Below are 122,575 nucleotides of genomic sequence, written 5' to 3' on the forward strand. Positions count from 1 at the left end.
TTATACAAAATCTCTTCATATCCTTCAGAGTCTATGCTCTTCAATTCTGGAATCTTTTCTTTAGCTCACGCCACAGTTTTCAAATGGGCTTTAGATCAGGCCACTGGGACAGGCACTGCCAAAGCTTGATTCTGTGGACCTGTGAATGATTTTTTTGTGTGGATTTGGAAGAATGCATTCGGTCATTGCCCTGCTGGAAGATCCAACCACGACTCAGTCTTGCCAAAGAAGCAGTGAACCACTGCTGTTGTCCAACTGTTGCCCATGAATAAACTTTTGCTTCTCAAACTATCCTTATGTGTGGATGCAAAAAGCATTTTTGACCACTTTCAAACTGGTCACCATTGTTCCAGTTGTGTGAAACTTCTTAAATATTGTTCTAAGCAGAGGTGGGTATTTTCTGTTTTGTTTTGTTTTTTTAAATTGTTTGTTTGCTTGTTTTTGCCTTAATTATTTTGTTTTCTCTCACCTTCCCCCTATTAAAAGATTACTAAGAGTGTTAGGCATGTGTGTCACTACGGATTTTTGCCATAGTGAAAAAGAAAGTGATGGATGACAAAGGATAGGTTTATTATCTTTATTATTATAATGATGTATCACAACATTGTTGATATCTTTAGCATCGAGAGCCTTACCACTCATCTGCCACTTCTCATTGGGCTTAAACAACCAGGAGGATGTTGTGTAGATCTCCTTTCTGAATGGCCCTCCCTGATTGTTTATTCAGAACATGCATTAAATACAATCTGATACATCTAATTGATTGAAAACACAAACACATTTACATAAAACATCAAAACAACCTTTTTCTACGGTTACTATAAACCAGGAAAGGATTGATAGAGAGCATTTATGTATTCTCTTATTTTTCTGTTCTAATTTGGTCTGCTTTACCTGTGACATATTGTTAGAGATAATTCCTTCTACTATACTCTATCTACTTTAGTTCAGTGTGCATCTTTTAAGTGATAACAATAAATAAGTATGTGAGGGATTATTCAACTATTCTCCTTAAAATGTAAATCTGGGTTTGGCACCCCTTAAGAATTAATAGCAACATTTAGGAAATTATTAGGTTAATTACCTTTCTCTAATGTCAAGTTCATGTGTGTGAGTTGAAAGTAAAGCAAAAGAAACCATCCACTAAACTCTATAAATACTACTTTAAAAGGAGTCACACAGCCACATCCCTTCAGCCCAGACTATATAAAGGTCTTCAACACTAACCTGCTAGCAGATCACACTAAAAAAGTAGAGAGCAAAGTGTTAGACAGGTCACTTAAACAGTTCCTCCAATATCATTGTTATAATCTAATGCTTCTGGCAGAGCTGGAGCCATGTTATGTGAACAATGTGGAGTTCACAGCTGGTAATAGCCTTTCTGCCCCTAACTTGGGTGAAGTTTTCTCCGGATCCACATGTCTGAACTAGGATGAAACATGATCTTTCATACATTTTTTTACATGAAGAAAATTTCCATACAGGAGCTTCATAAACTAGAAGCTGGTCCTTTCTCAATCTGAGAGAAATGAGAATTATTTAGACAAAGTAATATGCTGCCTTCAGTAACAGTTTCCAAGGTAACACTAATCCTGTAAATTCTGCCAACCTGCCTCTTTTGTATAGACAGCCTCTCGGTGTATATGAAAGGAAAGCAAGATGGTGCCTATATTAAGCTGATGAACGTATTTCTCAGAAAAAAGGAAAGTGACTGATGAGTCACCTCTAGTGACACATAGAAGAGACATGGACCATACTGTACATTTACATTATTGTGCCTGTTGTGCACAAACTGTGACTGGCTGAGAGGAAGTATACTAGGGACCTGTTAAGAATAGCAAGCCTGGTTATCTGGTTGTTGTGTAAAGAAAGGTGAAAACTGGTCTCCTTCACATGGTCAGGGTTGTAGAACCCTCCTCTTCTGAATAACAGCTGCCTCCACCTAAGGTGTGGGGTGCTAAAGCCAATAATGCTACAGTAGCATCTATGATCAGTGCAATTTGAGTTTTGAAAACTTGTACCTAATTATTCAAGTGACTGTACTTCTTTATTGTAAAGAAACCCATTTTGGTAGGGAAATGCTTTCTGCTGTGAAAAGAGCTTTGGCCTCTTATGGAGGTTATGCCTTCTACAGCATATGAGGACATCTTAACATATTTTCAGTAAGGCGCTTGTGTAGAATGGTAAATGTGTCCTGATTTGTGTGACGACAAAACTGTAAAAACATTGTGAAAATAGACTAACAGGTGAGAGTTGCTCGTGGATGGAAGTGGACAAGCAGACACTGCAGGAGGTGCTACAACTAAAACACAAGAAAATGACCGAATAGAAAACAGGCATGACTTTGGGTTCTGTATTAAAACATGGAAAACAAAGTTTCAAGTCCAGTGCAAGCCATAAACAACACTGAATGTGACACACTGCTCATATCTTTTATTTAAAGAAATGTCACAGTTACACCAGAACACGAGGACAAATCAGGTAACTTTTTTTTTTTCCCCAACTTGGTCAAAAATATGAAAGCGAGAGGGGGTTGTCCTTACGTTGCTGTGAAGTTCAAATTCATTATTTTAACCTTCAGTTCTCAACATGGGTGCAAGGCTTGGTTGCAGTGTATGGTTCTTTACCTGTAAATTATATTATTTTTTATTGTGATGGTCTCCAATGCTAAAACTCAATGAACCAATGGTAGACCCAGATCTGAAGTATGACATTGCAGCCCTGAGTCTTTTCTCTCTGAAACCAAATTTCCTACTCTCTACACCATTGCAAAATCAAAGGCACTCACACTCTAAGGACATCTTCATTGATTAGGCAATTCATTCAACAGTTGTCTGGATTAGTAAAATGAGGTCCAGTGTGCAAAGATTTGTTTTCAATGCTCAAAACCACATAACATTGTATGTAGATTTGTGCACACTAGAAAATAAGCATTAAAAGACACTGCACTGGCATAAAAGCACACCCTCCATGTTGAACTTTTTTGACAAATTGCACACTGGGCCCTGTCTTCTATCAGCTAAGTAAATATGCAGTAGCTGGCAGCAGATATATTTAAGTGGGTATATGGGTATAGAAGCAGGTCTATTGTAAAAGAATACTTTATTACACCATTTCCAAGAAAATGTCTGAATATGGAGTGCTGCGAATCCTCAAATATAGAACACAAAATCAGGGCCTTGAAGATATGCAATATTGCACTTAGAACATAAAATCCATGTTTCTATATCTGATATTAAATTCCCTCAGTAAATATAATTCTTCTAAATATGAAGTGTCACATCACTCCTAAGAATCCTTCACTTACACTGATACAGCCCAATCAGCTAAATGAACCCTATTCTTCTAACATAAGCTCTCTATTTCTTTATCTCTGTGCCCCCCCCCAATCCCCCCACCCCCACAACTCACACCAACCCTGGGGCACTCTGACAATTGCCTAAGTTCATTAAAATTACACTCTCCCCACCCCCTCTCAAAATAATGGTGAGCACTGACAGAAAATAAGAACCATTTTACTCCAGTTTAAATACATTCCTTGGTTGTAGTGTTATATTTTTTCCCACCATAATTAAACAAACATTCTCATACACACACGCAAACTCCATTAGAAGTCCAACAGAATTCATGACTTCCCACTCTCCGCGCTGAAGCAGTTACAGACGATGGGAGGAGCCTCCAGCACCCTCCCATGGCTAACACAGGAGTCTCACATCTTGCTCCCCTTTGCTCATTCAATTAATCTACTGGTTCCCTCAGGAGGGAATGCATTTTTAATGGTGATAGAGGAACAAGAAGTAAACACTGTCTGGTTGTCATGAAGCCCTGGGAGTCATCGCACACAGGCAAGCTTCTTTAGTCAGTAGATCCATGTCATACAGCATTAAGTACTTTCTTATAGTTTTCTATAGATCCAAATATGAAATATTTTACATGGTGGCTCTTCCACTTTCTTCTTGTATATCCGACAGTTCACATCATATGTAGTAATTATATTTCATGTTGAGTTGTATTTTGCAATTGCAACTTGTATGACTTGTGTAGCTCAGACCTGCTGCCAGGCAAATACTCAGTGAACAAACCATGCTTCCCACAGCCACACCCATGTGCAGAGTTGAGCAGTGGGGTCCAGTAGGACCAGGGTAGGGTTTGGAGGTTGACTGACAGCTCGACTCTCCATGGCGTTCCTCAGAAACCCCACCCTCTGTCAGAGTATGACGCAGCAGCGACAAAGACGCTGGCCTCCCCCATGCACTGAGGGAGGAGGTGTGACTGGGGCAAAGTAGGCGTGGACCTTAATCTCAGGGAGGTGGGCCTAGAGAAGAGGCAAAAGCATTCAGAAGCATCACTACCTGACATATTATGTTAATCACATGAATGATACAATTCAGAATGATGAGTACCAGCATGAAAACCATCTCTGACCCCATTTACACTTGCTCAGTTAATGTGTCTTGTATTGGGATTGTATGCAGATAATATTTTAACCACATGCATGTACACTACATAGTCAAATGCAGGTAGCTTAATATGACTAGCTATCTTGAACTCTGACTACTATTTAGTGCAAAAACATGTAAATCCTTTCATACCACCTGGTAGCCAAATTCCTGCATTATTTTTCTTGTTACTGTGCAACATGAATAACATTATAGCTGTTTATAAAACGAACTATATACAGTGTTATTAATTTACCCTAAGGAAAACACCAACTTGAGGTGTTTCCTTAATGGTTACTTTGTTTGATGTGAAATGAGGTGAAGGATTTTGGTTCCAGAAGATGCTTTAAACATTTTTACATCTTAAACACACCTCCTTAAGCGGCCTGAACCTTCAGATTTACGTCCAACTTAAATGCATCTTGGGTGTGTTTACTCTTACATTTGATATTCACATATAACAAGCCACATAAAACAACCAAGACACAAAACAAACAGGAGTAAACGGGTCTCATTTCAACATGCCAAGTCTCCACAAAAATGCTGGCACATTTCAATGGTTCAGCTAAGCATGAGTATAATTTAACTTAATGTGCTGAACAGGCGCAGTATGTTGTTTAGCCAGGAAGTAGGTGATGGCTGACCCGGATGCGTTTGATACCGGCGCGAGTGACCTGCTGGCAGTCATAGAGCTCGATGCGCTCGAGACGCTGGCAGCTCTTCAGGTGTTCCAGTGTGACGTCCGTGATGAGGGGGCAGTTATCCAGCTCCACCACCTGCAGGCGCTCCTGACCGGACACACTGCTGCTCAGGTGCCGAATCCCATCGTCTGTTATCAGCTCACAGTGCGAGAGGGTCTGGAACACACAGGCACATGTGCAAATGTGTGAAAAAAGGGTGAAAACGCCTGTATGGTAAAAAGCACTATACAAGACTAAACTGAACTGAACAGAGAAGAGGTAAATAAGAGAGCAATAACTCATCATAGGAACCCTTGAGATATACTGATATATCTCTCTAGCACGCACATACACACATGCACATGTAGCAGGCACTCACCAGAGCCTGAAGCCGAGGGCAGTGAATTGACAGCTGAACCAATGTGTTATCAGTCACCTGAAATATCAAACACATACACAGCACAAAAGGTTATTACCATCCTGTAGAAAAAGAAATTACCATGGAAATAAATGTATTTCTTAGATATATTCATAACTGTAGGAACTGGTAACCGATATATTATCGCTACATACCATTTCATACCTGAGGACTCTTAACGAAGCCAGTACTAACACTATCAGACAACAGGCAAGGCAATATGTGACTGCTTTATCTGCAAGGGGTGTGTGTAGCTTACCAAAATACATTCCTCTAAATCCATCTTCTCCAAATCATGACAATTCTGAAAAAAGGAAAATGTCAAGAATAGATGGAAGATGGAGATGGAAGAGAATGTCTTCTTGCATTTCCCATTTTTCACTCAGGCTTTAAGGTGCTGTTTAGGAATGTGCTGTCAGAGCCGTGCGTGTGTGTGTGTGTGTGTGTGCATGCGTGTATGCGTGCAGACACTCACCCTTGCCAAAACAGTGAAACCAGCATCTGTCACATGAGAGCAGCGAGCAGCTTCCAGGATCCTAACAAATTTAAAAATGCATATCAAAGGGTGTGTTTGCGTGTGCCCACATGTGAGAATGAGTGTGTGCGTGCGCCCACATATGCAAGAACGGGTATGTGCCCGCATGTTGTTTTAAGCTTACTTTAGTTGCTGGCAGTTGAGGCCGAGTGCAGTGAGAGAGGCATCTGTGATGTTACTGCAGCCAGACACACACACCATCTGCAGCTTGTGACAGCCTCGACACAAGCTCACAAATCCCTCGTCTGTTATCTGCTACAGGACACAAACTAACCATATCAATATCTCTGCCATTAGCTCTAGCATGTTTTCTTTAAATTAAAGCCCCCCGTATTTATAATCAAAGTAGAAACACTGCCATATCAAACCTTATAGCAGTGGCTCACTCTCATGAGTTACTGTCTTCCAGTCTGGCTCATGCATTGTTTTTAAGCATCTCTATATGTATTAAAGCAAACCCTCCTAACAGCCTAATGCTATAGGGATGGTGATTTTGGACAAGTCAGCACTGTGCTCTAAGGGCAGTCAAGCCTCACCCACCTCTGAAATGTATGTGCAGGCTTTGCCATACCACATTGTGATGATTTGAAATAGGGAATAAATACAAATACAAACCCCAAAACATGGACAAAAGGACATAATAGAGGCAGTGGCCCTCCACTTTGGATTTGTATGTGCTCCTGTGGAATGGGGCTGATTTACACTGCACGTTTAGATGGAAACATGATCACAATCGCAAAGCATGGCCTGACTAATGTACATTTGGTGTCCAAGAGCAAAAGCTAATTTTAGACTGAATCCTCTATACTCAGCCTGTGATATAATAAAGTAATTTTCTTTATATTGGTACAGTGGTCCCCCACTATTGCCACATTCATGTCTTACTGTGCAGGACTGCATGTTGATTGTCACAAGCTCTGGGCAATGCTTCTGAAGGTGCTTCAGTGCAGGATCATCGAGCTGAAAAACACACACATTGCTCACAGATGCACACAAGCTATGCTACTCCCAAAAATATGAAGATGAGGGAGATTTTTCAGGGGTGTGTGTTTGTGCACATGCGCAGACCTGTGTGCAGCCCCGAAGGAACAGTGCTCTGAGGCCACAGCAGCCACGGCTGATCGCCTCGATGCCATCACGTGTGATCTGATCACACCAGGACAGGTTGAGATTCTCCAACATCCGACAGCCCTCGCTGAAATACAAAGTAATGGGCACTAAAGGCAGCCACACAACACCAACACACGCACACCCATATTCAATCTAAAGACATATGAGGCCGATCTACAACAGATTAACAGTGATAGCTATGTAAAACCTACAGCTATATTTAACAAAACCCTAAATAAACCAGATTTTCATTATCAGAAGAAAGCTTCTCACACAGAACCTAATGTGAAGTACTGCAATGGTTTGGATGGAAAGACCTTTAGTACATTTGAATCAGTTTAACAGGCTTACATGAAAAGGGCATATGGTTTCTTATATTTATTATTTAAAATGTTATTGAAAACATAATTTGACAGTTGTGGCAGTAGTAGAAACGTTATACAGAGATATTTGTGATGGATAATGAAGGAAAAATAAGTGTTTGCATTTACAATACTTATGGTATTAGCTAAGGAACAGTATATTTATTTTGAAATATAAAATTAGTACAAGTCATTCCTTAAAAATATTTGGATAATTACTGTTTTATGTTTTTCAAAAAACAGCTACTTAATTATCCTTATATTTTATAATATCCTTTATAACATTGTTTTGCAGGAGGACTTTCAGAAAGTACTGTATACTATGACTGCCAAGTAATTAAAGGTTCAATTTCAGTCAATAAATCCTTTCACTAGGAGACATTTTAGTGGTTCTACTACTCCTAACTATGACTAATTTGGCCTTCAGAACATCATGCATGTTAGATGTTGGATGTGCTGCTCAGGACCTTTGTACCATGAGAAGATTAAGATATTGTGCAATTGGTATACATTGGACAGTTGGGCAGTTTTGTCTTGCTGTGAAAAGCCTTTCCACCTCATTCAAGTACATCCAAGAGAGATACATGCACTGTGCAGACCAGGGTATCAGTGGACACTCACTGTCCTGTACCTCAAACTATTTTGTCACAATGCACGCTTTATGCTGTGGGGCAGCATTATGCTGGTAGCATCAAAGTGTCAATCATCTGTAGCCACCAAGAGGGTCACTCACAGTATTCAGTTACACCAGCCTATCCTTCTGACATCACACCAGACGCCCTCACGGACACAGGGTGCTTGCACTCAATTCTGATTGTTCCATCAGCACAATGCAAAAGAAACCTGGACTTGTCCAACCATGCAAGCTTTTTATTGCCATCCTTAACAGTCAAATTATGAAGCGCCTTTGTCCACCGGAGACAAGCATCTGATAACCAATGCATTCTGAGATGAAATTCCACACACCATTGTTGAATTTAGATGGGATTTGTCTGCTTGTGGCTTGGCCGTTTGCTTGTACAAGTCTCTTGCCATTCTTCTTTGACCTCTCTTATCCACAATCTATATTTGTCCACACAAGGGCCTATCACAATATTTTTGCTTTTCACACCATTTTGGCTACAGCACTGAAATGGTTGTGTGTGAAAAGACAGGACAACAGCTGACTGAGGTGCTAATGCTGGCACACCAAGTAACAACCATCACGCCACGTTCATAGTCATCAAGGTAATTTATTTTGCCCTTTCCAATGTGTAACTGAACACTGACTGATGCTTTATAACCTGGCCTGCCTGATTTATACCACATACCTTAGTCATGTACAAACTGTGTTGGTGGGAGGTTTACTTAAACTTCAGTGTATACTATACAGTTTGAGATCAATGAGAAACACTGCATTATCAAAATATTATGTAAAGAAAATGTGTCTTGTTTAACCTATAAGAAATTCAATTCTGGTTTTAATGCTGAAGTCATTCTGTGATTTTTTTTTTTTTTAATTTAACCATGATTATGTGACATACACAACTTACCCACACCATGAAGCTGGGTTTTGAACAGTCTGCGCTTCACAAGCTCAACACTGTGTCTAGTTCACCATATCAACAAGTTCAATCATGTTCTTAATTACAAGCACATTTATTATTGCTTATTACAAGCACATTTACAGCTATTATGTTTATCTGAGTTCTTTATAACAGGATCCCTGTGCATTGGCTTTGTGAGATTGCTGTTGTGTTGATGGTTATAGATTTTCCCATCATTACCTTGTCTGCCAGTGTTGAGGAAGAACCCAAATAAAGCTTATCTGCTCTCACAGACTATATTTCTCTGTCAACTTTAAAAGAAATCACTAATCATAATACACTTTGCCGTATTGGTAAATTTTATTGAAATCGTGGTCATTTACCATGTAGTTGGTTTATTCAATTAGACAGCTTATCTTGATAAAGACTAACTCTTAGACATGACTGCTCTTTGTAGTGCTAACGTTCCTAGCCTGTTAGCCATGTTCCCTTAACCTTAAATCCTGATCAGCTAACTTTGCCTTTAGCACTCTCATGAGGCAGACAAACTTATTTCAAAATTTTAGTATTGTAAGTTCACTAGTTCATAACTCAAGCAGAATTCTTAATGTTTATAAACAAAACTTCAACATTATGTTAAATTACAAAATCTCTTAGCTGGTGTCTTATACAACATATGTCATTCTTGTTGTCCTGGCTGACATTTCTGTTGAATCACATTATGACTGAAGCACTTTGGTTGGTCACTTATAATAATAATTGTAATAATAATCTAATAATTGTTATTGTTGTCACTTATATCATCACTGGCCAAATGGTTTGTAAAAATGTATGAAAGGAAGCACCTTGGGGCTCTCCACAGGCTGTATAAAATTGTATTTCCCAACTCACACCACCCTTTATTTCTGACCAATACATACCAAACCTATCTTAACTGAAATCTATTGTTTATTAGCATTCCTATTAGATACAAATTGCATTTTAAATTAAAAGGTATTCAAATTAGAATTAATTTGGTGTTTCGGCTACATTACTGAGCTATTTATTGAGCCATTTGTTATCATTCCCTATAATAAAATTAAACTCATGTGTCTAGTATCTATATTTTGGAAATCTCTGCATATGGTATTGCTGAACCATTAGGAGTATACATAAGTAACACAACTCATAAAGCCACTGCAGTCACTGCCCCAGGTATCCACAAAGTTTAACACTGGGAGTTAATGATTGTGCTCCAGCTTCTGCTTAGGCTAAACATTGACCTATGTTAGGCTACAATGAGTCATGTTAGACCTCTCAGAAAGGCAGACTGGTATTGGAAATCCAGATTCATAATTTTATTTTTTTTTTTTAAATCAAAAACACCTTTCAGCCATTTAATCTAGACAAATGCACACATTTGAAAACACAGGCAAAATACTATAATGCATCCTCGAAATTCCTCCATTTTCTGATGAAAATCTTATATACAACCTATGGAGTAATGGCGTTATCTTTAAATAGCATGGCAGAGATTATACCATGGTTGGGATGGCATGCTATGAACTTTGAAAATTCCTAGTAAAGTAGGAGGAGCTGGCAGCAAGCTGTCAGGAGATTTGCTCTAGCAAATGGTGAGTTTGTAAATAACCCAAATTATCAAAATCACTTCATAACCAGAGCCACAAAAAAACAAAAAAAAACAAAAACAAAACAAAAAAACACATAATGACCATAGCATATTAGCATAAAGAACTTCAAAAAGAACAGTAATCTCAACTAAAAATTAGGGATGAGCATTTGAAATAACATTTCTGTTCATATATCTGTCCTTTTATAAATACTGATGATGGATGCACCAAAAGAAGAATAAATATATGTTAATCAATTACTAGTAATTAAGTATCAACTACTATTACTATCACCCTATTTATTCAGTTATCTATGTATTCACACACACACACACACACACACACACACACACACACACACACACAGTGTTCTAAAAGATACACATTAACACCTATAAACAAGCTATAAACAAGGCCACATTCACCAACATGACCACAGATGACTACAGCACTTCTTTCCCCACTAAACAAAGGATAAATGACAAGAAGTGTCCATAGCAACGCTTACGCATTCAACATGACTTCATCCACAAGTGAGGTTCAACACAAACACTCTGAGCTTGTAAATAACCCCCACCTTGGCCCCATTTTGCCTGGGTGCGCCCACTCCCCCCAATAAACACTGAACCGCTGGCATTCACCTTAAGGCCTTGAGTGCATGATTGGTGATGGACACGCAGGAAGTCAGATCAAGGTGGCGGAGTTTGGAGCAGAACTTGCTCAGGCTGATGCAGGTGGAATCTGTGATCTTAGTGCAGCCATTCAGATTCAGCTGCTCTATGTTACGACAGTTCTGAGCAAATGTCCTGTTAACAATAACAAAAATCTATTGATCACCACAAACATCAATAACATAAATAACCTAGCGATACCGATAATCAGGCTGGAAGGTCCTAAATTAACTCACATGACACCTACACATCCCCAAGGCCATAAAGATGGCCTCTATATTAAAATATCTTTGACAATTTAGTCAAATCGTAATTATTAACACGGGTGTACTACAGCATCTGCCCTTCATGGTTAAATGATCAATTTGAAGCATTTTATCTAAACAAAATACATTTAGCACTGTGTAAAAGGGATACATGATTAACATGCTCATGAACATAAAAATGAGTAGTCATTAGCTGTGAGATGTCAGCATTTATGTTTTAAGAGTTAAATCAAGCAATGTGAGGAAAGCTCACTTCATGGAGGCATCACCCACACTGAGACAGCCTCTTAGACTCAGCTGCCTCAGGAAACCTCCACATCTCTTTGAAATGTTCTCCACCACACGGCCCTGAGAGTGAGAGAGAGAGAGAGAGAGAATATCACGGATGATGTCACAGTCTATGGATTCAGTAACAAAGCTTACCGACCCAGTACTAATCCTATATACACACAGACCATTCCTGGCATAGAAACACACAAATATCTAAAGTACAATGGAGTGTGCAAAGCCTATTCACGTACAACACATACCATCTGTTATAGACAAACATACAACCACAAACATGAACACAATGTCCTTATCATAACAGTTATATTAAACAGAGAAATGTATAGCCATCATTTACCTCAATATCTGTCTGAAAGTTGAAGAGATCAATCTTCTGCCAGTTGCTTCCATCTAATGCTAAAACATTCCATGCCTTTTCAAGTTTTCAGATGGCAGGAAAAAAGACAACAGGATCTTGTCAAACTCCTATTTCTAGATTACGCCATTTCAATATAATGAGGCATACTATCAGACAGGACATACCTTGGACACCTGGGCACACCTACAGAGCGTAACCACATCTAAGTAGGAGAAAATCCTGAACAAGACAAAGGCAAAGAAACATAAATGCACTAAACAGATTATATCCTAAACTGACATCCGCAAATCCCCCAGACAGCACTGTTGATTATGCAGGATGGTGTCTTACCTAAGAAGAAGCTCTTTGGGAAGCTTTTTGTTGATTGGGGCCTCATCACTGTTTGATAACATCTGGGGAATAACAAGAGACCCACATTTACCAACTTGTCACAATAAACTGTTTTTTTTTAAAACACATTTTAACTGCGACCTCCTCTGCATACCTTCCACTGCTGGATTACAATTTGTGCCTCTACTGTATGCAGACAGACAGATACAAGAAAAAGGAAGTGTCAGCAGCAAGACCTACACGAGCGGTGCTGCTCATCTGATGTATTGTGCTTTGTGTTCTTCCTAACCACGCGCATTCAGGGCACGTAACCATATTAGCTATATCTAAACTCCAGGTAGCACAAGACGATTCCAACGCTAAACGGATTCTGGCCCTCTACTGACACGGTCAACTCTTTGGACAGGATTACCCTTGACGAACAAATGCAATACAATGGCACGTCAAAAGAGTCGCTCATGGACATATACGCGCAGACAAACGCACACAAACACACGGCCGCGCGCACACACACACACACACACACACACACACACACAAGCGCGCGCGCACACACACACACACACACACACACACACACACACACACACACACACACACACAAGCGTGCGCGCACACACACTGGTCGGTCAGCTGCCACCGCCCGTGTTCGTTTCTTCCGAGCACACTGAAAGTTACGTGTCCCCGTGCCCTCAGATCACTCGCTTTTAATTACCTCAAATCTGCCCTTGGTGATGCCGTTCATCTCCGCTGCGGTGTCAATAGTAAAGACAGTCTGGGGCGAGCGCTGCGCACGGAGACGTTTAGTCGGTATGCTGGCGTTACTGTTAAAACTACCGCAAGACGGAGGCAGACGAGTCCGTGTAGCCTAGAAGCCGTTCGTGTCTTGGTTGGTAACCGGAGGAATCCGGGGCTGTTCGCCGTCCGTGCGCTCTGCCGTGAACCATCACACAGTCAAAATAACAATAACATGGACGAAGTAGACTGCTGCTGCTCTGACCTCACTTCCGCTTCCCAAGCGACTGCTCTGACTATATTTCCGCTCGGTCGTAAAGTCTTTGCCGTTGTCTGCAGTGTGACTTTTATCTTCAAACGTTAATTAAGTAAACGTAGCAAACTGTTCAACTACTTAACTTCGGGAAGCTTCATCTGAATAACTTCAGTTCATATAAGTTAGTACATAGTCCTATTCTTCCAGGGTATTGGAAGGTGTTGTTGTGACGTCATTTTTGCGGGAAAAACACGCGTGGTTGATTGTTTTCATAATGTTCATAGCAACTTCACTTTTCTATACGGATTACGACCTGAACAACACAGATGAATCGTCAAAAATGTCTAGCTTTTAAGATACACGCGTTATCTACAAATGTAATTCAGCTTACTTAACTATTCTATCATATTAAGACTGTAGAAGCAATTATTCAATGCTCGAAAGAAACGGGCTACCTGTGCCGAATTACTCTGAAGTTTTTCTATCTTGTAATGCATAGCTTTATTAATATAATCCAAGATCATAAAATGTATATCCCATATAAGTGAAGTTGGAAATGACCTGCATTTTTATTTAAATCTCAGCCACTGGTGACTATATGACCATTTTGCTGAAAGCTGATGCCAGTATTTAAGATTAACTGCAAAGTTGTTAGCTGGATTACTCGTGTTTGATGGTATCTTAAAATGAAATGAGATATTTAGAACGTGGGGTCTTTTCAATATGTTTAACAGGAAATGCTAACTATACAGTGCAAAGTTGCTGTGAAATCATAACGAAACTTCTGGCAGCAAATTATTGTATTCTCAAATCAGAAAATAATTCTGTAAACTTTTGACACATTTCTGACACACACACAGTGGCATTAAGGTTTGAACAATAGGCCTAGTATGTGATGGTACATTTATATAAAAACCATAATCTAGCACACCTGATTTTAAGATGCTACTGAAAGACTTTATTAACTGTATGAAATGCGTTAGAACAGGATTGGAACTAAACGTTGCAGGGTGGTAGATCACCAAAACCGGACATCAGCACCCCTCATCTAGAGACTCATCTTCATTGAGCTTTATCATGCTCAACCGCACCCGTGTATAACAGCAGAGGGCGCAATAAAGATACCACAGCAAAACTGAGGACTTGTAAGAGATTTCTTTTACACAAGCTTCAGTTTGTGCATGATATAAATACATAAATTAATCATTGAACATGGTATGACTTGTAATAACAATAAATCGTTATGATTTTAGAGTGGTGACTGCTGTGTGTGTGTGTGCTTGCATACACATGTGTGTGGAGTTTGCTTGTGTGATTGAGAGTGAGAGAATGAAATAAAGTGTATGCATAACACAAGTGTCGTATGTCTCTTAGCACTGATTAAATGACAAACTCTCCTCATTGCAGCATACACACAGCTCTGCTGTTTAAGCAAATATTATCAGAAGGGATTCAGACAGACCCAGCTTGTACTGGCCTCTTTCCTGCCACTTACTCACTAAAACATGCTCTTTCTCTCTCATTCACACACACATACACACACACACACACACACACACACACACACACACACACACACACACACACACACACACACACACACACACACACACACAGTATGCTATGTATATAGGAACATGGATGTGAAGTCTTAAAGTGTACATTTGTTTTTGTTTGTTTGTTTTATGCTGTAATTGAGGAACCTAAGGAACCTGTGCATTTTTACTTTCCAATCACAAAATGATTATTTCATTATTTATAATTAAAATGAATTAGCCAAAATATTTCCGTAGTATTACTGTGAACGCCTACCAATTGTTTTATACAGTAATACAGTGAAAAACCCAATAAAGTACTATGAGGAAGTGTGTGTGTGTGTGTGTGTGTGTGTGTGTGTGTGTGTGTGTGTGATTGTGTGTGAGAGTGTGGACGCTGGTATGAGGTTTTTTATGGAGAATCCTCTTGTAAATATTTTGAGAAGAATTTTGTTTGTTTTGTTAATTTTGTACAATGACACACATCAATTTGGAAACTCGAACGCGCCCTTGGGACAAGACAAAGCAACAAAATTGCAGCACCAAATTTACACAGTGGCAAAACATGACCAACACAGTTAGTAGTTATCACCGCGCCCGAGGAGTGTCGCACGTCGTCTGAGGCCCCCTCCCTGTCCTTCGCTGGAGGAGTTTTATTCCGAAGCGCCTCTGTTCTCATGGACTGCTGCGCCGGTTCTGAGCCATGACGTATTTACTGACAGCGCAGTGAGAGTTTTCGCACGAGCGCTCCAGCAGCTCGGTAATGCACTTCTTGGTCAGATAAACCTCCTTTCCTCCACGTCCGAGGCTCTGCACTGTTTCTTGGGCTAACTGAATCCCCCTGCATTTGGAGTGCGCAACGAAGCGTTTTTGCAGTTAACTTTGGAACATTTGGAGCCAGTACAAGGACTATTCAACCTACGGTATGCGACGATTACCTGCCCAGGACCTCTCGCTCATGACTTTTCTTGGATGCTTGGCTTGGTTAACCGTTGGTCTTGCTGGCGCAGACGGTAGGTTTCTCCTGTCTCTATGATCTTGGTTCGCTAATTACTTTCACGCGCTACTACAATGAGCATCAACACTTGATGGTTTACAGAGGAGACAAGAATCCTGTGCGCGCGCTTGAGAGAGAGAGAGAGAGAGAGAGAGAGAGAGAGAGAGAGAGAGAGAGAGAGAGAGAGAGAGAGAGAGAGAGAGAGAGAGAGAGAGAGGGAGTACACATTCATTCCAGACGTTTCTTAATGGGCTCACTTTTTGTTCCATAATAAACTGTCAAATCTAGAAGTTTAATTAATCTGTGTTTTATTAGATTGTACATATTTTAATTTCAATATTATCCGCAACTGCCTTGCTACCTAAGCAATGTCATTATGAATTAAACGAATAACTGTGTATCCTTAAAGAGTCGTGCTCAAAATAGACATTACACAGCGAGTGGCTGGAAAGAACCTATATTCAAACTACCAGCAGTTTTATTTAGAAAACAGCACAGCCTTCACCACTGCACGGGATGTTCTCAAGTACTCCGATGATCTCCACCTATGATTCAGTTTCATTTGCCTAAATAAAATAACTATAATTTGGTGCAGTAGTTCTCGTTTGGCCAACAGTAATTTTGGAAGGCTTTTATTTGGCTTTAGTGTGGCAGTGGCTAACTCCAGTCCTGCTCTGCAGCCCTAGCGTGTAATGTGATATTCCCTTCTCTACTACAAGTACACCTGACGTCATCAGTTAATTATCAAGATAATTATATATGTGATTAATCAGTTATGTTATGTAAAGGGAAACTATTATTTCCTGATTTCAGTGAAGATAAGGGCTAATTAGGATCACATAGCTGTTTGCTACACCAACCACTCTTAATGTGTCAAAGTGGAACTTTGGCACATAGCTGTTTGCTATGTGCCAAAGTTCCACTTTGACACATTGAGAGTGGTTGGTGTTTACCATTAGTTCCTATTCAATTCTATTCTATTTCATTCTCTTCTAGTCTACAGATTAAATAGTTCTGTAGCCACCCATTTAATTCCTACAGTTTAATGCTTTACCTGGTACAGATCCTACAGGCCTTAAGAATTAGCCAGCTAATGAGATGAGTCAGGAGACGTGTTGTTTTACACACAACGCTAAAGTGGGCTGGGCTGGGCTGTGGACTGCAGAGTTAGGAGTAAAAGTAACTCATAATGTATTTTGGAAACACAAAAAAAAAGTAACAATGACGTGAGCCATTCAGAAGGCTTTACAAACTCCTGACACTTATCATCATATCATCAATATAACAGGCATCAAGCAATTGTGACATTTAACAGTAAGGAAATATGGATGACAGACTTATCATTTATGGTGGGTCAAGTGAGTATTACTTAGTGGGCCAGTGCCATGTGATGTCATGGTAGACTGCCTGACACCAGCCACATAATTTGAAGTCATTTGCACCATCCACTCTGAGCCATCCATCCTAGTCATAAATCATTTGATTTATTCAGTAATAATATTATCTGTTGCTGAAGAATACACAGAAGTATTGTTAGCATGATGCAGGCAGCATACTGTCTAGTAATGGTGTTGGTGATAACTTACCTATCTATCTATCTATCTATCTATCTATCTATCTATCTATCTATCTATCTATCTATCTATCTATCTATCTATCTATCTATCTATCTATCTATCTGTCTGTCTGTCTGTCTGTCTGTCTGTCTGTCTGTCTGTCTGTCTGTCTGTCTGTCTGTCTGTCTGTCTGTCTGTCTGTCTGTCTGCCTGCCTGTCTGTCTGTCTGTCTGTCTGTCTGTTTGTGTACAGTAACAGTAATCCTTTTATTGTGTTAGATATAGACCTATTTAAAAACATTAATAACAGTGGGGCAAAAGGACCTAAAATACACATAGACATTTACCAGGAATTTATGGTCAAACAGAAGGCAACATCATAAATAGAATACTACTGAAAATATTTCAGACTGTTAAAATATAACATTTCAGAGCTCGAGTTCATTCAATGGAATGGACTAATCCATAAAGCTAATTTAGTCACTTTTAAGATAGTCACAGTCTACTCTGTTTACTCCTTTTACTTCTTGAAATATAAAGTAATATACCAGTGTCTGATGATAATGTTTTGGGATAAATTTGTCTAGAGGTACTGAAGGAACTATTGAAGAGGTTCACCACAATGACTGCCTCCAACTTTTATTTTAGCCCTATGTGTGAGAATATGACTAAATGGGAACGTGAAGTTGGTGTGTTTTTGTGGCAGTTTTTGTGAGAATGTTGGCTACTTACAAGCAATCAGTTTGTGTGTGTGTTAGTTGGTTAGGGTGGGGTTATGGAATAATGCTGACTCTGGTGTTTGTGTGTATATGTGACTTCATATTTGCACCCTGGAGTCATGGATCCCTATTTGGAGCTCATCTTCATTCCTCTTTGCAGTCTTACCTTTAAGTTAGTGTCCACCCTGCACACCCTTTCCATAAAAATAAAACCCTTCTCCTTCTGCTGACACACAGTAGCCTCTGCCCTCACCTGACCTTGCACTGGTAGGTTCAAGTATTCTTCTGCTCTCCATTGCATTCGTTCTTATCCCTGAGATGGCACAGGTCTCCTCTCCACCATTCTGGGCCTGAATTACTAAAATCATCTCTAATTCTTTGTTGGCAGATTTGTTGTTACCATCTCCTAACTCAATTCAGTACCATTTTGCTGTGGACTTGCCCCTTCTGTTCCCTTCTATGAATTCCACTGACACTCAGTGGTTTCTAATTTTGTAATGTTAGCCGCATGCTCCAGAAAACGATGCAAGAAATAGGAATAACGCATCTTTTTATGTGCAGTCACCATATGTGTCCGTGTCTCTGGCAGGCCGGGTGTTCCTACTGGAGCCGAGGCCTGGCTCACATGCAGGCTTCCTGGCAGCCTTGGACGCGTGTGCAGCTCAAGGTGCACGGGTTGCGTCACGGAGTGAGCTTCGGCATGCTGTGGTTGAGTGTTCATTCTCAGCCTGTGCACGTGGTTGGCTCACCGGTCCCAGCATCGGGTGAGCGTCCCCACCACTCTCACACTCTGTCTGTCTCGTTGCTGTAACACATGAGAAGAACAGTGGTATTTCGGTGGAGGAACACTTGTAAGTGTGTGATTACAAGGAAGGGAATATGAGGATTCAAGTGGAAAGTTTTCATTCACTCCTCAGGCATTTATCCCCCCGAGAGAGCCGGACCAGAGAAACAGTCACAAAATACGTTAGCACTTTCCCACCATTTGTTGCCACTGCTATTACACAGTTATTGTATATTCTGTAATCTGAATGCCCAAATCCCAGAATAATTAGCACTTTCAAAATTTTAATTGCAAGTCTATTACACCTTGTGAATTATAAACTGTCTCAAATAAATCTTGAAACCTACAATTATGAATGCACTTAGAAACTTTAACCTTGAAACATATACATTCTTATAATATTTTATACACATTATTTAAAAAATATTTTAAGCATGTGATGCTCAGATGTATCCTGTCTTCTTTAGTTCTGGCTATTATGAAAATCATGTGACTATAGTTTTTTGTGGGGATGAGTGTGTGGTTATGTACATGTTGAACGGTTTTGACCTTATGTTGAAATGTATCTGCTACCCCACCCAAAAGGAATTCCCTTCCCTTCAGAGCAACTTTTGGATTACATACAGACTTGTCACAGCTGGCTCATAAATCTTACCTAATCACAGACAAATTGGCCTTTACCTGAACTCTAATTTAAACACATCTACAGCAGTCTTTAGTTCTAATGTAGATATACTGATGATAATTCAGTCAGGGGGAATTTCCTAGGTGACTTTACACTGTCCCAAGAGACCTCATGGTCAGCCCCAGTCACATTAGGCATTTTTATCTAGTTTTAGATTCTGGACCTGTTTTCTGTTATGTGTGCTAGTTTTTTTCTGATATAATTTTAATTTGTGTCAGCATCAGTCTCTGTTTGTAGGTATGTGTTTGGGAATGAAAATGGGATAAAGCTATATAAACGGTTCTAGTTCACATCACTATGGATAATTAATCCAGGAAAACCAATGTGTGCTTTATGCAGATGGGTTTCTGGTTTCACATGTTTTTATCATCTTATATCTATAAAGGACATTGTTCCAAGAGGTGCTGCTTGTTTCACACTGTAACATTACTTGTAGAGTCTAAGTCATAAATGGAGTACACCTGTCTCATGTTTGTGTGTGCATGTGTGTGTGTGTGTGTGTGTGTGTGTGTGTGTGTGTGTGATGTGCAGGGTTGGGTAGTATCAGAACACAAAATCATCCTCATGCAATCTCATTACAACAATGAAAGACTAGGTCAGAAATCATCAGCCTGTGTAAAAACATTCTAATTTGATTACAGCTGCATTGCAGTTTTCTCTCTGACAATTCTCCTTATGATCATCCCCTCACATTTTCATATTAGTTCATTTGTAAGTAATAGGAATTGTGTTAAATCTCTCATATAATCAATTAATGCATGTGAACACAGCCAGAAGGTAAACCAAGCCTCCCTGTAGTGGCACGGAGGGTCACTGCTTGACCAGAGGGGCAGGGGCATGTTAGGTCATTATCATCTCCACGCTGCAGTAGGGTCATTAACATCTTCACAGTGCTGCCCCATCAAACTGCTGGGAGACCTGCTCACTTCTGCTCTTGTTATCAGCATATTCTCCTCATGAGACAATGTACATTGCAAACACACAACTTGTTGACCGAGGCATGGCACTTATTGTCCATATTTAAAACTAATTAATCTCAATGGTAAGTGTATAATATTGGCATCTGTATTGGAATTACTGGAACATAACTGTGATTTTAGTGCATTGCTAATTTCCTCAGAGAGGATCTATTTGAGCAGACAAAAACTGCTCCAAAAATGAAAGTATTTAATTCCCAACCATTTAAGTAATACCACCATATTATTTACATTCTTGCTCTCCAACCAAATGGTGGTGTTTTTCTGTACTTTCTGAAGTATGGAATCAGAATACACAACTTAAACTGCAGAGTCACATTGTGAGACTAAATTTTTAAGCCTGTTTTGGAGGTGACTTTTTAAATGCTTGCTGGAACTAGGGTGCTGACCACCAACAGTTTGTACCGTATGGAGTAAAGTGGAGGATATTTTATCCATAATGTAATGGTGTAAAAGTGGTGTTGAGTGTTAGACTGCAGTCCAGTGCTGAACATTAGCTCCTCCTCTCTTCTGTCTCCCTGCAGGACTACAGTGTGCAGGAGTGTGGCTGGGAGCTTCCGGGCTGTGGAAATGCAGGTGGAGAATGCCACCGAGTCGTCTGAGAGGCTGCCTGTGTTCTGTGTGAAAGACACTGGTCAGTTTTAAGCTTTGCAATGAGACAACTCGGGGAGGGATTTAGGTCTTTACAACCAATATTTAAGCAATTATACCCTTAAGTAAGTTATCATGGCTTCCTGTGCTAAATGAACCAAAGTAAATCTGCCTTCAGATTTCTGCCACTATTACTGTGTATAAATACAGAAGGTCTATGTTTTGTTTCTAACCTTGTCTACTTCCCTGCTGTTTGCTAGGGGCGCCGTGCGGAAGTCCACCCTCTTTCCCCAACACACGTATACAGGGCCAGAGAGGACTGGAGCTGGGTGATGAGGTGCTGTACTCCTGTAGCCCTGGATACATGCTGCCCAGAGGAGAGACAGGCTTCAGCCTGCTGTGCGACAGCTGCGGGAAGTGGTACGGCCTGGTGCAGCTCTGCGTTAAAGGTGACACCATTTGTGCACTGGGGTCTGAAAAGGGAGCTTGGTAGAGTAAATATCATGGTCTACAATTCTTTAATGGGTTTTGTAGCAAGTTTGTGAAACATTTTTGTAATTGTCTTAATAAAATTACAAGAAAGCTACAATAGCAAGACATTTTTGTTTAAGAATGGTACTAACAGCCATGGAAGGCCGCAGGGGAGCTGTCTTTCAGACTGTTCCACACTGACCATGGCTCAATATACTGCAAAAGTACTTTTTGTTACTTTGAAAATTCCCTCTTTTATCTAATATTACAAACAGAACTAGACTAAGCAATTAGGGGAGGTACTGAACTTGAGAAATATCTTTTTTTTTTGGTTGGGGATTGGTTTGACCATGGTTACTTCCAATGTATCATACAAATTGATAACAAGCGATGTGACATTGACATATGTAGTGAACCAAGTATATGTGACAAAACAGTACTTATTGCTCCTTTTTATGCGTTATATTGAGAGTAGTAAAGTTTCTCTGGGTTTTGTTAAACCAGAATTAATATAATGTGAATGTAATGTAATGTGAGGTGCAATTATCAGTACAAATGTGTATGATCATTTACAGCTGATACTGAAGCCTTCATTGACTATGAAGACAAGCTTCCAGATGATGATCATTTCCATCAGGGCCTGGGGGAGGTGCATCACCTGACTGTGGTGCCTAGGGTCACTGAGATCTTTGATCATGAAGAGTCTACACCTGAGCTTGAGCCAAAGCAGAAAGGGCCAGTCATGGTAGAGGAAGAAGGCACAGATAAGGAAGATTCTAGAGTGTCTGTAACAGAGAACCCAGTGTCTCAGCTCAGCCAGAAACACATGTTCTGGTTTCCCTCAGAGACTTTTGAAGAGGAGAAGCATGCTCTGCTCAGCACAGCCACACCCATAAATGGCCCCACCAAGGATGAAAACTACATCCTGAGCAAAACTGACAAGAGCTTGTCAGAGACTGAGATAAAAGCAGAAGATCATGACAGTAAACTTTCACCCCAACCTCCCACATATGAGCCTGCCAGACACAGTGTGGGTAGCACGAAGGAGTCATGGCTGGATGGATACCCTGTTCCCCAGGAAGAGGAAAAAACAGGGACTATGTCTTCAGAGCGGACAGGGCCAGGACAGACTATGGACACTGGGAGTGTGACTGGTGGTTCAGAAATGCAGGTGTTAGAAAGTGTGACTGACAGGCCTGAAAGAACAGGCATGGCAGGAATTATCCCCAGCTATCAGGAGGAAGAGACTAAGAGTTTGTCTGAGTCACCTGAGAGGCAGGACTTTGGAAAGGTTAATGATTATCAGGAAAATTTAGAGACTGAAAGTTTGACTGAAAGCACTGAAGGGACAGGCTATTGGGGAGTGTTTAACCAACAAGGTGGGGAGCTTCAAAAAGTGACTGACAAACTTCCAGACCAGGTCTCTGATCATACAGAAGAAACACATATTGTTACAAAGGGACCTACCATAGAACAGACTGAAGGAGAGGCGAAGAGACCAATAGAGGTAGAATTTGAGGATGTTAATGACAGGTTTAAAGAGATGCCATCTCAAAGCATGACGGACAGTCCAAATGATGTCGAGATGAGCCCCACATCTTTCATCAGCTTCACTCAGATCTCAGCAGGCCATGACGATTCAGCTCTTAACGAAAGACCTACCCCGTACACACCTGGAGCTGCCCCTGAAAATGTCAGCTCCAGCCAGGAGGGGATAGGTTTTGAGCGCACTGCCACACCTACAGGAATGCCACCGGTGGACACTAAGTCCACTCAAAAAGTTCACATCATTAGCAATGTGGCCACACCTACAGTCAGACCTACAGTCAGTGCCGCTTGGGAAACCAAAGACTTTGGCCACTTTCTGGAGTATATTCCCACTGTAGGTGGTGACACCTCTGTCAAAACCCATGATAATAGGAGTGCTATGGAAGGAGACACAGAGCTTAGCCTGGACCATCCAGAAGGCTCCGATAAAGGAGCTTGTGGTGTGGACCCCTGCCATGTAGCTGGCCGTGGCGTGACGATTGCTGGCATCATCATTGGCGTACTAGTAGCAGTTCTTGGTGCAATCTTGGGTGTGTGGTGTTACAAAAGGAGGCAGCAAAAGAGCTCTCACTATCAGCTCAATGGAACTAACAGACAAACACAATGCATCGAGCTCCGGCAGACTGTGTAACCCAACACACACAAACACCATACATGTTTGAATACAAACACCATACGTTTGAACACAAACACCACATATATTCGAACACAAACAACATACATGTTTGAACAATATGATCTATGTAGACCCAATAATCCTCGGAATCAAGTCCCTGAAATTCTCCACACTAACCAAAGTAATAGGAGTGAGAGACTTCTGTGCTTTGTTAATACCTATTTCTATTTTCTATTTCTATTTCTATTTTCCCTGTTTGCCGTGTTGTGTGCGTAATATTTGATGTATTTTGCCTGTCTATATTTGATGCCTTGTTATTTCTGGATTAGGTTTGTGAATTTAATTCCATTTCGTGGACTGCATTTGAGAGGCTACCTGCCTGACTGGCACTGGATGTCTGATTAACTTTTAAAGACAAACATTTTGATTTATCAGAGGAATTTGTTTCTCATATTTCAAAAGACAGTCATCTGAATCAAAGATAAATCAGCTCAGTAATAATTGTACTATCATGCAGTTGTACTGTTTGGAAGGGAAGTTTTGAAACAAACAAAGCAAAAAAAAAAAAAGCTTCTCTGTATATTGTGACTAGTATAATTGGTATAATTCAAGCATCTACAGATTAATACAGATAGTGAATTTATATATATATATATTACACATGCATACATTCTATAGATTTCATCTATAGATTTCTGTAGATTTCAGTACAACACAGATTTACAATATAGATTTCCGCAGTAATTATTGGATAATATATAACACACCTATAACAATCAAATACCTAAGAGACTAATTTAGAAGCTATAAAACACAACAAAAATTATTTCTATAGGATATATTTAAAATTTAATCAGCTGTGACATTAGCTGTTTTTTGTTGTGGTGTGGTGTGGTATGTGGTGTGGTAGGGGTGAGTTTAATCTTCTGGATATAACAGATACATTTGTGCTTTGCTTTTGTCTCACTATGTAATTTTCTATGTCTAGCAGATTCCACTGACATTGTTTTTCCTCTGCTGTGTCAGGTGTTTGTAATTAAAACAGTATAAGGTATCTCTTACAGCTTTTCTGTATTAATCAGCTTTCTTTGGTGTGGGCATGTTAAGTAGACTGCTAAATCTGCTAAACCTAATCTCTGCTGTCTCTACTGCTTCATTAGTGATCTTACAAAATTTGCCATTTGTGTTTTAGTAGGTTTCCAAGAATAAATGTAGACATACATGCTATAAATAAAAACTGGCAAGTAGAGTAACTTAATATTTAAAGTGCTTAATGATCTTACTGAAATTAAAACTTTGCAAAATGTTTTTTATTTGTAATGTTAACAAGCAGATTTCGGTGCATTGCCCAATTTCCCTATTTTAGGCCTCTTCGGTTTTTTCAAGAGGTACCACCGCAGAATTAGGAGCTACATCTGTTAATCTTTTATGTCAGATATATTTAGTGTGAATGTAGTGTGCATTCCCTTTAGTTCAGTAACTAATGTTATTCATGTTTTGTTAAACTGTTTTTTTTATACTCGTGATCCTTTGTAACTAACCCAAAACTCTTAGCAGACATCAAAAAATGTATCAGTAATCGCCAAAGTGCTTGTACTCACAACCAATGCAACAAGAAGCATTTGATTTTTTCAAAAATATGATCAAAATTGATTTGGGCATTAATTTAACCAAAGGGCTTTTTTGGAATAATGTACAAGTGTCTGTATCCTGGTGCGGGATACTACCATCTCCGTGCCAATATACTATACAGGACTATGTAGACTTCCAACAGGCTGCTAGCGAAAGTAACACCTTTAAATTAAAACATGGGAATTACATCTATTTTGTATGCCATATGCAGATTTTCCCCAATTATTTGTGTCTCTGGAATGTCTCATCTGATCCATAAACTTTCTCTGAAAGTTTCTAAGAGGTGACAGAATATCAGTGAATTATATTTCTTAGTGTAACAGACTAACTGAATTGTTCTAAATAAAATCCAATCACTTCAGGAAAATGCTTTCTTATTTGGAGTTTGTGTATATGTGGGTGAATTGGTACATATATATTTTTTTGTTTATTTTCAACAGCAAAGTAAAATTTCATTTTAGCTCATTATGAAAGTTGAAGATAATAAATCAATTAGTTGAGCTATCTTGTGTATTTCCAATAGTGCTTGTTTATATACACGATTAGGTCACATCAACTGATAATAAAATAAAGGTACTGACAAAGAATGCGTGGTTGTGCTCACATACACTCTAACAAGAGGAACAGAAACTCATTTAAAAAGGTTAGTACATAGAGTATCTGTGCAGTTTATCACACCATAGTAGGAAAAGTTCACAGTGAAAGAAAGAATGAAAGCAAGACAGAGAGAGAGAGGAAGAGAGAGAATCATGGGTCAGCATTTTTATCATTTTAGTGAAAATGAGAGGTGTATGTGTGTAGGTGACTGTAAGCCAACATTCACCTTTAAAATTAAAATGTCAGAACTTAAGATCCAATGTTTAGTCTTTTGCTGTTAAATTTAGCATCAGGGCATTTGAAGGTGTGCACTTCTAATTTTGTGCATGAGTCTAGGAATTTCACATCTGTGTACATACTTTGGCCCATTTTCCAATGCAACTGCTGACATTTGGTGGTTTCAGTCATATCACAGTATTGCCAAGATATATATTTATCAAATTGTCACAGGTAATCTCATTAATATTTTTTCAAAAGCTAGAGCCAAAGGCACTTAGAATATGGTGTGCCAAATGACCTTTATACCCTGTTAACCTGTATGAGGACCTCACAATGCATGGGTACCTCAGACAGTTATTCATAATTTAAATATACTGTGGTACAAAACAACAGAGGTGACTTTAGAGAGAAAGATTTATGAAATTATATTTGTTATTTAAGCAATATGTCACAAAGAGATAATGGTTACACAAAGCAGTGCACGTATTAAAGATACTTACCTGAGTCTAATATCAAAATCTGTCTTTAAACTTTATTTCAGTTAAAATAAACAGGTAACTTTAGATTTTTACTCCCCCATCTAAAATAGAGCAAAAAAACCAAACAAACAAACAAAAAAAATCCAAACTGACAGTAGTGAACAGAGAACTGGCATTTATTATAAAAGAACTACCGAGATGGTCCGAGTCATCCTTGTGAATTACAGTGATTGTACAATGACAACACATGGCATTCATGATTATCAATGCATTTATGCAAGTCATACTGTTGGTACATATATATTTTAAAAAGGCCCCTTGTCACCTGAAATAAATACAACAAACATACTCACACTGGAAAAGGATCAAAAACAGTTTTCACAAATTGTTTTTTTCAATCTGTTTCTGTTCTCACTGTTTGGTTCTCTCATTCTCAGTGCACGAAAAAAATCATCAGCCTACTCCTCTTCAGCATCGAGATACTCCAGAACATCGCCCTGAAACAGACCTATAATCATGAAACGGCCACGGTGACAGGATTTAAACATGCACTTCAGCGTCATCAGTCATTAGTGTGCCACAAACATTGGTGCTAGCAGTTCTGAAAACTTGAAATAAGCATATTCTGCACCCCAATGGATAAGCAGTGTTACAGCAGTCAGCAAAGCTTCACTGAATTCATTTGGCACACTTAACTATTCTTAACTTATTATATATATTTGTCATTATAGTGCAAAAATTCATTCTTTTATTAATAGCAGTGCAACATTGAGATGAAGTGAGGGAAATCTTCATCACTTTTATTTTTATTTCTAACTTTATACTAAGTGACGGTCTCATTTATCTATGTTTGTAATGTGTAACATTTATAATAAGTAATAAAATCTTCTTTCAGGTGAAGTTAATATCACAGTTGGCTATGATGTTGTGTTGTTACGTGTTAATAACTAAATATTCACATAATAACCACACAGGCGCACACACATACAGACACACATGTGCACACACACACACACACACACACACACACATTCTGTTCTGCCCACCTCATCATCCTGCTGGAGTTTTGCTTTAGAAAATTCTAACAGCTGCAGCTGCAATGTTGTCTGATTGTAGTAGCGTACTGCTTCCTGTTAACATGTACACACACATCAATAAAACTCCATCATTCATGCAAACATGTACTCTGTAAATATGTATTCTTTATGTATTCTTGAACAGTATTTGTATATGGTGTGTGTACAGCATATATGGCAACTTGTATTTATAAAGAGATGAAACACTGACTGCTCTGGGTTGAAAGTCTTCATCTGTGAGACCCAATTTCTCTCTGTGGTACTGATAGTACACCACATTATTCTTCATCACCTCATCATCAGAGTCAAAGAGCATGTAGCTCGCCACACATGGTACTGCATTCTTCAGATCATTCACTGTGACCAAGACAACACACACACACACAAAATTGCAAGCTAAGTTATAATGGAATTAACGATCCTAATACCTTAGAGTAAACTGTATACCTACTGAAGGTTTATAATTTATTTGTATAGCAAGCTGAGCCTTTTGACTTACGTTTATAATATGCAAACTGAAGGTAGTGGTACATAGTTGCGACAAACTTTTCCACGACAAACCCACCAACAATCGGTGTCAAATCATTCTCACAATGTACCTTCCGTTCCAGAACCTCAGTGTAGTGATCTGGAGAGAAAAAAAACATGAAATCGGCTATTCTGGGAAGTGGGAACTAAAATGTCACACAGATCGGAAGACATGCAAAGATAAATAATCTCAGTTTGAACAAGAATCTGGGCCTTGTGTTTGATCTGCCAGTTAAAAAATACAAGAGTAAACCAACCTGCAATAGATGCATAAAAATCTTTAAAATCCTTGATCTCCCTAGAACCCTCTGAGGCAGCAATACATTCATCGTAAACCTTAAAGAAGTCGCGCAGGGCCAACTCCATATCTGACACTGAAGTGCGGTAGTTATTGCCATTAAAGGCCCTCACTGCTCGAATAAACAGCGTCTGTGGAGGAAACCACAACCAGTTAGGGTCCATGTTAAAGGTTATTTACTGAAACATTACAGCATATATGGAAATAAATACTTGAAGTAAATCAGGAAACTTAACACAAATTAAAGGTAATGTATCAAGCATATCTACATGAGAAAGTCACACTGACTCTTAGACAAGCCAATTTATATGTAGCACAAGAAAACACTATATTTACACATCATGCTAAAATCCAAAACAACCCAATCTTCTGCAATTCAAAAACAAACTAATTCCTGTAAGACGCTTTTTATATTTGGCCTCAGTGGCCCCACCTTTGTGCGCTAGCGAGTGAAAGCACAGAGACTAAGGGCATGAAATGGGCTTCATATTCTGAAAATGCCCATTAGACTTTTAATATGACAAGTGTGTGTCTTTATGTGTCTTGCCTCATATGACTTTGTCTCCAAGTCCTTGAGATGTTCTTCGGCTCCGGGTAAGCTCTTGTAGTAGTTCATGTTCCTCTGCATCATCTCATCATCAGGATGTTTCAGTAGGAAAGTGTGTGCAGCAGATACGGCTTTCGCTAGGTTATCACTCTGAAACAAACGTGACCATCGCACACTGTTTAGAAAAACATTATCTCATTCTGAAACGAAGTAATGGAAACTGTTAATATTATATGAATTATTCACAACAGACAACCAACTGTTCGGTGGTGTTCAATACTTTGAGACAGAGAGGATGCTCACGTGAAATGATGTGCATTACACTCACTTTAAAGTATGCGAACTGTAGGTATTTATAGGGTTCCCGTTTTTCAAAATCCTCCAGGGTTTCACGGCTCGGAAGCGTCTGGCGGAAGGCTGGTAGACCTTGCTTACACCGTTTGAGACACTGCGCCCGCCTCATCACATTTCCGAAAGCACGCAACTCTGGAAAGTCTGCAAAACGCTTCTCGTTGTCGAGTCGCACGGAGCTACAGTTGAGATTACAGAAGGCCTCGCTGTCGCGTAGCAGCCGGTACAACCGAAGACTCATTTCCAGATATTCAACGGTCTCAGGCCACTTCTCCGTATTGTACTGGTCCAGTGCGTGTCTGTATGCGGAGTCCAAAGGCATTAGCTCATGTCGTGGGAAGCTGCGAAAGCTATATTTTTCATACTGCGCTTGAGCACTTGATGAAAACCCAACTAGGAAAATGGCAAAAGTTAAGTACAGCGAAGAGGAGGCCATTTTGGTCCGACGTCGGAATTTCAGAGAGTGTATGAGTTTCAGCTAGAGTTCAGGATCCGCCCGCCGCGTCTCCACGTCCTCGAGTCTGCCCCCACCCTCCCCCGCCGGCTACAGGAATGCAGAGTGCATTTGTTTGGTGTGGTCTCAAAACAAAGCTAAAGATTTGTAAACGACCACTGGCTACTGTACAGTTATGTTAAAGTAAATAATAGACTACCAAAAGAACAGATTGTAGTATAGGCTATGTATCTGAGAACATTTTTAAATTTTTCATCATTTGGCATCATTAGGAGTGTTGTAACAATTTTAAAAGTCCACTTTATTAGACACAGTAATCTAAAACTATATTAGAATTGAGAATGATAGGCAAGGAGCATTTTCCCTAAAGCATATTGCTCATTGGTCTTCTACTAGTCTATAATTAAACATCCACCCGACCCCCGTTAAAATAGCCTTCCTCTACCTCCCCACTCCGTGCCACGTAGAAACCAGCACGCTGTTGCTGCGTTTCCACGCTTCCGCCTCTAGCTTGCCGTTTCTATGTAAAATGATACCGGAGCCAGAGGGAAACGTGAGGCTAGCCGAAGCGCTTCCTCTCGTTCAAAGGCCGGCCTGCGTTACCACGTCTACAAATCTGCGCCGAGGATCTGCGGCTGCGTTACGTGGTACACGTCCTCCTTTCCGAATTACACGGGAGATCCTCTGCAAAAACGCAGAAGGGAGTTACCGACCCTTGTCAGAGAACGGGTGGAAGATGTTGCAGCTAACGATGAGGATGATTTTTTTTGCTTTTCTGGTAACTCTTGTCGCATGCAACGCCCCCCCGGTACCGTTAGATGACATCGTCATAGAAAAAACTTTCACCCCCGAGCGCTGTGACCGGGCCGTGAAATCGGGAGACTTCGTCCGGTATCATTACAATGGGATGTTTCCTGACGGCAAGAAATTCGATTCCAGGTCAGTAAAAATAAAAAACTCGAAAACTTATGATTTACCTGTCCACTTATCACATGTAACCTGGTTTACATTTGGTGGATCTCAGCATCACAGGCAACAGAGGCTACTCTCAAATAATAGTATTTGTATTTTAACAAAAATAGTTGTTGACTGGCTGCTTTAAATAGTGACCAAACAACAAACGGCATGCACGAATTAATGAGCAATGCATAACTCAGAAATACACAAGTCTCCGACGACTAGACAGAATGCTGCTGGTGGTCAAACAGTAGCACTCTTACTCCTGAAAGGGAGAGACATTTCCAGTTAGAACAAAACTACAAAGATAATATTTTTGAGTGGATTAATAGAATTCCATTCAGTTGATGACGTTTCTCTTTTTAATTCTTTTGCTCTCTCTTTGTATGTGTGTGTGTGTGTGTGTGTGTGTGTGTGTGTGTGTATGTGTGTGTGTGTGTGTGTGGTATGTGTGTGTGGTATGTGTGTGTGTGTGTGTGTGTGCGTGTGCGTGTGCGTGCGTGTGCGTGTGTGTGCGTGTGTGTGTGTGTGTGTGTGTGTGTGTGTGTGTGTATTTGCAGTTATGATCGTGGCACCACTTACAATGTGTTTGTTGGCCGGAAGCAACTAATTGCTGGCATGGACAAAGCCTTAGTGGGCATGTGTGTGAATGAGAGGCGTCTGGTTAAAATCCCCCCACAGCTGGCTTACGGGAAGGATGGTTATGGTAATCGTACTTCGTCACATCATTCATCTCATTGGTGCACTTGCTCTTGTAACTGCTGTACATTGGAGAGTTCATATTACAGCAGCGTGTTAATCATCTCCGTCTTTCAGCATTTAATATGATCTTTTTTTTTAGTGTTTACCTGGGTTAGATGTACACTATCCATAAATGATGGGGGTGGGAGCTGGCGTGTCCCAGCGTTTAAAGGAGGAGGTGTTCATGAGGATGTTGGTGGCAGGGGTGGGGAAGATGGTGCAGGGTGTTGAGAATATTTGGGGGTGTGGCCTCCTGAAGGGAGTGACTTTGAAAAGAATTTTCAGCATTGTCCACATGTTGGTACTAGTTAGAGGGGACATTAAGTTCTGCCTCACATCAAGTGAGTCGCGTGTTGTGGGCACTTGTTTATGAGTGGTAAAAATTATTATACGAACTTGAAATGAAAGCAAATGAAGCTTATATAATAACCCATTCCTATGAGACTATCAAAGAGCTAAAATGGCATTTCACTTTTACTGTCAATCCAGTCTATAAACCCCATCACATTGTGTAAGTGTCTTTTGCTAATGTACTTTGCAATCACCATGACCCTTCTTTTCCTTCCATATATCATCTCTTTCTCTACAAAACACCACTTAGTTCTAAGTTGGTCCTTGCTAACCTAACACATCCAGGTCCTTAAACTGAGTAACCGCCGTGTCCAATGCAGAAAGAATAAACACAGCTAAAAGAGATGCTGAGTGGTTCTAGAATATTCTTGTTCATTAAAATTCTATGAAAGATATAAAAAATATAAAATCACTGGTTGTGCTGTGTACCCCAAGGGGACATAATTCCCCCTGAATCCATCCTGCACTTTGACGTGCTGCTGCTGGATGTCTGGAATGCTGATGACAAGGCGCAGATTCAGACCTACCACAAGCCGGAGAAGTGTGGCCGCATTGTGCAGGTCTCCGACTACGTGCGCTACCACTATAACGGCACTCTGCTTGACGGAACGCTCTTCGACTCTAGGTGAGCAGTGCTGACTGCGAATCCCCAGCCACAGCTAACACAAAGTACCATACACACATATACACATATACACAAAGTATCATGCACACATATGCACATACACAGAGTATTGTACACATGTATGCACTTATAAACAAATTACTGTACACATATATACATGTATACGTGAAGTACTATACACACATGTGCACACGCTTGTAATTATTATCAGCTGTTTTTTTTGTATGTGTGTCCTTTTTCCATGATTACTTGTACTGATCTAATTCTGTTGATATCTTTATTCTGCTGATCATCTTTATTCGTGTTATAGTCACACACGCATGAGGACCTATGATACATACGTGGGAATTGGCTGGCTGATCGCTGGTATGGACCAGGGGCTTCTGGGAATGTGTGTGGGAGAAAGACGCATCATCACCATGCCTCCTTCCCTTGGCTATGGAGAGCATGGAGATGGTAAGTATTATAGAAATTCCCAGAATCAAAAGTCCTGAAATGAAAGAGTCACATATGATTCTGAAGACTCGTGGTATTTCCATCAGTGATGCCTCAGTTATTAAGGTTGTTTGGTTTATGCTGGTGAGGGCAGCAGTAAGAGATGTGTCTTGTAGAGGAGGGACACTGATGCGAGTAATCCATCATAGAAGTGGCTTTGCTCACCAGGTCATATGACTCCTCTGGGTCCTGAGATTTGTGTGTCACATACAAGGTTGTGCATTGGAAACAGATCATTGTAATATGGTGCTACGACAATGTTTTTGGGAAACTGAGTGTTTGATCTCTCTGTATTTCTGCAGGTAGTGATATTCCTCCTCAGGCTTCTCTGGTGTTTGATGTTGTTCTGCTGGACCTTCACAACCCCAAAGATGAGATTGCAGTGGAGGTCCAGAGTCTCCCAGATTCCTGCACTCGTAAGAGTGTGGAGGGAGACTTTATGCGTTATCACTACAATGGGACACTGCTGGATGGAACCTTTTTTGACTCCAGGTAATCAAAAGGCCATGTTCTCAAAAGAAATGTTCTGGTAAAATGTAATACTGCTTGACACTCAATGAGCAAAGCATTATATAACTCAAAATACATAGTTTTCTTTCCTACCACAGTTAATTCACTTTTTGTCATGACTGCAGTTTATTTATGTGCACCATAATTCACATTTACAGCATTTAACTGACATTTTTATCCAGAGTAACTTGCAGTTATAATAGCAATTGAGGGTTAAGGGCATTGCTCAGGGGTCCAATAGTGGCAACCTGCTGGGTGTTGGGGCGTGAACTGGCAACCTTCTGATTACTAGTACCTTAAACATTGAGCTACCATTATCTCTAATGTCTTTGAGTATTTATACCCAACTGTTTTAGTATTTGTGAAATTTCCACTCAGCATTGTCTAGTGTTTCCAAGCAGTTGTCACTTTTTTTTTTTGGTTTTGTACCTAACCTATTTTTTACTCTTCCCTTGAATTATCCTATGATTGGATATTAATAAACCCTTTACACTCAACCTGTATTCATTAGTGTGAATATCTAATGAATTAATACTTGTGAATATTTAATACTAAGGTTATTTTTCTTTTTGAATTCATGTCAATATTTTTGTGTTTCAGCTACTCAAGAAATCGCACCTATGACACCTACATTGGGAAAGGTTATGTGATAGCTGGGATGGACCAGGGTCTCCTGGGTGTGTGTGTCAGAGAGCGCAGGAGAATCACCATACCGCCACACCTCGCATATGGCGAGGAGGGCACAGGTGTGTGGCGCTTCCAAAGAATCCACAAAAAATCCCTGTCCTCTCTGTACAATATGCTCATTTTGTCATGCTGCTTTCATAAGAGCAGAATGTATATATGACATCCAAAACATATTGAGCTTGGAATCTAAACATCTCTCTCCTCTCTACTGTAGGTACAGCTGAACTGAACAACTGCTGTAGGGAGGTTGAATAACATGTTCTCTGCCCCCCCCTCCCGGTCTTAGGCACTAAGATCCCTGGTTCAGCTGTGCTGGTGTTTGATGTCCACATCATTGACTTCCACAACCCATCTGACAAAGTGGAGATCACCAGCGTGAAGCCAGAGAAATGCAGTTACACCACAAAACGCGGGGACTTCATCAAGTACCACTACAACGCCACACTTATGGATGGCACTTACATCGATTCCTCGTTAGTAACACCCCACCCACACACATACACACACACTTCAGGATGCTTTGTGTCTTCTTTTTGCGTCTTAAACCTCAGAAATCTAAAATAACAAATGTCACGCTTGTATTTTTGTATGCTTAAACAGTGCTAGATGTGGTCTGTTAAATCTGTTTCATCCCTGCAGTCACACTTGTCAGGGCAGCAGCTGTTTGTGGCACTCAGCAATGTAAGACAGTTTCTGCTCCTACTGCAGTGACAGTTGTACTGTGTGTGTGTGTGTGTGTGTGTGTATGTGTATGTGTAGACACAGCTATGGGAAGACATACGATGTGGTTCTGGGAGCAGGGCAGGTAATCCCTGGCATGGAGCAAGGCCTGCTGGAGATGTGTGTTGGAGAGAAACGCACACTGGTTGTGCCCCCTCACCTGGGTTATGGAGAAAGAGGAGTGGGTAAGGCTTTTCACTTATTAATACTGTCCATTATGCCGTGTCTCCATCTCTCATGCAAACACACTCATTTCACACCCCACAAAGGCTGATAGAATTGATAGACAAATAGAATCTATTATATAAATAGGACTTTTGTGGTTTATTCTACTTTGAGCTTATTATGAAGACCAGGGAGTAGAGTAATTGATTGGATTTCAGGGGGCCTTGTTTGAGTTTGATAGCAATGGCTTACAGAAACAGCAGGAGGTGCCAAAATCATGCACTGATATTTAGGCCAGCATAACACCACTAACATATTACCTCTGTGTGGCTTTCGGATCAATGTCTTGCGACTTCTTCTGAATGCAGTGCCACACTGCTCATGCAAGTATCGGAACGCTCTAACCTGTTAATATAGGTTCAGTCCAGCCACGCAGGGGTATGCTTTGTGAAACTGACTTTTACATGTACAATACTAACTGGAATAGTTATAGAAGATATTACACATAATATATGTTAAATAAAGCTGTTGTTACAATGTGTGTGTGTGTGTGTGTGTGTGTGTGTAGATGGGGAGGTTCCTGGCAGTGCAGTGCTGGTGTTTGATATTGAGTTGGTAAATGTTGAGGAGGGTCTTCCTGATGGTTACATGTTTGTGTGGAATGATGATGTGTCACCCGACCTCTTCAGTGAAATGGACAGAAACAAAGACTTAGAAGTGGACACCACTGAGGTACAGTTTATACAGACATTATATGATGTGTGTGCGCGTGTCTGAGTACATTTACATTTACATACGCCTATAGCTGTGTTGCCTTTTTATATGCGTAACATTTCTTGCAACTCTAGTTCTCAGACTACATACTCCGGCAAGTCAACGATGGTAAAGGTCGCCTAGCTCCTGGTTTTGACCCTCACCGCATCATTGAGAACATGTACAGCAACCAGGACCGCAACAAGGATGGGCGAATCACCGCCGACGAGTTCAAACTGAAGGCGGACGAAGCATCCACTCATGATGAGCTTTGAGGGTGTGCTCAAGGACAAGGGGGGTGGGATTGGCTGTGTGTTTTGTTATTATAATAAATGGGTGGGGATAAAAATGGTGAAAAGTTTGGCAGTGTGTACTAGGTGCAGATTGGATGACCTTTGCGTATGTGAGAGGTGTTTGCATGTTTAAATGTGTTTGAATGTGATTGTGTGTGATTTTACAGTATGTAAAACTTTTTAGCACATCTTTTGAGTGTGTAAGAGTGCCAAAATGTCTGTGACTTTTTACAAAAAAGACCCCTTTTAATAAACACATTCCAAACCCCACTGTGTTTATCTGTAGGTTTATAGGTATAGATATTTACACTACAAGACACTCATGTACACAACTTTGGAACTCCTTCAGCACAATGAGCTCTCTGAGTGACTCAGAATTAGTAGCTTGAATGGTGCTGCACAATTTATCAAAAAGCTCCTTTTGCCCATACAAACTCACAAAAAACTGCAACACTGTTTTCTTGAGGTTTCTACAATTCTATAATCTCATGTACCAATTCATATGTCCTCAGAAAAGCTGTTTTTACTACCTCATACAGTAAGTGATAAAGCCGAACCTCATGTTTTTTCTATTAACATACATTGCAGTAAGAATATCCAGAATTCACTTAGCAAATCCAAAGTAGTAACTAGTCCTTCAAACTCATTAAATAAGTGTCCACATTGCCTAAACAGGAATTATGGAAAGACATTTAGTAAAATCAAAGTCAGAGGTGTGTAAGTGAGCAGTAGATGCAGACATTGCAGGTGCTGCAGACAGCGTTTGCTATACGTACTGTGTAGGCTCAGACCAGACGAGCAGATCACTGAGCAGGTGGACTTGGCTGCTGCATCTGGATAGAGGCAAGCTCCTTCACATTTAAATCCAACTCACATAACTAAATTTCCCACTTGGTCTCCAACTCTATTTTGTGTATTGCCAACTTAAAATCAGTGTGTCCCTCGCCATTGCCTCCACCTGAAGATAAAAAAAATAAAGTTCAATACAAGCCTCCTCAACAGACCGAGGTTCAGTAGATACAGGAGACAGTGGATCAAGCAGAGGAAATGTACCTATTAACTTAGATTTTTTAACAACCAGAGTGTTCAATACCTCTGTCCCCTCCAGTCCACGCAAAACTGCTCACTCAGGTGAAACCTCCCATTCAAAGGAAGCCCCACCCTCAAGTGAACATACACCAATGGTAGTGTCCACTAATGGCTGCACTGACAACACCCTCAATTAAACTAGATGCTCATAAACAAGCTTATGAATATTCATTTTTAATATTGTGGGTCATATAGGAGTCTGAAGTCGCTCTTATGAGTAATTATCCTTACACATCTCAAGGGCCTAGGAGTGGAAAGTAAACACTGCAGATCAAATGCAGCTATTGTCACACAAGTACAAAGTTGCAAAGCTGCAAACAACAAGGAACAGTATACATGCCAACTAACCACAAAACTACTAAGCACCACACCCCATCCAACACAAACATCACATGCCTCAGGGAAAGAAAGATCTCCAACGAACCTGGACAATATTAAAATCCCCTATTTGATTTTATGTCTAAAGTGTGAGAGTATTTGATGTTATGTCTAGGGTTTGAGGGTATTTGATTATTATACATAGGGTGTTAGTGTATTTGTTACAATGCCGAGCATGTGAGGATATTTGATGTTATGTCTAGCATGAGAGGGTATTTGATGTTTTGTGTAGAGTGTGTGAGTATTTGATGTTATGTCTAGCGTGTGAGGGTATTTGATATTTTGTGTCAAGTGTGTGAGTATTTGATGTTATGTCTAGTGTGTGAGGGTATTTGATGTTATATCTAGGTGTGATGGGATTTAATGCAGTGTCTTGCATGTGAGGATATTTTTCTTATATCTTAGGTGTGAGGGTATTTGATGCTATGTCTAGTGCCTGAGGGTATTTGATGCTATGCCTAGTGTGTGAGGGTATTTGATGCTATGTCTAGTGTGTGGGGGTATTTGATGCTATCTCTAGTGTCTGAGAGTATTTGATGCTATGTCTAGTGTCTGAGGGGTATTTGATGCTATGTCTAGTGTGTGAGGGGTATTTGATGCTATGACTAATGTGTGAGGGTATTTGATGCTATGTCTAGTGCCTGAGGGGTATTTGATGCTATGTCTAGTGTGTGAGGGTATTTGATGCTATGTCTAGTGTGTGGGGGTATTTGATGCTATCTCTAGTGTCTGAGGGTATTTGATGCTATGTCTAGTGTCTGAGGGGTATTTGATGCTATGTCTAGTGTGTGAGGGTATTTGATGCTATGTCTAGTGTGTGAGGGTATTTGATGCTATGTCTAGTGTGTGAGGGGTATTTGATGCTATGACTAGTGTGTGAGGGTATTCGATGCTATGTCTAGTGTGTGGGGGTATTTGATGCTATGTCTAGTGTGTGAGGGTATTTGATGCTATGTCTCGTGTGTGAGGGTATTTGATGCTATGTCTAGTGTCTGAGGGGTATTTGATGCTATGTCTAGTGTGTGAAGGGTATTCCATTAGAACATGATGGGCAATGGAAGCAAGGAGTTCAGGCAAGAGCATGAATCCCTAAACATATTTCACAGAACTTAGTAAGCTATATGAGAAGTAGTAATGTGAAAATACATCCAAACTGTATACAACTAACTAGAGATGTAATAAACAAACAAAAATAATAAAAACAACAAAACAAGGTCCCAAGTACCCAGAGTCCAAATGATAAAAACAGCTAGCACCTGATGACAGTGCAGTAAAGTTATAGTACTGTATATGCAGTAAATAATAACTGTACAGTGAATTTGTAATCAGTATACAAAGGTATTCTGTATACAGTATGTACAGAGTTAAACAATGTAATGTGACTTCATAAAAATACCCCACCCATCCCAACAATAGGCTCTTCTCTCTGTTGAGGTCAGGGAAGTGCTTTCTCTCCCTGAAGACCAACAGAGAGAGACTGAAGAGGAGCTTCTTCCCACAGGCCATTCAGGCCCTGAATCAGGGAAACTGATTAACTGTGGGGACCACCACCACCATTTGACACTAAATCTGTAAATTTGTAAGATGGAACTGTACATTGTGCACATACACATATCCATATATCCATATATACATTATACATTGTGTATATATACATATTATACATATATTGTAAATACATTGTTAATATATTTTGTGTATATAGATAGATAGATAGATAGATAGATAGATAGATAGATAGATAGATAGATAGATAGATAGATAGATAGATAGATAGATAGATAGATAAATAAAGACAAATAAACCAAACTTGAACTTGAACTTGAACTTGAAATAGGGTAAACCCTAAACAAAGTAGACCCATATCCAAAGCTAGCTATGGTTAATCTCAAATCTTCCTTTCCTAGAAAAGAGGAAGTTGTTTGTCAGCAATTATTGTGGACATGTAGTCACCATAAAGTGTACTAGTATCTCAAACCATTTCACTGCGAGTTATACTGTGTATGACAATGTATGTGACAAATAAACCAAACTTGAAACTTGAAACTTGAAACTAGTAAGGCTGACTATGTACCTGTACTCACTGGCAACTACATTATTTTTAATTCAATAAGCATCCTTTCAACTTTTGTCACTGGTCTGTTTCTGTATGAATAAGTCAGATACAGGAGTATTGCTGGAGTTTTTTTAAATGTGTAAATGTTACCCACAGGTTGAGCATGATCCGTCTTCCTAAAACATTCACCCAGTGTAAATACTGTCATCAGCAAATCAGCTAGAGAATGGTTAACAAATATTGCCTATCTGTACATGATTATAGTCTCCAACAGTATATTTACAAGCCGATTCTAATTGTCTAATCTTGTTGATATACGTGGGGCTGAATTTCTCTGTCCTTTTCTTCTTTTTTTTAAAACTGGCTTCAGCTACTACTTTCTTTAACTAGAAAGTTTAAACATACTGGCCCCATTTTAGTTTTGACTGGACTGATTACCAACTTCTATATGGGTTCAGGTGCATTTCCTTTTCAGCAACCTTTATTCATCTGCACTATTTTATTTAGTTAGTTATTTATTGATATTTATATTTATATGTTTCACTGTTGGCATATTCTTGTACTGTTTTTTGATTATTAACCATTATGTTATTAAGAATTGAATAAGGTATCATAAATATATAATGAAAAGGATCATATATGTAATTTAGCTCTAAGATCTCTAATGCTAGTAGCCTAAATAAGAAGTCTAATCAGCCTTGAATAAAATGATTTTTCAATGTAAATATTTTAGGATTATGCTTGATTGGTTCCAATATAGGTCCATTTAGTTTAGGAAATGCATGTTTACTGCATTACAAAGAGAAAAAAAGAAGTCACTCTGAATGTCACTTTACTAATCGGTTGCCAGCTACTCAGTCAAAAGTTTAAGTGTTGCTGATGAATGATAAATGTTTCTATGTCCATGTACACTTTTCATAAATTGAATGTGAATAAAGAAAAATAATGTCCACGTACATAAATCTGTTAATCCCTGAAGGTAAGAAAGAGAATGTGAGAAGACAGCCAAGAATAAATTATGAAAATCAACAGAGAAAGTGTTTCAGTATTTCATTTTAGCCTTTTGGTTGGGGAAGGCGCCTAGCATAATTGCATAATGCATGGTTGCATAATGCATGTATTTGTTCCTTTTTGTGTATTTACTGGGTGTACTTGTACATGAGAGGTTGTGTGTTTAGCAGGTGTGGACTGATAGCTAATGCCTGTAGTGAGTTAACTTGAGCTGGAGATCCAAAAGATGACTGCAATGGACATGGTATCCCTTTATTCTCTCTCTCTGTCTCTCTGATACACAACACACACACACACACACACACACACACACACACACACACACACACACACACACACAGACACACACACACTCACACACACACACACACACACACACACACACACACACACACACACACACACTTGGGGCCGGGGGGGGGGGGGGGGGGTGCAGTGTATTTTTTTCTATCAAAATACCTAAAACAGATGACCTACCCACACTAAACTAAGACTAAACTAATATGTGATACTACATACATATTCTCTCTCTCTCTCTCTCTCTCTCTCTCTCTCTCTCTCTCTCTCTCTCTCTCTCACACACACACACACACACACATAATGTGCATAATGATCGGGAGAGACGAGTCATTCAGTTTATGGCTATATGATGAATAGGGAATAATGCACTGAAATCCGGTTCACATTTTGCGCAGCGCCTGGAGGGCGGGCACGGAGGGTGTTAATCCTACCAATTCAAGCAGAAACGGGATCTCATTGCTGCAAGATTCTAGTTCTCAGCAACAGAAAACTGAAGTTAATGCAAATCCCAAAGAGAAAGCAAGAAATGGCAAACTTTAATGTATCTAAAGATATATTTTTTATTTCTTAACTTTCTCTGTGATGTTGTTAGCTTGTTCCTGTGTTCCTGAAGTGAAACGCCTGGGCAGCCTAACAGGTGCGTCCGCACACGAGATATTACCATCGTCCTGCTGTAATTTTGGCAAATTTGGTATGTGACAGTATCTGTAAAGGATCGTGTAATGGAAAGGAATACACATGTATATTGTATAATGCGCACAATGCACGAGGGAATTACTTAATTGAAAGCCTATAAAAGTCATCATTAATAGCAAAAATCATTTCGGTGGCTCAGGAACGAGTTCAGTGTCAAGTTTGATCACAAGGGTGTGGAGCCATTCTTCCACCCAGAACTGGATTTGCTCACTTAACGAGTGCTGTAAGAGAGCAGTTGGCCTCTCGAATAGGCTGTGTTTACTTTCACCTCGAGTCTTTTGCCTGTTGTTGTGCGCTTGCGCGCTCTCAGATGCCTTTTTGGCAAGCACCCCCCGTGGCCCGCGATGTGGATTCTTTTTATCTCACGGGGAAGTACATCCTCCGTTTGTGCCGTTCACATTAAATTAGAGTAAAAGAAGAAGCTGCTTTTTGTTGGCTATCATGAGCTCCTTTTGGTTAACAGTTTGTTAATATAACCATTACTGCCCATGAAAACTGAACTTATAGATTGCATTTTTGCTGCTATATTCTCTTCAGAGCGGTAACTTAGCATGATGGACGAAACAGTATTATTGTAAATTGCAGCATAGCTTTCAGTGTTTTCGGTGACAGTCAGTTCACAAGAAAACATTTAGATGAACTCCACGGGCAGTCATATCTAAGTAAGTGCTTAACAAACACTGTGTAAATTAGTTACGCAGGAGCAACATGCGAGCTTCTTCACATAATGTAACTTCATTCAGAAATAAGAGTGCGAATTAAGAAGTGAAGTTTTTATAAACTTAGGGTACAGGTAGCCTTAGCTCCACTCTAAACACTCCTGTGATTTTCTTTGGAATTATGTGCTTTGCTTTGTATGTATTACTATTACTATTTGTTTATATTACCACCCTTTTAGTACATGTTGATGATCAAGAAATAATTTTGAGTTCCAGTGACTAAATGTCACTGCTGATTGTGCCTGATAACCCTGAAGCAGGATTTGATGTGTGAGGCAAGTCTGTTATGGAGAAGGAAGCTCTGCTCGATTTGGGGCACCTCACTGAGGTAGAACAAACCATGATCTTAAATGTGTTACTGAGGGATGCTGAATTACAACAACAGGAGGAGGGCCGGATCAGGTGTGTGTAAGCACATTTAAACTCTTATATATGGCTGTGAAACTGGGAAGCAATCCTCTAGTATGTTTGTATGTAATGTATGTCCTGCTTTGGCGTGTCTGTGTTCAGCAAACTGCAGCAAGTGGAGTCGGACCCTGTGCGCCTGCGCTCTCTCACGGGGGCGTGGTTTAATGAGGAACGCGCGAAACGACATCACAGTCGAGGGGCTGACATCATCCACGCCTCCATACGCCACAAAAGACGGAGCAAAGGTCATATGATGTGTCACAGGCCATTTAAAGCAAAAAGCATGTCTGGAAAGGTTTTCCTACTGTAGGGCATATCCTATTCCTGCTTATGTCTAGATTTCATTCTTTGTTACTCTTTGCACTTATTTACCCTTTTTTGTATATTGTATATCCACTGTGAAGATTTGCCTGTGAGTTCAGCATTTGAGGAAAAGAAAGAAGAGAATTCAGAGAGGCAGGAAGAGAGCACAGTGGAGAACACAGAAGATCTAGAAGACACAGGAATAGCAGAACATGGAATAGAAACAGGCGAAGAAAAAAGCGAAAGGTTGGAAGACCTTTTTGTTTAAAATTTATGTTGGATCAGTATATCATCAGATGACTAGAGCCTAACAGCACAGATGGAAATATTTTTTGTGTGAATATTAGTTGGATGCAAATAAAACTAGGCGTTATCACAGCCTAACAGGACAACTGTTTATTTTGATGTGCAGGAACATCATAACTATATATCCCTCTCCCTTCTGGTCCAAAACAGACATAAATAAATAACACATCCTGTTCTTCAGCTAACTTTAACAATTCCTCCTCAGTCCCAACCTCAGTGTGGTTCCTCAACCACGACCAAGGACAAGACTTGCGGCACAGGTCAGTTTGGCTGTCTGTGTGTGTGTGGTTGTGTGCACATGCATGTGCACATGCATGCAAGATTAAGAATGCTGCATAATGCATTTATTTGACATTTTATACTTCTTTCCTTTATAAGAATACAGAAAACAGAGAAAGTGTTTCAGGAGTTAGAGGTATGTATTATATGCATGTTTGGAGGAAGTCTCATGTCATTAATTAGCCCTATAAAATAGCCCTTTAGGGCCTACTTCTCAGCCCTGCCTCCTCTGTCCAACCATCTAACCTCCGTATTCTACTGCCCTTCTGTCTCAGGAAATGCTGATGACTCTGACATTGCCGAGGACATGGACATGCTGCGTAACACACCACCACCACTGCAGGTCTATGCTACAGACATACACACACAGGTACTCAAGCACACTCTGCTGACTTGTGTACAGTGTATTTTAACAGTGATTGTTATAGGTGAAGAGTGTTTTTGTTTTAATTTTGGTGTGCATGTTTATAGGTTGACTCAGAGGGTGATATTGACTCTGGCAGCACTGAGCTATACTACTCCAAATTTGGCTCAATTAACAGCTTGCACTCCAATCATATGGTAAGATTTGTGTGTGCGCACACATACAAACACACGTGCACATAAACACACACATATGAAAGATATATACACACCTACACTATCAGCAGCAGCATTGAACTAGTCCTAACATACATCCTCTTCCATTTTACCTTGTGTGTGTTCTGCAATGTCCTGCACTCTAGCTGTGAGACAATGCTAACATTAGTTAGCTGCATGAGTATCCATTTATGTCATAGGTGAGTGGAAGCCTTATGAGCCTATACAGTGTTGGGGATTTTGGGGGCATTACCATAACTGGGCGGATCCAGTTCTCTCTGCAGTATGACACCAAGAGGGAGGAGCTTTGTGTTCGTGTGTGCCGATGTCAGAACCTAGCTCCAGCACGCAACAGCCACTCTGACCCGTAAGTTTTGGACAGGCGTGGCCATTCTTGATGTGTTGATGTTCATGCAGAGAGGATTATTGTACTTGGGAAGTAACTAAGTGCACTACTACCAACTACCATCCACTGAATACTTAAGTGTGCCCTCCTAGGAGGTGCTGGTTATGTGTTTGCCTGTTCATTACAGTTATGTGAAAGTGTACCTGCTCCCAGACAACACATCTCGCAGTAAAAGGAAGACTTCTGTGAAGAGGAAAACCTTAAACCCTATCTATGATGAAACACTGAAAGTAGGAACCCTGGTTAAGTTGGTGCTGCACAGCACAGTACAGTACAGATAGGATTTTGGAATTAGCATCCTGTTTTTAACAGTGCATATTGTGGTTGAAATAAAACACATTGGTGGACCCTTCCATATGACATGAGCAATATTAGGCATGTATGACCTGACCAAAAAAGGGACATTTGCAGGCATGTAAATGTCTGGGACTTGTTAGAAAACAATATGGAATATATAGAAAACTTCACTGTAATCTTCATGTAGTTTATTCATATACTTTGTTGGAATATTGCCAGTTTCTCTCATGGTATTTTCAAATACTATAGAAAATGTTCTTACTTTGAAAATATTGTAAGTATTCTTTTTTAAGATCTGTAATGATAGGTTGTTCATACTGACTGCTACACTAATCCTCTTCCCAGTATAAAGTGCGTCAGTCAGACCTTCAGGCGCGTGTACTCAGTGTGTCAGTGTGGCATATGGAGCGTGTGCGTAGGAACCTTTTCCTGGGGGAGGTGGAGGTGGGGCTTGCCCAGTGGGACTGGGGGCGGAGTCAACCAATCTGGTATCCCCTCATGCCAAGGGTGAGCCAAATACCAATGACAATAAAGCGAATGTAGAATCAATGATACGCCATTAAACTCTATCAATTAAAAATTATTTGTCTGACTGACTTTACTGAACTCCTCTATCTCTCTCTTGGTCTCAGGTACAAATGAATCCTGATGCTATCCTCAGCAGAGGAACCATCTTACTATCGCTGAAATTCATACCTCCTGGCTCTGAAGGTAACCACACATACATATAGTCAAAGAGACATACATGAGAGTAAAGAATTTCAGCTTTATAGTGTTTAGTAAATTGTAGTATACAATGTAGCTGTAGTCAAAACTGCAGTGAAGTATACGAGGTTTTCAGAGAAACAGATTTTGGCCAAATAATTTATTTATTCTCATTTCGTCCAACACAACAACTTCAAGAACTGACTATTCACTTGCTGCCTAATATCCCACCCCTTGACAGTTGCCATTGTAATGAGATAATTAATGTTATTTACTTCACCTGGTTTTAAGGTTGCAGCTGATCTCTGTGTGTGTGTGTGTGTGTGGGTGTGTGCGTGCGTGCGTGTTTGTGTATGTATGTGTATATAATTTAGCCAGTCTACAGAGCTGTACTATGGAAAGTCTGTCATAAAGACTCAAAACATATGCATTTATTAATACTCCTGTTGTTAATCTAGCACTTACCATGTCAATAAATTATAATTAATGTAAATATCTGACACATTTAGCTCTAATAATCATATACAATTTCACATGACCAAGAGTGATTTAGGATTGAGAGATCAGATCTGCTTCAGCCTTGCTTCCCTCACTGCTCCTGGGTTTGAATCCTAGATCAGCCACTGCCTGTGTGGAGTTGACTATTTCTAGCTGTGCCTGTGTGGGTTTCCTATGGGTACTTGGGTTTCTTCTCCCATTCCAAAGATCTGTTAGATTGATTTGTGTCTCTGACCGTGTGTGTTTAAACACTTTTCTTGCACAACTGATGAACGGGCTCTATCTGAAACATCCTGTTTCTCTGGAAACCTTATGTACTTCACTACAATTTTGTATATCACACACACACACACACACACACACACACACACACACACACACACACACGTATGATCCTATGTTTGTGAATATGTGATCCAGAAGGAGGATATCCTCTGACTGGTGAGTTACATATTTGGCTGAAGGAGATTGTTGGACTCATTCCTCCAAAGCGTGGCAGTCCCAGCACCTATGTCAAAAGGTATACAGTCCCTACTCACAATAATTGTCAGCTGTATACAGCACTGTACAATGTAAACATTTTCCATAGACTGACAACTGAGATTAATTCACGTTTGTGTTCAAAGGCAAGTACACATATGGATGATGCTTGGTTTTGTGTGTGTAGCGTGGTTTTGCCAGATGAGAGTGGCATTAGCGGTCAGCAGACGCGTGTGGTCCGTGGCTCGGTCAGTCCCCTGTTCAACCACACAATGGTGTATGATGGCCTGCAGCTCAGTGACCTCACACAGGCCTGCACTGAGATCACTGTGTGGAACTCATCCGCATGCTTGGGAGGAGTACGTCTGAGCATGGGCTCAGGTACAACGGACAAACACACACCCACACTCACACATGTTACTGTTCTGAAATCCCTAAATATAGCAGCTTAGGATGTTGAATAAAACTGGTTATGAGGAAAGCAAACTTGTTAAGGAGAAAACAAACAAAGGTAGATTGCAGAGTGTGTACATGATGTGTGGTTAATGACTAACTGCATTACATCATCTCATAGGTCACTAATTAGTCGTAAATCTGCTCATGCAAACTTCATTAGTTAGTTTCATCTTCTCTCAGTGCTTGTGTTTGTGCTTTTCAGGTGTGAGTTATGGTCAGATGGTTTGTTGGATGGACTCCACTGAAGAGGAGATCAGTGTGTGGAATACAGTGATCAAAAACTCCAACGCCTGGGTGGACACTGCTCTGCCAATCAGAACCAACCTACGGCTGTGTTCAGAGTGACATGCCTATCTAAGGTGGCTTTGTCAATGTAACAGAACCATCTTGCAGCTCCTTTTGGATTCCCAGTGTGATTCTTCTAAAGCAAGTAAAACATTCATGGCATTCTAGAGATCATATACTTGAGGAATTAATTTTAATGGCAATAAACTACTGCCACTGTGACTAAGAAATCAAGACTAGGGTAAATTTGTGTCTGCAGAGCTAGCCCTTAACATTGGTTATTAAAAATGTAATCAGAAACAGTGGAAATATTTAAAGGTTAGAGGTCACGTAAAGGGTCATTCACCATTATACTGGTCAGTTTGGATTTTCTTCGTGGTTACATGAAGGTTTAGTTTGTCATATCATAAATCAGTTGAGCTTAAATTGCATGTTTAAGATAATCAAACAGACAACAAACTGGTGTAATTGAAAATTGTGTGAAGGGAACAGAAACAAACCTAATAGTAAAATACATTTACATGTTGCCAATAGAATATTGAAAAAAATAATAATTCAGCATTCACTGTTAGAATATCTGAATAACTGGCTGACACATTGCAGCTAATCCTTATTCTCACAAAAGTAAAAATTTAATAAAGTACTATTAACAGTAATTAAATGTAAATGTTTATTTTGTGCTCCAGTGTGACACATTTAACATACTTTTTATACTTGTCTGTGTATCTGTATCCTAAAGGGAGGTAAAGTATTTGTTTCACTGTTAATATGATGAATTCAAAATTTCACAGTCTAACACATCAGTAATATAAAAATGTTACAATTTGTACCTTAATTTTTTTATTTAAATTTTTTGTTTTGTTTTGCAAATAGCTCTTTCTGTTAAATTGGGTAAATGATTAGCCTACCTTGCATAGGCTATATTTTAACAACATTAACACCCCTCCCCCATGCGTTCCCCAGTGCTGTATTTGATGAAAGGTGTGCCTCAATTCAGGTTTGTTTTTAAGGTGCCATTTATTGTCTGGGTATCTGTGCGCAACGAATGGAAGCATTTCGATAGGAAGAGAAGGGTGTTAGGCTTCTGCAGAGACCCAATACCATGAATTATGGCAGCCAGAGATGCACAGTTCCATATTCTACATGTGTGTCAAGTCTTCAGGGCTGGTACTTCAAAACGCTTTGGTGGCAGTTTTAATGAGCTTCAGGCTTGCCCACACCGCACCGGAGGTGCTGTTGTACAGTGAAATTCAGCTTCAGCTACTACTACTAAACTGGCTTCCGGTAAATTTGGAGGGAAAAAAAAATATTTAAAAGAAACATAATAATGAGAGTAATGAACTTATGGTTGGCAAATGCTAAAATATGCAGTTTAATAAACAGAATTTCTGAGTGTACAATGTTTCAGCATCAGTTTTATTGTGGACGGTCATTAGTTATGTTCTATTTTTACTTGTCATCCTTTACATCCATATTTTTACTTAAATGAAAAGGGGTGTTGGGCCTTGTAGCTAAACCCATAGTTTAGTACTTAAAATAGAGAGGTAAACATACAGCCTTGATCATTGCTTTTCAAGATAAGGAACACTTACAGACATCATCTTCAATGTTATTTCCTAAGTGATTTAAACATGGTCACCATTTGTTTTCCTTTCTTCTTCTGGTGCACATGTTAATCATAAACAAGGCTGACAAACATCAGTGACTATAGACAGGCCTACATTAGCTGCTCATAAGACCAGACAAATTCAGGTTCTGGAACAAATTTAACATGCAACACTACTGGCCTTGGAATATGAAATGTGGAATACCAGACGATGCTGACGATCGTGAAGTGCTATTCCACAGCTAAGTGCAGCAATCGGCTACATTACCTAATATGACAATCTAGCACCCTGAAGTTGCTAGATACTTATATTAGGTTTCTGCAAATATAGGAAAAGATTTGATCTCGGTTTACACATTTCGGAAACGTGTTTTGCAGCCTGTCCCTGCATAGTGTTGTGAGATTCATAATTGGTGTCAAACTGGCATGAACATTTTGCAAATGCGATTTTGTACATGGTATTAAAAAAATATAAAAAATAAAACCCCCTTCTATTGCTGATACAAGTACACGAGATTCTGTAACATCTGACTATAGTCATGTGAGTTCCACTTACCTAAAGTCATATGACTTTCCTGAGTCACGCCTACGTGTGCTCTGATTGGACCTTTTTATAAGTCCAGTGCCTTCATTAGCCAGATCGCTATCAACAACCTGAACTTTAGATCGGCTTTCTGCTGTGTGTTTTCCATAGTTTTCTTTTTCTTAACCGATTTTTTCCCCGCGATGTCCTTTCTAGGGCTAGCCGTGTTATTCTGCTGCGCTTCAGGTAAGGCTTGTATTCAAGAATAGGGACTGATGAACGTACCTACAAGGATGTGTTTAAATCTTACTGAGCGATCGGTCATCCATGCGTTTCTGCATAAGTTATTTACGTGAAAGGGCTGAAATGAAAATGCAGTCATTTAAAATCACATATCTGTGTGTGCATAGTGTTGGAGGCCACACCGCTTGTTGGCCGAACGGTTCCTGATTTCGGCAATACGTATCACGTGAAAGGTATGAAGCTGTTTAATTACACGCAGAGACTCATCCATTTGTTGAAGTGTTTGGTTGTTCTCTTCTCTCACGAATCGGCATGCTCCTGTTTTGAAGGCCTGATTTCGTTGCCCTATGCTGAAATCAAGGAACCATTTGAAGCCTGGTATGACCTAGAAGGAAAGAGAAGCAGAATTGACTATTACCATGGTGAGTGATCTCTTGGTAGTGGATTTAGTCACTCTAGGTCCTGTACGTCCAGCTGTGGATGAAATGTACTCTTCAGTATGTTATACCAGTGTCTTTCATTGTGTCAGCCCGATGCATTAAAATAAATAACAGAACCTAACCAGATTCCTGAAGGCTGACAGTCAGAGTCTATCTGTATTAAGTACCATTAGAGAACTTATTCTTACATGTATGCAGAAATTTCTTGAGCAACACTTACAGCCTACTCCCTCTGACCCATGTTTTTTTTACTCTTCCTGCTTCATTGCAGGAAGTAGATTAAAATATTGAACTTTCTTGTGCCTGATCTGTGATACACACACACACACACACACACACAGATCACTGGGATACCAAATCATGGTTGATTTTTGTTTTGAGTGACCTGTCCTTAATGTAGAGGCATACTAATTGGTGTACCTGTGACTTCTGCCCTGCGGTGACCCCTCGTCAGGCATGGTCTCCACTTTACAGCTCAGTGCCTTGATGACACAGGGTGTGGGCTACAAGATCACACCAGTTACCACGGAGACAGAATTCAATGCCATGAAATGCTTCCAGGTCAATGGTACTGAGGAGGCTCCAGTTTTACCTCAGGCAGCCTTGCCCAACATTCAGGGATTTCAGGTGTGCTATGATTAAGTTTGAATCAAAATCAGTGAGTGTATAAATAACTTATTTCTGAACCTCACTAATGTTGCTCGTGTGCAGTTTGAGCGGATCGAGTACTATGCAGGTGTCTTGTGTGAGGTGTGGAAGAACGTTACAATTATCGGTCACAAAAAGAACACTTATCGTCTGTGGGTGGCACACCCAGATGGAGGGGCAGCCGTGGCCACACCTCATCACTATGAGATGATGGGCTACAACACGCTGCTGGGCTCCCATTATGACAAATACCTTATTGACTACAGTGATTTCAAACCGCATACTGACCCTAAAGACTTCTCTCTACCAGAAGGTATCTAAATACAAACATGCACACTAATTTTCCCTCCATTACTCTTACTAATACATGTGTGCACACAGTTTTTCTGTCTCTTAGGCTTTTACACATGTATGAATATCTAATTTGGTCTATTTTCTTGCTAGGTATAAGCTGTGGCCCATTTCCTGGTCCAGGGGTGGAGCACCAGCTATTGGCCAATCCCATTCAAGACCTGATTCATACATCCCCTGTTGGACATGTGCAGCGATTGTTTGGACACTTTAAAGAAAAATATGAGCGTTCCTATGAAAATGAAATGGAGCATGAAACGCGAGAGCACCACTTTGTACATAACCTTCGGTGAGGAAATGTACATGGTTCTCAGAATGAGCGCAAGATGGGGAGCTAAATCTAATGCAGGTCCTAGGATGTGTAGGTCACCGCAGTCTTCCTCTACTTTTCTCAGGTATGTTCACTCCATGAACAGGGCTGGACTGACTTTCTCTCTCTCTGTGAATCACCTGGCTGACCGCTCACAGGATGAGCTGGCCATAATGAGGGGAAGACGAGGACGAAAGACTCCCAACAAAGCCCAGCCCTTCCCTATGGAACTTTGCTCTGTCACCCCACCTGACTCCCTGGACTGGAGGCTCTATGGTGGGTGTCTACATGTTTTGTGTGCATAGGTCTGTAACACGTGGGTTTGTTCAGGTGTTGTGATATCTGAATGGGTGATAAGAGAGAGATTGCATGCTGTGTGTGTGTGTGTAGGTGCTGTGACCCCCGTAAAGGATCAGGCAGTGTGTGGGTCTTGCTGGAGCTTTGCCTCCACAGGTGCCCTGGAGGGAGCGTTGTTTATAAAGGTAAACATGTAACACACACTTGCAATACAGATAATTATACATTTGGTACTTGTATCCTTTCATTTAACTGTTAAGCCATAAATATAAAAGGTCCACTCTAAGTGTGATCCTCTTAGTAAAAAAAATAAATAAATAAAATGACGATAAAATAATAATTAATAGTATTGCAGTCATGACAAGCTGTTGTGATTTCAAGTTGAATGTTTCAAATCTCACACCTTCAAAGTTAACTTGATTTTACTGACACAACTATATTCTACATTTTATAAAAATGCAAATTTTTAAATTAATTGTTTCATTATTTTCTGTCTCTCAGACAGGGGAGCGAGTGACGCTGTCTCAGCAGATGCTGGTGGACTGTACATGGGGCTTTGGTAACAATGGCTGTGATGGAGGGGAGGAGTGGAGAGCATTTGAGTGGGTCATGAAACATGGTGGCATCTCCACTGCAGAGAGCTATGGAGCATACACAGGAATGGTGTGTATTAAAGACCCATCCTGGAATTGGTGGAACTTTGTTTGTGTAAGATTACAGCCACATGGCATGTAAGAGTGCTCAGAGCAGCATCAGTGTTTGAAGTAGAGCAAGGTGCTAACAGGACCAAAGTCAGGTGTTTAACGCCCAGGGAACATGCGTACTGTCATACTGATCACTCTCAAAAATGGCATCTGCTAAATGTTGTAAGTGTAAAGGCTAATGCTCACTCACTTCTGATTAGCCCCATGTGTTTTGCATTCACTATAGTGTTTTACATGTTTAACTTGAATTGTGTTCTTTGCATTTTATTTCAGAACAGCCTGTGTCACTATAATGAGTCTACTCTGACTGCCCGGGTGAAGAGCTACACCAATGTGACCAGCGGAGACATGGAGGCGCTGAAGGTTGCGCTGTTCAAAAACGGCCCTGCTGCCGTCAGCATCGATGCCTCCCACCGCTCTTTCACCTTCTACAGCAACGGCGTGTATTATGAACCCTCCTGCAGTGAGTTCCTTCCTACCTTCACCCACATGTACACTTAGTAAGTGACTTTTTTGGCCATCCATAGCCATCCATCAGTGGTCAGTTTCTGACCACATAGCTGCTGTTGGCTAGATGTTCTTGGCTGAAAGACAACTCTCAAACCCTGCAGTAATGATGTGCCTGATGAACCTGTACTGGTTCCATACTTGGCCACCATTGCTTGGCTTTTTGGTCAGACAGATCAATGGGGAATGGTCTGGAGAGCAACCAGAAAACTGTTCATGACCACCGCTGAGCTCTTGTAATTGGATGCTGCAGGGTAGATGTTGAGTTGTGAGTGCTTTAATGTGTTGTAGGCTGCAATAAGTGCCTGTAAGAAAATCCATTCCTACATGACCACTTTGTTTATATTTCTGTGATTTAGAGAATGGAATGGATGACTTGGACCATGCTGTGCTGGCAGTGGGTTATGGGATGCTGGACAACCAAACTTATTGGCTTGTGAAGAACTCCTGGTCCACCTACTGGGGCAATGATGGCTATGTGCTCATGTCAATGAAGGACAACAACTGTGGGGTAGCAACTGCAGCTACATATGTTACATTGGTCTAATACATGTTTTTGCACATGTGCACAAATGGACACTTTTTGTAACTGGAGCTGGATGTGCAGGATGTCATGGAGTTCTGCTCTGCAGTGATTAAGCATGATGTTCAGTGAGTGTTCTGCTGAATAACAGGCACCTAAGAGCCTGATGGAATCTATATAAATCTTCTCTCATAATCAGACTGTTTTACCTTAATGCCAGTCACATGGAAATACCATGTTTTCACACATCCCAACTACCATGTGAAGTGATGTATGTACATGCAAACATGGCTGAGAATCCTGTGGGGATATTCTGGATGCTGAATGTTGGGCTACGTTTTAATTATTATTATTTTTTATTTTTATTTTTTTAAAGAAATATGTTGAATTTGATTACCCTAAGACTTCCCTCTTACACACACGTCCAGAAGGAAACTATGGTCAAAAAGTAAGCCTAAGGCCTTAATCTAAATGTTAAATTGGAGCATGTCGGAGTGAATTTTATAGTAAACAATTTATGGTGCAATAGTGTAATGAGTGACTGACTGGAATGCAGGATGCAAATTGGTGCATGATACACACAACCTAAAGGGGGCACTACTGCTTAGTCCTCTGCCTCAAAAACATCAACAGGGTTAAACATGTATCAAGCCTTGTTTTATTGATCAGATAAATAAAAATGTATTAATGGGTTAGATTTGTGGGTTGTTGTGGTTTAAAAACAACCAAAAATTTGGTTAATGATATTCATAAGGAGTTTGACGATCCCCTGAATGCAGCACTGACCACAAGAATGTGTTCAGAAAATGAAGTATGTTAAAGGGTGTCTATTAGAATCAATGGGGAAGATTTTTATGCAGTTGGTATTGGATTTTAGTGAATTGTAATGTTAAGAGGATTCTTGTCTAAAGAAAACAACAAAAATAGACATACCAAGAAAAGTCTAATGTCTACAAGGCAACAGAATCATTAACTGCTGTGGTGTTGCATATTAAGTAAACAGAAGGCACCCTTACAGGACTGTTTATAGTCAAGGCACTGCACAGTTCAAGTAGTGAACGTCCTTTAGTAGTATTCTTGAATTGTGACGGTTGGCGCTTACATTTTGTGACCAAACTACACAAATGTTTTATATAACATTAGGAAAGATGTTTAGGGTGTTAAAGCAGGTTGAGACATTGGTAGGGATACTGGTTGTAGTGAAGGATAAACATCTATTCAAGGGAAATATATTTTTAAAAAGTATATTCTGCTTGTTCTGTGTACAAAAGTGTAGTGTTGAAAGGTTCTTTTTTGCATAGGCTTGAGTGAGAAATTGTGGTAGCAGAGTAGAGATGCTCCTAACCATTCATTTAAAGCCTGTGCTGACAGCTATATTTCTCAATGTGACATTATAAAGCCTGGATCAAAACCCAAAGTTATAAAAATGTATTACAAATGTATTACAAAACTGTGGTATTTACTGATCTGAAACCTAAAGAAGCATATTACATGTATGTATGCATACAGAGACTTTTGTCAGGCATTGGCGCTCCTGGCCCTTTGTGTTGCTTGGTGACTGGACCAAATCTACAGGGAAATCGTTGTCATTTTTCTGAGCAGTAAACCTGCAGAGAGAGAAGAAAGAAAAGGGGCCATGCAAATGTGCTTGTTCTAAAAAGTAGGCTGTGTGTAGTGCCTGTATGTGTGAGAATTTTGTTTTATGAGTTGTAAGAGCTGTCCAGTTCTGTGGGTTGTATATCATCTGCCTACCACTCTGTATCTTGAATAGTGTCCGGTAGTGGCGTATTGCTGCCTTGGGCAGGAGCAATGCAAGAACTGCACCAAGCAGGGGGGTGTAGCCAAATATCACCAAAGGCATAACAGGACTACGATGTTGCAGCAGATTTATCAGTGAAGCTAATACTCCACCCATTCTTGCAGACAGTGAGGACACCCCAGTGCCCATCTGTCTGTGTTGGAAAAAATCAACTGCTCCACACCTGGATTTAATATTAGACTCAACTGTAAAATTAGTTTTAAAATGCAGCATATCTTGTAATGCAGTATTTAGTGTGTTATGATAAAACCCATGTTGGGTAACAATATACAGCAGTGGCAAGCACTCAAGACCTTCTCACCCTTCAGAGAAACAAAAACATATATGGGGGGAAAGAGAATATGAATATTTTTCATAAATACAGTAAATTTAAAATCATCCATCTATTCATATAGGCTATTTTCTTGGTTAGTATAGGATGGATTTCTAGCAGAGGGTGAAACTAAACTAAACTGCTCATTATTATAGTTTCAGGAACTCATTGCTGTATACATGCCTATGGGACCACTCTGATGATATTTTGAAGGATTCTATACGAACCTGAGGAATGAAGGTAACCAGTTAACTTTGAATGGTGACCATAAGTGACATATTGTGGCATTCCAAACTGAAAAGCTTTTTTCAAGGCTATACTTCAACGAGAATCTCCTAATAATTCAACACATTCAAGACACAGCTGTCTGGTCACCTGCTGGGATAGCAAGCATGATGAGGCAGGCCCCAACCCCGATGGTGAGTAACATGCTCTGGGGAAGCAAACAGCTATAGGGAAGGAGGACAAAACCAGCGATCTGGCATATATACACACACACACACACACATCTATTACATCTCTTGCAAGAGATACAGAGATATGGCAGACAACTCCTGCAGTGAGGAATGGCTGATAACTAAAATAATGATTATTTTATAGTGTTAATAAATTTGAATGTAGCACATGCCAAGGAATGGCAGACTACAATACTACAGTCATTTTTCGACTAGTCATTTCTCACTCTTGAGCATGTCTTTGATGTTTTTGGAGGCTCTACATATTCATGTGTACATCAATCCCACAGTTTGGTGAAACCATGGACGTTTTTCCTTCTCTATTACACCTATTCTACCAAGAAGGACTTTGTAATTATCTGATGAACTGAATAAATTATTTTAAAAACACAAAAATCTGCAGTGAATTAGAACACGAGAAATGGGCTTAAGAAGTGCCACTGTTTTCTGCTCACCAGATGTAGACGAGGATGAGGGCTCTCTTCCTCATCTGAGGAAGATCTGTGGTACAGTGCTGACTCCACCCCTGCGTTGCCTCACACCTGTCCACCTGCAACAGCACCAAGATGGCAGACATATCGGGTGTCCTGTAATGTTGAAGGATTATGAGATGGACACACATGCTGAGAGGAGCAAGATTTATTAGGGGCAAATACAAAATCAGAGTCATAAACAGAGTCCAGGTTCAGTTTACCAACATGTACATATATACTCAACCATATACATTGTACATTGTGTATATAATCATAATATACATATATTGTACATACATTGTTAATATATTTTTGTACATACATAGAATATATATTTATCTGTATATATATATTTTTTCTCTATGCACCCCTGGTTCTCTTCCTCAGTTTGGACAGAGCACTCTCCACCATTTCACTGCGTGTTGTACTGTGTATGACTATGTATGTGACAAATAAACCAAACTTGAAACTTGAAACTTGAAATGTATAGTTCTGGGAAACAAAAGAACAAAGACACATGATAACAAAAAAGGGAAGCAGGTTACAGTTAATAACATAACTTACACAAACAGAGGCTTGAACAAACAACAATCTACAGCAAACATGACAGAGGCTTAGATAACAATGATCAGCACAGACTAATGAGGGCTAACAAGGAACAGGTGATACAAGGCAGCATAACTCAAACGAGGGATGGAACAATGAAGAAGCAAAGTAAAACAAATATGCGAGACAGGGTTACCACGGAGACAGGACACTAGGAGGGGCCAATCATGACACCTCCTCCTAATGTATTGATTAAATATCACTAAATAACAAACTATTAGCTTAGTAAATAAAAAAGCATATTAACTATTAAAAACAGTAATAAACTTAGAACAACTTAATTTCTGAGGGCTGTCAGAAATGACAATAAGCAAGAACAAACATCATAACATCACATTATGTGGACCGGCAGGAGACCCCTATTCCCTGATGATGTGAGTTATTCCCTTGTTGCCCTGGAAATGTGAACCATTAGCTTTAGTCTGTCCCATTCAGGAAAAACTCCTGAACTATGACTGCCTGATTGGCTGGCCGCCTAGAGGGGGCGGTACCTGTTGTTGTGGTGATAGTTAATAGTGCTATTGAATGGAGCTTTTTATGGAAGCTGGGAGTTTTTTCTAGGAGTGCTGGGCACTTTTAACTGAGAGAGAGGAAGAGTAAGTGTGCTGCTGTTATACCTCTGCCATGGTAGGGAATGAGTGACCATTGACCGAAGCTGATTTTCAGAGAAGAACAATAGCTTCCTCTTTTCTATCATTTACCAATAGCCAGCAGGCTGATTGAGGATGAACCCTAAAATGTAGGATGAGATAGATGTTCAAAATATTTAAACAATCCAGGCTGGAAAGAAAGGGAAGAATCAAATGGGAATGATATGGGGAGAGAAAATAAAAGAGTCTTAAATGCTATGGAAACAATAACCGTCATTACACTGCCAAGTTAGAGGTGGCTCTGTGCAGACATTAATTTTATTTTGAAAAGTAAAGCTGTCACTTATATTGATTGTGAACCACTTTATTGTGCTGCACTGTGACTTAAATGGCATATCAGAGGTGGCATTTTCCGTTTATGACAAATTGTTTTGTTTTTATTTTTCAATTTTGCATTCAGGCATATTTACAGAGCAAAGGCAGCATATAAGTCCGTTTATTGGCCTGTTATATTCACATACAAGGAATTTTTTTTTTTTTACAGTAGCTCAGAAGAATTTGCAATCACAAACACTCATTTCTAAACATGCATATATACAGTCACATGGGAGACATGCAGACATGGCTGGCAGCCTAGCATGATTGGAAACAGGTGTGTGTGATCAGCGTTCTGGTGAAAGGGAATGAAGGTGTGTGGAGAAGTGTGTTACAAACTGTAGCTGTGACTGGTGTTCATGGGGATGTGTGAGTGCACACTGACCCGTATCTGACTGGGTTTCGGTTGGGACATGACACTCAAAATGTTATGAATACAATTTGACAAAATTATGCATAAGAGGTGTTACATTCTGTTGCGTAATCACATGCTATTGATCAAAAACGAACAGGTGTCCTCTAGGTTAATCCACATAGAAAATAACATTCCATTTCATTAAACTACAACTCTCATTTTTTGTCAGAGCTTCAAGGTGGTTTCAGCTAGCAATGCATCCACAGTGGTGAAAACAGCAGAAAATATTGCAGAGAAATATGTACTTCAAGATAAAACATCCATGTGAAGTATTTAACCTGCCTTTCTGCCTATTTTAAAGTTCTGTGTAAATTGCCCTGGGGATTATATGTCTTTATATGATTATATGATTACATGATAATGAGTTCATCAGACCAGGTGAGAATTTATATTCAAATATGAATTCACAGTAGAATGCCACCAGTATTTCTATTTGACTAGCACAGCATGATGTGTCAGTGTGGGAGGAGCAGTCTCTTACCAGATATAGAAAATAAAGTAGAACCCTGGGATGGTACTGAGATGGTGAACTGTAGCTTTCTCTAGTCTCAAATGAGATAAGCCAGGTCTGCAAGCAGCATATAGCCCAACACAAAGAAATAATCAGTGAAGATTTTTGCCAGCATGTGTCTTTTTGTGGATGTCCATTCTATGTCTATGGAGTGGTTGAGAATGTTTTTAAATGTAGATGGGACTGGGAAGAGCAGAGTCAAGACAGGTCATCTTTATTATCTTTATACAGCACCTTAAAAAACAACAACTTATCTAGTGATTGGAACATCTTTATAGAAAAGCATAAGATATTCCATAGTCTTGGGCCAACAACAGAAAAGGCATTTAATTTTCTGGCATGTCTCTTAATGCTCTTCTTGAATCCCAGCACTTTTGCTACTCTAGATTTGACATTCTTGTTGTTTGTCACATTGTGCATGACAAAAACGACACTGAAATATGATTTGAGCAGCCAGAGTGTCCAAACAGAAACATCTGTAAAAATCCAATTGGAATTGCTTTTCAAACCACATCCAAATGTGGTTTGGATCCAATCTGCAAAAATTGTATTTCATGTAGTTTTTTGTCAAGCAGACTCTCAAAAATCAATCTTTATACAATCTAGATATACCAAAATCAGATTTGGGCTGGCAGTCTGAACACAGCCTAAATTCACAGACTCACTCAGCACAAACCCATTGATGATGACACCAAAAATGGTGCTTGTTATGATGAAGTGTATGGTCACATACAGCAGAAAGTTTGGTGCAAAGTCAACAGCAACCCCAAACACTGTCTGAAGGGCAAGAGACAAAAGTATGGTGAACCTCCTGCTATAACTGAGATATATATATATATATATATATATATATATATATATATATATATAGAGAGAGAGAGAGAGAGAGAGAGAGAGAGAGAGGGTGTAAGAGTAATGCAATTGAGAAAAACTGAGCATGAGTATGTGGGATGTGCAGGATGTAAGTAATATTTTACAGGATTCTTAGATCTATTCTTTAGTGCTTCTTTCCCTGTAGTTTCTGTGTAAGTCTTAAAAGTGATGCACCTGAGTCAAATCATGAAAGTCTCTCAATGCTTATGTTGAGAATGTCAGACGGAATTACCTGCAGTTTGTTACTTATCGTATCATTAATGTGATTGATGTTTAATTCTAATTATTTGCACTATAATCAGATATACATCTTAAAGAAGGCATGATTAAAATTAAAACAGTGAACCTTTGATTTAACCTTAGTGTAAAGTGTGTCATACATTAACCCATTCAAGGGCCTTAACATTAAAGATATTATGAGGAAGTGGTCATCAAAGGAATTTATTCTTATATGAGTTAATTATTTATGTAGTATTTCTATGGTGCATGCATTTTTGCCTGTGTATTCTAACTAATTGTAACCAAGGATTTGCAGAGGAATTTCATTCAGATCAAATTGTGATTTTTACACAAACTTATGAGAATGATCATGTACTCTATATGACACTTCACAATGCTAAATCTTGTCATATAAACATATATACCTGTCAAACATAGCACCAAATACCACTGCTACCACAAGCAAACCCAAAATATAGATGGAAGAATGAAGACTGTTCAGAATTTCCCTGTCACAGACAAGATCCCAGTAAAATGCAAACATGCACACACAGAGGAAATGTTTCAACAAATCATCCACAAAAAGAGCACTGCAGGTGTTTCTTTCTGTACATTTTAAAAGGCTTCTTCATGTGGAACAATCCCTGGGAGATGACATTCTCACACCTTTTAATGAGCAAACACACAGCATGCAACAGAACATGCTTAACAGAAGTAAATCTCAGAGATAGGGAGAGAATAACGAAAAATGAGAGATGCACAAGAAGACGGTAATACTTACAAGTACATAGACTAAACAGAAAGGACATGCCCGACCAGCCTAAATAAACTAATAGAACAACACTAAAACATGTAAATGTCATTATTCCAGTCGGCAGGGAGACTCACAGTTTTCTGCCATGTTCTCTGCTTGCTCTCGCTCTCTCATACTGTCTGTAAGATTGTGTTATGGATGCTTAATAATGGATGCATAATAACAATGCTACTAATTTGTCTTTAGTTGTCCTCAGCTCTTAATTTATGTCTTAAGACATATACCACTGTGTATTTGTTTTAGAACCACACAAGGCTCAATCCAATTATAGTACAGTACACTTATTTGAATGAACAATATTGAAATATTGAATAATATTGAACAATATTGAAACAACACACATACCAACACACATCTACAAAATGTACAGATCTTACAGGTATCAGATGTGATTTGGATGATATTCCCCTTTAAACGTGTTGTGGTCTTTATCCAGAGGGAAGGCTAAGATCCTATACCAAGAGGACCAAAACGTCTTGGTAAACTGACATATGTAAATAAGGTAAATATCGGTAGCTCGGGTTGAGTTCACGTATCAAACACAGTATGACGCTCGCACTGAAGATGTCACCTCGTCTGGTGATGAAACGTTTGCAACCGAAATGCCATGATCGGAGAACATTACAACATCAAACTGACATATATTCCATGGATTAAGACAATACTAGCTATGTATTGTATCACTTATTGACTAAAATTATGTAATAGTCATGCATTACCTAGTGTTTCTTATGATGATCTCGAATATCTGACGAGTGTACTCCTGTCCTTGACAACTTGTCCGGGCGGTCTGGTTCTCTGCTGAGAACCGAATGCTACACGAGTCTACGAGCCCAGTGATGGGGAAGATGCTGTGTTTCACGGAGCTAACAGTACTAGATAGATTAATGTACCAGTTCTCGGTACCGCGCCCCGACAGTGATGGGGTGGCGTGGCGCCTGTAAAGACGGTAGCCATCATGTGAAATGCAACAAAGATTTGTGGAAGACAAATTCACACATACAAATTTTTCTGTTACCTTCCAAAACGGCCAAAAATCGATCAAAGTTCATTCTGCGCCTTAGAAAATCTAGTAACGTCAACACCCATATCAGAAGATAATCCTGATGAACGCAGACTAAATGGTATACGCGCGAGGAGCTCAGGTCGTGATGCTAAACGTCGGGCTAATTAATGAAACATGTAACATCAGGTAAAATGGGACAACTAGGTTTTGAAGTCATAAACTATATAGAGCCAAGCAGTCAGTCACTAAATATGTACTGAATTATTAGCAGAACACTACTGGTAGTTATGAAACATTTATTTTGGTTCGTCTTTTATGACTATAGTTGGCGTGATCTAGCTTGATCGTAAATTTAATTATAAGTGGCATTCTCTTTTCAAATCATAAGGCTACTAATAGTATTTTGTAATTACTCAAACTAAAACACACCAAAATAATTGCGAAATATTTTTTTTCCATGAAAAAGTATTTTATGTTACTGTCCCACATTGCTGGAACATTTAGAGAGCATTAGGTTATTCCTAATGAACCGTTACGCTCCTTAACAACTAACTAGAATAAGTAAAAAGTATACCTCAGAAACAGTACAGTTTTGGGCACTGGCTAACTATTCTGTTAAAAAGCAAATGAAATTATCGTTCGAAATAGAAAAAAAAGAAAAGGCATAATTTCTTGGAAGAGGGCTGAAAATGTAGTTGGAAGATGAAGTAGGACAAAAGAAGGCCCCAAGATTAATCAGAAATAGATCAGGTGTGACGTGTGGTAATCGGCCTACCATAGACGACTACGCGTCTTGCGCCGATGAGAACAGACTTTGATGATGATGCCAAGATATACCTTTGCCAATGTGTAAATTAATTTACTTTTAACTCATTTTACATAAAATAACTCAGACTAATCTTTTAACAAGATTGAAATAAATTGGTGACACTAAGTAAAATAATAGCATTATTGAAAGAAACACCTAGATGAAACCTAGTAAGAATTTTGAGTATTAATTATAACGATATTTATTTTCCTTGTATTTTTCAAAATGTTATTAGTTCTTTTGTTATTTTAGCTACTTTATTCCTACAGCGAGAATTTCAAAAGATGCAACAAACAGATATTTTGATATTTTAAGATACATATTTCATCTTAGAATTGATTTGTATCTTTTAGAACAGGTCTGCTAATGTATTTTATGGTAATCTTTGACAGGTCTATGCCTACATCCTAGACATATTGTGTTCTTGATTTATTGTGCTGTTGATTTATTTTCTCTTTTGAAGCTTACCAGTACCGTCTTAATGTACCATACAAGACATTTTGTCAGACATTAATGTTTGACACCGCAGTGTAGAAAATATTGAAAATTGTTGTTTCTCATCTAGTGGTCGTTAATTGTTATACATTCAATAGGTAGGCTATATATATAATATCCAGTTGTTTTACTGTCACTCAGCTAGGTTTTAAAATGACATCAGCCATGGGATGTGGAATGTTGGAGTCAATCCACAAAGGAGGTTTATTAAGAAATCAAATAAGATGAAGGAATACCGCATTATGGTACTAGTTATATTAGAAAGTGACTTTTACGAGCCTAAAAAGTTTCAAAGGCATAGGCATAGACTTTCTTACATTTCTTATTTTTCAGCTGCAAGTCACCTGTGCTTATAATTAATACAGTATAATGCAATATTCGCAATGTAATTTTATTATAACATATATTATAACTGTTATAACTGTCAGTTAACTGTTAATATAATTTAATTCCTAATATAGCCCAATATCTTCCACAACAGCGGCTTAGCTGTATATTTATTTTTACTTTTACATTATGCGTCTCTTTTAGCCGAAGCTGCTACGTTATCAATTCCAAACGAAGTAATTTCTGCACGTTTAAGCTATGCTTTTTATATAACAGTATACGACGATATATAATATAGTCTGATATTTAATCAGAATACTTAACATATTCAATCGCAAAATGAATAGCTGGACAACGCCAAGGGGAAGTGACGACAAACAAATGTGGGTTTGAACAAGCAGAACGAAAGCGTCGTTTTTGCAGTGTCTTTTCCGTCACCGTTGAACATGGAGACAAGTGGACTGAAGTTAAATTTCTGGGAAAATGGACCAAAACCTGGGCAATTTTTTTCTTTTCCAGGTACCCGTACTCCTGGATGTGGGCCTACGAAACACACACTGTAAGATCTGAAATTAATGTCTTGTATAGTAGGCAATTGATTGGTACCCAATTTAGCTAGCTAGTTTCGGTTTGCTTAGCAAGGTTAGCCAGATGGCTAACAGTGCTGCATCATCATGGTGGAAATCGCGATGGTAGTTAACTGCCTCGGTAAGATAGCCTAGCTAGATTAGCTAGCCGCTCATTACGTGGTTAGCTGCTTGACTAGCAAGGTATTTTGGGAAGCTCACTTACTCGTTACCTATATGATTTTAATAGGAGGTTTAGCTAGCTGTTAGCTCGCTGGTCAAACATTTGGCCTGTGATCGCTAGCGTTATTATTTATCCTTTTGCACAGACCAAACTTTGCTAACCTAGTTATTTAGCGAACCCAGCTAACGAGGACATGGTTTAGCTATCTAAACCAGGTCCTCGTTAGCTGGGTTCGCTAACTTTGTTGTTGATAATGCAACATCATTTTTAATTAATGCTAACAGCAGTCCTCTTTTGTTTGGGCTGTGTCATCTAGGTTAGCTAACTAGCTAGCTAGCTAGCTAGTTGGTTATGAAGTAAATGAATATAGCTGGATGGCTAGTTAATTCAGTGTCAGTGTCTTTTATCTCTAAAACAAGATCAGGGTTTTCATTGCTTTGGCCACATTAGCTAATGCTAATTAGCAGCCCTCTTTCGTTCAGGCTCTGCCATCGCGATAGTTAGGTTAGCTAGCTAGCTTGGTAATTAGGAAAGGAATATAGCTAGCGCTAGCTAGTATTAACACGCATTCATCGTTCTATCTTCAAAACAATAGGAGACAGCTGAAACCAGGTTATCTTGTGAGAAATCATTAACGGTCATCACTTGATTTCTTTTTCAGTTCGCTGCTGCTGCTTAATAATAATGGTAATGATGATGATAATAATAATAATAATAACTGATATTATTGGTTACATGTAATTATTAGTGATATATAGTTACATTTATCTGATAAATGTAATTACACTTAACTAATAATAATGATGATATTATTATTAGTTACATGTAGTTAGATTTATCTAATAATATTATTAGACAGATATCAACTTTTTACAATGACACACACACTGATGATGAGAAGCGGCAGCCAGTTTGCATACTGCGTACTCTGGAGGACTGACACTAGGTGCAGAGGAGTATTCAATCAGCCTATCCTCTGTTTTGGACTGTGGGAGGAAACTGGAGACCCCAGAGGAAACCCACACAGGGAGAACAACCATCCAGATAGGGACTCAAACCCAAGACCTTAGTGCTGAGAGTCAAATGTGATAACCACCAAGATGCTGTGCTAACTGTGATACCTGCTGTCTATCCATTAGCTATTCCTGGCTGTTTTTGACATTTTTGTTTCCTTTTCCAGTAACCCAATGGTAACTGGGACATCGGTGCTTGGGGTGAAATTTACAGGTGGCGTCATCATTGCTGCCGATATGCTCGGCTCTTATGGCTCCCTGGCACGCTTCCGCAACATCTCCCGCCTCATGAAAGTCAATGACAACACCATCCTGGGTGCTTCAGGGGACTATGCAGACTACCAGTACCTCAAACAGATAATTGAACAAATGGTGTAAGTACTTAAGAGTTTCCATAATTAGTATTGTAGTGCTTTGTTTTCCGATGCATAGAAGCACCATAGTAGTGTGTGTCTATGCTGCTAAACAACAAAGTTGAGATACTTTTTTTCCTATGCTGTTTGGTTCAGGATTGATGAGGAGCTCCTTGGAGATGGCCACAGCTACAGCCCCAAAGCCATTCATTCCTGGCTTACACGTGTCATGTACAACCGCCGCAGCAGAATGAATCCACTGTGGAACTCTGTAGTTATTGGTGGATTCTACAATGGAGAAAGGTAGTTTAGTTTTCAAATATTAATAGTTAATGGTAACGCTATTATTAATTAATATTATTAATTAATAATTAAGTACATTTTTGGCTGGAATTTAGGGATTAAAAAATGTATTATGTATTTTCTTTAACACAGTTGCTTCTTTATCTTTTAGCTTCCTTGGCTTTGTCGACAAGCTTGGAATTGCATATGAATCCCCAGCAGTAGCAACAGGATTTGGTGCCTATTTGGCTCAGGTAATTCTAAGGAAAGCATTTTTAATCTGTACCTTTTATTTTTGCATAGAGCCTCTTTTGTTAATTATCTGTGCAATTCCCTGCTGTATGATAAACACTTGGGGAATATATGAGAGCTTTTTATTGCTAATCCATTAATAATCACAAATGTAGTTGTGCATTTATTAACTGAGTGTACCTGATTGTCATTTTAGCCCTTGATGAGGGAGGTGGTGGAAAACAAGGTAGAAATTACCAAGGATGAGGCACGGGGTTTGATAGAACGATGCCTCAAAGTGCTGTATTACCGGGATGCTCGTTCCTACAACAGAGTAAGATATCTCTTCCTGATCTTCATAAATATACACATATTTTAAGTCATATTTTAAGTCATAATTTCTGTTACTTCAGCATGAGATTGCAATTGTGACCGAGGAAGGAGTTGAAATTCTTGGTCCACTGTCATCAGAAACAAATTGGGACATTGCCAATATGGTCAGGTAGGTTGACATGTACTTTACCACAGCAGAGAAAATGTTACTTTGATCTAATTGCGCACATTTTCTTCCCTTTTTTAATAGCAATATAACCTTATTGTTTGACTGATGATAAAAATTATGGCTTTAATTGGATCTGAAAATGTTCCCCCTTTTTGTAAATTACATTTAGCTGTACCAGATACCAAATACAATTAGAGATTTCATAATGATTGAATGATTGTTGCTGTTTTTCTTATTACAGTGGATTTGAGTGAAGGCTCACCCTGCACATTTGGTTTTTCTTAAGTATTCTTTGCTCCATTAGAGGACTGCTTTGTTGGAATTAGTATGATCAATGTTATTGATTTGTTCTTTATTACAAAAATAAACTCTTAAAACGTGTTAGGGCGAGTGTCTGGTTTGTTATCAACAATATATAACAGTATAGAGTATTATACAATGTGTATATTTATAACTGCAGCAAAGTGACTTACAATTATGTCAGAGTACAACTTCAGCCTTGCTCAGGGGTCCAACAGTGGCAACCTGGTAGTGGTGGAGCTTGAACCAGTAACATTCTGGTTACAAGTCAAGTACCTTAACCCCTGAGCTCAAAACATCGGATCAAACATCATAGATCAAACATCGGAACTGGGTGTGCTTCAGGACTAGGTTGTTGTACGAATATATATTACGAAAAGTTTTTGGACAATGTTTGCCACCGTAAAGATTGAAGAAAGCTAGTGAAGAAAGCTGCCATTATTGCATACAAGAATAACAGAATAAAATGTACTGATTGAAATTAAAATGTGTACTTATGCCTTCTAATACCCACACAAACAACTAAGAGATTAAAAAAGGTTTATTATATAGCAGAGCCCTTTTATTACATATGGCCTTAAATACAGTATATCCTTTGTAACAAATATCCTTTGATAGTGGGACAGGTGGACTGTAATTTGTAAATTGATGCAGATTTTAACAGCATAATCAGAGTTAATATTCCTGAAATAACAACAGTAATATACTAAATAGACAAAAGAAAATAAAGACAAACAGTTCAGTAGTTTTACAGCAGACATAACTATTTAAATACACTGGGCTACAAGTTATCTGAAAGCCCTTGACAAATATGCTAATTATGGTTCTCATGATTGTTAGCCATTACTTTCAAGATATGTTAAATTACATTATCAATATTGTAGATGTCATTGCAATATCTATACCAATACATAAAACAAAAACAAAACAAACATACATGCAACAAAGCCAACAAATTGTTTCCATCTGTGGTAATAATTATAAAAGAATATGAAATCATAAAGTCACAACTTGATTAATCACATTAGTCAAGAACTAATGTTCTTTTTGTGTTCAAAAATAATGCTCGGTGACAAAAAAAAAAAAAACCCTTGAAAAGCTTGTCATAAAACTGACCTATTTGGAGCAACATCATTGCATGCCATTTTAATGAAATTAGCAGTCCATCATTTCAGCATCTTCAAAGCCATGGAAAGATTCAAGATCACTATCTTTCTCAAAGATCTTTTTTAAAGCTTGATTGGCTGGAGGGGAGGGCAGAGAGGTTGGAGAAGCAACCTCAGAATTCCTGCGTTTCTGTCTAGCTTCTGCTTCATCTTCTTGGTCCTGAAGTGCAGTGACAACCAGGGCCTCTGTTAAATTACGCACTAACTCAGACAGTCCTGTGGGTGTCATCTCTGGATTAGTGTTCAACATCTGATGAAAGGATTGCTGAAGAAGTTCTGGCTTTGCCGCCAAGACATCCAGCATCTCAGTGAGCCATGCTGAGAGTAATAGAGCCAGGTCAGCAGGCTCAGCACCAATCAGGTCTTGTGGTGCTTCAGTCACATGCTGGCTCCAGCGTGCTTGGAGGAACTCACGAAACACTGGCCCAATGCAGGCTTCCAGAGGCTGAAGACGAGAAGTGCAAGCACGTGGCACCATGCCTGGAAGAGTGTTGGCACTGTTGAGTGATGCAAGGAAGTCATTAGTTATGTGTCCACGGTAGGTGTCCATAACCAGCAATCCCTTCCCTCCAGAGCTTGGGTCTAAGTGCAGACGCCAAACTTTATCAAGCCACAGCTGGAGTCTTTCTTCATCTGAAAATCCCTCTGGCTTTGCCTCTAAGACAATGATGTCCGGCAGGGCTGGTGCATCTGGGCTGAGGGGCTCGCCCCTGAGAAACACCATGGTCGGAAGCATGGTGCCATCCGCTAAGGCCGCAAATACAACATCCATAAGTGGATCTGTTTCTCCCACCAACTTGAAGGTAGACATCATGGAAGAAGAGTCAGCTGAGGCTGGATCAAGCTGCTCCATGTCTATGAAAATAGAGAGCTCATCCATGGCACCAATGACTGACATACCAAAGCTTTGTGAGGTGACCTGCTTGTTTATAAAGTGAGTAAAAGAGTACACACGCTCTTGGGCTTTATGGGGTAGCAGGCGTCTGGATGTGACCAAAGCTTGCAGACCTAGGTCATGGAGCAGCAGGAAATCCACTGCCCACTGGTAAGTAATGCCTGGTCCACCATCAGTGCTCATGAACTCTGAAGCTTTAGAGAAAAGGTTGCCTTCGTCTACAGGTAGCTGCTGTTCACGCTGACATAACACCCACTCAGCCAGCCGGTCACTTGCCCGGGGGATCAAACCTTCTCTGCTTTTTGGGGAGCCAAGTTGAAGCTGACGCTTGAGTAACAAGGACTGAACTTCTCTTGGCTGAGTGTCAAAGTGGTTGGCTGCCTGAGGAACACCAAAGCACAGGGCGTAGAGTACGATCTTGAGCTGGGCTAAAGTAAGGTGCTCTATTGTAGTATCTTCTGGCTCTGTAGGGGATCCACTTGGAAGCTCTCTGTTTTCTAGTGTTGAGTCCTTTGGCTCTGTCCCACAGTTCTCATCAGGGACAGTGCTTTGATCTACAGGCTGCACTTGAATAGGAATTGATGGAATATGGACAGAGCTAACAGGGAGGTTTATGCAATGGTTGGGTTGGGTGGCTGGTTTAGTGGGGTGGGGAAGTGAACTCCGACTCACTTGCAATACCTGGAGAGGCATGAATGTCCCAGTATTGAGCCCTTGACCCCCCCTAATCAGGTCCGTTGGTATGAAGACAAATCTATTGAATAAACAATAGTTCATGAAGTGAGATACAAAGTTTCACATCCATACCTTTATAATTATGACCAAGTACTGCCACCTGTGCAGTAATTCCTTAGCAGCTTTTCCTTCCATGCTGTTCTGTGATGTACCTTACTGACTTGAGAATAAAGCTATGAAGTTTCAGCAATCTCAGCAGGTTCTATACCAGCTAACAGTAAAGCAGCATTTCACAAAACTACAAACTAGTAAAGTATGATAAAACTGCTCTCAGGAAAGTGTGCACGCACGCAGACAGACAGATATAGATTCAACTTTATCATTGCTCAGTACAAGGCAACAAAATGCAGTTAGAATCAAGAAGTGCAAATAGTAGCAATGTGCAAAACAGAAGAGTACCAGAATGTGCCTAAGAATATAACTATAGCATTATATATAAAATATATAAGCAAAAATTGTTTATATATATATATATATAATATAACGATATGCAAGTCATAAAATATAATAAGATATATACATAATATATTAAGTACAACAAAATAATGCTACAAAAAGAACATGAAATCTATTTAAAAAAAGAACAAACATTCTTTTGACTAATTTTTCTTTAGTTTTCAAGTGTTTCATTATTTGTAAAGAGAATAAAGTGAATTCAAGTTACCTTTTATAGCCACGTGAAAATCCCTCTGAAAGAAACAGAAAAGGCTAATAAATGACTAATATATCACTACCTACTTACATTCTCTTACATATGGTATGCCTATATTTCAACCCCTCACCAAAACCATTTATGTCCCAGTAGGTTTATCCCACTCTTCTATGGGAGAAAAGCCAATTTTCCTATATATGTAAAATACAGAATCTCACCATTGAACTTGAAGAGGCTAGCACAGTGACCAGGATAATCAACCAGATGCTTGGCCATTAGATCTCCAACCTGAGTGGTGTAATCACATGAACAGCAGCTTAGCTGACCCATCCTGCAATGAAAAAAAAAAACATGCACACAAGATCACCTCCAGTCTTCTTCTTGCTACCAGTAAAACTAAGAAAAACAGAGCTCTCTTACCTTGGACAGGGCTTGTACAAGTTCAGGTATTTAGTGTTGCTTTTGCGAGACACATGGTTGCTGCATAGATACAAAAGATGTTAGAGCAAGGCATCTTAGTGACAAAATATACTGATGATTCAACCAAAGGTACATTTTGTTTTACACTTCATGATCAGAGCAATTCATAAATACACATTTATTGGTTCGTATAATATTATGAATAATTAATAAGTTATAAAGGGTCAGGTGTGTTGTACTTTATGCTTTTGTGCCAACTGATTTAACTAATTTTACTTGCTAGCTTGAGCTAATTAACAGGGCAAGGAGGTTAAAAACAATACCACCTCCACGCAATCCCTTATAACGAGAGAATAATAAACAGCAAGGGAATTTTTACTTTCAGAACATTAACTACAAATCTCTGGTTCTAACAAACCTAGTACTTATTCACTGCTCTCTCTTGAACCTGCACCTGAGTACCTATTAAATATGCTCACGCACACACACACTCACTCACCTAATCATGTGGTTGGCATAAGCTCTTGAGCAGCAGGTGCTATAGTGGCACAAGGAGCAGTGTACAAAAGTGGGAAAGTGTCGGGAAAAATCTGGAATCTCGAAGTTACATTCCATGCACAACTGTTTTTTTGGTGGTTCACTGGCAAGAGAAGACAGAGGTTATGCAGTACAGGGGTTATAGTCAGGACAGTCTACAGGAGCTGCTCTTAGCCTCAACAAAGGCATTTTAAGATATGTCTTCAGCTCCAAACCTCAAATCCAATATCCAGTTCTAGGTTTTGAAATGAACAGTAGTTTAAAGGAGCAATAAGTAACTTTTTCAATGATTTGTCTTCACGTTATGAAACAGCCATTATATTGACACCAAATGGTCTGGATGTTTCAGATTATATACTAAACATCCAAGTGGGGAACACACTTTATGCAGCATAAAATTGACTACAAAGCAATCTGATTCTCATGTATACTGCACAAAAATAATAAACAACCATTTTCATAAATATTGTTTGCTACTTTTTGGTGGTAAACATGACTTATTGCTCCTTTAATCTATGTAACTGATTGGTCACTTTTGCATACATTTGACTCATTGGTAAAGTGAGGATGGGAAATGTGCAGAACCTGTACATTTTTTAATGTGTATGCTCTTTGACACAAAATCCAGGATTGGACATAGGAGTCTTGGCACACCATATACTTACCAATGGCTCTGAAATCTGGCAAGGAGATCCAACATGCTCTCAACAGGCTTCCTCTTTGGATGGATGATTTTCTGGATAGCATTCTGAGGTGCAGGAACTGAGTGTGCAGGTATGGGGGTTGTTGGGGTTACAGGGGTTGGTGAGACCTCTTTCACAGTAGGGCTTCGAGCAGTGTTGCTTGGTCCTTTAAATCCCATGTTTTCATCCGTCTTAGTCATGGAATAGGCCCGGATGGTTACCTGATAGACAGATAAAACATGTAAAGGTTTACTGCAAAAATTGCTGAATGTATGAAGTTATTACTATAAATTAAGGTCTTAATGTGTCCCAACATGTGCTTAGACACATTTTTAATTACCTTTCAATTACTTTACATAAAGCTGGCTTTAAGATATAGTTTGAGAGCAAAGTAAGTACAAGGCATTCTGGTCTGAATGTGCATCACATGAGAGAGCAAGGGCAGAAGCAGCTCACCCTGGTGCCAGGTTTAAGCCCCATCAGCTGTGCGGGCTTCAGGTGAGTTTGATGATATAATGCCTTATGATCTGCCTTGTCCTTTGAGAAGAGGAACTGAAGTCGGCACTTGTCGCAATGCAGTACTGATTTTTTCTGGATGCATGAACATCAACAGGACAAAAGATGTGATTAAAATACAGTTTATGCAACTCACTGTTCTTACCATTTTGGATGTCAAATCAGACCTTTTTCAATGATAAAATAACATCAACACTCATCCTCCACTGAAGACAAGAGGAAGTGACGTGAAAGAGCTCTCTCTCACTATTTAGTTCTCACCAATACTAACTCTGTTGCTTACCTGATGCTTACTGTAGTGGATCTGGTAACTGTTGCTAGACTTGAACACTTTAAGGCAATAGGGACACAGGAGGTTGTTTGAGTCCTTGTGGATCTCTCGGAAGTGAACAACAACATCATGGTAGAAAGACGACCGGAAATTGCAAACCTAAAGAAGCAGTAAGAGCATTTCTACAAAGTCATTTCTATAAAGCAAATCAAAGACTTTTTTACATTTTAAACAAGGAACCAGAAAAATGAAAATAATTTTTAAAACACTGTACTTCAGCCCAAGTGGACAAGAGCCTTCTCAGCAGACGGATCAGAATTACCTGACATATGTAGGGCATTTCACCAGGCTTGTGCACGTTTTTCATGTGATTCAGAAACAGTGGCTCGTTTTCAAAGGACAACTCACATATCTTACAGACCGCTGTAGAAAAAGAAATGACAATTCTATACTACTCCTCACCCAGCATTTGAGTCTCTCTTTGGTTTTATGTTTGTACACAGATCATAAGGGAACAATTACTGTAAAGTAAATATTGTGGACATATAGGAGAAAGCAGAATCCAGATCCCTGTACGGATGCTTACCGGTGGATTCTACTTGGCTGTGGACAGTCTCCAAGTGGCACTGCAGGGTAAAGGGGGTGCCAAACGGGCGGAAGCAGTGCTGGCACATGATGTGGCAGTCCACATCACCCCTCTGCCGCTCCATTTCCATGTGGTGCTTCATGTGGTTCATCAGCCTGCAGAGTGAGAAGTGCTTAGACACAAACAGCTTGACAGGGAGACAACCAACCAACATGGATGGAGTTAAATGCAGAAAACATACAGAAAACATTAAAAAGTCAACCCTCAAATTGCCTCTCCAAACCTCCATGAACTAGACCTTACTTGACGTTGTTCTTTAGCTTCTTGTCGCAGAGATGGCATTTCATCATGACTGGCACCTGGCTGGTTTCTATGACGACAGGTTGTCCAGGGTCCTTCCCGTAGTAGAAGTCTTCCACCAGGATGATGAGCTTGCCGTGCTGGTCATAGTCCCCGGTGCCAGGGCTGGGAGCTCCCTCTGGGATCTCAGACGTGGTAATGTGTTTCAGAGGAACGGGTGGGGAGGCTACTGGATGTCTACTGCCGATGGACATCGAGGATGAGGTTTTGTGCGAGGAGGGGGTGGAACGCACAGAGATGCTAATGCGTTTGGTCTTCTTTTTTTTGGGATGGAGGGACAATGCCTGGATGCTCTTAATAAGTTCTGGATTGCATTGCTGAAATGGACCGCAAAAAAAAAATCCACAACAAATACAAAAACCCATCAAAAACCTTGGGGCTGACTGTCCACCATATGCCTATCCTCTGCAGGAGAATCAAGTGTCTGTAGGTGGTCTGAAATTTCTTTCATTTAAATTACTGTTTCCACTAATTAACATGAGTCTAATACCTTCTCAACTGACTGATCCCTCATGGACAATATTACCACAAATCCCAGATATCTCTGTATTTCACAGAGTGTCAAAATGTATGTGTTTGTGGCACACTCCAAGTATGGTTATTAATTACAATTTTAGTAAGAGTCGTGTTCTTTTAGCAATGTCATGTTTTGGTATAGTATGATCATTGACAGAGCGATCCTGAAACAGTGTCCATTACTTATATGTGGCTTGAATATTGTAGTGATAGGGAACTTACACAAACATAGCCACGGAGAGATTGCACAGTTTTGTAAGAGGTGCCACAGGTGGAACATGTTTGTGGTAGTCTGGATGCATTCTGAAATACTATAATATATGCAAAGAAATTCAGTTCAATCTCTTACATCAGAAATTGACAATGAAATCAGTAAAGCACAAATTCCTCACCAAAAAGAATTCAGCAAACATCAGTTAGGTGAGATGCAATTTCAATCATTTTAAATCCAATTTAAATCCAAGTAGATATGCATTAGTTTATCAGTATTAAGGTAAAGCTCCAACAAAAAAAACATCAGAACATCAGTGGTGGCCATGTAAAAAAGTTAGAACATATAACTGACCCTTGGTGTTAACAGAGGTACTGGGAGTAGAGGTCTGGGCTTGGGGCTTTGCTGCCAGAGCACAGGGAGACAGGGCCTTGGTGGACACTGGGGCTGGGACTGGGACTACCTTTGCAGGCTGCAATTGTGGGCTCCCCACCTGACCAGCAACTGGTGGTGCAGAAGGTGGAGGGGTAGTAAATCTCACTGTAGTGCCTGCGGAAGGATTGGATGAATCAATGAAGGAAAATATGAGAAATAAGAATAACTGTATGCATGTAATATCATGTTACTTTGATGTAATGTATGACAGGCAACACTTATACATAAACCATGAGCCATAAACCATATTCCATGATACTGATACCAGAGATGGCTGGAGAGGAGAGAGGAGGTAGGTTGGAAGGTGTGACACCAAGACCAGTCATCCTACTAGAGGCTACAGTGGCGATGCTCTGCACACCAGAGGCACCACGGATGGTAAGGGTGACTGGGATCTGAACTGTGGAGAAGTTTCCTGGAGTCACTGCTCGTGGCATGGCTGATGGTGCAGGAAGCTGCTGAGTGATGAACTGACCTGTCTGGGCTGAAGTAGAGACATGACAACTCAACCAGCATGTGACGAAAAGCAAAAGAGATGATAAAGAAGGGGTTTTCAGTCTAGTCCCCATAAACTTAAGTCCACATATTTACTCTGATCCACCCCCCTACACACCAAGACCAGGCAATCAAGGGTTCTGGAGCCCTGGTTAAAAGGCCCAGGTGTCTGATGACAGCTAAATAAAAACCTGGTCTGGCTGTGGGTCTCCGAATGAGTGGATTAAAAACCTCTGGGAAAAGGAAAATCTTCATCCTGACACTGCTTTATATTAAAAAATTTTTTACAGTTATGCATAACCTGAAAAAAACAACATGTTCATCACAAGTATATAAGATCAATAACTACTGTCTAGAGAAACAGGGGGCATTATTTTAAAGGAAACTGTACCGGGAGTTAAAAAAGTGACAGCTTGACCAGCAGGGAGGATGTAACCTATTGGGCTTCCAAAGCTTTGAGGGGTGCCTGAAGGGGCCTGGAAACAAAGATAAAACAAATATATTACAAGACAAGCATAGAATTAAGATGATCAGAATCTAACAACAGTTTATAACAAGTGGAAAAGAAGATATCACATTCAATGCCTGCAAAGGACCAAGAATCTTATTTAATAAATAAAATGTAAAAATGTAAGGAAACAGCTATTATAATTAAAAGTTTCTCATCCTGTCCTGGCAAATAGAAATAGTATTTAAACATTGGGGTATCATTCCAAGTCAAAAGCCCTTTTTCAGAGGTCATGATATGGGGAAGGTCAAAGGTTTGTCATTTTCAAGTCAGAGGTGACAAACCTGTGAAGCGATGTAGATAGACTGGCCAGGGTTTCCACCAGCAGCTATCTGAATAGGTTGCAGGACACTGGACAAAAGTGGCTTGTGAACAGCAGGAGCTTAAAGAAAAACAGTTATTCAGTCAGGAGCTGAGAATGGCTCAATTGTCAAATTCAAACAACAACAAAAGTCTGCAAGCATAAACTATATCAGAGAATTCTTATATTTGTAAATATTAACAAAAGCAAACAACTATCTAAGGATTCAATTATACATTTTGAAGAGACACCAACATGGAATTTAGGTTTGGGGTTACTTTAATAAGCATTTGGCCTCGTGCAAAAGCATTTTGATATTCTTTATTTTACATTTCTAACAATTTTGTCTGAAGTTCAGGTTGTGCATCACTTCAGATTCAGCAACTGCTCACAGGTCTGCCAAACCTGACATTTCACTCCTTGATTCATGTCTCCATTTATGGAAACCTACCAGGAGCAATTGGCAGAACTGTTGTCTTAATACCACCCATGGAAGGAGTTGGGGCAGAGGAAACAGAAGGCGATACCACAAGGGTGCAATCAGGAGGTGCCGCTGACAATACTTCACACCCATTTTGCACTGAGAAAATAAATTTCATTCACTTTTTAATATTTTTTTAAAAATCTATGGTTTAAAACACTAAACACACAACTTGAAACAGGTTTCAATATCTGTCATTTACCTGCATTATTTATGTTTACTGTTTGATCAGCCTCATCTGTGTTATTTTGACAGGGCGCCAATTCTTCCTCCTCACACTGCATGTAAAGTTCCGACTCAGCCATGTTCCATAAAGTCTATATAATATATAGAAACAGACACACAAAAATATATAATTAATAAGTAGTCAGTCAGAAAGATGATGTAGGTGATCTGATGGTTGTGGGAGATACGAGCATTATTGATGTATATCGCATAAATGACAATGGAAATTGTTTAAATCCATTAACAAATTCGCGCAGTTGAATATGGCACAGAAAAACGGTACAAAACAGTAGTTTAGAACACTCAGATGAAAAGACTGTATACAGATGTTTCTTAAAATATCAAAAATACGTTTCCTCTGTAGTCAAACAGCGCACATCAGCGAAACATTAGTGCAGAAAGAACACCTTAAAAAATTATAGCTACACATGGTGTTAAATTGTAACGCTCCTTGTTAACAAGATAGTCGCAAATATATTCCAACATAAAGCACAATGTAATGCTGTTGTTATCGGGTCTATTTCTCAGAAGCTGCAAGAAACGCCGTTCGCATTACACGCAGGCTCGCGATCTATAAGAACCTCCCACAACACAGCGCGTGCAGCTAAGGCTAATTGTGCTGGCGAGCTGCATGTGCGCCCCCCTGCCCACAGACTGTGCTAGCTGCACTGTTTAGCCTTAGCATATTACCCTGGCTCGCTAAATGAGTTAAAAAAAACTTCCAAACATTCGTAGCTCACTGCTTCGAGTGAGACAAGTAACAAGTGTCTTACCTCACACACTGTTTTTAAAGCGTGCAAACCGAAATATAACGCCGTATTCCGTGTGTAACTTTAATTTCTTCGCGGGCTTTGCAATCAGAAGAAAAACAATGCAATGTTAACTCTGCAGGCGTTTTTTCCTTCTCCAAGCCGCTCGCGGTGGTAGGCTGAACACTTCACGACGTCACTTCCCCAACCTCTCATCGACAAGCTGATTGGCTACGATCTTTGGGATTGAGGCAGGCCAATCGCTCATATTCCAACTTCTAAAAAATGGTGCAATTACTAGAATTTAAAGTGTACTTTCCCCCCCAACATCGTCACATGTCAAGTTGTACGCAATAATGCAGATACCAACTCTGTTATTCCACACAGATGTGATACTTCTTGTAGTCCTAAAATATCAGTGCATTCATTCGAGGCGTCTTTGACATTTCAAGGCTAAACACGCATTTTGTATCAAAAAAGCAATCGACATTAGCTAACTAATCAAACTAATACATGGTGTATTCGACTATACGTTTCCGTAAAGACGAAGTTATTGCCACTGAAGGTGTGTTTCGTGGTGGGGGTTAACTGCTGTCTAGCTATCTGATTATTCAGGAACTTGAGTTGACTTGATGTTTGATGGAAACCAGCTAACTGTTAGCTCGCTAGCTTGTAGCTATCTTTCAGCTAACGTTAGCTTGTAGCAAGTGCACTGATGGAAAATACAGTAGACTGTTACATGTCAACGTTAATGTGTTTGTTAAATGCCGCACTATAAAAACCATACAGCTATAGCTAACTATACAAACTAGACTCACGTTTGGTAGGCAGCTAGCTAAAATCACACAAGTTACCACATCCAGGTTATTCGGCTAACAACGAGCTAGCAAGCAATTGATCTGATTTCAAAATGGCGATGATGTCTTAACCATACAAGTTGCGGAGCATATTCACAAATTTGTCAAGTTATTTCCTAAAATAATATCACGTGCACACCGGCCCACATGATTCTTCAACCAACATTAACAAATCTAAAAGTTGGGTTGGTGTGTCATATCAAATGTTGGGCAGTCTTTACGATGTTAGAACTGTTCAGCCTCAGTGAATCATACAAATTAGCCAGATGGCTAACTGAACCTAGCTATCTTAGTTAGCTATCGAGAATTCCACCTTGAGCAAAATCACCAAAAGAACTAATCTTGTTAGACATATCTTTTCTGTCTAGGTCTTGCTTTTTATGTAGTAAGTTAACTTTCAAGTTATAGGTTAATAGTTACTAAGCACTATTTTAAATTCACAACGTCTGCTAGATTTAAACGTATAGCAGTAGGCTGGTTTAATAAAGTAGACCGTCGGCTAGTGGCTCCGTTGGTCGAATATATAATCCGTCTGGCAGGCCAGCTAGGTCGAATTGGATTATAACCACGTTATCAACAAATCACTTTGCTTCATGAATTTGAACTGTTCTCGAAATGTAGGTGGGATTTCATGGAATTTAGACCCCCACCCCCACCCCCACCCCCCATGGATGCGTATTAGCACTGATAATGTTGCAAATTCCCACTGAGCTAACAGTGACCTTTTCTTGCGCTCTATGATAAATATTTTTAATAAGACTTTTTTTTTTTAAATTTACTGAACAAACGGTAATATACACACTTGTGGTAATAACAGCTGAAAGTTGTTACTGGTTTGAAACCAATAGCTAATAGGCCCCAGCACTTTAATCGTTACCACTTTACTAATTATTAAAAAGCCATGGATGTAACTTCATCAATAACAAGCGCACCTTATGGAGTTTAAAAGATAAAAGCCACACATTTTTAAATATAGTCAGTTTAAGGTGTTCCCATCCATCCATCTTACACCTGTTCTGCCTTATAGAGAAGAACCGTGGGGCTGTAAGATGCTACATACTCACTTTTGCAGTGGAACATGGAACAAATGGCTGCAAAACCACAGAACAAAATATCTAACGCATTGCTGAGTGGAGGCACCATATCACATATCTTACTGTATTGCATTTTGTAAGTTTCATAAGGTGCAGCACACATTTGATAACACCACCTTTTAGTTTTTGTTATTTTGGTTCCTGTTCATTGTTATACATTGTTATACTGTAACTACACTTATGATAGTAGACAAATTTGTTTAATTAATAGCACTTTTTATTATTGCTGTGTAGCGCAGTTTTCTCTGAGTACTACACAATGAGCTGTGCAGCATAATCTTAGTCTAATCTGGTTATAATACCTTAACTCCACATAAGGAGCTTAGAGTTCTGCATTCTGTGCTAGACAGTAGTATTACAACTCACACATTTAATGAAGAGGAAAGACGTATGCAGTTATCTATAGAGAATGAGAGCCCTGATAGCTCTCTTCAACATATAACATGAATCTAGATATCTCAGCAGCTCATGTATGGGAAGAACTGAAGTCAAATCATCTGGCCAAATATGGGGCATTAACTGTGGCTACAGCCATAAGTAAGTTATACCTAATTGTATACTTTGTATTGTAATCTTTGGTTAGGCTATGGTCTGATTGTGTTTGCAGTGTATTAAGTATTAAAATGCTGACTATATACACAGAAAGTTACATAATACACAAAAATTATAAAATAAAATGTTGATCCTTTACAGTTATATAATGTACAAGTAAAGACATATTTACTGACTATAAGGTTCTGTTTAATTCTATACAATTGAACATCTGATAGATTTGTTTTGATGAATTTATATAGTTATTGTTAGTTACAAGTCCTATTCAAGCTTTTTCCTATGTAAACATGTCACAGTAAATATTTCTGTAATTTATGAAATTATATAATGGTTTAATGGATGCAGCAATCATTTAGAAACATACAGGATTCTGAACCATATAAGAGGTTAACATTTTATTTCCAGAACTGAAAACTCTGTGATCTAGCCACAATCTAAAATTTAATCCTCCATTTTGAGGAGATTATTAATACTAATCTGGCTAGGCAACTGTTTCAGAAATAGCTCCAACATGGAAAATGTGTCATTGTGCATAGAACAACCATACTGTATCTGAGATAGAACATTTCTGTACAGAGGTAATCATTGTAAGAGCATCAAATCAGCTCAGGGCTGCATGTCAGATCTCCAAATCTGATTGCAGTCAAAAGTCTTAAATGTTGCAGTATTTTTAATAATTTAATTTAATTGAATAATCTCTGTAATCAATCAAATATTATTTGGGATTTTTTTTTCTACTGCCAAATGCCAACCCTGCACCTTTAGGTTAGAAAATGTCAATTTAGTCAGTAGCATTTTAACCTTTAATTAATTCAGACCAAAGATTTTAAAAGGTATCATTTCACTGGATTCCACACAGGGTTATAATCAGACTGTGAAGAATGGCATGCACTCATTACTTGCACTTCAAAAACAATTTAAAGTCATGCAAGGTGTTTTGGCCTGAAATCTGTAAAATCAAGATGTGCTTCAAAGTGGAATCCCATGTCAGTCTAAACATTGCATGTGACAATACACAAGACGCTGTGCAGATATACACAGATGATTCAATATATATATAATAGTAACATTAATGCATTAAGCTTGGTCAAAACCTTGCATATGTTTATTTTTAAAAAGGGCAAACTATAAATTTGCCAGAGCACAAACGAACATACAGCTGTTACAAAAAATATGAACTAATATAAGGGAAAAGTCTTTAACACACTATTATGCCAGTAGACAGAACTGTATTAAGACATGAAGTGTTTCCACAATAGCAACTAGTTCAGATATTTTTCCAAATCAGACACCAGCCTAATTGTTTTCAGGTTGTCTGTAATAGTTGCAGGCCTCAATAGTTTAGGGTATTTGATAGAAGTAAATGAAAAAAGAGAGTCATAGCCAACTGAGGCCAAGTCATTCAGTAACATCAGTTTTCTGATGCTTCGCCTGTTTGTTGTTGTTGACAAGGTGTCCCAATGTTTAAAAAAGATTATTTGTTTATTATTTGTTCTATTTTAATTATTACTATAGTATTACAACATGTATGTGCTGTGTTAGACCTCAGTGGTTAAAGGTATGACATACAACTAAATCTATGATAATAAATAATTGGTATCTTAAGTCCAGTAGAGAAAAGCAATCACAACATCCTTGATTTGACCTTTAATGGAAGCATATCAAATGTAGGTTTCATTCTGCTGAAGAAGTGGATTGCAGGTGGAGGATGCTATAGTTCTGTGCGATTAGATGGAAGGACGGTTATCATCACTGGTGCCAACACAGGCATTGGAAAAGAAACAGCATGCGATATGGCTAAGAGAGGTATACATCCTGTCACCATCGTTATCATTACCTGACACATTTATTTGATCAAATAAGTCAACATATATGCAGAAGATGCTATCTTGAAATATTCTGCAGTGAATTAATCATTCACTTTAAGGGCTAAGGGCATGTTTTTCAGGAGCAAGAGTTGTGATGGCTTGTCGAGACTTCATAAAAGCAGAGAAGGCTGCAGCTGAAATACAGCGTTCCACAGGAAATGTGAATGTGGTGGTGCGGCAATTAGACTTGGCATCCTTGATTTCAGTACGGAAGTTTGTACATGAATTCATTACCACTGAAGACAGACTGGACATACTTATCAACAATGCTGGTGAGCCCATTCAAGTTTTATTGTAAAAAACAAAAAAAAACAACTGAGTTTGAATGTCAATAGATATTTATTTCTAACTTTGCCTGAGTAATTTCATGGAATATTTGTAATTTGATCTGCCTTTTACAGATGACCCTGAGATGTCAAATCTTGTTAAAGTTCTGAACTGTTCCAAAACTGTGTATTATCATGATTAATAGAGAGGGACTGTTGAAAGATGTCCAATTTGAAGTTGTTCAGATGTTTTATGAAAGATTTGATTCAGCTATATCTTTAAGTTCACTGTTATTTAAACGTTTTTAAAGAGGTGGATATATAAATATGTAAATATAAATCAACTTTATGAATTGTTTCAGGGACTTTTACGGTATGGAGTAGTAGTATTCCCTGAAACAGGTCAGACACAATTTTAAGACGAATTTAAACCTGTTTTTGAGCTGCGCCATTTTGCCAAATGGCAAGGTTCGTTAACGTTAACCACCGCTTCGCTATTGTAATTCGCTAGGGTAGCTAGCTCGTTACCTTTAACCACTTACTTTAAGCAGCCAAGACATAGCACGAACTATAGCTAGTCCATTCAGACAACCTATCAATAATGATGGCTTAGCCCAAAACTAGCTAGATGGTTGGCTAGCTGGCGTAATGGAGACGGGTGACACCCTGCTCTGGCATCAAGTAACTAGCATTTGGAAAGGATAAACGCTAAAGCCACCCTTATAGTTTTGTGTAGAAAACCTTAGAAACCTGCTGTGTTTCTGTCTTAGGTCTGTGTACATTTGGAAATAGCGCCCAGGCCAGCGAATTTATGGTTATGTTTAAAAACCTTTAATTTTTATTTTATAATGTTTACAATTTTTATTTATCGAATGACAAATGATTGTGTATATACATAAAATACGTGCCCTTAATTATAAAATATTGAGTATAAACCGTTAAATTAGTGTATTATGTACTACTGAAGTATTACACAACAGCACAGTGACAATTATTGTACTCCATTAGGAGTGATGATGTGCCCCCACAGTTTGACAGAGGATGGGTTTGAAACTCAGTTTGCTGTCAATCATTTGGGCCATTTTCTCCTTACTCTTTTGCTCCTTGATGTTCTGAAGAGGTCTGCCCCTAGTCGTGTAATCAATGTGTCCAGCATTGCTCACAAAGGAGGTAAGCATTACCTGTTAATTTGAGCTCTTAGTGTTACCAGTCTGTTTTTGTTTTCATCTAAATTATTGCTAATGGTCTTCAACTGAACCACAAATGGTATACATTATACTTCGATTCCAGATATGCTGTTAGTATTCAGTTAAAGCATGGTACCCTACTTAGACCCTGGAGGAAAGTTTGTTGATTTCCCTTCTCTAACCCCTACTAAGTCTGATAATGAGTTAAATCAAGTGCATTTGAACAGGGAATTTACCAAAGTGTGCTGGAATTCCTCTCCAAGGTGTGAACAGCCAACCCAAGAGTTACAGGCTATTTGTGTGTAGAAATCTGTGTTAAGTCTTGTAACTCAATTTCTCTGATTTTCAAAACTCCATTCCATGCAATTGTGCTCCAGGAAAGATTCATTTTGATGACCTGAACTTCAATCAAAAACCATATAATGCTTTGGTCAGCTACAGGCAGAGCAAACTGGCCAACGTGCTCTTTACCCAAGAGCTTTCACGACGGACCAAAAGTATGAACTCAGAACCGTTCACATTCTTATACTGCAAAAAAAATTATGAACACAATATTTTCTACTGTATTAACACACAAATATTTGAATGCCTTTCAACGTTTGGTCCGTTCTTGCTCTCGTTAGGCTGTAGAGTAACAGCGTATGCCCTGCATCCCGGAGTGATCCGCACCGAGCTGGGCCGCTATGTGAAGTCACGGCACCCTTTGTTCAGTGCCCTGCTGTTTTTTCCCTCTGTCATACTGATGAAGACTCCAAAGGAGGGTGCTCAAACCTCCATCTACTGCGCTGTCACAGAGGGGCTGGAGAAGTACAGTGGCGGCTACTTTAGGTGGGTTCATGCCCTAGATTTCTAGGTAAAATCAATGTGATATTTGTATATACAACACAGTAGGCTATATGGTAAAGGTGTGTGATAATCATATTCTGATTATTGTGGTCTGTACTGAGATACCAGTACGACTTGCAGTATGACAAAACCAATTTGACAGTTGTTACATGTGATCAGATGTGTCAGCCTGGGTCTCTAATCAGGCTGAAAACTCGCAACATTTATTAGTAACTATTAGTTAGTTTAAAAAAAAAAATTCAGTTAGCACTCTCATTTGAATATTACAAATCTAGTATATGTGTGTAAACATATATTATCACAAAAATCTTTGTTGTGATTATGAAAGTTATGCATGTTGTGTCAGTGATTGCCAGCTGAAAGAGCCAAGTCCAGAGGCTAAAGATGATGTCACTGCTATGAGATTATGGGACGTGAGTTCTGAAATGGTGGGCTTGAAAGAAGAGGACTGAAACCAGCCAGTTTAATCTTCTGCCATTAATCAACACACCAGTGATCTTCTGCCATTAATCAACACACCAGTGATCTTCTGCCATTATCACATGGACGCAGTGGATTTAGAGGAGCTTGTGCTAAATATTTATCTACCCTGTGTCTGCTTACATTATGATTTTGCTTTATATTTTAATTACAACAGCTCTGTTGAATTTTAGAAATAGCTGGAAACCAAAATTCATTAATTTGCCAGGAATCTGTCAAACCTCTCTGAAGTAGGCCATTTATGATATGCTAATCATTCATCTTATAATCATTTTATAATAAATTATCCTAATATAATTCAAAATATAATAATTACTCAAAATATAACAATAAAGTATAATATCTATGTCTACTGCAATTTGTGGTTAAAATAAACTTTATCAGGGTTCACATGAATAGGTTATTGTTATTTCTTAACTGTTATTACTGTGTAATGTGCAGTTGGCGAATAAAAATAATTTTAAAATATTAAGTGCCATCTGCTAGTATGTAAGACGTGTCAAATAAACACTTAAATGATTAAACAAATAAAGAAATATCGGTTACCTTAACAGTATGGCGTTTTACTGCGTTACCAATATGGCGTTTTTACTTTACATTGTCGCATTGCATTGTGGGATAGTTTGTCCTTCCTCTGTGAACTGTTTCGAGGTCCGCTATGGCGATGAGTTTTCGTAACCAGCTGTTCTAACTGATAATACTAACAGATCCCAGATCCGTATTACAATTTCGTTAGACACACCGGAAGTATTAAGGTTTTACGAGGGATACAGGGAGTTGTGTCCATTGTCAACAAAAATTCGGTGCACTATAACTAGATACTGTCTAGAGATACCTTGTGTTTTATTACGTTATTACGTGTTTGTTCATCTAAAACAATTTCTGTTGAATAGGCATTGAAAAAGGCACTGTTGATAAAAATGAACGTGGTTTTAGCTGTCAAGCAGTACGTCTCCAAAATGATAGAAAGCAGTGGAACGGGGATGAAGGTTTTGCTCATGGATAAAGAGACGGTAGGTTCAGTTATTTAACCTAGCTATCCTAGCTAGTTCCTGCTATTATCCACATAATTCAGAGCTCTTCACACTTTATTCAAAATAGAACTTTACAACAAGTATCGGATGTACTCAAATTGGGGAAACCAGATGAGGCTTTGCAGTAACTATCGTTTAAAATTAATGAGAAAACTTCTTATTTCCACCCTTTAAAGAACACGCAAGCCTGCAGTATCACGGTGACAATTCTCGGCAATACTCGACTATCAGATATTTTCTGTTTTTTGTTTTTGTTTTTAATTTTTTTTTTTATTATGAGAGCACGAATTACTAATCAGTTTATTTAATATCATGACACTCAGGCTAGGACCTTTCATTAAGCAGCTAGCTAGTTATCAGCCAGTGTTTCTTTATCTCACTTTAATTTTTTTGCTATAGACCAGCATCGTGAGTATGGTCTACACACAGTCCGAGATCTTGCAAAAAGAGGTCTACCTGTTTGAACGCATTGACTCGCAGAACCGAGAGAGCATGAAACATCTGAAGGCCATCTGCTACCTGCGACCCACTAAGGTGCCTATTCTTTAAGTTATGATAACACACTGGATTGTGAAGTTGTGTGGCCCTCAGTTACAACGGTAAACAACAATAGAACGACAAGCTTATGTACATTCGCAGCCCAGGGGCCTAAGATGTTTGATATCTGAAAATCCTGCACACACATACAAGACTGATTTCACATTACCAAGAATACTTTAAAGGAAACAAAAACAAAGTGTGACAAGACAAACAGTCTATGAAAATATAAAAATATTAGCAATAGGGATAATAACAAAATAATAAGAGCCGTAATAATAAACTGGCAAAAAACAAAATATCATTTAAATATTCAGCTTAGAGTTATGATTTGGTGGTAGAGTCCTGGCAATACAGCATGACAGCAGTATAAAAAACATCTGCCTCCACAAAGCCATACATTCGTATTATATTGACATAAATCTTCTGTGCATAGGAGAATGTGGAGAATCTTATCCAGGAGCTGCGTCGGCCGAAGTACAGCGTCTACTTCATCTGTGAGGAACAGCATGCGTAGTCCTCATTGTCGTATCCATCATAGCTCCCAATCCAATCCAAAATGTTATTATAAATATGTCTGTCCTTTATTATGAACCTGCTGAATTGTCTGTTTCTGTAGATTTCAGTAACGTCATTAGTAAGAGTGAAGTGAAGGCCTTGGCAGAGGCAGATGAACAGGAGGTCGTTGCAGAGGTTCAGGTTAGTAAGATGGTGGAACACTGCAGAAAATGCCCTGCTGGAACATGTGGCAGAGGGTTTACAGCCATTCTCCTTTATACAAGTTATGGTTTACTAGTGAGGAGTAATACACAGTGAGTAATTATAATAATAATAATAATAAAAACAACTTGTAGCATTCAGTCCATACATTAGAAAAAAAAAGGATTGTATTGTGTTGTCTTTGCAGGAGTTCTATGGAGATTTTATCGCTGTGAATCCTCATCTTTTCTCCCTCAACCTACATGGAGTATCCAGGGTAAGAGTCATGGGATATGGGACACTGGCAGTATGCAGCATGATGCTGAAAAAGCTTTATGCTGACAAGTTTAATTTTGTTTTAATGCACTGTCCGTGGTACAGAGAATATTCTTATAGATTCCAGATAATTGTGAGTTTTAACATTTTTTGAAAAAAATTACATTGTTGTTTTACCAAAACATTTTATTCTCATTGATTCTCAAATATACACTCAGCTATACTTGACTTGTGCTCTGTGATTGTGTTATTTGCTTCAGGGTCGCAGCTGGGAGCCTATTACTCTTCCACGTGTCACTCAAGGCCTGACCTCTGTGCTGCTGGCCTTGAAGAAATGTCCCATGATCCGCTACCAGCTCTCTTCTGACATGGCCAAGAGACTGGCTGAGAGTGTTAAGGTAAGGTGTCCCTCCCAGTAAAAATATATACAGTAGTAGAATTAGAAGTTCATTATTACCCGAAGGTATTCACTTATTACTGATGTCTTACAAAATGCTTATATAGTTAACCTTTTGAGCCTGTTTTGTAAAAATGCCGTCATTAATCATGAACAACAGAAATAGGGCAAATGTAAATTCAAAAATGTGAATGAATTTTTTCAAATGCTTTAAAGCTGTTTTATACTTGTATTGTGTATTTCCCAGGTATACATACTGTACATATGGCATAATCTTTTACCAATTTTCTTTTTCTGAAGCAAATCATCACCAAGGAGTATGAGCTTTTTGACTTCAGAAAAACAGAAGTATCTCCTCTCCTCCTAATTCTGGACAGAAGTGACGATGCCATCACACCCCTCCTTAACCAGGTGAGAACCTGCTTCTTGAGTTATGGAATCTTTCATTTTCTTGTGATCAATGTATAGTAGATACTTCAGTTGCTGTAATTATGAGCTGGGGTCACAAGAGAGCAGTAGAGACCACTGTGTAAAATGATCCCAGACCCTCTGATTTTAGTAAGAATTTTGTTACTTAGTGCTATTGTTATTACTAGTACTGCTTGTTAGAGGAACCCCAAGCATTTATTCTTGTCAGCTGCTTGTTCTGATTACTTTAACAAAGTTTTAATAAAGTTATTTTCTGATCCAGCTTAGTGTGTTCTCTGAATGGCATGTTTATGCTTTTGTTCCTCCAGTGGACATATCAGGCTATGGTCCATGAGTTACTTGCCCTCAATAACAATAGAATAGACCTGTCCCGTGTGCCCGGCATCAATAAAGACCTGAAGGAGGTGGTGCTGTCTGCAGAGAATGATGAGTTTTATGCCAATGTGGGTAACACCAAACTCACAGTATAGTGCTTAAGATGTATGTATCTTAATAACATGCATATCACACTATGTCTGGTATTTCAAACCTAGATTAAGATTTTGGCTGGATTAGAGTGTCAGTGGGGATTCTAATGTGAATACCTTTTAATTAAAAATTTAGATTAATCTTTGTTTGGGAAACCAGCCATAGCAAACAATGAAAAATTAACAATGCCTGGTCTTAAGCAGATCAGATTGAAAGTGTGTGTGATCTTATTAAAGTGAGCCTCATAAATCTTCTTTCTGTGACACAGAATCTGTATTTAAATTTTGGTGAGATTGGAACAAATATTAAGAATTTAATGGAGGACTTCCAGAAGAAAAAGCCAAAGGGGCAGCAGAAACTGGAGTCCATTGCTGACATGAAGGTGAGGCTGAGGAGCATGCTGCAGTACCTTGTCCTCATAGTGCAGTCTTCTACGTCACATATCATTATCACTCAATTCCCTGCCATTTGTGGGCTGTCACCCCCTCTTTCTGCAGGCATTCGTGGACAACTACCCACAGTTTAAGAAGATGTCAGGCACAGTGTCCAAGCATGTGACGGTGGTGGGCGAGCTCTCACGTCTGGTCAGTGAGAGGCTGCTGATGGAGGTGTCTGAGGTAGAACAAGAACTGGCCTGCCAAAATGACCATTCCAGCGCCCAGCAGGTACCCAGTCCGCTGTGCTCATTAACAGCATGCCGCACATGCCTCACTGCACACACTGAAGACTGAGAACAACCACCTATATTTAGGCCATGTCTTCTTGGCTGAAGCCCAGAAACATGCAAAACTATGCTGACTGACAAAATTATGGAGAAACTCAGAGAGTATATTTTCTTTTGTCCGTTTGCAGTAAATGACCTATTAATGACATATTAATGGGTTGTTTCTGAGGAAATAATATAAATATTTAATTTAGTTTAAACAAGAATAGTAAACAAACAATTAGTTTGTACCTCCAGCACATTTAACTGCTGTACACACTTCATGTGAACAGTCAGATTTTTCAGGCTTTCCTTAAAACCTTTGTAATACGTACTCTTAACATTTTGAACAAAAGAAACTGTCAATTATTTAGGGAAGATCTACTTTAATACCATGGAACAATGGACACTGATAAACATGAATCTGAGCTTGTGTAACATCCAAAAGGCACAGAGCAAGATGCAAGTGTTAGCTGTTTTTATTGAAGAGAAATGAGAACAGCAAACACAACAAAAAACGAACAAAACCGGAATGAAGCAACAATCGGAATGAGCAAGGAAAACACAGCTGGGTTTAAGAGGGTGAATAATGAACACGTGGGGGAAAAACAGCTTGTCTACATGCATGCAGATAAGGAAAACTGACAGCAGGTACTGGAAAACAAGGGGTTTAAATATACAGACTAATGAAATAAAACAAGAAACACCTGAGGATGGCAAAGGACGGGGAGTGCCAACACAGGAGAAGGCCAAAGACAGGGAACAAAGCAAAAATAAAGAGAGCATGGTCACTGAGCACCATGACAGCTGCAACACCGGAGTGTGGATCTGCTTCAAATTGGCAAAACATCCTCAAAGTATTATTAAATGTTTGTTAATAAAACATTTTATGTAGATTTCTTTGTGCATTATTCAGAAAATAAAGAAAATCTTTCGCAAGCTTTTTGACAGACAGTTAGCTTGGAGTGGATGGGCTTTTCATCACAAGGTTAGGCTGAAAACTTTCCCCTGCTGCGACACTACAGAACGTCCGGCGGTTGCTGCAGAATCCACGTGTGGCAGAGCTGGACGCGGTGCGACTGGTGATGCTCTACGCCCTGCGCTATGAAAGACACAGCAGCAACATCCTGCCCAGCCTTCTGGAGGAGCTCAACAGAAGAGGCGTGTCTGAGAGGTACCGCAAGGTGATGGCTCCCACCACACTTATCAGGTTGCAGAGCTCATTTCTTTTCTGTTCCACATATTGCTTTGATGTAAATAGAGGTATTATATGGTAGACTGTTCCATATAATATCGATTTTGTATTTTACATGCCACATATGGAAATATAAATTTTGTATTTTTGCAAACAGATGGTACAGTCTGTGATTGAATATGGAGGCAAGCGAATCAGAGGAAGTGATCTCATTACCCCCACAGATGCTGTGGCCATCACAAAGCAGTTTTTCAAAGGACTCAAGGTACAAGATTAGACAATAAACGCCATCTACTGATTTTAAATACAAACTCTCAGTTGATATATGTATGTATGTATTGAGATTTGTGACAGTTTGTATGAAGTGATCACAAAGTGCATTAATGTTTGTATTTGTGTCTCAATATGTACATTTCTTGTGTCAATTTTCTGTCAATTTCAATTAGCAGTTATTTTATAGTAATTATAGTCATGATGTAGTTGTAGTTATAGTAATTTTTCTTGGTTGTGTGTGTTTATGTTTGTGTGTGTGTGTGTTTGTGTGTGTGTGTGTGTGTGTGTGTGTGTGTGTGTGTGTGTGTGTGTGTGTGTGTGTGTGTGTGTGTGTGTGTGTGTAGGGTGTTGAGAACGTCTACACCCAGCACCAACCCTTGCTGCATGACACACTGGATCAACTGATTAAAGGCCGTTTGAAGGACAGCCAGTTCCCATACCTTGGGCCAAACTCTCTGCGGGACAGGTTCACATCCTCCTGCAACTGAACTCCCTCACTGCTTAACCCTGTTCCGTGTAGCTGCCATTTTCATTCCATGTGGCTTTACGTCCAAATCTGCTTTGTTTTTAGCTTTAGCCCTTCAGTAAATCAGCTAACTTTAGTGTGTTCCACAGAGACAAGGAGTGCCTTAAACATTAAACAACGTTTTTTTTAAATAGAAAAATATACTCAGTCTCATACAGTCTCATACTAATTGTGGAAGTATTTAGACTCTTAAAAAATGCAATATTATAAACCATTCATGCATATTTTAGCGTCAGATGATAACCTGACACAAATTTGCAGTAATGACTGCATTCTGTCTTACATCTGCAAAATTAGTAAAATGGGAATATTTTTTCCTCCACTTTTCCCTCTGTTTTTCTTAATAGAGGAATACTTGCAAATGACTGTATAATAAGCGTATTCACCCCATATGAATGCCCACTGCTGTGTGATTGTCTGTCACTGACTATGAGTCTGTCCGTTGCAGGCCACAGGACATTATTGTGTTCATCATCGGAGGGGCAACATATGAGGAAGCACTTACTGTTTACAACCTGAACCGCACTATGCCAGGGGTGCGCATTGTGCTTGGGGGAACAACAATTCACAACACCAAGAGGTCAGTGGCTTTCACCTCTGTTTTTGTGTATTAGTTGCCCCTGCTTTAGCCCACAGCAATACTACTCTGTTCAGAATGTCCCCACATTTTACCAACCTTCAGCAGTGTTATATAAAAAGCAATCAGTGTCCTTGCATCACTCCATTCAGCCCCATTTGTTATTTGAAAGGTTTTAGTAGTGCTCTAATGTGCAAAACTTAATGTGGAAAGAAAGGAAAACATTCTATTATAACCCTAATCTGTGGTTATTACCCTTCTCTTTTTTTTCTTCTTTTGTTGTTCCATTTGCAATGAATCCTCTGTGACTGCGTTATTTAAAAAAAAAAACAACTCAAACATTGCATCACCTCTTGCTGCTATTCTCACATGTGAAGTTCCATTTCATGTTTTTAGTGAACTTCCAGACTTGATTTTCTTGATCTAACGACTGCTAATGCATCACTTTCTAGTACTCAGCATTATAGACCAGAACAAAATGAGATGTAAATGGTTCCTTATGTCTCAGTTTGACATATATATGGCTATGTGACAGCACAATGTTCTTGTACTGACCCTTAATCAAATTTGGGTCCATCAGCCTTACCTGTATTCAATAGGTAAATATAAATAATAAATATATACAACAGAATGTATTTAGTATTTATAGAAATAGTACATTTCTATAAAACTATTTACTATTTTTAGAAAGAGTTAATAAAAGACTGGAATTACATTGTTTACATATTTTAAAGAGGCATTAATTATTATAATAGTTTTATTTGGTGCTAATAATGATGAAACATTTCAGGACAGTGCTAGCAGGTTTTCAAAGTTGTTATGTATGTTATCATGAATGTGGTAAACATGGTAATAAATAGTTCTTCCCACTCTTTCACAGCTTCCTGGAGGAGGTGACATCATCAGTTGGTTTGGGGCATGGTGGAGACAGGACACATGGAGCCGGTCGTCCGCCAACCAGACGCTGAGCACTCATTCATGTCTCTTTCCGCTGCATGGACAGAGTGCTGCATGTGCTCTGAGCCCAAAGCTGTCTTCATGCTTCTCTAGCTCCTACTGCAGACATTTCTGTCCAGTGCTGAATATGAGATACTATACTATAAGTAAAAAAAATCCATGATATTGCATAGGTGTCTATGATGTTCCAAACTATGTGAAACTAAGAAAAGTTACATGTGATCGACCTTATATAATCCAAATTAAGTTGGACATTATGATATTCCCAAAGAATGTTGACAGCACTACATCAACGCGACGACCACACCCACCTCCCAAAAGTAACTGCATAGAAAGAGAATTATTCCTATATAATATTTGTGCTCTGCTCTGTGTGAATAATGTAGATGTCCTCATTGTTCCTGTGAAAGCTAAAATCAGAGTCGTGTAGTCTCAAAATGATCTGTTATTTGGCAGACTGCAGATAACACTTAAGTGACAAACAAGTGGCCTTTCTTCAAGTTGGCAGTGGTTTCATTTTATGTTAGTGTATCTAATGCAAGTGTGTAAGGGTAAAGAAATATTAATTATTCCTTCTGCATCAGTGCTGAATTATACCTGCAAATATGTCTTTAAAAAGACAACCATATGAAATTTATACATGTTTGTGGTTTATTGGGCATTTCATTTGTTACTGATTTAATGTAGTGTTGATACACAGTTACTGACAGTAATTGTAATTTCATCACTCCTAAAATGATAGATGATTGGTTCATCCGCCAGCACTAATAGTTAGTGCTTATATCATTAAAAGAAATAATTTGACTTCTATATGACAAATGTTTAACTTTCTTTTTTCTTTCTTTTTCTGTTAGTTAATCATTTGTGATGGACAGGACCTTTTTGGGAAAATGCAGATATGTCCTGAATGGACACTTGAATTTACACCTAATATAATATGTGACCACAGCTGCAGTAAGATCAATACAGACCACTGGTTTGGTGTGACTGTGTATGCCCTTGTATCCCACCTTTTCTATGTCCTTATAATTCATCTTTGGCAATTGTACAGTGTGATATACTGAAGAAACTAAATATTTTATGACTAAGCCTAATAAACAAAAAGAAAGCCTTGGTTAGGTAAGTAATCATCACTATGTTCTAAAATTAAACTGAAAAAAAATCTATAAGTTGGAATTTTTCATACAGTCAATTTTCATATTCTTACTTTATTTAATAAACCTTTATCACTTATTTTTCTTAAATCATTGAGGAATCAAAAAGCTTATGAAGTGGTTATAATGTGGAAATTGCTAGTGGTTTTAAGCTCAAGCCAGCTGTCTTTCATATCAAGCACTCAAGTGCTACGAGCTCACACGTTTGTTGTGACATAAGGCTCAAGTGTTGTAAGCCCAAGATAAGATTCTCGACTGAGCATTTTTTTTTTGTACCTCTAATAGAGGATCATAACACTAAATACTAAACTCAGTTCTACTGTGTAATGGTGCATGTGAAAATATTTGTGTATCAGACTATGGAGAGGTGAATTTTGGAATCCTGTAGGTTAGGAAGACATTAAATAGCTAATTAACTGAAAGGTTATGACAATGATTAAAGAATATAGACATATTTTCTTTTAACATATAAAATCATTGCAATATACAATAGATATTTTGCAGCTAAGATATACCCACCAAACAAAATAGTTTATTATTTTAACTATTTAATCATGGAGATAGATTACTAGGTAAATCACTGAACAAAAACAAGCAAACAAAAAACGATATGGGCTATTGTGTTAACTTAAGGACGTAAGTAGCTACACTCATTCAACCTCAATATTCATCCGTGACATCACAGAGGCAGCCGTGTCGGTTCAGTAAATGGAGCAGTGGAGCTCTTCAAAGCGGAGTACTCCTCAGTCTGATTCACTGCAACTCTTAGCATCTGTCGGGGAGCCACCCAAGCCAATGGAGAGACTATGCCCGCGTTTTGCAAATCCTCAGTAATAGGCACCGTCAAGCTATCTAGCTCTGAGAACGAGCTCTTTCCCGACCGGTAATGCATGCTTCCAAACGTTCGTCAGCACGGTAGCAGGCAGGTAGATAGAAACTCGTAAAAAACCGAAGAGGTCCAGAACAGCACACCCAACAGCAAAATTTATTTTTGTCAGAAAATCGGGAGCAATTTGTGGACTAGATGATAAGAAAAGTCTCACATAGCACGTTCAACATGAAGAGAAGACATCTGGTCAAAAGGGTGAGGTGTACATTTTGAATAAATATATGCCGCTCTAACAATACAGCGGCGCACTTTTAAAATATGTGTGCTGGCCTAAATATTGTGCATAATGCTTTACTGCATGTTAATGCGGTTTATTAAATATTTCTATGACCGTGGCATATTTGTAACATTTTTATAGGCTATGCCACTTTCGTAAATCTGCAAGTTGGTTTTGCCTATTCCTTTGTCTTGATTTTTATTTAATGTGGAATCGGAATGGTTTTTGTATGCTTTTGAGCATACATGTATGGGCGCTTTTTGTAAGGGCGATCAGAACAGGTAATATTGCTTTTGTTTTTAGGATAGAGTGTTTAGGCTAATTGGCCACACCCTTAAAGTAATTAATAGCAACTAATAACTAATAGCAACTATGTTCCATTATGTAATCTGCATCGCTTGTCATACAGGTATCTAAAAATATTAATTTACCATGTTGTCTGTGCAAGACCGGGTTTTCTTTCCGCACTTCACTCCGTCTGTTATGTAACCTAAGATAGGCGCCGCATTAACGGTCTTACTCTCTATACACGCAGGGTCTTCAAGATGCCAACCAACTGTCATCGCAGCCTGATAAAATAGGCTGGATTCGCAAGTTTTGTGGCAAAGGGATTTTCAGGGAAATATGGAGAAATCGGTTTGTGATGCTTAAGGGGGACCATTTGTATATTTTTGAGAAAGAGGTGAGTTAAGTTCTTTAAAATTTAAATTTTAACTTTAAGATACATAATAATAACTTTGGATTTATTAAAAACCGTAACTTGAAATTGTCTTATATGCTCCTGGAATTTGCCATCTACTGGAAATTGTCATGGTGTCATGGTGGAATATGATTGGCTCCTTACATTTTTAGTCATGTTGGGTAGCATTAAAAATAACCCTTATTCGTTTTTACTGAAAAAAATAGATACATGCTCTAAATATTTGGTTCATATTTAAAAAAAAACTAAATCTGATAATTGCAGTTTAGTACTCTGTAGGCCTATTTTCCCTTTCCATATTTAAGGTTGTGGACTAAAATACATAGTTAAGGTTTTAAGGTTGACTAGTTGCTTCAAACGTTTCCCCTTTCCACTAATAAATATAGAAAGTAAATTGGAAGGTAATAGGAATTTATTTTTAAATTTACTTTTACAGTTTACATATATTTGTTACTGCAATTTTAAAAAATGAAACCCGGATGAGCAAATGAATGACAGGAATTTGTGCAGAAGTGCAACAGCTGTCTCATGTCCTAGCCTGAAGCCCTGCTAGTTTTGCAGTTCCGTCACTTCAGGAAGCAGGAAGGTGGAATATGTTAATACACCCCCTCTATTCCATAACCGAAATTGCATTAAAAACTGCTGCTGAATGGCGCACCCCTCCATCACTCAGCTGCAACCTTTTGGATGAAGGACAATTGCTATTACACACATTAGAAGATAAAGATGCAGCTGCATCTCTTTATGTGCCTGAAGATGTCCAAGCCTCCAAATGCAAAACCAAGACACTCTCAACACACACACACACACACACACACACACACACACACACACACACACACACACACACAAACACACACGAATACACACACATGAATACATTAAGCAGTTTGTTGTAAACCACCTTCCGATTCCAATATTTCAATAAAAGATTAATTGATAGCATGTTGATGGTTCAAAATAAAAACTGGAGGCTGCATCCACTCGTTATTATGCAGATATTAGTGAAATAGGTTTGTTTCTTCATGAGGAAGTAGAGATACTTTCCTGCCTCTCTAAGCTGAGTAATATATTTCCAACCCATAGAATAGGCTGTATGCTACTGTTGATGAATGCATTTGTGGGTGTGCTGCTCCTTTCAAAATCAAACTGGACTCAATGTTGGTCACTCATTCATGCATTCAGCTCTGTGTAACACTGAATAAAAGGATAGACAAGAACACTCAGGGAACTGCAATGAGAGATTTTCCTTGGGATTTTCATCCTAAAAACCAGTTAGCAGTAGAGATTGCTGTCATTGCTTTTAGTCAGAATGGCAAAACGAGGAATAGCCTTAGTTTGTGTAGCACTATTACTGAGGTAATTTAGCTAGTATAATGCCCACAGACAGACAGACAGAACAAGAAATCAATAGACAGATTAATAAGGGCACCTACTGGATCTCTAATTGAAATCAAATTCTAGCACTAGCGAGTTAAGTCAATGCATGTTATATATTAGCTTTCACTAGCAACATCTCGGGCAGAGATGTTGTCAGGCAGGCAGTTATTTTTACAGTGAGCAGAGATGGTGTCAGCAGGTTGCATCATGCGCAGAGTTGTGCTTGCCTCAGGTGCCAGTGGATCCTGGAGGGAGTGTTGGGGGTCCTGGAGCAGGTAACAGAGTGGCAGGATATGCTGCAGAGCACTACATTCTAACACTTTTTCACACAGTCCTGCCTGCCAAGATGATGTCAGTGAAAGTAACCACAATACCTAAATTTCTATTCATTGTAAATTATGTACAGAAAAGGCTAATAAAATGGGTTCTCTATTCTTACTTGTCCTCTGCATCATGAAAAGTTTGTATTATTTGTGGGGAAAGTTGAACGTTTTAAATTATTCAAGTGTTTACGCTCAAATGCTTTATTTATGTATATTGTGAATAATTTATGTATCTTAAAGTAGGTGGGCTGATGATTTCAGTTTACAACACTGTCGTATGGAGAATAGCTTCCTGCATTCAATATCCATGCAGTGGGATGTATGTTCACACTCATCAGACTGGAATCCCAGCTTGTACTACACGGTCTTATGACTGTGATATTTTTGTTTCATGAAAATACAAGACTGATCTAAGTAAGGTTTATTATAGATGAAAATGAATCTGCTGCAACAGCAGAGTAATCACTGAACCTCGGTCTGAACCATGCACTGAACCACGGTCTTTCAGTTTGCATAACACTGTCCGTTATTTACAGTGATGTAAGCCTGAAAGAATTACATATCTCCATTACTTTAATGATGTTAATTTTGATTTCTTTATTTTGAGAAAGCAAGGTTGGCCCAAAAACAATGCTGCCAACCAGATTTAAGAATATGATGTGCAATGAATCAATGGATTTTCCAAATCCTTTTTCTGTCTTTAATTCTAATCTACTTTGTGTAGAAACAAAACTTCTGAGCACATTAGTGTATAGTATTCACTTCACGTTGACTACTGTTTGAAGCCACACTACTCAAAATTTCCTTTATGGTTTCCTCGTCAAGGCTCTATGTACACTGTTCAATTGCCTTGTTCCTTGGCACTTAGAATGAGTAGTATGTTGTAAAACAGCCATGTTCATGACACAGAGCTCATGCCTTCTTTTCTAGTGCTGTGTCTTAAAGCTCATTAGTGCACTACTGGTAATATGCACCTTTAATAAGCAGCCAAGTCTTACAGTCATACTTCATCCCCAAAGAAGTCGTCTGGTATTTTGAGTGCTGCTTTCTGAGAATGGGTGCAATGCATTTATACAGTGAATGCAAAATTCATAACACACTTTATGCATCTTATGTGAGCCTAAAGGTGCCACTGTTGGTTAGAGTGGGTTGGATAGTTAGTGGGTTATTTTTGGAGGTGGTTAATCCTGGGAGCAGGATGGCCCCATGCTTGGGCCACCAGCAGGGCAATGAAATATTGATGTGGTGGAGAGAGGCCAGGCATGTTCCTCCAGGGGTCATTTGCCCCATATTACCATTAGCTCACTCATTCTCTGTCACTGTGATCACACACTTAACTATGTGACCCCAGGAGGACAGTTAACTAGAAATGAGGTTACATACACTAGTACTGAGCATATATGGAGTACGTTTTACATGTCCATATATATATATATATATATATATATATATATATATATATATATATATATATATATATATATATATATTTATCCTGTTTTCATTTTCATCATATTGTATTTCTGCTGAGTATGTTTAGTATCTGCCTATTACTGAGGACCAGATTGGCATGCTTGTGCTTGCTGTTTGTTATTACACTCTATGAACTCTCATTGCTTTGATCTTTTTTCACTTGCACTGGCTCTCTGACAGTTCATTCCTTTGTTGCTCAGGTCTGTTGCTATGGTGAATGCCTAGCAACAATATAGAATTCCAACCCAGTGAGCTGTATCAGCCCATTTACCATTGCTGAGGCTGTAAGATCACTATAGTCAGACTGACACACAGAGAAGCCACTGATACCGCATATTCCACACAGTTTTTCTTTCTATCTTGCAGTGAACTGCTGTGATCTGTGGTCCTCTGGGAACTATAGTGCCAGAAGGGAATAACATATGATCCCTCTGTCGGGCTCAGTGAAGTGCTCCATTTTTTTGGACTCAGACAGGCTTAATTAGAATTGACCTGTGTTTAAATGAGCCATTTTCCCAGATGGGTCACAGGCAAAATAAAAGAAAGAGAGATTGGACCAACTGAAAACAGTTCAGACCTTCTGCTTGCCATTGTCTGGAGCCTAATGACCGCTTGCAGCAACACTGCTTTGCACTAACACTGAATTTAACAACTTTATCGTAACATTGAATTTTACATAAAATTTCTAAGTGTTCAAATTAGGTATAAACATTTACTAGAAAAAAAAGTGTAACAGATAGATCTCCATGATGCAAAAGTTTACTGTTTGCATTCATATGCAATACTTAATGATCATGTGGATGTTGTTCGGTATTTAGTTAACTCCTGCCAAAAGGACATTGAAAGGCAATCATACCAGTCATTATGTGTAAGATGAGATTTTTGCAGCAGTCATCACTTCAGTTGCAGTGGTATCTGCATGGACTGAGCTTTGAACACTCATTGTCACATTGTGTGCCCAGTGCTAAAAGCGACAGTGCTAACCTGTGTCCCTCAGGCTCGAGTCAGTATAGCCTGCTGTGGCCGACCATCAGGAGAACATTCAGCATGTGGAAGGGTCACAGATAGCTGTCAGTTATTCTGCACACGTGTGACAACTTGTATCTTCCCATGGGGTGGACTGTTTGTGACTGTTGCTTTGTGGCCTTGTGAGGTTGTTGTTTACTTACACTCTCTCTGTAGATGAAGAATGATGGGAAGACACATGAAGTGTTTGACCTGGTGGAGTACGAGCGCTCAGAGGAGGTATGCAAGGCCCACAGCCACAGCAAGAAGAACCACAGCAAGTTTGCCCTCCTGTGCTGCCAGCAGCCGGGCTTCCGGGTGAGTCCTCAAGGGTGTGCACCACAGACATGTGGGGAGGAGCAGAGGAGCAAAGGACACATTAGAAATACAGTTCCAGATCATACTCATTTTAGGGCTCTCATCCATACCATCAGTGTCAGTGTTTGACTCTTTGATAAAGCACTACCTGGATAGTCATTTTCAGTCTCACCAGTCAAGTGAAAATCCATAAATGAAAGCTAAATGAGACAGACAAGATTACACCCTGAAACTGAAACTGTACTATAGCTGGAGGCAAATAATTTAAATACAGTTTCTTGTACAGTCATTTCTTTTTGGCAGTTACATGTGCTAATCCAATTCCTCTGCTACTGTCATGAGTATCAACTGTGGAAGGGAAATACATAATGTACTTTAGACAAGCTTCAGTATTAGACTGTCTGTCACAATCTTGCCCCTCATGCTAATATAAGTGTCAGCCTCTGTGAGCTTGCTATCAGTCAAATGGATCTGTCCATTCAGTTTTCTTCTAAGATTACTGCTTGTGGATTAAGGATCCATAATTTTGTATTACCTTTTAAATTTTTGCTGTGGTGCTGTTTTTGCTTATATTATATCTGCCTAAATGTGAAATATAGTACTGCCCATATATAGAAAACAGTGACAAGATTGACCTGATGAGTGTGTGTGTGTGTGTGTGTGTGCGTTTGTGTGTGTGTGCATGTGTGTGCATGTTTGTGTAAGAGTAGTCAGTTTTCTTGTAAGATTACTCCTTATGGATTAAGGATCCATAATTTTTGTATTACTTGCTTAATCTTTGCTGTTTTGCTGTTTTTCTTATACTATATCTGCTAAATGTGAAATATAGTACTGCCCATGTAGAGAAAACAGTGACAAGATTGACCAGATAAGTGTGTGTGCGTTTGTGTGTGTGCATGTGTTTGTATAAAAGTAAAAGAGGGAGAGCCATAAGTTTAAGAATACTTATTTTTTCATTGTCCACATACCTTTTCCTCGTTCTGCCATCTGTAGACTGTGGCCAACTTTAGTTTGTTTAGCATAGGTTTAGGGAGCATGTGTTGCTTTACAGCAAAATTTGAGTGGTTTTGTGTTTCATGTAAAGCTTAAATCCAAGATCATAATTCCCCTCTTTTTCTTTCTCAACCTCTTTAATCAGTGCCAGCATTAAACAAACAGTTGCCTACTTGATACTATAGGGTATTAAGAAAAAGAAGCACACTTGACTTAAGGTAGAAATATTCTCATTCACTGTCTTCTCCTTAGACTCCCAATCTTGTATTTTTGGCTGTTAGTCCAGAGGAAAAAGAGTCCTGGATTAATGTTCTTAACACTGCTATTAACAGAGCCAAGAACCGCATTCTGGATGAGGTGAGCTGAAGTCCCTTCTGTCTCTTTCTCTTTGTTCCTTGCTGTTTTATTCTTATATTTGTATTTGCATCCACAATTGGTTGCTGGTCTTGCTCATGCTCCCACCCTCCCCATGTGTGTAGGTTTGCATTCTTTTTGCACCATTAGAGGGATAGAGCTTAATAGGAGCAGAAAGCTCTGTCTTTGTAATCCTTTTAGAGGACATGACAAAGCACTGCATCTGTCAGAAAAATGTAAAACCTATTGTCCCTTGGTTCTTTGAAAGGGATGTGGGTTTTTTTGTTTTTTTTTGATAGTTGATAGTGTTTTTTGAAGTTAAGCAGAAATTAGCATATATATAAAACTTGACTTCTACGAGAGACAGAAATCCAATGAAGGAAGCCTAAATCGCTTTCTCCATTATTTATTTATCAGTAAATGACCTCATTTTAGAAAAAGCCATCCATCAACAGAAGATGTTGTAATATTCTTTGCCAGCTACCTGCACCAGCCTTCTTTTCCAGATGACACTCAGAGGTTAGCTGTGAACTTAGTTTGACTGTAATCTGAGTAATGTTAACGCCTTTTCTCCTATGAACGTGTGAAGTGTGAAAAACCCCCCACAAATGGAGTCACTCTTACACTGTGAATTGAGCATCTCCTATATAAGGCATCTTCTATGCATGGAACCATGACATGTGTTTGCAGTGTTGATTATAGAATAAACATCTAGAATTAATTTAAGCTTCCACGAAATGACTTACATCCATGGCAATAGCCTTTCCCACTTTAACTGTCATTTTCATTATTCCTCATTGTGTAGGTCACAATTGATGAGGAGAGCCTTCTGGCTCACCCTACACGTGACCGTGTCAAGATCCCCCTCCGGCGCCGCTTGCCCACCCGGGCTCATCTCATGGCTGTGGTGGGTGGCATTTCAGTAGTGACTTTGAGCTCAGTCAGAAATCAGTTGTTGTTCTTATCTGATTTCTTATCTGTGAGTAGTACTTTCAGTGAAAGCTGAAGCAGTTTAGAGTTCCGATAGCCTTAAGAGAATATCTGTGGAAACACCTTCAAGTGTTTTGGTGGCACAGCTGATGAAGGACGTCTGTCCAAAATATTCTGTGTCTCTGAAATATTGCGTAATAAAGTGCTCATTTTTACTGATCATCTTGCACTTGACAAAAATGGATCTGGGGCATTGACATATTTAATTGGTTACAAGAACGATGCTTCACCTACAGGCCTCCACAACCTCAGAAGGAACGCTGACTTTGGACCTGGTGCATGAGGAGGATGGCACATTGCTTGAGGACGATCGTGCTGTGTGGGTCAAAGACAATCGTGGGAAACTAGACTTGTTGGCTCCTGGTAGGAGGCGTGCTGATACAGATGTCTCCAGGCCCCGAGCAACTTCCATAGAGGATGGGGTGAAGACCAACAGCCTACCCCGTGGGAGTGAGCTGTTCTGGAGCCACCAGAGCCAGACACACCACGCCCAGCCTGGTTTGAAGCTCTTAGCTCAGGGAAGGAGTCGCTGTGGCTCCATGGATGATGCCCTGTCCCGAGGAGAATGGCAGGCCACCAAGAACGATAGGTTCAAATGCCCAGACATGCTATTCCAGACTCCCATAAACCACCTAGAGGACTTGATCACCCAGGGGCTACAGCGGACCCAGGAGCTACTGGCTGAAATCCAGGAGCAGGTACCTCACAGGACCCAGATAGGCTCCCAGCCCCATCTGAGGGGTGTTGACTCCCCACGTTTGCGACATTTGAGGGGCTCAGAGTCTCCACATTCCAAGAGCTCTAACTCCCACAACTCAGCTCTTGGGAAAAATACAAACTCTTCCCCGCAACTTAAAGCCAGGGACTCGCCCACTTCAAAGACGATGGGTTCGCCCCGTGTGAAGGCAAAAGATTCTCCTCTTTGGAAGACGTCAAAGTCCCCTCATTCCAAGGGTGCATTCCATTCAAAGAGTGTTGATTCGCCTGATTCAAAGGATTCCAACTCACCCCTTATGAAATACATTGACTTGACCCACATCAAGGGCTCAGACTCACCACTTTCTGCTGGCTCAGCTTCATCCCATGCAAAGGGCATAGATTCGCCCAGTATCTGGCTTTCAAGTTCACCCCATTTGAAAGGGCCAAGGGGAATGGACTCTCCTCTCAGCCATGCGCCAGACTGGGACAGCAGGAGGGCCACAGCTGAACGACTGCTGCAGGAAGCTCTCTCCTCCTGGGAGGAGGCAAGGGAGGTCCTGGCAGAGGTGAAGGAGCTACAGGCCAGACAACAGCGAGCAGAGCAGAGCAAGATTGCATTCACCTACATGCCCTCACAGCGCAAAAAGCAGAAAAGCCCCTGATACATTTATAGCCACATTGCTTTATGGAACTCATGGGCATATTCTTACCTAATTAGATGAGACAGCACTATAAACACACACAATGCACTAGTTTTTTAAATTCTCTTCCATAAATACTCTCATAGTAGATTATTGATATTATTCATTGCATCTCCAATGTGTCTCTACTTTTTTGCACTGTAAATTGCTGTAAATTTATTTTTAGCTGTACTCTTGTCTCAGTAATGTAAAGGTTAACTTCTTTTGCTTTTGTTAAAAATTGGATTTGTTTGTTATACCACCCTCGGTGGACCTTGGGGGTTTGTGTAACAAACACTTTTTACAGTTTGTTTCAAGGTTTGGGTAGTGTATGATGAGTATTTTAAGCTGCATAAAGCAGTAGGCTGTCAATTTTAGGTCAGATATTGTTGTGACCCACACATACAAAAGCCCTGGGGGTGGTGGTGTCATACATGCCCCTCTCTGACCACCTGGCCATAATGTACATTTGTATTTCATTCCAAGCTTTTGCATCAAAAAATATATTAATAAATAAATAAATAAATTTAGTGACCATATTGATTAATTTTGACCATATTGCAGATATTTACATGGCAACATTTACAGTGAAGGTTACATATTTTTAAGTTACTGTGTACTGCAATTACAGTACATATGTTTGTGAATTTATGAATAAAAATATTCCTTTTGATTTTCCCCGTAAACCAGTGATTGTTTATTCAGCAACTTATATCTGAGGTAAAATTGTCCAATATCCTTCTTCATCCCCTTCAGAGTAAGCTCACTGCTCAGTCAAAACTGATCTGATCAGTTTGTAAACCTAAGTCTTTATGGACATTTAATATATAAACACATTTACTTAAGCATGCTGTGAGACTTGAGGTCATAGGAAGAGGATATATTTAAGTGTATTGATGTGCCAGTGATCTTTTATGTTTCATCCTAAGAGTTTATAGAGTTGGTCAAATCTTAAAAGAGTGCATAGTGGAGCAAAGGATTGCAGTTTATGCCCTGATGATAAAAAGTAGACTAAAGCATACAACACTTTATTGTGCCACAGCATAAAGATTGTGGCCTATTAATATGTTGTATATATAAGTGTACTACTTATTAATGTTACAGGAAGTACAATTTATCTGCTTAAGCATAGTATAAATGGCACAATTTCATGCTTGCTTTGAGTTATCCCTGTATGTTCAGCATACCCAGCTGGAAATGGTGCTGTTATTACACTTTCATCATTTTGACTCAAGTACAGGGGAACTCTTCCACCTCCAGCTTCAGAAGCCCTGCCATTGCTTTGAATAATGACAGAGATTTGTTCTATGAAAAATGCCAATGAATTGAATCTTTGTAGCTGTAGAAAGTGCTTATTAAGGAAGAATGATAATTACGGGCTTTTAATAGCAGCTGCTAGGGTTACAGTAGGGTCAGCTGAATGTTCATCAGATGATTGAAAGATCTAACTGCCCTTATATATGCTTCCTCTTCTTTTTCAGAGGGCTTTATTCAAGCGCACCTGTCTGGCATTAGCTACGCTTATCTTGCACAGTTATTTTGTATTATGCTCTAAGATGGTCTTCTCTATATGGTTTCACAGTTCATATTAAGAAACAAGCAGTCATTAGGAAAGCAGCCACTCCTGGCCTGAACTTTCCATCATACTGGTTGCCAGTGTGAATCATAAGTCACAGAATGAATAAGAAATTGCTGCTGAGGTGATGACGACCCAGGGCAGACTTGGCTCCTGCCTGGCTGGCGGATCATCTGCAGCATGTTTCACGTCATTAAATTGTCCTGCTGAATTGAATGTTGTGAAGGGCAAGTGTGAGATCATCGTGCTGAAACAGGTGTTCTGTTTCTAAGTGGCTAATTGTCCTTCTGCAGCTCCAAATGGGCTCGATATGAAGATTACATTACTGAATTGTATTTGTATCATATACTTTCTGTACAAGGTGGGCATTCATCCAGAACTCATATTTACCATTCAGAAGAATTTGCAATATGGTCCAAAAGAGCTAAGGGCATTTATTGGTCCTAGCTTCTCTAGTGACCTAGAGGGTCACTAAGGGTCATCCCTGCTCATTTAAATCACAGTACATTAACACAGTTATAATCGATTAAATGTGACAGATGGATTTGTTTCAGTCAGGACATTTCTGTCGGTCTGAAGGATTGCTGATGTTAAACCTGTTTCCTCATGATGGGATTGGATGTGTTTGTTTTGAGTGACACCTCTTGTTACACATGTATTGTTATTAGAAACAATGGTGCCCATAAGCAAGTGAACTGACACATTAATATGTGATAAAAAACTGATTACTCATTTTGGCCACCTTGATGCTGTACAGTGTATCATCTCACCCATCACCCATAGTCATAATCTATATAAAGGATGCATAATTGAAACATTTACTGAAGGCAATGAGTCACAGGTGATTAAGCTACACATGTAATGAGGTGTACCTGTAGAGGATATTTTGACAAGTCTAGATTTGATCTCCCCACAATTTTAACATACTGAAATGTCTGATATTTCAACCATTAATTCCTTTTACCAAATAAATACATAAATAAATTAATTTCATAATGATTAAAATTCACAGTTATTTAATGTTGTTAATTCATCCAAGATATCCAGTCATTTGTCAGTACTATCAGACATCAGCATTCAAACATTTCAAATATTCAGCAAACAGTTGTGAGTTTCCAGGCTGTGTGTAAGTGTTCCCACTGCCAAACTAAACTAAATGATTTAAAGCCGCCTTCTTTTGTCTCTGTCCTATTTTAACCAGCTCTGGAGTCTCTTGGGAGAGGGACTGCATTTGTCATTATGTTATCTTTTAGGAAAGACATATTCAAAAGTAATGTATGATTGGCCATGTAAAATCAGACTATCCTGCAACCATACATGACTAACATTCATGTTTACAAAAGTGATCAGATGGAGTACATGTAACCACTAATGTAATTTAAATGCTGAGAAGCCAACCTGATTAATCTGCTAACTAAAGATGTGTGTGTGTGTGTGTGTGTGTGTGTGTGTGTGTGTGTGTGTGTGTGTGTGTGTGTGTGTGTGTGTGTGTGTGTGTGCGTGCACGTGTGTGTCAGAGAGAGAGAGGGAATTGTGGGGGATGGGCCCTGGCTTTGTGACTCATTAGCTTTGATGCATCTAGCTTTAGTGTGCCTCCACCGAATCAAATGGATTAATAGGGGGACATTACAGTAATGGCATTAGTAGAACTGGAGTCCTGAGAAAAAACATTAAAACTCCTGCATTCTTTCCATAGGAAGAAGCTCAAGAAGAATGACTACCAAACATGACCTATATTCACAGACAGATACTCAGTGCAGAGACATATGGGTTGTGCACACATTGTCCACATTAAAGATGCCTAAACTGCATCATATAGGCCAGATATTCTGGTTGAATTCCCAGTATATGCAGTATTTACTCTGGCCTTAGACGTGTACCAAAATGACCAGATCACAACGGCCATAGCTTTCATATTTCATGTTTAGTGACTTTAAAAGACAATTACCTAAGATCTGTTTGTCTTCATCACAAGCATGCTGTATTATCCAACATGACTGTGACTAAGCTACAGGTGATTCTGAATTACATATATTCAGGGAACCAGAACATACTGATAAAACTGAAGATTGTTCATTCAGCTATACAGAGTTCAAGTAATAGCAATTTTAATTTAGATCAACAGTTTTAATTAGTTCAACAGAACATTTCTATGTATTTACTTTGAGTGTGTACATGTTGATTATCTCTTCAGGAAAAATAGTTGAGTCCTTAGAGGAATACTTGAATAAAAGTTTTAAAAGGGTTCAAATCATTCTCTTTATGTCTGCAGAACAAATGCTCTACAGACATTCCATACTACTAATATCAAAACAGCATGGCCACAATAACAAAATGCAGGGCTCATAATTAACACATTGCTTCTTCCAGACCACCCTACAGTGCAAATGGCCACTTTAAAATATGTCAAGAGAAATCAGGCTCTGGGTCACTGTGCTTTTTCTTGCCAAATACACGAGTCACAAGTTTGGGTTTTCAGAATGATGATCAGCCAACTTGAAATGATCCTGCAAATAAATTCCAATCAATATAATAGAATAAGAGTATAATCATTTATAATTGTTAACAATATATTTCCCCCACATTTTCTCAAAACTAACTGATCCATTGTGGTTGAATTATACAGTCTTCTCACTCAGTTCTGACCAGAGCTAAAAGGAACGGCTGCCAATTCCCATCAGCCTCTTGCCATGCTTTTCTTCAGGATAACATGGATTATGCATTCAGATTAGCTGGGGAAATGCTTTTTATATTTAATTCATTATACTCTGTATAGGTTATACGTTTATGAAGCAAGTGTGCACCTCTTATTATAATATTGTATTAGAGGAGATTCTCTCTGATTGTATGTGTTGCTAAATGTATTTAATCTTTTCTTATGATGCATAGTTTAAACATTCAGAATAGAATGCTGGTGTATTGTGCTACCGATGAACCAACACAATAAACTGTGCTGAATTTACTCATGCATTGTTGGAATCCTCTGTTGCATTTACAGGGCATGATGTGATAAGAGGGTTGTAGAGGAAAGGGAGATGAAGAGGAACCTCGGTGACACCACATGGGTGACAGTCTGTGGGGACCGGAAGAAAACATCTGTGTAGTTTCACCTGTCTGTGTCTCTATGAATACACTTCCAGCAAGTATCTGAAAAATCGGCATTATTGCAGTCATACAAATATGGCCTACTCAGAAAAGTAACAGTGTGTTTTCAGATTCATAATCAAATATCAAGGTTCAGAGTTGTTTTAATCCTGTGAGCTGTTGCACAATCATGCTGTAAATGTAATAAGCAACTGCTTATTTGTGGATTCTGCTGGGAACACCTGCACACTGGCTTCACAAAATGGCTTTTACAAAAGTGGTTTGGTAATTTTATTTATAGTTTGAAAGCACAAAAAGGTACAACCTGTCTAAAATATTGTCACTTTAACTTTTGTGCATTTTCCTGTCCATGACACAGTCTGTGCATTGAAATCACAGCAGTTCCTAAGGTCGGTGCATTTCACTTTGTAGTTAATTTCACAGAACCAAACCAAAACTCAATTCATGATATTGGACCTCAGTAACTAGCAACAAATATGCATAACAGTTTTTTCAGTATATTCCCATGTTCACATTTCTTCTGTATGTCCTCTAAGTGCTTTGTCACTCAGGTATTGTTTTGTATTTCCTCAGCTGTGTGTGTGCCTGCCTCAGATTTTGTCCCAGTTTGAGAGTTTGTAGATTTGTTGAGTTACCATATTTGATACCAATAAAAAGCACAGAGGATTGTAGGTAATATGGATTTTCCCCATCTGGGGCATGTGGAGATGCTGTGTCAGACAACAAAAGCTAAACAGTGCTCATCAGCTACTGAACACTCCTGGCCCCTCACTGCATAGCCTACATATAAGGCTTCTGCAGACTTTGCCTTTCTGATTGGACGACTTGTGCTCTTCATTCAAGCAGTGGGGGTTGGAGTAGCATGTGCATGGAAGAGCTTTAGGCTGTGTGACATGTGTGTGAATGTGCATGTGAGACTCAGGGATTCACGCCATAGAAAAGCTGTTTTGTGTTGGACACTGCAAGAGTTTAGTTGTTTGTTTATTTATTTATTTGGTTACAGACAAATGTCTTTCCCCTCACCACAAAGCCAAGGCCATTTGCATAGGTGGATGCAAACATTATGCAGATGTATAGGATGCTTAATAATAGTGGACTATGCAAAACTGAATACAAATATTTTTGATCAAACAGGAATTCACAAACACTTTTTCCCCACCTGCAAGCTGCGTATGTTGATGTTGGTGTTTTTGGAAATAAATATACACATTCAAACTGAAGAAGCTATGACCTACTTTCAAGTAAACATACTAGTATAAACATGTAAACATTACATTTATGATATACAACAGCACTGTTCAAATTCCTATATTCCATTCTAAGTGCAAAGGAATAACATGCTCTCTTTTACTTGAACATGTACATTAGGCAAGTCCATTACTAGTCATAATAGTGTTCTCAGATGGAAGGACTTGCTATAGAACAGTCTGTCAGGAGTGAGCTCAGTCCCTTCCGTATTTCAGCAAGGAGGAAAAGATATGGTTCCGTATGGATAGTGATAACTGGTGGAAGAGCGCCTCCAAGTGACTGTTATAGTTTATTTGAATTAAGAATTTAACAATGAAGATGTTGGTTTAAAGAAAATATTAAATACTAATTTTAAATGTTTACAGTGAATAAGCAGGCTCAAAATATTCCATTTTGTTCTCTTGTAGACATTGCATATTCCGAAATCATTTTATTTGTTATACTCTGATTCAATGCAGTCTAAAAATTCTAAAACGAGTATGTTGTTGCTGGTGCAATAGCAACCATAAAATAGAATCAAGATTTTCAACTATCATAATGCAATAGCACCAATCACCCAATAATAGGCTCAGTTTCCTCTGTTAATTTTGGTTGAATTTAAACTGTGTGCCAGTGGTGTTAAGATAGGAGGAGATTTTGCCAGTCTGTAACTAAGGGTGTTGATGAAGAAGCAACAAAGCTGTTGGCAAGGAGCCAGCTGTCAACAAAGCTGTAAAGTCACCCCAGAGGGGCTTCTGCCAGTACACAGGAGGGCCCTTTCCTGCTTTCGTTCTGAGGGGTGCCACCATAAAGCACAGGTGTATTTACACAATGGCACTCAAAGAAAACCTAGAGCAGACAGTCCTGATGCAGTGTTCAGGGGTACCCATACAGCCCATGTATTCACACTTCTCCAACACCCTTCTCACCCTGGCCTTGGAATCAAGAGTCCTGTAGCCCCTGAATGAGGAGCTAGTATGCAACAAAGCATTGGTCCACCTGAGAGGCTAACAATCTCTGTTCTTGTGGTTACTATGAAAACAGCAGCAAATTACATATTTTTCAGACAACTAAAACAAACTGCCACTGTATATCCTTCACTTTGAATTAATTGGAATTGGAATTACAGCCTTTTTACACATTGTCCTTCCATTCTAGGGACAATAACTTGTTGAACCTGTTTAGTTTTATCTTAGCCAGATGCATTATATTAATATTAGTTCATAAAATGCAAATTACACACAAAAATGCAAATGAAAGGTCTAGATAGATGTAGCGTTTAAATCTTTTGTTTTTGTCAATAAAGTAGGCTATCATAAGGTTGAAAAATCACAATAAATTAAACACAAAGCCAAAATATTATGTTAATAATACATTTTTAAGAAGTAAGAATGCCCTGCTCATGGAACAAACTGGTAGACATCACTGAATTTACCACAACCTGCATACCACCAGTAAGTTTCAAAAACTGAATGGCCAAGTTACACTTTCCCCAAAAAAGAATAAGAAATAAAGTTCTGGTATTAAAGATTAAGAACATATAAAACATGTATTAATCTGTACTACAATGAAAGAAATAGAAAAGACAACTGCTTCTATTTCCAAGCCCACTGCCTCATTTGTAAAACGATATAAAATCCAGTTCCACTGGCAGTCAGAACTGATAGGTATGCATGGCTGCAGGAAAGTCATGTTTTTATTGACATGATTGCCAACAGCAGCAGAACAATGAATTATATATATATATATATATATATATATATATATATATATATATATATATATATATATATATATATATATATATATATATATATATATATATATAAAATTTTATTTTTATTTTTATTTTTTTTTTCAGGAGTGTCTTAACAACTCAGATCCAACCAAATGTCCCTATAGGAATGTTTAATGGATGGATGTTCATCTTGGAACAGAAAAGCAAGTTCCAAGAACTGATAAAGCAGCTATGGACTTTTTCAAGGCCACAAAGCAAAATGTTCTTGACTAGCCAAGTCAGTCGTCCAACCTGAGCATGTACTTCATGTACTGAAAACAAGACAAAGGACCCTGCACCAGCTGGGCATGGCCGTTGGCTGCAATGCAGACCTGGCAGTGTCACTGGAGAAGATTTGCACAGTCTAGTGAGATCTCTGGAAAGCAGGCTTCAGGCAAACACTAATTGCAAAGCATTTTTAATCAAGTAAAAACACAAATTTATTCAAGATTATGTTTATTTGAAATTGTTTTATTTACTTATGGTCCCCTGGAAGGGAGACTATATATATAAAAAAGTCATGATACCTTTGGTTCACCCAGTATAGATGTAAACAACCTTGAATTAAAACTGACATTTTGAGTTTTAACATCATAATCATTGTTTCATTTAAAAATACAGAGGCAAAAAACAAACAAATAAACAAAAGACCATTCAAGAGAAAACACCATATCCAGACATGTCTTACTGCCTCCCCCCGTGAAAGTGTCTTTTAGCAAGATGTCTTTCATCTTGACCATTGTTATTTCATACTCCAGTTTTTCTTACAGTGACCAAATGCCAACAGCATTTCCCCTAAATGAAACAATTCATTTAGGCCTCTAATAAACACTGAAAGGTGGGGTATGTTTTGCCAGGGGTATGAAGGGAATCTTACAGGTCAGAATTTGTCCTTCATGTGTGTAATGGTGAAGTAATTTCATGGCAACAATTCATTACTGTGTACTGGATTACCTTTTGTCAGTTCAGCAAATTTATGCTTTCTCAAGATTCAGAAGATTACCCAATGAATGTAAAACGTGAACATACACATAAACAGGCATTCTCTTTGAAAACTAAAGCTGTTTGTATACAGCTCCAGTGATGTTTTGCTTTGCTGCAGCACAAGACTCTCACTGATCAATTCAATAAATTACTAATGTGTGATATCATGACTCCACCCATCATGTTCTCTACAGCCATCCCTATTGGTTCTGGGGACAGTGCTTTACTCATGACTTATTAAGAACTCTCTTGGTAACCATGTCTGTTTTGCTCTCACACTGACCCCACCCCTTTCCACTATATTACTGTTGCTGGAAGCATGTTTAGCTGATGAATAATTAATGATATGTATACAAGCCTTTGCAGATGGCAGCTCTATATAGTATTAAACACACCAGACAGCTTTCAGAGGTCCTGTAATGCACACACCACAGTGCCAATTAAGATGTCAAGGGTCAGGTTACTCACACAGCTATATAGGCACTTGTGAACATCTCTTGAGTCATAAGTAAGAACTTGCTGTCAACTCCAACTTCCAGGGAACTCATTTTGAAGCAAAAATCTGGTCATAATACATTTGTTACATGTAGCTACACACAGTTTAGGCCAGTGCACACAAACATGAAAAATAAACCTGAATAGAACTCACCTTAAATCTACATAAAAAAAACAAAAAACAAATAAACAACAACAAAAAACCCTTATCTGCATACCACATGAATGTTTAAAACATGGTTGACACTCAGTTCTTCGACCTTATGCTTTCAGTTCAACTGTTTGCCAAATTTAGTTAAAATCTTTTATGCTCACTCTTTTTCCACAAATTACAACACTACTACTGCAGGAGTAGAACATATTTTCTTGAAATGCAAGAATTCCTAAAATGCTAGCTCAATATAAACAAAGCCTTGCTTCTGAGGTGCATATGTCTACATTCTCAGATATTGTTCAACAAACACAATTTTGAGTTTTCATGTCGCTAAACCAGTCAACATTAAAAACACCGCTGCCTTAACTGTTTTTAAGCAAGACAACTGAAAAGGTAGCTTCACAGAAAACTACTATACAATGGCAATGCAAGAAACTGCTTATAGCAATTTGTTTTCTTCAACAGCTCTTACCCCCTGGAGACAGATGAACAGTCCTCTTTTGAGCATCACCTCCTGTGGAGATATTCTTTTAATGCTCAAAGGATCACTCATTCATCAAGGTTTGCACAATTCATTACTAGACAAAGAATTTACACTTTCTTCAAAACATTTATCTCAAAGTATGCCATCTTTCATGTTTATTTTCCAAAAAACAAAACAAAACAAACAAACAAACAAAAAACCCAGACAAGGACAGAAAGAAAATCAAAATTCAAACATCAAAACTGAACAAAACTAAATCCCTCCTAAGAGGGTTACATCACATAAAACCCCAAATACAACACTCACAACAGCCAAGTACTGAAAAATAAAACAGGTGACCTGTATCTATGGACTTTAGGCCTCCGACCTGTGCTTTGTATTAAACAAATAACCAAATAGCTTTGTTAAAAAACACACTAACACCAACCTTTTGGAACAGATACTATATACTGTACATATTGCCATACGAACATTAGTTTAAAGGTATTACTCTGTAAAATACCCCCACAAAAGGTAGAAACTAATCTGTTTCCACAGCAAGACGTAGGAATAAAGGTACTCAAGGGTACTATTTAACCCAACAAAGCCATTCAACCTGATCATTATGATATATTTCCAGCAATGCCTCTCTTAAAAAGGAAAAAATTCTGACTAGTTTAGCTCTTGACATAGCATAATTGTAGATTCTAACAAAACTGAATTCTGCAGGATATTTGAGGAGTAAACCGCTGATGAAGCTAATTATCACATGATTTTAACACACCTGTGGACTGATCTAAAAAAAGAGTGAGTGAGATTAAAATTAGATATGATATCAACTTGTCAAACTATACCCCACCCCTAACCGTTTTCCTTATTTTCAATTCATTTACATCACATTTACATACATCACACTTTAAAATCCATGAGATCACATACCATCTGGACTGTCTATTTGAGAAAGCCTGGCCTATGATACCTAAGCTAAATTGAGTGGAGATATCCCTTACGGACAGCGCCACAGCGGAAATCCTCAACGAGGACCAGTCGATCCAGGAACACGGGAGCTGCTAGCTGGAGAGGATTGGCCCGATTATCCATGGTGGGCTGAGATTGAGACAGCCAGGAGAGGTAGATGAGGAACAGGCTGACTCTTCGATTCCTCAAAGACGCCTTGGGAAAGACACTGGCAGGCTGAGCACAAGGTATATAGTGGAGTTTATTGTTTACGGACCAGGTCTTCTGTGTCAAATCGCCTCCCAGTACTAAAGTCCGAGTGCCTTTTTTAGAAACAGACTGTTGGTCAGCACGTTTGGATGCACAAAGGCCCAAACCGTAAACCACAGACCTGACCTCCCATCATTCACTCACGCTGGCAAGATTCTCATGTTGGGACATAAACTTGGAATGGCTATAAATGAATCGTCAATAAACCCCTTTTATATAGTATAATATAATGTATTTATCAAAAGAAAACATTTAGCCTCTACAGTGATATATCTATGGTATACAAAGAGAAAAACAATCTGCAAGATCACGCTTTTTTCCAAGGTTGATCTACAATTCAGATTGGGTTTCCAAGGTGTCAAACACACATGGTTAGTCATCATCTTCATCATCATCTTCACCCTCATCTTCTGCATCCCTCTTCCGCTTCTCTCCTCGAACTTCTGCCTCCTCTTCTGCAAAGGAAGCAAGTCCAAGACAAAAGTCATGTTTCAGTGCATCAAACCCATGCAGGCCTCTGACGCCTGAGGCATTAAAACAACAAAGGATACTTAGATATCAGTCTTTTATACTTACCCTCACCTTCCTCCTCCTCCTCCTCCTCTTCTACATAGTCATCATCATCCTCTTCATCCTATTGTGCATTAATTAATGCATAATTAATGACATAAAACTTGGAGACCGGTTTAAGGATGGTGTGTGAGAAACTTTCAACAGAGATGACAACAACGTTACCGGAATTTCATCTTTCATAAGGTAGGACAGCCCAACATCTCCACCCTCGGATCCTTCCTCCTCCTCATCATCCTCATCATCATATTCCCCAACAGGACCTGCTCCCTCCTCACCATCCTCATCATCATCTGGGCAGGCAAAAAGAGTTTTATTAAACTCACTATAGTTTTACTTAAAGTCATTAAAGGCCATGTCATATAATTAAATATGAATTAATCCTAAGTGGTGCAACAGGTTGCATAACCATTCCCCTTGACTCCACACACCATCATCCTCTGCCTCGGAGTCAGGAGCCTCGTTGTCCTCTGCATCGAAGCCATCCAGATACGTTACTTGAGGCAACAGCTCAAAAATGCTCTCCCTGTACTCCTCTAGGGTGGTGATCTCACAGTTGAAGAGGTCCAGGCTCTTCAGGTTCTTCAGGTTTTGCTGAGGGTTACAGGAGAAAGGCAAAACATGGTCAATTGTGAATAGACCCATGCAATAATCTAAGGCCACACACAAAAATATGCCTATTCAGCAGGTATTCTGAAGGTTACTGAAGATTATTAAATTTCATTCATAAGAACTCAATAAGAACATTTGTTATAACACATTAATTTGAACATATGTTAAAAACACTAACTGGCTTTGTTTGTATTATCAAACAAAATAACTGGTGCATGGCCAATATTAAACTAAATTACACATTTCATGTTGGAATCTTAGGATCTCCTCACCAGGGCTTCCACTGTGCTGAGATCCTTAATCTTGTTCCCACTCAGGTTTAGGTATGTCAGATTGGGGCATTTCTCAGATAGGATCTCCAAAGAGCCAGAGATGTTATTGTCACTCAACTCCAACTGTTAAAACATAAGCACAGGGATCACATACAGAACTAGACTAAGCTAGAGAAAGAAAGGGGAAAAAATAAAGTAGTAAATTTTTAGTTTAAAACTGCAGTCATGTAAATAAGGGGATTCATGTTTAATTGAAATTTGATGCTTTCATAAAATACAATCACATATTTAACAATGTAAGTGCCAATCCATCTTTTGGGACTGGCTGACTGACCTTTCTCAGTTTAGGCAGCGATGGTACCATGGCCAGGGATGTGAGACCAACATTGACCATGCTGAGGAACCCCAGCTCTTTGAACTCATCTGTGAGGCCTTCAATCTCTCCATCACTAGAGCGACAATTATCCACCACCAACTCTGCTACCTGCAGGGTGAAAGGATAGAGAGTAAAATCACACCAGGTAGGACAGTGGATAGGTCCTTAGATCTAATGGCAGAAAAGTTAATAGTCAATTCTCAATGGGTAATTATTCGGGTCCTTGCCATTTATAAAGAATGCAGCATTTCACTTTGCTGTCTAACAAAGTGACTATTTATGTGAAAAATATTTAGAGCATTCTTAACATCTGGAGTGTGTGCTCATGCTCACATTATAAATTCAGTCTATTTAGTGTACTAAAATATGATTATTTTGTGTCATTATGATTAATATATGATTACTTGTAAATTCCTACAAATACAAACCATTTATTAAACTTTATCTGAGGCTGACTGTGACAATGGGTCTTAACAGGGCAAAACTAGGCATACATGTATGTTTCTCAAAAGCAATGTTCAAAACCAAGTTTAAATTTTTCTTTGATCACATGTTGAAGCCTTTATTTCTAAGTCACCAATAATTTCTCTCTTCCTCTCTGTTCCACGATTAGTGTTACTATGAGGCATCACAACAATCACATCGCAAACGCTTTAAATGAACACGTTATTAAATATAAAACATATGATACAACTGTCATTTACGGATGAATGGGCTGAGCAGTCTACAAACGTCTCAGAAGAAGGCGCTCGAGATTATGCATGGGTATCTGATGACGTAACCACCACGCTCGCAATCGAGTTAGTTTAACAAAGAAGTCATGGCGCAAAACTTTGCTTTCCTGTGACAATTCTAATTGCTGTATCTATTAAAGACAAACGCGTTTCTCCGAGGCTGCTGTCTACGGTGGACTACAACCATCTACTAAATTAGCTAGCTAGCTAGAGTTAGCTGGCTAGGGTGGGGGTTGCTCCCTCACCATCTGCTACATTCCGTCAAGTAATAACAGCATCGATTGATCACATTTTGTTTTAGAATGTGTTACAATTTCGGATATATAAAATACAACCGCAGTTGAACGAAATCAGATAAGGTTACAGGATTACGACATCGTTATATGAACGTGAAGGAAAATGGCACCTTGTTCTTTCAGGACTCCTTGTAGTTTTAACTGATTGACTGAAAGTACCACTATCGGTTGCGACTCGGTTTCAGTTAAGTGCCTTAGGCCTTTTTTCTCATTTATAACTTTGTTATCACACACAGTAGGCAACTAAAGTCAAAGGTAGAAAACACCGCCATTCGTCAACCGATGCAACAAAATGACTCCCACTCCCCGTCCGTCCGTGGAGGACCTGCAGCGCACTGTCCTCAGTTCTCACAACACGCGGTGAGGCGCTACAGGAGCACACGTCTCCTCCGCCCGACAGTAAAGAGCCTAAATATAGACTGCGCTTTGCCGTTAATACTGACGTATTATTAGTTCATTTGTCTGTGTGACACGAAAGTCCGAAAATAATTATTAGAGGGGTTTGGTGGGGGAACATCAACGACAAGTGAGTGTTAATATGTCGAAGAGTTGGAGAGTAAGATGTCCTCCTTGAGAGACGAAACTGCTCGCTTTACAACTAGGTTAGAGAAGCCATACTGAAGTCTGCATCCGTGAAGCTAGCTAACTGTTAGCTCGTAATAAACTTCGTCGAGCTACTGACAAATTATTCGCAGTAAATAGTCTGACTAGTATTTCTAACAACTGATCCGAATTCAGAGATAAAGATGACGGCGGGACAAAATCGTGAATTTAGATCAACACTGGTTTCTAGATTTTGTGCCATACCAACCGATCGAAATGAAATATCGCCGTTAAAATCGACGACGTTTTTGAAATCGATTTTGTTTAATTTAAGTTTCCTAATTTATGCGTAAATTAGGAGAACATTATTTTGTGGCGCAAATGCCGCTTCGGACGTTCTTAACGATTACAGTAGCTGTAATGCAATGGCGAAGGGGACAGTAACGAGTTGACAAAAGCTTCCAGAGTTTGTCTTGCTAAAGATCGAAGCAGATGGGTATTCTAAATAACACAAGTATTTACGCGAATATGGCATTTCGTTAAAGTCAACTATGATCGATTACACTGCTCGCTGCGCTCCTGAAAACTGTATGTTAGAACCTTTCTTACTCGCACATCCTTTTAAGTGCCCATGTGGTCTAACTGCAGAGTGGAGGAAGTATTCCGAGTCTGCAGAATAGACAGGTTACGCGAACATCATTTCGCATTTCTTGAAAAATAAATAATTAAAGTCCAATGTATTACCTCCGCTGGAGTTCTGTTCCTCATCTCTAAACTGATCCTCTTCTTCATCTCCATGGCTCTAGAAGATATTGTACTGGACGAGATCGTTTAGAAAATAAATTGTCAGAAACTCCAGAGCGCGCCTCCACAGCTCAGCTTCCTTCAACGTCTACCCTTCTCTAACTGATCCTCCATGATACCTCGCACCCAACCCCCTTTTCGAAATCCCGCCTCTTCTTTGACATGATTGGTTAATTTTTGTTTTTAAACGCATGAGCGGTAGAACTACATGCCATTCAAACGGAGCACACTGATCAACATAATCGGTCTTTGTCGCGGCAGTTGATTGGTTGGAATTGCGCGCGCAGTAAAATTAGATGGGTTGATGAGAATGTCAGTATAACGCTTTCAAACTACAAAACCGCCCATTCTTTGTCCTCATTGGCGCCTTAATTTCGGTGGCCATGTCGCGCCCAATAAACAAATCGATTAAGAGCGAACAGATTTCATTACAAGAAACCCTGTGCAACCCAGCAACCAACATTTAAATTTTTAAAGATTCCGTTTAGATTAGGCTAAATATGATGAACTACAACAGCCAAGAGATCTTATCATCCAGGAATATTTCCCGTTCAGCTATTAAATAAAATGGCTGACTATAAACCACGATAGTCATGGTGGCTTAAAGGCTACAGGCCATCTGTCCCATGCAATTTATTGTTGACCACTTGTCTGCACAGCACATACAGACCAAAGTCTCTGTACTTAGCCTTAGTCAGAAAGCATGCTCAGTCTGCGCAAGTCTCCACCAGGTTAACAACTATGCTAAAGCTGTAGTGTAAAAATCATAGTAAAAAATAACGCTCATGTATAGAGAAAAGGCCTTGTCACAGTGAATACACTCAAGAAAAATGTGGATATGGGGTTTGGATCCTAATATAACTAAACTCCGAATGGCAAAATTACTTTCAGCATCCATATTTCTTTATTTATTTTTCTTTAAATTCATGCTACCTCCACCCCTCAATCCGAAAAGGACCTCACGTTGGTGATAATGCCCATTAGTGTAATATCCAAGGTGACCACTAGGACATTGCACGATGACCCTGGAGTGAACGGATACTATGATAGAGCTACTAAGCTGCTTTAGGAAGTGAATAATCTTCCCTACCTTACAGTCATTCAACGTTCACAGCCATTATTTAGTTACGTTTTTGTCTGAACAAGTACAAACACACCCCAAGTCCATATACACCTCAAATGGTATAATATTTGGTATGAATATGTAGTAAGTCAAATTGCTGTTTTATGCACTTACAGAGGGTTTGTGTTTTTTTGTTGTTTATATGTAAACAGACAGCTATTCCACGGAGAGACCCCACTAAAGGCGTTAGGGGAGATATTCAGGATTGAGGGGTAAAGGCAATTGACAGACAGGAAACAGGAAATACTTCAGATGACAGAGGATGTAGAAAATAGAGCATTGTTTATGTGATTTAGTTTTTTCTTTCCTGCTCAGTACTTCATAATAATATAGTACAAATGTTGATAATAGGTTTGGTAATACATATGGTTATATTTACACTACATATAATGTGCATTGTGGTCCATGTACTTGGTATCGTTTCAGTGTTCTTAGTAATCTCTGTTTTCCTGTGCTATTTTATAGCACTTATCCTCCTTTGCTACAAAATTTAAAACTCTGCAACTTGGTCCTAGTCCTACAAACTCAGCAAACCAAAACCACAGGGGTAGATTAAAGACATTAGTGACATACTCCCACAGGCAACTGAAAATATATTTTATATACATTTTATCACTGCTGGAGTAAAATCCCATCAGTGAATATAAAGTAATCCAAATATAAAAAACACAACAGTCCATGAATTTTGGTAGTTTGGTAGAAGGATGCCAGTATGTGAAGGCATAAAGACCCACTAGGTGGCACACAGAACAAGGACATGGCCTTATGCAGTTATAATTAGATTTGCTTACATATTTTAGACCATCGAACTCAAGTAAGATTTTGTCGCTAGATGGAGCAATATATCTTTGGATATATATTTTTTGGATTTGGACAGATCACATGTTTGTATCTGTATACTAGGAATGGTATTTGTGGTACTATTCATAATTTAAAAAGACTGAAATTGTATTAACAAAACACCACATTTTACAAACAGTTAGCCCTTAAACAGTTTAAATAAAATACAAAATGTAAAGAAAGAATATCAAGATAGACCATTGTTGCACTAACCAATGGAGGATATTCTACACTTTATAAACATGTACTGACTTGCACCATTGCACTCTTTTACTGTCAAAGACCTCAGTCTTTTATTATTCAAAAACCTAACCATGAAGCATCAAGAGGATAAGTTCTAGTAATGGTTCATGGTGCTGGAACACCGCCGTTTCTCCTTGACCTTGATTGTGAGCTGTTGTCACTTCTCTGCATTGTTAACTGCCCCCTTTTGTCCTTCGGCAGCATGTTGGCCCACTACTAGCCAAACCACTAGTGAGAGGGTGGGGGAGTAGGGTATGTGAGGGTCTCGGCAGTGTAGAACAAAGGCAAGCAGACACTGGTGTATTTGAATACAGGAAGACAATAGGGAATCAGCAGTCAGACTGCCTGGGGAGTCCTTAAAGATTCATAATGGAGGAAGCATTGAGAAGGCCAGACACAAAGCCACAGCAAAGACTAAACATGGATTGTTGTAGCCTATCCTGTATCACCGGGAAGACACTAGGAAGTGATTAAAATGGTGAACATTTTGGGAACTTATACCAAGAATGTTTGTCCTACAACACTGTAAGAGTACAGTGTGTT

The 122,575-nt window shown here is 39.2% G+C and overlaps 13 protein-coding genes and 1 long non-coding RNA gene across 18 annotated transcripts; 8 read left to right on the forward strand and 6 right to left on the reverse strand.

Annotated features, from left to right (window-relative positions):
- Nucleotides 1–2,411: 2,411 nt before the first annotated feature.
- On the reverse strand, nt 2,412–13,597 carry fbxl2 (F-box and leucine-rich repeat protein 2). Its single transcript, XM_027026128.2, has 14 exons — nt 13,309–13,597; nt 12,594–12,655; nt 12,428–12,482; nt 12,243–12,317; nt 11,871–11,965; nt 11,322–11,486; nt 7,141–7,267; nt 6,958–7,032; nt 6,197–6,327; nt 6,013–6,073; nt 5,797–5,841; nt 5,499–5,555; nt 5,084–5,296; nt 2,412–4,315 (listed from the first exon to the last, which is right to left on the reverse strand). Exons 1-14 carry the CDS (start codon nt 13,336–13,338, stop codon nt 4,208–4,210), a joined length of 1,299 nt encoding a protein of 432 aa, XP_026881929.1. The 5' UTR covers nt 13,339–13,597; the 3' UTR covers nt 2,412–4,207.
- Nucleotides 13,598–14,297: 700 nt separating this feature from the next.
- LOC113587457 lies at nt 14,298–16,237 on the reverse strand. Its single transcript, XR_003411742.2, has 2 exons — nt 16,058–16,237; nt 14,298–15,960 (listed from the first exon to the last, which is right to left on the reverse strand). It is a non-coding gene; the product is annotated as an uncharacterized LOC113587457 (long non-coding RNA).
- Nucleotides 15,954–26,075, forward strand: susd5 (sushi domain containing 5). The gene is made up of 5 exons (XM_027026119.2): nt 15,954–16,132; nt 18,980–19,154; nt 21,361–21,470; nt 21,688–21,876; nt 22,474–26,075. Exons 1-5 carry the CDS (start codon nt 16,045–16,047, stop codon nt 24,075–24,077), a joined length of 2,166 nt encoding a protein of 721 aa, XP_026881920.2. The 5' UTR covers nt 15,954–16,044; the 3' UTR covers nt 24,078–26,075.
- Nucleotides 26,076–27,147: 1,072 nt separating this feature from the next.
- On the reverse strand, nt 27,148–30,318 carry crtap (cartilage associated protein). Its single transcript, XM_027026121.2, has 7 exons — nt 29,767–30,318; nt 29,439–29,588; nt 28,851–29,022; nt 28,565–28,693; nt 28,277–28,422; nt 28,036–28,119; nt 27,148–27,486 (listed from the first exon to the last, which is right to left on the reverse strand). The coding sequence occupies exons 1-7, from the start codon at nt 30,223–30,225 to the stop codon at nt 27,448–27,450; spliced, it is 1,179 nt and encodes a 392-aa protein (XP_026881922.2). The 5' UTR covers nt 30,226–30,318; the 3' UTR covers nt 27,148–27,447.
- Nucleotides 30,319–30,687: 369 nt separating this feature from the next.
- On the forward strand, nt 30,688–36,810 carry fkbp9 (FKBP prolyl isomerase 9). The gene is made up of 10 exons (XM_027026120.2): nt 30,688–31,182; nt 31,761–31,906; nt 32,728–32,917; nt 33,228–33,373; nt 33,715–33,904; nt 34,523–34,668; nt 34,896–35,082; nt 35,369–35,514; nt 36,063–36,226; nt 36,343–36,810. Exons 1-10 carry the CDS (start codon nt 30,773–30,775, stop codon nt 36,520–36,522), a joined length of 1,905 nt encoding a protein of 634 aa, XP_026881921.2. The 5' UTR covers nt 30,688–30,772; the 3' UTR covers nt 36,523–36,810.
- Nucleotides 36,811–41,767: 4,957 nt separating this feature from the next.
- sytl1 (synaptotagmin-like 1) lies at nt 41,768–47,873 on the forward strand. Of its 4 annotated transcripts, none has more exons than XM_027026127.2 (15): nt 41,768–42,011; nt 43,050–43,191; nt 43,300–43,442; nt 43,602–43,746; nt 44,012–44,066; nt 44,185–44,221; nt 44,361–44,455; nt 44,557–44,646; nt 44,937–45,031; nt 45,198–45,300; nt 45,713–45,874; nt 46,000–46,078; nt 46,991–47,090; nt 47,238–47,431; nt 47,709–47,873. In XM_027026127.2, the coding sequence occupies exons 2-15, from the start codon at nt 43,076–43,078 to the stop codon at nt 47,849–47,851; spliced, it is 1,557 nt and encodes a 518-aa protein (XP_026881928.2). In that variant the 5' UTR covers nt 41,768–42,011; nt 43,050–43,075; the 3' UTR covers nt 47,852–47,873. The 4 variants fall into 4 exon arrangements, with proteins under 4 accessions (XP_026881928.2, XP_026881926.2, XP_026881925.2 ...); XM_027026125.2 differs by having other exon boundaries at nt 41,769–42,011; nt 43,047–43,191; nt 44,865–45,031; XM_027026124.2 differs by having other exon boundaries at nt 41,769–42,011; nt 44,865–45,031.
- A 2,154-nt stretch (nt 47,874–50,027) lies between these two features.
- On the forward strand, nt 50,028–54,638 carry LOC113587460 (digestive cysteine proteinase 1-like). Its single transcript, XM_027026123.2, has 11 exons — nt 50,028–50,166; nt 50,331–50,396; nt 50,493–50,585; nt 51,058–51,230; nt 51,315–51,564; nt 51,696–51,891; nt 51,998–52,188; nt 52,303–52,394; nt 52,711–52,872; nt 53,187–53,376; nt 53,780–54,638. The coding sequence occupies exons 1-11, from the start codon at nt 50,124–50,126 to the stop codon at nt 53,965–53,967; spliced, it is 1,644 nt and encodes a 547-aa protein (XP_026881924.2). The 5' UTR covers nt 50,028–50,123; the 3' UTR covers nt 53,968–54,638.
- si:dkey-166k12.1 lies at nt 53,993–63,956 on the reverse strand. The gene is made up of 5 exons (XM_035529470.1): nt 63,952–63,956; nt 62,126–62,344; nt 59,471–59,557; nt 56,986–57,117; nt 53,993–55,550 (listed from the first exon to the last, which is right to left on the reverse strand). The coding sequence occupies exons 1-5, from the start codon at nt 63,954–63,956 to the stop codon at nt 55,418–55,420; spliced, it is 576 nt and encodes a 191-aa protein (XP_035385363.1). The 3' UTR covers nt 53,993–55,417.
- A 485-nt stretch (nt 63,957–64,441) lies between these two features.
- psmb4 (proteasome 20S subunit beta 4) lies at nt 64,442–67,554 on the forward strand. The gene is made up of 7 exons (XM_027026115.2): nt 64,442–64,601; nt 65,973–66,179; nt 66,315–66,461; nt 66,613–66,694; nt 66,889–67,005; nt 67,085–67,173; nt 67,415–67,554. The coding sequence occupies exons 1-7, from the start codon at nt 64,489–64,491 to the stop codon at nt 67,425–67,427; spliced, it is 768 nt and encodes a 255-aa protein (XP_026881916.1). The 5' UTR covers nt 64,442–64,488; the 3' UTR covers nt 67,428–67,554.
- Nucleotides 67,555–67,996: 442 nt separating this feature from the next.
- Nucleotides 67,997–78,355, reverse strand: pogza (pogo transposable element derived with ZNF domain a). The gene is made up of 19 exons (XM_035529441.1): nt 78,240–78,355; nt 77,444–77,558; nt 77,212–77,340; nt 76,744–76,841; nt 76,343–76,427; nt 75,722–75,940; nt 75,376–75,570; nt 75,033–75,121; nt 74,238–74,611; nt 73,935–74,089; nt 73,671–73,771; nt 73,361–73,507; nt 73,018–73,152; nt 72,544–72,782; nt 71,841–71,981; nt 71,342–71,401; nt 71,140–71,252; nt 70,934–70,958; nt 67,997–70,288 (listed from the first exon to the last, which is right to left on the reverse strand). The coding sequence occupies exons 2-19, from the start codon at nt 77,544–77,546 to the stop codon at nt 68,629–68,631; spliced, it is 4,068 nt and encodes a 1,355-aa protein (XP_035385334.1). The 5' UTR covers nt 77,547–77,558; nt 78,240–78,355; the 3' UTR covers nt 67,997–68,628.
- A 2,254-nt stretch (nt 78,356–80,609) lies between these two features.
- zgc:153441 (retinol-DH_like_SDR_c domain-containing protein) lies at nt 80,610–85,868 on the forward strand. The gene is made up of 7 exons (XM_027026132.2): nt 80,610–80,703; nt 82,390–82,524; nt 82,667–82,858; nt 83,861–84,022; nt 84,417–84,536; nt 84,663–84,867; nt 85,232–85,868. The coding sequence occupies exons 1-7, from the start codon at nt 80,610–80,612 to the stop codon at nt 85,335–85,337; spliced, it is 1,014 nt and encodes a 337-aa protein (XP_026881933.2). The 3' UTR covers nt 85,338–85,868.
- A 236-nt stretch (nt 85,869–86,104) lies between these two features.
- Nucleotides 86,105–94,602, forward strand: vps45 (vacuolar protein sorting 45 homolog). The gene is made up of 15 exons (XM_027026147.2): nt 86,105–86,378; nt 86,799–86,933; nt 87,373–87,433; nt 87,556–87,635; nt 87,844–87,912; nt 88,172–88,309; nt 88,609–88,719; nt 89,046–89,180; nt 89,474–89,587; nt 89,703–89,870; nt 90,934–91,092; nt 91,261–91,368; nt 91,721–91,842; nt 92,351–92,482; nt 93,360–94,602. The coding sequence occupies exons 1-15, from the start codon at nt 86,286–86,288 to the stop codon at nt 93,445–93,447; spliced, it is 1,713 nt and encodes a 570-aa protein (XP_026881948.1). The 5' UTR covers nt 86,105–86,285; the 3' UTR covers nt 93,448–94,602.
- A 730-nt stretch (nt 94,603–95,332) lies between these two features.
- plekho1a (pleckstrin homology domain containing, family O member 1a) lies at nt 95,333–105,198 on the forward strand. The gene is made up of 6 exons (XM_027026145.2): nt 95,333–95,674; nt 96,232–96,378; nt 100,755–100,895; nt 102,141–102,245; nt 103,048–103,149; nt 103,469–105,198. Exons 1-6 carry the CDS (start codon nt 95,615–95,617, stop codon nt 104,591–104,593), a joined length of 1,680 nt encoding a protein of 559 aa, XP_026881946.2. The 5' UTR covers nt 95,333–95,614; the 3' UTR covers nt 104,594–105,198.
- Nucleotides 105,199–114,539: 9,341 nt separating this feature from the next.
- Nucleotides 114,540–119,954, reverse strand: anp32e (acidic (leucine-rich) nuclear phosphoprotein 32 family, member E). Of its 2 annotated transcripts, none has more exons than XM_027026130.2 (7): nt 119,767–119,954; nt 117,408–117,557; nt 117,074–117,196; nt 116,621–116,783; nt 116,355–116,482; nt 116,196–116,253; nt 114,540–116,074 (listed from the first exon to the last, which is right to left on the reverse strand). In XM_027026130.2, exons 1-7 carry the CDS (start codon nt 119,818–119,820, stop codon nt 115,992–115,994), a joined length of 759 nt encoding a protein of 252 aa, XP_026881931.1. In that variant the 5' UTR covers nt 119,821–119,954; the 3' UTR covers nt 114,540–115,991. The 2 variants fall into 2 exon arrangements, with proteins under 2 accessions (XP_026881931.1, XP_026881932.1); XM_027026131.2 differs by lacking the exon at nt 119,767–119,954 and adding an exon at nt 118,590–118,769.
- Nucleotides 119,955–122,575: the final 2,621 nt, after the last annotated feature.

The sequence above is a fragment of the Electrophorus electricus genome, chromosome 8 (assembly GCF_013358815.1).
Source record: "Electrophorus electricus isolate fEleEle1 chromosome 8, fEleEle1.pri, whole genome shotgun sequence".
In the NCBI taxonomy this organism is placed as follows: domain Eukaryota; kingdom Metazoa; phylum Chordata; class Actinopteri; order Gymnotiformes; family Gymnotidae; genus Electrophorus; species Electrophorus electricus.

Bases quoted from the DNA above. Each gene is read 5' to 3' on its own strand.
- fkbp9 (XM_027026120.2), top strand. From the start codon at position 30,773: ATGATACCGGAGCCAGAGGGAAACGTGAGGCTAGCCGAAGCGCTTCCT. The intron at 31,907-32,727 runs GTAATCGTACTT...GTGTACCCCAAG, and splicing joins TTACGGGAAGGATGGTTATG to GGGACATAATTCCCCCTGAA. The intron at 34,669-34,895 runs GTGTGTGGCGCT...TCCCGGTCTTAG, and splicing joins ATATGGCGAGGAGGGCACAG to GCACTAAGATCCCTGGTTCA.
- LOC113587460 (XM_027026123.2), top strand. From the start codon at position 50,124: ATGTCCTTTCTAGGGCTAGCCGTGTTATTCTGCTGCGCTTCAG. The intron at 50,397-50,492 runs GTATGAAGCTGT...CCTGTTTTGAAG, and splicing joins CAATACGTATCACGTGAAAG to GCCTGATTTCGTTGCCCTAT. The intron at 50,586-51,057 runs GTGAGTGATCTC...ACCCCTCGTCAG, and splicing joins CAGAATTGACTATTACCATG to GCATGGTCTCCACTTTACAG.
- fbxl2 (XM_027026128.2), bottom strand. From the start codon at position 13,338: ATGAACGGCATCACCAAGGGCAGATTTGAG. The intron at 6,328-6,957 runs GTAAGACATGAA...TGTGTCCTGTAG, and splicing joins TCAACATGCAGTCCTGCACA to CAGATAACAGACGAGGGATT. The intron at 4,316-5,083 runs GTCAGCCATCAC...CCTCTTCTCTAG, and splicing joins CCGGTATCAAACGCATCCGG to GCCCACCTCCCTGAGATTAA.
- crtap (XM_027026121.2), bottom strand. From the start codon at position 30,225: ATGGCCTCCTCTTCGCTGTACTTAACTTTTGCCATTTTCCTAGTTGGG. The intron at 29,589-29,766 runs GTGAGTGTAATG...CGTTTGTTTCAG, and splicing joins TACAGTTCGCATACTTTAAA to AGTGATAACCTAGCGAAAGC. The intron at 28,120-28,276 runs GTCAGTGTTTCA...ACATGTTAACAG, and splicing joins AAGACTTTCAACCCAGAGCA to GAAGCAGTACGCTACTACAA.
- vps45 (XM_027026147.2), top strand. From the start codon at position 86,286: ATGAACGTGGTTTTAGCTGTCAAGCAGTACGTCTCCAAAATGATAGAA. The intron at 86,379-86,798 runs GTAGGTTCAGTT...TTTTTGCTATAG, and splicing joins TGCTCATGGATAAAGAGACG to ACCAGCATCGTGAGTATGGT. The intron at 91,093-91,260 runs GTGATGGCTCCC...TTTTGCAAACAG, and splicing joins TGTCTGAGAGGTACCGCAAG to ATGGTACAGTCTGTGATTGA.
- sytl1 (XM_027026125.2), top strand. From the start codon at position 43,076: ATGGAGAAGGAAGCTCTGCTCGATTTGGGGCACCTCACTGAGGTAGAA. The intron at 43,192-43,299 runs GTGTGTGTAAGC...GTCTGTGTTCAG, and splicing joins CAGGAGGAGGGCCGGATCAG to CAAACTGCAGCAAGTGGAGT. The intron at 46,079-46,990 runs GTAACCACACAT...TATGTGATCCAG, and splicing joins CATACCTCCTGGCTCTGAAG to AAGGAGGATATCCTCTGACT.
- susd5 (XM_027026119.2), top strand. From the start codon at position 16,045: ATGCGACGATTACCTGCCCAGGACCTCTCGCTCATGACTTTTCTTGGA. The intron at 16,133-18,979 runs GTAGGTTTCTCC...TGTCTCTGGCAG, and splicing joins TGGTCTTGCTGGCGCAGACG to GCCGGGTGTTCCTACTGGAG. The intron at 21,471-21,687 runs GTCAGTTTTAAG...GCTGTTTGCTAG, and splicing joins GTTCTGTGTGAAAGACACTG to GGGCGCCGTGCGGAAGTCCA.
- anp32e (XM_027026130.2), bottom strand. From the start codon at position 119,820: ATGGAGATGAAGAAGAGGATCAGTTTAGAGATGAGGAACAGAACTCCA. The intron at 117,558-119,766 runs GTAATACATTGG...TTCACCCTGCAG, and splicing joins GGAACAGAACTCCAGCGGAG to GTAGCAGAGTTGGTGGTGGA. The intron at 117,197-117,407 runs GTCAGTCAGCCA...ATGTTTTAACAG, and splicing joins CGCTGCCTAAACTGAGAAAG to TTGGAGTTGAGTGACAATAA.
- zgc:153441 (XM_027026132.2), top strand. From the start codon at position 80,610: ATGAATCTAGATATCTCAGCAGCTCATGTATGGGAAGAACTGAAGTCA. The intron at 80,704-82,389 runs GTAAGTTATACC...TATCAAATGTAG, and splicing joins AACTGTGGCTACAGCCATAA to GTTTCATTCTGCTGAAGAAG. The intron at 82,859-83,860 runs GTGAGCCCATTC...GTACTCCATTAG, and splicing joins CATACTTATCAACAATGCTG to GAGTGATGATGTGCCCCCAC.
- plekho1a (XM_027026145.2), top strand. From the start codon at position 95,615: ATGATAAGAAAAGTCTCACATAGCACGTTCAACATGAAGAGAAGACAT. The intron at 100,896-102,140 runs GTGAGTCCTCAA...TCTTCTCCTTAG, and splicing joins GCCAGCAGCCGGGCTTCCGG to ACTCCCAATCTTGTATTTTT. The intron at 102,246-103,047 runs GTGAGCTGAAGT...CTCATTGTGTAG, and splicing joins AGAACCGCATTCTGGATGAG to GTCACAATTGATGAGGAGAG.
- pogza (XM_035529441.1), bottom strand. From the start codon at position 77,546: ATGGCTGAGTCGGAACTTTACATGCAGTGTGAGGAGGAAGAATTGGCG. The intron at 75,941-76,342 runs GTACAGTTTCCT...TCTCTACTTCAG, and splicing joins TGTCACTTTTTTAACTCCCG to CCCAGACAGGTCAGTTCATC. The intron at 75,122-75,375 runs GTCAGTTATATG...CATATATTATAG, and splicing joins TACCTCTGTTAACACCAAGG to TATTTCAGAATGCATCCAGA.
- psmb4 (XM_027026115.2), top strand. From the start codon at position 64,489: ATGGAGACAAGTGGACTGAAGTTAAATTTCTGGGAAAATGGACCAAAA. The intron at 64,602-65,972 runs GTAAGATCTGAA...TTCCTTTTCCAG, and splicing joins GGGCCTACGAAACACACACT to TAACCCAATGGTAACTGGGA. The intron at 66,462-66,612 runs GTAGTTTAGTTT...TTTATCTTTTAG, and splicing joins GGATTCTACAATGGAGAAAG to CTTCCTTGGCTTTGTCGACA.
- si:dkey-166k12.1 (XM_035529470.1), bottom strand. The intron at 59,558-62,125 runs GTAATGCATGAC...TGCTGCTTGCAG, and splicing joins ATCATCATAAGAAACACTAG to ACCTGGCTTATCTCATTTGA. The intron at 57,118-59,470 runs GTAAGAGACTGC...TCAACATTACAG, and splicing joins TACTTTATTTTCTATATCTG to GACACCCGATATGTCTGCCA.